The 120837-nt window shown below is 42.8% G+C and overlaps 9 protein-coding genes and 1 long non-coding RNA gene across 27 annotated transcripts; 6 read left to right on the forward strand and 4 right to left on the reverse strand.

The window, feature by feature from the left end:
- Positions 1 to 1123: 1123 nt before the first annotated feature.
- nkd2b (NKD inhibitor of WNT signaling pathway 2b) lies at positions 1124 to 23200 on the reverse strand. Of its 2 annotated transcripts, none has more exons than XM_035609992.2 (10): positions 22885 to 23200; positions 22752 to 22778; positions 22554 to 22645; positions 5790 to 5850; positions 5141 to 5268; positions 3634 to 3729; positions 3351 to 3492; positions 2823 to 2880; positions 2571 to 2695; positions 1124 to 2433 (listed from the first exon to the last, which is right to left on the reverse strand). In XM_035609992.2, the coding sequence occupies exons 1-10, from the start codon at positions 22907 to 22909 to the stop codon at positions 1817 to 1819; spliced, it is 1371 nt and encodes a 456-aa protein (XP_035465885.1). In that variant the 5' UTR covers positions 22910 to 23200; the 3' UTR covers positions 1124 to 1816. The 2 variants fall into 2 exon arrangements, with proteins under 2 accessions (XP_035465885.1, XP_035465802.1); XM_035609909.2 differs by having other exon boundaries at positions 2571 to 2698; positions 22885 to 23199.
- A 1434-nt stretch (positions 23201 to 24634) lies between these two features.
- Positions 24635 to 26938, forward strand: LOC118286363. 2 transcript variants are annotated; one of them, XR_004785385.2, is made up of 3 exons: positions 24635 to 25288; positions 26007 to 26223; positions 26586 to 26938. It is a non-coding gene; the product is annotated as an uncharacterized LOC118286363 (long non-coding RNA). The 2 variants fall into 2 exon arrangements; XR_004785377.2 differs by lacking the exon at positions 24635 to 25288 and having other exon boundaries at positions 25295 to 26223.
- A 240-nt stretch (positions 26939 to 27178) lies between these two features.
- trip13 (thyroid hormone receptor interactor 13) lies at positions 27179 to 32293 on the reverse strand. Of its 2 annotated transcripts, none has more exons than XM_035610119.2 (14): positions 32159 to 32293; positions 31788 to 31872; positions 30981 to 31140; positions 30722 to 30848; positions 30349 to 30404; positions 30165 to 30255; positions 29991 to 30063; positions 29842 to 29905; positions 29662 to 29748; positions 29358 to 29464; positions 29119 to 29272; positions 28454 to 28566; positions 28262 to 28331; positions 27179 to 28175 (listed from the first exon to the last, which is right to left on the reverse strand). In XM_035610119.2, exons 2-14 carry the CDS (start codon positions 31859 to 31861, stop codon positions 28080 to 28082), a joined length of 1272 nt encoding a protein of 423 aa, XP_035466012.1. In that variant the 5' UTR covers positions 31862 to 31872; positions 32159 to 32293; the 3' UTR covers positions 27179 to 28079. The 2 variants fall into 2 exon arrangements, with proteins under 2 accessions (XP_035466012.1, XP_035466094.1); XM_035610201.2 differs by lacking the exon at positions 32159 to 32293 and adding an exon at positions 32107 to 32125.
- brd9 (bromodomain containing 9) lies at positions 32253 to 38467 on the forward strand. Of its 7 annotated transcripts, none has more exons than XM_035609144.2 (18): positions 32253 to 32415; positions 32945 to 33165; positions 33244 to 33384; positions 33481 to 33610; positions 33697 to 33754; positions 34606 to 34750; positions 34869 to 34979; positions 35103 to 35111; positions 35209 to 35336; positions 35466 to 35598; positions 35760 to 35835; positions 35954 to 36049; positions 36149 to 36281; positions 36397 to 36508; positions 36649 to 36705; positions 36791 to 36896; positions 37746 to 37916; positions 38155 to 38467. In XM_035609144.2, exons 1-18 carry the CDS (start codon positions 32367 to 32369, stop codon positions 38253 to 38255), a joined length of 1977 nt encoding a protein of 658 aa, XP_035465037.1. In that variant the 5' UTR covers positions 32253 to 32366; the 3' UTR covers positions 38256 to 38467. The 7 variants fall into 7 exon arrangements, with proteins under 7 accessions (XP_035465037.1, XP_035465111.1, XP_035465176.1 ...); XM_035609218.2 differs by having other exon boundaries at positions 35212 to 35336; XM_035609283.2 differs by having other exon boundaries at positions 35106 to 35111.
- A 394-nt stretch (positions 38468 to 38861) lies between these two features.
- On the forward strand, positions 38862 to 43320 carry zdhhc11 (zinc finger DHHC-type containing 11). Its single transcript, XM_035610330.2, has 11 exons — positions 38862 to 39204; positions 39935 to 40153; positions 40655 to 40833; positions 40923 to 41024; positions 41118 to 41242; positions 41348 to 41503; positions 41603 to 41721; positions 41806 to 41855; positions 41942 to 42005; positions 42101 to 42179; positions 42562 to 43320. The coding sequence occupies exons 2-11, from the start codon at positions 39935 to 39937 to the stop codon at positions 42696 to 42698; spliced, it is 1230 nt and encodes a 409-aa protein (XP_035466223.2). The 5' UTR covers positions 38862 to 39204; the 3' UTR covers positions 42699 to 43320.
- Positions 43321 to 45867: 2547 nt separating this feature from the next.
- Positions 45868 to 58611, forward strand: LOC118286222 (tubulin polymerization-promoting protein). 3 transcript variants are annotated; one of them, XM_035610678.2, is made up of 5 exons: positions 45868 to 46103; positions 51320 to 51400; positions 52094 to 52429; positions 56190 to 56343; positions 56466 to 58611. In XM_035610678.2, the coding sequence occupies exons 2-5, from the start codon at positions 51387 to 51389 to the stop codon at positions 56658 to 56660; spliced, it is 699 nt and encodes a 232-aa protein (XP_035466571.1). In that variant the 5' UTR covers positions 45868 to 46103; positions 51320 to 51386; the 3' UTR covers positions 56661 to 58611. The 3 variants fall into 3 exon arrangements, with proteins under 3 accessions (XP_035466571.1, XP_035466503.1, XP_035466429.1); XM_035610610.2 differs by having other exon boundaries at positions 46005 to 46144; XM_035610536.2 differs by lacking the exon at positions 45868 to 46103 and adding an exon at positions 50565 to 50703.
- On the reverse strand, positions 58590 to 63515 carry cep72 (centrosomal protein 72). 3 transcript variants are annotated; one of them, XM_035609689.2, is made up of 14 exons: positions 63356 to 63515; positions 63032 to 63159; positions 62031 to 62223; positions 61837 to 61945; positions 61308 to 61459; positions 61160 to 61218; positions 61017 to 61059; positions 60687 to 60881; positions 60388 to 60569; positions 60157 to 60250; positions 59899 to 60077; positions 59675 to 59801; positions 59481 to 59591; positions 58590 to 59387 (listed from the first exon to the last, which is right to left on the reverse strand). In XM_035609689.2, exons 1-13 carry the CDS (start codon positions 63504 to 63506, stop codon positions 59512 to 59514), a joined length of 1692 nt encoding a protein of 563 aa, XP_035465582.1. In that variant the 5' UTR covers positions 63507 to 63515; the 3' UTR covers positions 58590 to 59387; positions 59481 to 59511. The 3 variants fall into 3 exon arrangements, with proteins under 3 accessions (XP_035465582.1, XP_035465497.1, XP_035465665.1); XM_035609604.2 differs by having other exon boundaries at positions 58590 to 59591; XM_035609772.2 differs by lacking the exon at positions 60687 to 60881 and having other exon boundaries at positions 58590 to 59591.
- A 417-nt stretch (positions 63516 to 63932) lies between these two features.
- Positions 63933 to 76455, forward strand: si:ch211-257p13.3 (kinesin-like protein KIFC3). 2 transcript variants are annotated; one of them, XM_047336709.1, is made up of 21 exons: positions 63933 to 64265; positions 65055 to 67808; positions 68014 to 68141; positions 68382 to 68478; positions 68612 to 68769; positions 68907 to 69156; positions 70932 to 71104; positions 71603 to 71668; positions 71889 to 72026; positions 72101 to 72298; positions 72430 to 72603; positions 73063 to 73210; positions 73309 to 73439; positions 73563 to 73674; positions 73757 to 73938; positions 74016 to 74120; positions 74192 to 74322; positions 74423 to 74543; positions 74633 to 74762; positions 74986 to 75215; positions 75329 to 76455. In XM_047336709.1, exons 3-21 carry the CDS (start codon positions 68037 to 68039, stop codon positions 75452 to 75454), a joined length of 2775 nt encoding a protein of 924 aa, XP_047192665.1. In that variant the 5' UTR covers positions 63933 to 64265; positions 65055 to 67808; positions 68014 to 68036; the 3' UTR covers positions 75455 to 76455. The 2 variants fall into 2 exon arrangements, with proteins under 2 accessions (XP_047192665.1, XP_035491397.2); XM_035635504.2 differs by having other exon boundaries at positions 65055 to 65354.
- A 410-nt stretch (positions 76456 to 76865) lies between these two features.
- Positions 76866 to 85978, reverse strand: ccdc12 (coiled-coil domain containing 12). Its single transcript, XM_035635622.2, has 9 exons — positions 85889 to 85978; positions 85101 to 85172; positions 83653 to 83895; positions 80807 to 80880; positions 78243 to 78322; positions 77983 to 78044; positions 77864 to 77898; positions 77668 to 77744; positions 76866 to 77210 (listed from the first exon to the last, which is right to left on the reverse strand). The coding sequence occupies exons 1-9, from the start codon at positions 85961 to 85963 to the stop codon at positions 77128 to 77130; spliced, it is 801 nt and encodes a 266-aa protein (XP_035491515.2). The 5' UTR covers positions 85964 to 85978; the 3' UTR covers positions 76866 to 77127.
- nbeal2 (neurobeachin-like 2) lies at positions 85140 to 116740 on the forward strand. Of its 4 annotated transcripts, none has more exons than XM_047336705.1 (55): positions 85140 to 85862; positions 92176 to 92264; positions 92478 to 92642; positions 93191 to 93272; positions 93589 to 93701; positions 93909 to 93991; positions 94636 to 94721; positions 94816 to 95119; positions 95276 to 95382; positions 95741 to 95815; positions 96695 to 96778; positions 97013 to 97111; positions 97248 to 97891; positions 97983 to 98115; positions 98469 to 98588; positions 98698 to 99028; positions 99229 to 99311; positions 99399 to 99491; positions 99689 to 99854; positions 100503 to 100636; positions 101395 to 101554; positions 101835 to 101937; positions 102147 to 102297; positions 102493 to 102648; positions 102796 to 102955; positions 103696 to 103784; positions 103910 to 104617; positions 104717 to 104898; positions 105079 to 105235; positions 106320 to 106463; positions 107456 to 107779; positions 108749 to 108898; positions 109009 to 109166; positions 109384 to 109508; positions 109614 to 109731; positions 109973 to 110130; positions 110238 to 110371; positions 110485 to 110592; positions 110681 to 110776; positions 110890 to 111014; positions 111163 to 111303; positions 111391 to 111521; positions 111618 to 111727; positions 111820 to 111937; positions 112053 to 112150; positions 112579 to 112692; positions 112806 to 112892; positions 113008 to 113117; positions 113549 to 113721; positions 114091 to 114185; positions 114289 to 114405; positions 114969 to 115130; positions 115225 to 115373; positions 115508 to 115643; positions 115872 to 116740. In XM_047336705.1, the coding sequence occupies exons 1-55, from the start codon at positions 85788 to 85790 to the stop codon at positions 115977 to 115979; spliced, it is 8421 nt and encodes a 2806-aa protein (XP_047192661.1). In that variant the 5' UTR covers positions 85140 to 85787; the 3' UTR covers positions 115980 to 116740. The 4 variants fall into 4 exon arrangements, with proteins under 4 accessions (XP_047192661.1, XP_047192660.1, XP_047192662.1 ...); XM_047336704.1 differs by having other exon boundaries at positions 85141 to 85862; positions 104714 to 104898; XM_035635138.2 differs by lacking the exon at positions 85140 to 85862 and adding an exon at positions 90490 to 90687 and having other exon boundaries at positions 104714 to 104898.
- The last annotated feature ends 4097 nt before the right edge of the window (positions 116741 to 120837 follow it).

A 120837-nucleotide genomic window follows, 5' to 3' on the forward strand; every position in this document is an offset into this window, starting at 1 on the left:
ATGCTTCTTACAAGGTCAAGAAAGGACTTTGACGCTACAAGGATGAAAAGCAGTTTAGGCCCCTTGGGGGGAAAAAATAATTAAAATATATATAAAATATATTTTTTTTTAAAGATATATATATATATGGACCATGAGGTGTCTTTCACCTGTTTGTATGCACCTTATGAACTCAAAAAGATTGGAGCTGTTGAATCTCACAGTCTCTCAATGGACTTTTTTGGGGGGGCATATACTGTACGTCCCACATATGTTCAGATATTGTTCCGTCTTATCTGAGCTCCATACATTCTACACTATATTAATCAAGTGTCTTCCAAAAGAACAATAGTAAGATATATATATATATATATATAAACCAGCTAGTCAGCGGCAGCAAAAGCACTGTTGCCATTCTGGTACCATAGACTGTAAAGCCCGTTGATAGCTATTTGTTGCCACCTGGTGGCTGACTAAGATTGATCAGTGTTCGATTTTCCCTGTCCTAGAGGAGTCCTGTGTCGAATCAACTAGATTTTAATCAAACTACCACTGACTCATAGACGCTGCCTGCACCAAAGTCATAACATACCATGTGGTGTTAGACCCGTTCCTTAGGCCTCCATCCACATGACACAGAACCACTGTAGAGAAAGTTATTAGTCTGCACTGTGAGACCCCTCAGGAACTCCAGCGGTCATGATATTAATGCTCACGTCAAGTCTTGCAGGTTTGTGTTACGATCTTTTACCGACTGTGCAGCTCACTCAGAAATGCAAACAGTGAGTGAAGCATTTCTGTTTTCAAAAAGAAGACTGTAATGTGAAATAGTCAACTTTGTGGCCACACAATCATACACCATCCTGTAAAATAACTGCATGTGGTTGTGTAATTACTTGTGGAGAGTTGCTGCTGTTCTCAAAAAAGTATAAAATGTAGCTGATAGTAAGAGTAAGAGCTTGAGAGTGTTAGTTTAAGTTATTGTCAAGAAATAAAATCAGACTGAGCGGTTGGTGTGCACGGTGGCTGCAGACAAACTCATCTAAGTGTGACATGAGCAGAAATAAACAGAAAACTGTAGCTGCAGTAATATAAATGAACTATATAACGTTTATTAAAATATATAAAAGACAAAATACATATATGCATAATATATCCATGATGAAATATGCATATACAGTATAATAATTATACAATAAAATGTGTTTACATATATAGATTTTTTTTATACATATAGCAAGATACTTTTGCATTAAAACTGGCAGTGGTGATTTTATACTCCCTCCCCAAACAGGAAATCCCTCAGTCCACATCAGGCCCCGCAGAGGAAGAAGCCTCTGTGAAACGCTTGAGAGCAGCAGCACCTTTACACCTGAGATCCATGATTTGGAAAGGTCTCACATAGGACAACACACCCACTCTGATATACAGTATAGCTTCCTGGGACTTCAACCAACAGCATCAAGAGGGAAAGGATGTTCTGTCAAAAAGTCCTTTGATCGGTTTCTTTCTGGTATTTGTGCCCTTTACTGGAACGGTCACAGCCGTCCCAGCAGAAAAACCAACAAAGACTTCAAAGCTGTGCCACACATATTTTGTCATTACACAATCACTTCTGAAAAACGTCCTTCCAGTCCTTTATGATCTGTCATCACGCTTACAGCATCCCTCAGTACATCTGACCTCAGGATATATCTGAATAGCTTGCAAGAGGAGAATAAAAAGATCCTGGACAGAGCGCGAGACTCTCCCGTGGGATGACGTTAAGTCCTTTAGACTGGTGTGGTTGGTTGTGGTTGGTCCTGTACAGTTTGAGTCACTGCACACTGAAGGGCGGTCATGTCTGGTGGTAATGGTGGTAGTGGTGGTGGTGGTGGTGTTCGTGGTGATGGTGGTGCTCATGACGTTGGACCATGGGAACCACAAACCCCGGGCTACCAGGAGGGCCAGACGCCTGCTCTCTCTCCAGGCTTGGGGGCACCGGAGGTTGCTGCTGAGGCTGGGACTGAGGGGACAGCTGGGCTTTGGTCGGGGACAGGGCCTCCCTGGTTTTGGCCCTCAGGCGCTTACTGTGACTGTATTGCAAAGGGTGCTGGTGGTGGCTGGAAGGTTGAGCTTGGTGCGGCAAGTGGTACACATCTTGGCCTCCGTGGCCTGCCGCGCTGCCACTGTGCAGCATAGTTTGCGGAGGGGGGTGGTAGCCGTGGCATTTAGTGGATTTGCCACCTCCGCTCCCCCCGTTATTCCCTCCGCTTCCCTTGTAGTTGCCCTTGGGCGACTTGAGGAACTGTGTCCCCTTGCTCCGAGACTCTGTGGGGTTGTAGCTATCGCTGATGACCTGTGAGCGACGCTGGTGAATAACTTGGGCTTCTGGTTCCTGGGAGCGGGAGCGGCTCTGGCTCTGGCTCTGGCTCTGGGAGCTCCGACCCTGAGGCTCCTGGGCAGGGGTGGTTCCTGAAGTGACAGTGAAGAGACAGCAGGTCAGTGATTTGTATGATCAAAATTTACAGAACTTAAAATGGCTGCTGCATTTCCCGTTTCAGCACGCCACTGCAATATAATAATGTAAAGCGTAAAGAAAAGACACTTACCTTCAAATCTGGAGGTGTAGTTCTCTATACCAGCCAGGTCCAGGTAGTGATTCCTCCTCTCTGTGTTCTCATCCACACAGTAATGCTGACCCTCAGTGGCCGGCGCCTCATTGCTCTGCCCTTTGCTGCTAAAAATGTGGCCAAACAAGAATTTCTGATAACCCTATCAACAGTATACACATTTGATCTGCAAGAACTGGTACAACACACAATGGCAAGCCTCTTAGCGAAGTATCCTTAGTGGGTACTGACCTGATGTATGAGGACAGCCGTTTGTCAGCTGAGCGCCCCTCGTCCTGGTGACAGCGATCTGAAGAGAGAGCACAGGACGACAATAAGTGTTCCGCAACATTCATTATTACAGACTGAAACAGCTATTTTTTTTTTAAATTGAATGCACCTGAACCATAATCCTTTGCTCCATTAGCTGTTTTGAATAATCAGGTTGGCTCTCACAGAAGTTGTCATCAGTCAGTAAGTATCTGGCAAGTCCAAAAGTATACATAGACCATAAACTAGGCACTGTGAACATCGGAACAAATTTAAATATCTGGCCACACCAGTTGATTGTTGAGTGCACTGCACAAACATCACAGCAGTGACGTCTTTCTTATCCATAATGCCACTAGTACAAACACATCTTACAGATTAACACTGACTAAACTGAACTGAGAGTTGCCTTTGAATCAAAACTATGCCCCGAGATCAACGGATCTGTAAGACATTCAGAGTCACCTCACCTCACATATTGGGATAATAAATAAATGTCTTCCCGTTTACCTGCCCCCGTTTCTCTTCTATGGCTCCTTGGCTCCGGAGTGACAGTCAGTTTGACGCGCAGAGTCTTGCTCTTGTTGTGGCAGGAGTGATTCACAGAGGCGTCCACCACATCATAGATGGTGTGCATCAGACTGGACATGTCCTGGAATGAAAGGAGTTGGACACAGTTGGCCTACATTTGACCTGTGACTTTTACAAGGCACAGGCTCTCAATGTTACTAAGCAGTACTTAGGAGCGCAGATAGAAATTGACAGAGAGTAAAGACAGCGAAAACATACACACCTCCTTTGTGACTTTACCGCTGTTGTCGAAGTCATAAAGGGTGAAGATCCATTCCTGACGGTTGTCGTCCTCCACAGACACATCACACTCCAAGTCCTGTGGATACAAACACGTGTACTGAAAATCTATAATATACAAAATCCATATCACTTCACACTTCAAAGACAGAACACTGAAGTATTTATAACAACAGGGGGCAGCAGAGTACATCCGATTCACTCATCTCAGCCTTTGTGTCGGTGTAATCCATTTACAGTTTTTAAGAGTTTTTCCTTTATCCTTCATGAGAAATTGCAATTAGCAAGAGGAATTCATGACACCGTCCAATCTGATCTGGGAACAGATCAAAACTTGAATGAGTTCTATCTGCTAACGTTAAAAACTCTCTCACAAGACAAAAATAAACCATCGCAGCAACTTAAGTCTGTCTGATGAAAGGAAGGGATCTTTTAAAGAATTTTAAAGTTTTGTATGAATGAGCTATATAGCAGAACAAGGTGCTGGCAAAATCTTTGTTTTCCAACATAAACAAATATTTTTTCATTAAGAATCCATTCAGCTGCTTTTACCTTTGTGTGGGGGGAGCAGAGAGAGAAGCGATGGAGCGGTGAGCCCTTCAACTATGACTTTGTATTTCTACCTTCTTCCAGGAAAAATGAGTGCAGCCACTCTCAGTTACAATTCTTTGGCAGTCACTTTGATTCAGACGTATCTAGTAACATGGCCATAATTGGCAAAATAAACATCTGGAATATAGGCCCTGCAGCAGGCACGGCGGAGGGCTGACACTGTGAAAGTCAGTGTATGTTTACATGGGAGGAGACCCCAGAGAGAGAAGCAGCCCTTCACAGTTCTATGATATCTCGCCGGCGCACATAACCAGCAGTGATCACTGAAGGGCAGATCTAAGCACTTCTTTAAAATACCCCAGTCTAAACATTACAATCTATTTATTCTGTTTATTGGTCCCTAAATTCAATCAGGATATGGTCGGGAGCAGTGTCAACATACAGACAGAGGTTCTGTGCTCATGGTGCGGGCACACAGCCGTGGCTCGGATAGAGGTTACCCACAATGCATTTATTTTCTAACCCATGTTTAAATAACTTTCAGTCACCAAAAGGCACAACAGTTTCAACACTCCCAGTTCTTAGCGCGTGATTGAGGAGAGACCTTTTTCTAACTTGAAAAATCCTGTCGTGAAGCAAACACTATAGCTCACAGTTGAAAGTATTGATCAGCAGCAAGGCTCGTATACTTTTCATCTTGTGAGGGCGAGGCTGTGTGATTGTGAGTGTGTGTGTGTGTGTGTGTGTGTGTGTGTGTGTGTGTGTGTGTGTTTGCGTGCGTGCGTGCGTGCGTTCGTCTGTCGTAGGCTACCTTCAGGGAAAAAATTGGCTAGTCCAATTGGAGACAAAAGCTGTGTCCCCGATTTGGGGAAATACATGATTTTTGGATCAGTGGTTAAAGGGTGAATAGTAGAATTGTGAACTCGGTCACTGCTTACATCCAGACTCATCCGTTTCTTCCCAGGGGCTTTGGTGGCATCTCTAAGTATCTCTCGCTCTCCGTCCTCTGCGTGCAGGTACTGCAGGTAGCTTTCACAGCCCTCGGCCTTCTCAGGAGGAAGAACCACTGTCAACACAAGATGAAACACGAACGTTAGGAACAGAAGGTAGTGTCTTCTCATCTAGAAATTATGCAACAGTTTGTGTGGTTCAGTAGCTACACTTCCACATAAAAAGCCCAAGGCTTCACAACAACAAAAACTTGACTTGGATTGAGGATTCCTTTGCTTATAAATGTCGTATCTTAACACGGCAGATCACTAATTCCATTGAAAACCTAAAACCCTTGAAACATAAAATATCTGCCACACACTTTCTGCACATTAAACATTAAATTAAGGACTATAACCCTGTGATAACATGACTTATGCACCGGTCTCTTTTTCTTCTCCTCTTGATATCATACAGATGTACAGTATATACGCCACCTTTCATGCTGTGTTATTTATGGACTCATTCTACTACTAATTTCTCATACATAGTCATCTGTCATACAACATTAGATCTCTTTCCTTCAGCATCAAAGATTCAAGGATTTTTTTCGCACAAAGCCTATCAATGAGTGAACCGACATCCTTCACCACCTACCCTCTAGGGGACAGTGTTGATCAGTGAAGTGTCCATCCTTCAGCTCACCATTTGGAAACGCCTGGGACAAGGAGAGACAAGGAAAGAGAGGGGGGTTCAAGAGATGTAAGTGAATCTACAGTTCAGACCACAGACACAGAGAAAACAAACAGTTCCAGCTAAAGTATTTCCTACTCAGATGAGAGGGAGAGGGCTAGAGGCTCCAGCGGAGCCAAACACTTTGAACATCTGCACGCTTATTGTGTTTCACTGTCTGGGACGCAGCGAGCGCAGCCACAGCCAAGCTTTCAAGATTCCTCCAAGCCCTTCAAATGGACCTCTCGCATCCATCAAAAAAACCCATAGTGCACTTCATCATCTGAGCTCTCTCTCTCTCTCTTAGCCAAGCTGTTTATTCTCATCCTGCCTGACATGGAACCCACTGAGAAGGGTTCGATGGGAGAAGTCCAGACATAGTTTAGGAAAAAAGTATTTTGTTGTATTTCTTGTTGAAAACTGGACTCCGAGTGGTTTATGTAAAACAAACTCAGCAACATGTGTGTATTTATTTTGAATGGAGAATAATTGCCAGATGGAAATTTCCATGCAGATAGGATGGTACTGATTATATACACAATTCCGATGCCATAAAACAAAAGTGGGGCAAAGGGGTGGAAGGGAAAAAGGCTTCACTGTCACGTGTGAATAATCAATATCCTGTATAAAACAGAACCACAGTGTATTCATAACCACCCCACACATGTGCTAATGCAGAGGCAATGGGGTCTCCATGCACCCGCACACACAAACAAACAAACAAACACACACACACACACACACACACACACGCACACACACGCACACACACACACACACACACACAGCCATGGCCATTCTTACAACTGGATTGTGGAAACAATGAAAATTAAGTGCAGCACAGGCCGTAAACCAGAAGTATTTAAACAACAAATGATTCATCTTGTTTACGTCATTCTCAGCCCTCTAAGCTGCTCCATACACTTTGAAATAAAATCTCAGCAGACTGAATCAAGGAGGCCCACTGAAACGAGACAAATAAAAAACAGATAGATGCTAGAAAACAAAAGAACTCCATGTACCCTCAACAGAGCCGAGGCTCAAGCCAGAGTCAGAACATCTGCATGCGTTTAGGTGAACGAGCCCCCCCCCCTCTTCCTTCCCCTTCCCCTCTTTCTCAGAGTAATGACAGCGCCAGGGCCTGTGGTTCTATTTAACAATCTCATACCCCGTGATTATTCCTCACTTCAGAGGATGATACCTCCAGCCTGTAATCTAGGCCTTGACCTTCATCGCTGAAGGGGGGAGCCAGTTGAGTCTCAGGGTCAAGGCTCGGACACCCCCTGCAAATTGGCCACCGGAGACATTGAGAGAACACAGCGAAAGAATGGGAGTCGAGCCTCGGGAGGAGGGGGGAAACAGAAGAGGGGCAGGAAGTGAGCGGGAGGAATAAAGAATAGAAGACACAGGCAGAGGAAAGAGAGCACAAAGGGGTAAAGGAGGGAAGGAAAGAAATGAGGAACAAAGAGGGAAGGAAGAAAATGCAGATAAGAGTAGAGGCAGAGGAGGATGCAGTTTGTTTGAAAGGAGATATGGCCTATCTATTGCTGACTCCAGTTCCTGGGCGAAGAGGGAGAGTTGGAGGTGGGTTTTCACAGGCTCCGGAAGGCTTCTGGGAGAGATGGAGACAACTGGTACCGCTCCCAACATTCTTAAATCACCAAATGAGTGTGGATGTATCCCTATACATCTATCTGTTGTGGTTTCTGCCGCCGAGCTGTTGTTTCCTCTGCGGAAGGATGCTTTTATCTCCCCTTCTCGGTACCGCAGTCCCTTAATGAAGGGCAGTATGTAAGGATGAGGGAGTTCACATAGACGCACTGTGACGCAGCTCAGAGGAACTTCAAAGGCAACCATTGATTCTTCTCATCCTCATTCCCATGAGTGTGCAGAGCAAGGTATAAGCACCTCTAAATGAGAGACGGGACTCGGCATTGACTATAATGAAATGAAGCAAATAAACCAACTGCCAAAAGAGAATCTCATCTCTAATTAAAATTCAAATGTCAGGAGACGTCTTGCTGACTGCACAAGGAGGGGACCAGGGCTTGTGTTGAACACATGGTCCCCCCCCCCCCACCTCTATTACATCCATTTGGGGGAGCTAATGAGAGAGCAACGCTGGGTCTGACCACAGTCTGCAGTTTAACGTCTAAACACATGGCATCTCCATCCCCATCGCCCACGGTGTCGGGCTCAAATCTGCCCACCACATGTGTAATTAACTGCGTTCTGGCATCTAGCGGCTCTCATTCTTTCGCTATCAGATCACAAGCTGCTCTGTAGGCTACACAAATGTGTTAGCACTTGAGAGCAAAGCGTTCCTTGTTTTCCACCAGTGCCGTACACCTGAAACCCATGGTATACACATTTACGCAGTGTGTGGTATTGGGTATGGGGAAGGCAGATGAAAAAAATTGCATGTGTGGGACCGACACTTCAACCAGAACGACAAGGAGACGATAAGGCGTTAGATCTCCGTTGTCTTAAAAAACAAAACACTGCATTGGAAATGGCACTGACAACGTTCCATGTAAACAAACTCTGTCTTCCAGACGTCTTGACATAAGAGACAGACAGCGACGGTGTGTGATGTTTGTTCCTGTTTAATGCAGCATTTCTGCCGAGCTTCCCTAAAGCCCCAGCCTCCTGCCAGACTTTTATGTGGGATAGGGTAACCAGGAGCTTTCATAGCTCCCTACCAGGTGACATCAGACATCCTCCAGGAGTCTCTCTCCCTGCCTGCTAACCACCCATCCTCCCACTGGAAAACACTGCACATCTTTGTTCTAACCCCCCCGGTTGTACAACCCCTAAATATGTAAGTATACACATTTCTCTTAGTCCATTCTTCAAATCATATGAATAACAGCTGATTTTTTACAAAACTGCATCTTCACTGGCCTCGGGGTATGAAAAATGGCAACTCGATCAGAAGTGAGGATCCGTATACGAGTGCAAATGTATGCTGTAAAAAAAGTACAAAAACGGGATACTGTCTGGAAGCTTCCCCATACAATTTGAAAGCTATGCGTTTTTTTCTTAAATACTTCCAATGGATCATTTCTATATAAAGCTGCAATTAGCCATCCATTTGTGACTTCTCTATTTTTTCTTCCCTCAAATATGAGGCATCTTTGCATTGTACTGTGCAGTTCCTTGTCCAAACCAGGCCAACAATCTCAGTTCGCCACGCAGTAATTGCCTTGGGAGACAAACGCTGCAGGGCAAGTGGTGGAAGTTCTACAGGATTTACAGTTTCTAGAAATACAAAGTCACCTGGAGTTGACACTTAGGGGGGCGCCACAGGAAAGCCTTGATGACCACCAACCAGCATTCCCACTCCCACAGGCCATTAATTTAGGATAATTGTGGGGAACCCTGATGAAAATGAGGATTTGCAAAGTATCACTATGAAGGAAAGGAACACGCGTTCATAAACAAACTGCATACTTTTCACCGCAGAATGAAACCGGAGAGGTAGTGGGGCCATTGAGAAATAAAAGCTCTCCATTCCAAAAGAAACCGACTTGGCCTTGACTCAAAACCAGATGTGAGCGGTCATACCGAGGAGAGGCCGAGTGAAAGAGAGGGAGGCCAGGGGTGGAGGGTGGGGGCTTGGGCTGGAAGTATGGGGAGCGAGAGAGAGAGAGGGCCTGTTGCACAACAGTCTTGCAAGACAATAAAAGAACAATATGGTGGTCTCCTGACGGCTGAACAAGACGCCCCCTCTTCTGTAGGTTTGTCAGACCTCAGCTTCGGTTCCAGGTCGGGTTAATTATGGTGCTCAGGGTTCAACACAGCACATTGGCCTCACCGAGCAGTGAGTAGCAATATTAAAACAAACAGTCCAGTTAGCCCGATTATTATAATTTTCTTTGTAATTACAGTATATTTTTACCTTTCAGTTTGTAGCCATCCAATGTTATCATGATTTTGGTTTGGAGCTTTTTCAACTCCAGCCTCAAAAATCACAACCTTGCCTTTTAAGTACTTGTCATTACAAGAAAGCTAACATTTGCCTTTGTCCACTAATTTGGGTATTTGATCCACGCATCAGTGTGCCAACAACATGGCTTTCTATGAATGGAAACGAGCTCAGAGCAGAATGCCATCCTGTTATCTTGAATGGCCCCATGTGGCCAAGATGGCCAAGATATGGCTCGTACAGGGTATTGACTCTATCTGAGGTCAAACAGGAGGCGAAACCTCTCCCCTTGGCAGGACATGAATCAGCGGGGCGAAGCCTCTTTGGTACCAGTGTAACAACAGCTGTGGGGAGAGATGAGCATGCTTGCCCGTCTATGTAAGAGCAGCATGTAAACCACTAAAAGTCAACCGCTCCCCTTCAATCAGGAAAGACTATCCTCTAAACTCTGCACGCCCCTCCAGTCCAAACCCCTCCTCAACATTTCACTGCTCTCTCGCTCTCTCTCACTTTGCTTATGACCTGCTGGATGGCATAAACACAGATTATCATCACTGGCTGACCACCCTGCATCTGTCACCGGTGCTGTAATCAGCTCGCCTTCATTAAAGCAAGCTTTGATAGGAGTCTGATGTAATGAGTGCCCCCCTCTCAGCTGACACACAGGCAGCTACTGTGGCGACTTGGAAACCATGCGCTTCATACCAGCGACTGGATTCACACTGGTGAATCTGGGTTACGCAAATGTACTAAATTATGGACGTATAGCAGATCATAACACAGTCAATGTATGTGATCGGTTACTGGAAAGAGAAAAAAACACAAAGTGGTTGTCATGGTTCACTATATCTAAAAAAAAAAGAACACAAAAAACTGAAGAAAGGTTTCAAATCTGATGCCACACACACTGTGACAGCTCCACAGAGAGCATGTTGCTTTAATTCAGAGGCAACCGGGCTTGGTGGTGTAATGCAATAGTCTCTCTGTGGACCTTTATAAGAATATGCTATGTTACATGGACTCAAAAGGGAAGTAAAATGGATTATTTTAACAGTCACAACTGACGGTGTCTGTTCATTTTATTTCGTTCAGGGGTTTTATACATGTCTCAAGTTTAAACTTGAGTCGTGTATTGGATTTAAAGCTGAAGTCCAGTGATGTTTTCAAACGGTGAAGTCTCCAGTAAGTCAAGTCTCACAGCCTTATGCTATACTTGGTAGGTAACCGTGTTGAACAAGGTCAAATAAACTCAAATCAGTTAGCCCATAAAGTAGTGAAAAAAACATGTCACAATTTCCCAGAAGAATTTTTTCTGTCCGATTTAAAGTCAAAAGTACAAAGAGTTTCAATCCACCGTTATATAAAACAAAAGGCAGCACATCTGAAGAAGTTGGGAAAAAAAGCAAATATTTGGTGAATTTGCTTGACTATAAATCATATTGATTTTCAAAATTGTTGCAGCTTAATTTGATTTCTTTTCACCACTCACTATACTGCAGCACCAGATGTACACGGACACAAGGCAGGAGGCATACGGAACGTATTTTGAGCACGCAGTCACACCCTGACAAACAACAAAGACGCGAGCGCACAAGACGACGGCATATCAAAGCCCGTGTGGGACAGGCGGTTGGACTCAAACAGGATGTTCCTCTGTTTCTGGCCTGCATGTGAAATTCTGTAAGCTCCCGCGCAGGCCCCTGGCTCTTAAGCCCGGCCAATGGGGAGCGCGTCCAGGCTGATAAAGCTGAGGGGATTTGTTCCACATTCCACAGGCCCTTTAAACAACACAGTGGATCTCAGACTGCCAGGTTGTGGGTGAGGTGGCGGCGAGTGTCCAGCTGAGCATCCCTGTGAAGCCCATCAGCTGCAGTAATCTCATGTGGTCTAGTATAAATCTAACCCCTCAAACTGGTCGCCTGTCTGTCACAGTCACCACTGCACCTTGTCCGGTCCTGTTTGGATGACAACTGTTTCGACACAGCCACTCTCGTCGGTAAGGGCGCTCTTTGTGTGTTGTACTTAGTGTCAGTTTCCAGCTGTCTGTCTATTAGTGCCATGTCAGTTATAATTGCCCTCACCTGCGAGATAACCACCGACACCACTGTTTTCACTGCCCGTTTTGTTAAGCTGCAAGGGATTTGAGTCACAGGTTTTGAAAACGCGGCCTGGCAGTTCATAGGGGCGCGGCCCTGTGGTTTGGAGCTACAGGCATTACAGTGCTCCTGTGGGTGACTGAGAAATGTAAACAAACCACGTTGGGTCGGGACAGCTGTACGCCAGTGTGGAAGAGCGGCAACGTTGCCCAAGCCTCACACGAGTGGTTCCCAACCCCGTCTTGTTGTCGGACGGACCCAAACAGCCTTGTTAGCTGAGCCCAAGTGCCACTTCAACGCGACTGTATCATGTTCATGTGAGTGGATTATCAAGAGTCAATGGTGCAATAATATTACCTATTAGCAACCTTTATTCATCTTCATTGGTCGCTTGCTAACTACTTTTCCCCTACTTTTCTTTTGCCACCCACTGATACAAGCTCATGTTTGTAGGTTGTTTTAGCATAAATTTGCTTCAAAAAAATCATAACCACACTAATTTGTAATCCTAATTTCCTTTTTACTTTCCTCCTTCACATGGATATATTCTTGAATCAAATATTTCTAGTTGTCACCATAGTTAGTTGTGTTTAACCCTCCCGCCTAAAGCAAGCACCCTGTGGTGTATAAGTGCCCGTCTCTGTCTCTCTCTAATCCACAATGACTTTCTGGCCGCTCACCTGAACCGGAGACACTCGCGCTGTTAAAAAGCTTGTGTGTCAGTGGACGAGCAGCTTGCTGGTTTCCTGAATGTTTCTTACAGCAGGATAAGAACAGGTTCAGGGTCAAAATCAGACCTCAACAGCGCAGCTCCACTAGTTACTGATCCCTTTGGGTAACTTGCACAGAGAAGTGCAGATACATATGACTGACCACGATAAGGGCAGCTTATGTAGCCGTGACAAATCAGCCAGTAATGTAGCGTGAACTCTGAACACATCCATCTGGGAGGCATATTGGGCAAACAGAGATGAACGGATGTTGTACTGTACCATTATTGCCTTCGGTCCTCAGGGGGAAATCAGGCTTACTGTTTAGAGACAGCCAAAATACAGAGTTCAGCACAGCAGGATGCAACAAATAACCAGGGTAGACAGGCGAGCACACAGGCAGAGCCTCTAATAACTCATCTGCTATAGGCTAACTATTCTCCCTGACACTTGCCAAACCTCAGGTCCTATTAGACACCACTTATTTGCACAATTGGTACTGTTCCTCTTTACAATGAAACATTTAAGGCTTGAGGGCATCTCGCCAAAATAGTTTGGGTAAAAGAACATGCCTTGGCTTTGCAAACTGCTGCAGTTTTCCCTTTGTTGTTGTGTAACTATCTCTGACTGTCCAGCGCTGCCGTCTCCTCCGTCTGGTAGGGATTGCCAGTCTCAAAGACCACGAGAATGCTTGGCACTGCAAGAACCAGCTTAATTCCAAGCTGTGAAGTTCCTCACAGGCCTGGAACTGGACAGGGGGTCATCCCAGGGTCAACACCAAGTGTTTTCCTGAGGATTCCTAAAAATACTCTCCTGCTGGGCACAGGAAGCAGTGGAGTCTCCGTGGTCTTCATACGATGAGAAGGAAGCCTGGATATGTAAAAATGGAGCATTGCCAAAGGGCCACTGGCTGTAACGCTTCGGCATTTGAGATGCAACTTCCCATGAAAGAGAGAACCAAGTTTAAAGCCGGAGATGAACAGATGAGGGCCAATTACTGATGCATCAAAATCAGGCAAAGCTAATTCATATTTCTGTTGAATTATTCTCAAAGAAAATTACTGATTGAAAAAATAGAAAAAAAGGATACGATGAATTACTTCTGAAGTTGTAGCTACAGGACAAGAATTTTAAAGCTGCATGACGCAAACCATGAATTCTTATTTTTATTTGTGACACATCACAGGAAGACACCAAGCAGAGGTATTGAGGCCGAAGTTGGTGAAACCGTAACATCCGCCCTTTTTTTCTCCTTTTGGACTGAGGCTGCCATGTGTGCACGTTAGTGACCTGACAGACAAGCTGTGTGTTTCTGAAGCACAGTTCCCCAGTGTGAAATTCTGGAACGTAATTCATCCATGGCACAAGCAGAGATCAAAAGGCTATGGTGCAGAGGGCAGCTCGGCTCAGCCCCACCTCCTCCTTCGGCTCCAGCTTTTTGTAGCAGCGTGCACAGAGAGCTGCTGCTTTCACGGCCGGAATTACGGCAAACGGGGGCTGTGGGGCCATGAAAGGGTCTCGCGCTCAAACATGAGCCGGGTTAGCTTAGCTTAGCTGCTTGTATATTCTTATCTAATCTCAGGTATAAGGCGACAAGCCCAATGGAGCCTCGCTCTCCATCACACATACACAAGTCTGGGGGCAGTCCACTTAAAGGCACTAAGTGTGACACTTAATGTTAGATAAAGGTTCTTGAGGGTGGGTCTATGCTTCAAAAAGCAGAGGGTGCTGATGTGCAATAACACTTTAAAAGCTATGAGATAACCGGCTGCTACCAGGATTGAGCGGTTCTCAAAGCTGAGCACATGGGTAGTGGGGGTAAAAGTTCAGATATTCTGATACACTGGCATTCTTGAGGTGATAGGATCAGTCAGCCCCTATCAACACAAAGACGTAGGTGCTGGTGATAGGTAAAGGCATCGCAGAGCATGGATATTGGAGAATTTTGCCGTGCTCATTTATTGGCGCCACCAACTTTCAAAAGCAGATTTTCTGTTTTAGTATTTTCTTCCTTTTTAACACAATTTGTTCAACTAAGCTGAGACTTCTTTTTTTTAAACTGTATGCTGCAAAAGTCACTCCACAGAGATGTCATGAAATGAAATCCTGATTAAGTGTGTTGTCCTTGTGAAGCGCCTCCTTTGAGCAGATGGTGTCTGTGAAAGGTTCTTGGTGGGGGGGGGGGGGGGGGGGGGGGGCAGGCGTCGCAGAGAGAAATACTGTTTATTTGAAATGAGTCTTTAGGTAAACATGTTATACGGCACACAGGGCCAGGTCAGCTTTTGAAGTGGATGGAATGGGTGGGGGGAAGAAAAGAAGGCTGCCTTCAGAGGAAATGAGAACAGAGGCCTCTTTCAGCACCGTTTCATCCTCTCCCTCCCTTTCTGTCACATATAGAAAGAGCACAAAAGGTGTCTGGGTATATAAACCAATGCACAATGTGGGAACTGCTGAGTTCCTATTTCATCGGAGCCCACGAGAAGAACCCGTCTGAAACCGTTTATTTCCTAAATCAAATTCCCCAGAAAAATTACCACCCACGACAAAAATAAACCACTTCCTTTTTAATGGAGACCCATTGAGGTTTTTGGATGACGGGAACAGGTTTGTGTAACAAAAGCCAGTTTGCAGCCATTCCCCGTTGGAGAGGAATGTGATGTGCAGGAGGAGGGCCGGGCCCGTGCTGTCTGCAGAGCCTGGATCCAGGCTTTGAAGCTGCTAGTCTGTTTCAACAGCTAACCACTTTCAGATGGGACTGTGGCGTTTTATGAGCTGAGTAATAGCGATACCGACACATGTGCAGGCTTGGGGTCCCAAAGAGGGGGAGGCCCAGCTCACAGCAGAGAGAAAGATGCCTAGTTCCTCAGGGGTCTGGGTTTTGGGTGTCTTTGATAAATCTTGTGCTTTGGCATTATGCATATGAAATTGGATGACAAGAAGATGGATATTGTGTAAAGATGGATCACGTAAGAGCACAGCTCTGCAATAAATTACGTATTTTTTTCAAGGTTAGCTTGAATATCAAATGAATTTAAGGTATCGACTCCTTTTCACGGCGCTTCACGTGCTATGGGAACGCCTGGTTTATGCTGTATGTTAAGAACAGTTTGCTTAGAGGCAGAGACTTTGCCTCAAACAGCACAGCATCACAACAATGTTTGACGCCAGCAGCTCTGGGTGCCCTCCACTTGTTTTTCTTTTTTCTTTTAGCATAATGGAAGCCAGGGTTTGCGGTGTGTGTGGAGTTCCACTCCCCAGCCTCAAACCTAACAGGGCGTCGGGTTCAGGAATGTAGAGCGGGGATGAGGTTTCGAAGCATTCGGGGGTGACTCCGAAGGCTTTTTATACACAGAAAGTGAATGGAAGTGGCCAAAGAGAGGAGCACATTGCATCACAATACGACAAGTGTTTATGACTCACTCAAAAACACAGCTGAATGATCCAGCTCAATTTTTCCATATATTTAAGTCTGGCATTGCCGTCCTGTCCTTATTTACTGTTCTGTCCTTATTCCAATTTTTCTCCCGCATACACTTAAAAGTAGGGGTATTCATGTCTAAGATTTATAGCTATAAAGGTATTGTGCTGCAAGCTACTTCAGTTTCCTCAGTGCCTGTATTGTGGAATATACAGGGTGTCAGCATCTGACCTTTGTGGAGGCAATCTCAAGTTTCCACTGGCTGAATTCATGGGATAACAAACTTATGTCCAAAAGAGGAATCCCCTGTCCTCTTTAGGCAAACAAACCTCAGTCTCCCTTTTCAAACTGCAAATATTTAAAGAAACAAAATATTGTACAAAAATAGATGTGCAATGTCTCGTCGGACAATGTTTGAATAATACTTGGACTCTAAAGCATCCTGTATCCTCCTCGGGGAGGACACTGGATGCTTTAGGAAGCCCTTGGATGCGCTACACTCACCTAATACTTAATTACATCAGTGTAATCAATTAACAATGGCTATAATGACAGTGTATAATAACACCACCAACAACCATAACTGAAAAAATATAATATTCCCATGGCTGCTCTAAGGCTTGCGAAATGAAGTCCACTTGGAAAAGAGCTAAAGCTTTCTAAGGGGAACAGGGGTTTATGTGGAAACATACCTTACACACTAAAATGTAATAACCTTTGAGTCTCCCGGTGTTTTACTTGGCTGGGAGAAGCACGAGATCAAACACAGACTTGGATCCAGCAGCCTTTGCCAAAAATGTCAGCGCTAAGCACTCGGCTCCAGCTTCAGGTATTTTCTTTCCCCTGGCAAGGAGCGAGAGAAAAAACCTAGTCCAGGGTTAACCCTCAACGGGGCTGCCCCCAACAGCCACCAGCACACCAATCATGCAGAGGAAGTGAGGTCTCCCCGCTGACATCGGTGACCACGCACGTCTAGGTCACGTAGTGTCGCTAAAAAACCTGGGATGGGCTACGTTCAGGGAGTTCGGATATTCACATGTGATTGCATTCCTGATGACTTGCGGCAAACCGGTCCCATAAAGCTACACGGGTGTCTCTGAAGCACGCAGACAGATATCTCATAAATATCATGAAAAGCAGTGACAAGAAGTGTGCGACTTCAAAGTGGCAATCACGGGGCTGAGATATCTCTGAAGGCGGCGGAGCGTCTGCACAAAGGAGCTCCACCAACGCAGGAAGTGGAGTGGCTGTCATTCGTCTTCTCCTTTGAACTGCGGGAGAAATCTAATTATTGTGTATGCCATCAAATGCAAAGTACAACCCACGGTATGGCATATATCTGCTGCTGTGGTGGGATAACAGTTGTCACAGTGTTGTCCCAATTCAACCAGAGAGCCTGTCGACATGCAATAGTTGTGTATATCTATTTCGATGCATGCTGCTTCATTGCATAGCTTCAGAAATTGTGCTGGTGTCAACTTTTTTTGTCAGACAATCTGGATCCATTGAAATGGAATGAGGCAGTTATGTTTTTTCATGCGGGGATACTGTCCGTCTAATTGTGTCGGCGTGATTCTCTTGTCTTTGGACGTCATCGGCTTAGCTGTTTCCCCTTGTTTCCCTATGTGCCGTACAGTTATGACTGTGGCATCAGTCTTCTCGTGTGACAATGAGTGTGCATTAATGTCTGTGGCGTTTCTCATTCATCCAGGTCATAGTTATGAGTTACAAGTCACAAGAGCTGCAGGACATTAGAACTGAGCCCCTGATTCAACGCCCTTTTGGATGAGTGTGTATTAATCTGATAACTACAACCACAAATTTGATTAGTAGAGGCACTACTGCAAAACATAAATCAAATTATTGGGGGACTTAAGGTTGCTGCGGCATTTATCTAATCTTGAGGACTTGGGCCTTGTGTAAAATTCACACAACTTGAAAAAAATAAATAAATTGGGGATTTAAAACGGGCCTATAGCTCATTTTGCCCAAGGTCGATGCAGCCCTTGATCCGTGCCAAAGGCTTGTGAATCACGGTGTGATGGCTCCCTTGATTCCTCCTGATGACCCTGCTCCCTTCACGAACACAGCAGACGGCTCCAAAGCACTTCAGACAGTATAAATATCCTCAGAAAAAAATAAACATTGAATCTTTCTAATGTCGTTCTCCATTAAGGCACGGGCCACACACCCGTTGCCTCTCACTCACTCATTCACTCACAAACAGAGAGGGAGACTCGGCCTCTCTGACTCACAAGCAGCGGCGTGCGTTGATACACACTCCGACGCTCCAACATGAAAGAATGGCTTAAACAAGCATCTCGCACTTTGTGACGTGTGCGGAAGCCAACCAGGTGATGATGTTTACACTGCTCTGGACAAATTGCGACCAACAGAGACACACAAAAAAAAAAGAGTCTAAAGACAATGGTGCGATTTGCAGGTTGAACGCTTGTTTATACAGAAGGAAAGGTGAGATCAACGGTCAACTCCTGGCCAAACAATGCAGTGGACAAGGCGGATGAGGCTCTCCATTACGCCCCTTCCCCCACTACCTTTAAAGCCCCTCAAATATCTCTCCCAAGAAAAAAACCACCCTTAAACCCACCACTCCTCCCCCCTTCCTACCCCTCTTTTCCTACACCCCGCCACCCTCTCTCGCCCCCTTCCCACCACAGCCCCTCTCCGTGCTCCAGGATTTTGCTGTACAAACCAGGAACAGATGTCTGCCGGGGCCGTGCTGAAAGACCCCGCTGTTCTGGATGCCAGCCACATGCTTTTCATTCAGAGATGAAGGCTCACAGCTCGCCTTCTTGTGAAGCCAATTTAAAAAAAAAAAAAAAAGAAGGGGTGGAAAAAAACAAACTCTCCAAATGCCTTCAAGTCCCCTCAAAAGTGAAGACATACAGTATACAGTATGAGCACACCTTTTTGTCTCCTCTCCACCATGTATCACTCCATGGTCGTCGTTGCATCAGGGACAGGCCTTTTTTTATTTATTTTTTTCATCCCTCGTGGTTGTAGGAGAGGCAGAAGTGAAAAGTCATGAGATGTTGTTGCCGAGAATATGTCTTGAAGAGCTCACAGACCTCGGGGTTTGCACAATTGCTTCCACTACACACGGCTCAAAACTAAAACAAAATGACCTCAGTTTTAAACTTGTGGCTGTGTACTGAAAAATAAAATGTCATTTCAGGCCACGGCCTTAAGATTACACAGATATCCCTGCCTCAGCTCCAAATCAAATACTGCCAATTCAAAATTAACACGTGACTTGAAGACATGCCCAAATGCCCAGCGGCGACATTGTCCAAGCAAAACATCCATTTTAAGCCGGATTGCCAAATGAGGACTTTTTTATATAAGGGGGAAACTCTTATTCACAAATTCCAAATGAATGTTAAAAAAAAAAAACGTTAACTTACAATTAGTTCAGTGAGCTGCTTGGGAACTCTGCTCTTAAACCTAATTTATTATTGCGGGGTGAGTGCTATGTAACTCTCCGTGAGTCAAAATAAATTTGTGTCCCGGGCTTTTGGCACGCTCACTCTCCACCGGCCAAGTCTGCGGGAAGTTTTGAGACAAAAGATGGTGTTGAAAGGCTGAATTAAGATGTCATTATTTGGGCATCCAAGCATGAGCGTTTGAAGCACCGTAGCCGCGTGCGCGCGAGGGTCTGGACCGCCGATGCGTTGACGTTTCCAGAGGTGAAACACAGTGAACCCTCACGGAGCTCTTCCACTAATGAACACCGGTTTGGATAAGTACAGGGTTTGGAGTTTTCTGCTTTTTCAATATTTCAATATCTAAAGCTCTTTTGCTTTTTTGGTGGGGGGGGGGGCTGTACCTTTGATCTCACCTTTAATATTTCTACATTGCACCAGGTGCTTCGGCAGCTACGACTTGTCTTGAACACCTGTAAAAGAAGTGTCAAAACCTTGGCCAGGATGAGAAAAATTGATTCCCCTGAAGTCACGCTCTCTTTGTCCACTCACAACACTCTTTAAGGAGGCTGCACGGTGACAAATTGAGGGCACCCTGCCAGCTTCTATCTTGGATCACGGTTTGCAGCAATATCAATATCCTGCAGAAAAGCATTCACAATTTGTTGGATAGAAACAGCTATTGAAGTAGAATGATGTTGGGCACGGGCTCTTTCGGCACTTGTTTGTTGTTTTCTCGGTAGCACTCCGTCCCTCAGCCCATCCCCCAGGAAAAAGGGGCAGGGGGATAGAGGGGCGAGGGTTCGGAGGCTCCACTGATATCAGAGCCCTTTTATAACTCACAGCTCTGTGCTTTGAAGTCGCAGCCAGACAGCTCAGGAATCCTACTCCCCCATTTGACAATGAGGAGGGGGATGGTCAGGGCGAAACAGTGTGTTTGGCCAATCTCCTCCAATATGAAATGATAAAGTCATTTTAGCTGTCCCCGCGGCCAAGTGCTGAAACTACTGTCTGGTGAGAGCCACGTGCTGAAATGCTCAGGAGGAGAAAATGTTGCTGACATTGATAAAAAAAAACGTCAAATCCCTTCGATAAAATGATATCTCAACTTGTATTTTCTGTTTGACTTGGACTTGTTTAATCATGGTCCGAACCCCAGACATCTAAGAACGGATTATCCAGTAATTATATCTGGAAGAGTGACAACGTAATCCAATCCTAGCGCAGAATTAATTAACTGTACGTGGGATCAAACGGGAAAATTGTATCACTGGTTTACAGCTGAGATGAATTCTATCTGTGCTCAGAGTCTGTCTGTTAGATGGGAAACTGAATGGCATGAAAAACCTCCCCCGGAGACGTCATGTTTCCTTATATATCATTCATATTAATGTAGGTACAGGCTCATTTCAAACAGTATGAATAGAACTGTCACTGTATAAGAGCAGGCAGTCACATCCCGAGTTTGCAGTATAATAGTGAGCATTTATGCACCATATCGTCACAGCATCAATGTCGTACATACTGAGGTTTGTGGAATTTCATACTTTGCATCAGGGCAACAACTGAACTATATTTTCATTATCAATTCATCTCCAAATCCAATCAGATTTTCAGTTTTCTGTCACACAAAACAAAGAAAAGTCCAAAGTGTCCGTCCTACAATAGCATGAATGATTTGGTAAGAAAAAGAGTAAATGAAAATGCACACTGCACTGTTTCTCCTGTAACTATTAACCATAAAGACTGATATATGCAATAACACATGTGAAGGGATTTTGTTCTTTCCACCTCCTGCTCAACCAATCCCGAGCCACTTTCGAATAAAGCTGGAACATTGAAGAGCTGCATTAGTTAGAGGCTGATATAATCAGCCTCTAATGATACAACATAAATCAGGAGCATGACTTTGATGGTGGTGAGGGCGGGACCCACCTACTAACAAGTGCCAAGATCATGCCTTTTGGTGGTTTCCCTTCAGGGGAGTGTGAACTCAGACGAGTTAACTTTTCTCTCAAGTCTTAATTTGCCACGAGTGGGCGGTTCATAGTCCCTGATATGATCCATAACTCTTCCCCTATTGCAACCACCCACCTCACCGATTGTCGGTGTTCCTCTGCGGTGGACCTCCTCGCGCGTTTTTTCTGTCTGGGAGCTCGGGCTCTCTCGTAGGCTACCCCTTCAAAAAACGACACGCTAATCGAAGTGATGTAATGTTATGCCACAGAGGGCTGCCCACTGGGAGCCGCACTAGAATGGGAGGCATTGAGGAGAAAGACACAGCCCTGAGTCATGATGGCAGCGGCCACAAGAGCAAACTTTATATCCCGCAGTCTGAGAAAAACGACTACCTTTCCATCCACCGTGTGTGTTAGTGTGTGTGTGTGTGCACATGTCTGTCTGTGTGTGTGTGTGTGTGTGTGTGTGTGTGTGTGTGTGTGTTGCTTGGCCAAGCCACTTCACACACGGGGCTCATTGCTGTCATAACCCATCCAGTGATGCTGGCAGGGGAATAACCGCTGCAGTGTTGTGCCGGAGCCAGACATGACAGAAAGAACAACAGGCTATAAGTTTACAGAGACATCAGCGTGTCTTCAGACAAGCTCTGGAATAAAAGTTTGCTTCCTCCTTAAGTCAAGAAGCTCTCAGCTCGTGTTTCAGGGGAAAAAAGAAGAAGGGGGGAATGGTAACAACTTCAGCCAGACAACTTTAAAGTGCTTGACAGATCCCATCCCATCAGCAAGTAAACACACACACACACACACACACACACACACACACAGATACACACAGATGCATGCACACACACATGCACACACACACACACACGCACACACACTTTTTACACATCAGTTGTGTCTGGGCAAAACAGGATTTAAAAAAAACAACAATTTAATCAAGTAAATTAGATTTTCATTCAATTCCATGTTTTCTCTGTGGTCAGTCATCAACACCACAACGTCTTAAATATCAGTATAGGGACCTTTTCATTTAATGTATCCTTAAAGCAAGGGAACATCACAAGCACCTTTTTCCTTCTGATTTATTTCTAATAAATATGAAGTAATAATCATTTTAAAAGTCAGTCTGGTACCTGCATGTTCTTCAGCTTGTGCTCCGTGGCGCTGTACCTCTCGCACTCCTCCATCCCTCTCCGGAGGAAGGCGTTCACAACAAAACTGTCTCCTGAGATATGAAGAGAAAACACATGGATCAGCAGGTGTCAATCTCAACCTATTAGTTAAAAAAAATATATACATATAATCCTCTGTCATCAATGATCCATCCTCACCTTCAGGGTTTTCTCTGCGCTTACACGCTTCAGATCCAATCACCAGAAACAGACATGCAAAACAGACAAGGGTTATTCTTGTAAGATTATAGCCTGTAATAGTAATATTTCTCCCTTATTATCAGTCTCTTACCGTGTTTTGACTGAAGTTTGCCCATTTTCCCCCCCAGGTCTCTCGTCCCCGGATCAATAAGGGTACTCCGAAATCCGACGCGGGTGAACGGATCACTGACTCGACATGGTCACATTGTGTTTGTTTGGCACGAAAAAAACTCCAACTTCATCCAAAGGCGGGTCATTAAGTCGCCTCTCCATTGGAGCATCGGTTGTGTCTGAGCAGTAAAAACCGAGGTGAGTGTGTGACCCGGTCAGTGGGAGACACCGACGCGCCGAGTGTGTCTGTGCCTCCACACCTCACTTCAGTGCAAGTGAACACTGACGCGCTCCGCGCGGCACACAGCGAGGAGCGCGCGTCCAGACGCGCAGAACGCACACAGGGCACTTCCGGTGCAAGTTTTTCTAAATAAAAATAAAACGCCAAATTTGTGAAAGTCAGGCTACCGGTTTATGAATTTTTGAAAAAAACTAGTCGAAATGTGGGGAGAGTTCTGTCCTGCACGTCTCCTGATACTTAGTTGTTTTGTTCAGGTTTAGTATCTCTATTTTTGTATTTAGATCAAAACCCTTCATTATTCTTATGAAATATTGTTTTTCCTTCAATCTATTAATTGATTACTCCCTGGACCTTTTAAGAATGTAAAACATGACATATGCGTATTACAATTTGTCATAAACAAAGTGATGACTTATTCCGTTTCAGAGCGAAAAACAGCTTAACACAATTCATTTGTGGTCCATAATAAGATCATTATTTGCACCTTTTTTTTTATACATCACTATGCAACGTAATAGGATCACAGTTGAGATTGAAAATAATTCAGTGAGCTCTTGCCCTTTTCACCTCTTATGTTTGTTGTCCTTGATTTGAAAAGTGCCGAATTCAACTGTACAAAATAGTAATAAATATTATTTTGTATAATAATTATTGAAAAAAGCATATTTGATCTGCAATTAATTTGTGTTGGCCAATCGTTATTTATTTTAGTCCTTCTTTGGGTAGTCGTTATTTTAAGCAAATCTCTGAGTAGAATATTTTAATAGATATTTGTTTTGTTTTTAGGTGTCTGTACACCGGATGTTTTATTATTTTTTATCTTTTCCAAAGGTTCTACTATTTTGAAAAGCTCATTCATGTGTTTTCCGGCGCTGAACACTTTCTTGGCAGCTCGCGTGCAGTACGACGTAAAACCGCGACCTCTGTCGGTGACATTTTCAACTTCTTTTATTTTTTTTAAAGCAAGATTTACATTTGCAACGAAGACGCGTTCATTAATTCATTAATCATGTTGGTTAATTGCAGGTACATTAATATCGCAGGTTTCTCTCATTCAAACTAGTCCAAACACCAAACGGTTAAAGTTCATTAATAAAGTTATCAGATCAGACAAACAGTTAATTAAGTCTATACCTCCACTAAGGTCTGGTCTATCTATCTATCTATCTATCTATCTATTGATAACTTATCTATCAATCTATCTGAATAAGCAGCACAATCGCTGCTGGACTGCTTTGGTTTGTTAAAGTGACTTTTCTTTTGTGCAGGTTTGAACACACAAGGTGCAACTATAATGCCAACACTACTGTGTGACTGACTGTATCTTACACAGTAATTGTTTCCATTATGTTTCTGGTATGCAGCATTCATAACAGATGCTAAATATAAACCATTTGTTTATAAAAGACAACTGAGAAGAGCCTGCTGCACTGGAAGCCACCAGCGATCACAAGCTCTTCAGCAGTTTTTATAGTTTGTTTCACTTGGCAGGGTGTAAGAACAGGACCTGGCCACTGCAGGAAACGGGCCAAGAGTCGTGAATATTCATGTACTTATGCAAGCTTCACTAGCTTAGCATGAAAGTATGGGTGTGATGTTAGACTTTTGTAAATAATGCCACTCCTTCAGACTGCATTCAAAAAACTGGAACAGATGTCACTTTGATCTTTGCATGTTATCGAGGCATAAACTGTTATTATACGCCCGGTGCCAATCGCTCGCTCACTCGGCCATTGCTCCAAAGTGCTGCTGTCATGTAAGAATTTACGGCCCATCTTTATTCTTTATTACCTAAACAGTGGAGCACTGCCCGGAAAAACGAGAGAAATATATTCTCTGTGCTTCTGGAAGAACATCTTATTTTCTTTGAGAGCGGAAGGCCCACTGTATCCCAGTGTCCCAGTTTCACCACCGCACACCTTGATGGATGTGGAGTGCAGGTACATAGCTCTTCCTGTCAATGCGTCTGCCGTTTGACTCCACACAGACACACAGTCTCAGATCACGGCTTATGGCTGACAGCATCAGATGACATCTGCATTGCTCGCCGATGACAGCCTCTCTTTGATCCCTCTCACCGTGCCTAATTAATACAATTTCTTCATGTAAGGCTGGCACTGAGGCGTCTGGCTCTTCACAAAAGGTAGAGCACCATCTCTCCCCCTCTCATCCATTCTTTGCCTCTCATTCAAACATCCCTCTTCAATGGATGACAAACATGTGGGAACGCGGAAAACGTCTGAACTCGAGCAGAGGCAACTTTTCATGCAGTTTTTTGACAGGATAGTTTAGACTGGGAACTGAGAGTTGTCTTTAAAGGGCGACGTGAACTTGGATAGAAGTCCTGGTTTATCATCAAAGGCCGTCACGCAGATGAACAATTGGAAAAGCCCTGACAGCTCAACTTTAATGTCTTCAATATTCAATATTTTGCACAGAGCATGGGGATCAATACACTGGCAAAAATGCAGTATGTTTCTAATACTGGTGTCACTGCAGTAACACAAATAATGTAAATAATATTCTTTAAAATTCAAGTTTAACCTTTATACTCAGATAAATGAGTGATAGTTTCCATGGTTTTGTGTGCAGCTCTGTTAAGTTTCCCTCTCAAAGTACCTGTAAGTGTGTGTAAATGAATCCCCTCCCTGTGTGAATCACCGTTGGCACATGCAGTCATATTCCATCGCTCTCAGCCATGTACCTGAACAACAGTTGAGAGGATAAACATCAGGCTTTTGTTTTGTTTGGAGTTTTCAGACATTATTTCAAACAGCTTGAAACCATGATAAAAAAAACAACCTTGTAACAATAAGGCTTTTGACTTTTCTCCCTTCGCCTTCTTGATTGCCTTTTAACAGCTGCCTGGTTTTGGAGCAACTACAGTCGGAAGAAAAGAAGAAAAAAAAAAAAGGCCTCCAGAAAGAGCAATTATGGTTTTATTTACAATGCCCCGTTCCTACAACTTTCCGTTTCTCCATCTGTCTTTTTTTCTCTCTGCACTTTGTGATCATCGATCAGATTAGAGGAGAGCTTGCCCGCGTGATTCATCTCGCAAAAAACCTTCATTGACTAAAGGTAATTGTGGGCACCAGACAATAAGGCGTAAAAGATACTTTGACGTTAGTAATTCACAAACATAACAATTACGTTTCCCCAATCCAGCGAGGGTTTTATGTGCAAGGGGATATCCATTCTGGGGTTAAACCCAGTACTTCAGAAAAGCCGATAGTATAAAGACAGTATAAATCTTTTGTTTGATCTGAATTATAGCGCATCGCTAGTAAAATCATATCATCAAAATGTCACGCGAAATGTGCTCAATAAAAACACACCCCAGATGTAATTTTAAAAGGTGACAAGAGATATGATCAGGCAGGTATAAAAGTGTGAGAACAGAGATGAACTCAAGTTTTTTTTTGCTTTCCTTTCACATGCAGGAACAGCCTGCAGAATCCACCTTTGAAGTGGTGAGAGTGAAAAAGCTGTTGCCCAACAACAAACAAAGGGCACATTGTCTGAACCCGGCAGCTGACATGCAAAGCAGTGGAGCATTCACAGAATGCAAAACATGCTCACGCGAACAATGGAGCCACTGATCTGCTCATGTAAACTGTGCATACGACGGATACATTTCAGTACTGAATCATCTCGCAACTATTTTGTCTGCAGGTCAAATTGGTGACAAAAAATGCCCAAACACATGCTGCGGACATTTTAAGCATGTATTCATTTCAATACCAGGTTGGGACCTATCTCATAATGGAACAATAAAGAGTTTACTGGAAATATATATTTTTTATTTGTGGAGGTTTTTGGTTTTTTATGCAATCTGGTTTTATTTCTGTGAGCATTTGCATGTATCGTATTGTGATTATCACACGTCTCATAAAATACACTATATATATGATTTTTTTCCATGTGTAAAACTGTACGACAGCATCTGTGCACCACCCAGTGGCGGCCCAAAGGCCTTGTTAAAATGTCCAAAATGCAGGTGCTTCAAACGCGGCATTTCCACAACACACACAGGTATAAACAATATTGTTTATTATAAAGTTATGTACAAAATAAACTGATAATAAGCACATGGATCTGGAGTTTTAAAGAGGGTTTGATGTTAGCATAAATATAGAAATGACAATGAAATATGAACATTTTATTTGAACTGATGGACTAAAAGAAATGGCCCTTTAAAAAACAACAACACATGAACAGCTTACAAAAGAAAGAAGAAAAAAAAACGGTTAAGGAAAAAGACAATATTTGACATATGATGGCGTCCTGCACGGACATCAGCTTAGTCTATGGACACATGATGATATCTCTGCGAGCTTGTCAGACAGATATAAGCAGTGCCAAATGGGGCGAGCTAACAAAGAAACAAAACAAATCCACAAAATAGCACTCAATGGAAATTTCTGATGTTTTACCGTCCACTGAGGCCTCAGACCCATCATTGCACTGCCGTTCATTTCTGTCTGACGCGCAGCCATTTTAGTGAGGACACCGAGACTGAGCTAATGTCTGTTCACCAACGTCACTGAGAAATTAACTTATACTGTTACTGTTCAGGTTAAAGCTGTGTCACATAAAAACATCAAACACTTTGAAAATATGAAAAGAGTAAACAATTAACAGCACGTTGAAAATTCAAGCATTGGGTACTCCAAGTTAAACCACACTGCCTTTACCGAAGCTGACGTGGTTTCACGTCACTCTGCTAAGGTAGTAGCACCAACAAAATTACCTGAATAAAGACTTTAATGTTATAGATAACAATTTTACCTGCCAGTATATTTTAACTTAGTCCTGCCACGTGCAACATGAACAGATTAAGCTTCATAAAATGATATAAGAACTGCAAATAAACAGGGCATGGGATGGAGAGCTCGTGAGCAATCATGTGTCAGCCTTTGGGCAGTGTAATAAATTCAGAAGCCGTTTACCAGATTATCCTTTTCCTCCCTCTGTTTATCCACCGCTTGGTCCATAGCCTCCAGAAACCTCTCAAGAGTCACTGTTGGTGACTGCAGGCAAATAAACTCCATTAAAAACACACTTCACTCTTCTTCTTTTTTAACTTACACTATGTAGAACAAAATTAAAGACTTACCCTCACAAACAGTGCATGGGCCAGAAATGGTAACTTCCTGAGTGCTCTTCCACTCAAACCTTTGCTTTTTCTGGAAATGAAAAGGAAACAACAAAACAATAGCCACTGGCTGTTTCACTTCTCATAGACACTTGATGTAATGAGCACAGCAGAGATTTGGGTGGTGATGTATTTAGTTAGGCTGCTACTCACAGAGCGATGTTCCTCAGGTTGAGACTGTGCTCCGACACTTCGCTCTTAGCGAACCCCATCGTCTCCAGCTCAAACATGGTGAACAGCTGCTGCCGGGGATAGATGATCTGGCACTGCACAGAATCACAGCATTGCTTGGGACGTGTGTGTGTGTGTGTGTGTGTGTGTGTGTGTGTGCGTGTGTGTGTACGATGATAATACTTGTTTTAAGGCATTTTTCTATTTGATGTCTTCTGAATCTGTGTCACTGCGTTATCTTGTTTTTCCACTCTGGAAAGCTGAATCCTCCCGTCTTCCCAACAAATTTACCCTCACCTGCATATATATATATATATGTATATACAGTATTTTTTTATATTAAAAAAAGTTTTAATATGCTTTAGGTCATATCAATCATTGCTGAGGGAACACCACTTCCTTGTTTCACTAAACTCACTGTCAGATGGGTTTTCTTTGTGGTCCAACATATTGTTCTGTTTTCTGAAATATTTTTTGAATCATTGTTGTGATTTATATTTTGCTATAGATACTGATGCACAATTATCGACCGTATTTCTATAAAATGTATTATTACACCCACGGGTTTTGGAAAGTTTTTTCCCAACGGTTGAAAATGGGAGGACATCACTTGTTGGGAAGATAAATGTGTTTTGCATTATGGTCACCTTCATCAGCTCCTCGAGGCAGGAGAGGTAGATGTTGTAGATGCCCTTCTCCGATGGGGGTCCGATGTACTGCTTGATGTCAGCTCTGTCCACAAACGCCAAGTCAATCTTTTCAGTAACATTGGAGGTCGTCAAAATCACTACGTTGGAATGTCTGAAATATGAGCCCAAAGGTTAACACAAAATAAACAATAAAAAAAGAAAGAGATCTGAATGTTATACATGCTTTGTTTTCTGACCGTTTGATCTGGTCCAACTGAGTGAGAACAGAGTTGACCACTCGAATGGCGTCAGAAGGCTCCGTTCCCGCCTGGGAGGCGTTCCTAGACGCTGTCAGACTCTCCACCTATTCATAATCAAAATAGGTTCACAGGAGAAAAGGCATCAGTCACGGCAAACACCCCTGGACAAGAAATGACCAACATAGGACAAATTAACAATATTCTATTCCAGCCAATATGGAAGCAAATCAATAGACATGCAATCAATACATTAATATCTGAGGCTCAGGTTGGACCAGTTCAAGGTTGATTTTTTTTTTACCTCATCAATCAGAACAAACACAAGAGCATCTTTGTCATCAATTAGTTGCTGGATCTTTTGAAACATCTTGGTGACCAGCTTGCCACTCTGCAACAAAGACAAGTGATTAGCGACCAACATATCATAGAGAATATTCTCTAATCAAGCAATTTAACCATTAAAAAAGGAGTCCAGGTGTACCTCTGAGAACCACTTTGAGAACAAGCTGTGACTGTTGATCTCAACAAATTGGCCATAAGAATACCTGCAGGGGAGAGGAGGGTATGGTGAAATGAAAGCGGGTGTATTAACGGCTGAAGTGGTTTCACTTAACACGACGATAACCGTACCGACTTGACAGTCTGATTGACAGCTTCTGGGCAAGAGCTTTGCACAGTGATGTTTTCCCTGTGCCCGGGGGTCCTGAGTGTCACCAAACACAAAGGGATGAATCAGTTATTCTACATGACTCATAACTCGGACACAATCTCAATCAGTAAAAATCACCTTGGAAAATGATTTACCATGAAGCAGCACAACGCGGTTCCATGAAATCAGGGTGCTATCAACATTTTTGTCCGAGAAGTAAATTGTTGTTGTGACATAATCCAGGAGCTGAAAGAAATTTGATGCCAAAGTGTACGTATGAATATATGTCATGAAAGTAACATAATTATTCACTCTTTCACCTCCATATGTTGTTTTTACCTGGGTTTTGACTCCACTTTCATATACCAAGCTCTCCCAAATCCCATGGAATTCAGCTGTTACAACACAGATATCATTTTAGGGAAATATTCAGATATGAGTGTTTACCAGCTGTTATTGTGCAAACTAGAATAGTTAGAGAATATAAGACTGGTTTATCATTATCATTGCAACTTTGCCTTTACAACAATGCACTTTAATTTTATTTCACCCTTTCGAGTTCATATTCTTAATATAGTTATAGTATATAGTTTTACCACATGCAGAAGCAGTGCATTCAGCCTTATTTGAGTAAAAATATGTCTGTAAAGCAAGGTTTTTTCTCAACATGCTGTTCTATCTAAGCACACTCCTCCACTATGTTCAAGGTTACCTGCTGGCAGGAGCCAGTGATTTGCTGCTGAAAGCTCCTCGTCCTCTTCTAGACTGAGCGTGCTGGGTCCATCCTCATTCAAAGTGAAGATGTGAACAGAGACAGAGCAGCTTTTCAAATCAAGGGGCTGAGTGGGGGAAATGGAGATCATAGAAAAATAATAATAAATATAATATAAGTACAAAGCATTATTATTTTTCTATGAAAAAGTGATAAATGTTTTTTTTAAATAGGCAAAGGATAAATGAAAATAACAGACCTGTGTTACCATGTCCTCTAAATCACTTATAGACACAGACTCCACATGTTTCCTGAGAAAGTCTTCGTCAAACTCCGTCCATCTGTAGTTTCCATAAATCATGCTGTGGCGATTCAGCAGAGCCAGAACATGCGTCCTCACCTCAGACAGTTTAGCTGTGCTGTAAAATGAACAAACACAGAAACATACAACACACAAGAAAGAAAGTATGGCTGCAATGTGTAATTCCCATATTTGGAATCATGTTTGCTCACTGGTAAGGATGTTAAGGGATTTGCTCAGGCCTTTTTCACAATCTAACAGCTGTGAAAGTTGAGGGAGGATGTCACAGACACACGAGAGGTGGTTTGACGTCAATAAATTCATAAATGAGAGAGCTATTGAAAAAGAAAACCTTGAAATGTGCATATTAAAGCAAAATGCTCACTAAATGTCTGTCATTCTGTATAATGGCAGTGGTTTGACATCCCTATGTCTAAAACTGAAAAAAGTTATTGTCAAATATGAAAATAACCCCGGTGAACATTCTACAACAATTGTAATTTGTTAACTTGGTCTTCAATGAATCGTAGTCTACCTTCCCTGCTAATTTCTGACCTATATTCTCTGATCGATCAAACAGTTAGTAAAAGAAAATAACAATATTGCTAATGTAATAATTGTCCATTGCAGTATTACGGTTGTCCTGACGACTTGCCCGACTCTTCTCAGTGAATCACTTGACACAGAACAACTCATGACGGAGTCGTCGTCAGAGCAGATGCTGTACTTCAGTGTTGAACATGTGGGACGTGGAGACAAACCCACCTGTGAGATTTAACATGCACCTCCACGTTGATGTTTTGTTTCTGGTTCTCCACCTCCATCCTCTCACCCTCCATTCCTGCAAAAACTGTGGACACGACATGCAACGGTTCGTTTACCAACAGCAGCACTTTAGCACCTGTTCAGTCGTCAGCGTTTTTTAACTCAACGAAAAACATTCGCTGAACGAAGTCGCCCTTTTAAAAAAAAATGTGGTTAGCTGAGGAAGTTGGCGATGTTGTAGCTAGCTAACTTAGCCGGCTAACGTTAACACCCCGTCTAAACTATTTTTGTATATGAATTTGAAACTACACATGAAAACCTTAACGTCGTCCAGCTGATTAGTTATTCTTTAGCAGAGTTGTGGTACTCACGACGCTGTCAGAGAGAACCGACGACGGTGGGTTGAATTCACCGCGCTGATTCGTCACACCGGAAGCACATCGTTTTGTTTGGAGCGATCACTTCCGCCTGCCGCTAGCGCTCTCGCTGCTAATGTTTGTTTCAGCCAGGGCGACGCTAGCAACCGAGTGTCAGCATCATCGCGATACACAACCAGACTGCGGGAAATAACACGGAGACATGGGGAAGAAACACAAGAAACACAAGCCGGAGTGGAGAACAGTAGACGGTACCTGAATGCACCTTTTTACTATTTACTATTCGCTCTTTAACGCACCACTTTTGTTCCAGCTAGCTTTATGTTAGCTACCTTCACCTAGCCTGTCGATGTGATGGCAAGATCCAGAGTTCTGTTGTTTGTTATTTATTTAAAATATACAATACAGTTTTTTGTTTGCTCTTTAGATGTGTAGCCAGCCTATAGAAGACTAGTAGATAGTTAAGTAATGTAGTATTATTAAAGTTACATCAGATAATATATATATATCAGTCAAGCACAAACAGCAAATTTGGGATGACTCTCAACCAAACAACACAGTGGAACACAACCCAGTCCCACAACATGAAGCAGAAGATTTTCTACAAACTGAGAAGCTTCAGCAATAACTGTATCATTTTTATCATACACGACTTATGTGGGTGTCTTAAAAATGTCAACTTCATCCCTCATGCTCACCAACCCCTCCACCTCTTTTCACCAATACACCATGATTGCCATCTCAAGCATTCACTGTCATCTTGTCTGTTTTTAATGGCAGACTACGAGGACAAGGCTCTTGAGAAGCCCCTGAAGCTTGTGCTCAAAGTTGGAGGAAGTGAGGTGACGGAGCTCTCCGGCTCAGGGCATGACTCCAGCTACTACGATGACAGGTCAGACCATGAGCGAGAACGCCACAAAGAGAAGAAGAAGAAGAAAAAGAAGAAATCTGAGAAGGATAAAGACAAGTATGGGGACGATGACGAGCGACGGCGGCGAAAGGTTAGTCGACAGAAGCACCACCTCATGAATTACACATACATTATAGCACCATGTTATAAATGACCATTCATGACACAGGAGGAAAAGAGGAAGAAGAGGGAGCGAGAGCAAAATGAATCCGAGGCAGCAGCTGCTGCGTCTGCTGTGTCTGCCAGTGCCGGTGCCGGTGTACCTGTTGAACCTTTCACGTTGTCTAAAAGTCTAACTATCGGCTTAGAGGTGAGTGAACTCAATTTTGAGACTTAAAATATGACAATTAAATTTTTTTTATGATGACTTAGACAAGCCACTCACCACGTATATGTTTCTCATCAGCCTGAAGAGAAGAAGAAAAAGAAAGAGAGGTATGAGATAGAGTCTGAAGTGGATGAGTTCCACCCTAGTATGAAGGTGGACATGGATCCGCAAGGAGACAGACCAATCAGAGCATGCAGGACACAACAAGGTGAGAACGCCTGTCTACTGGTATAACATCAGATTTCTGTGGTATGCAAACATTACATTTCATCTATTTATGCTTGTCCACCACAGAGAATGAGTCTACGCCTCGTCAACAATTGTTGGAGCACTTCTTACGTCAGCTGCAGAGGTGAGGAACACTTAATTCACTCATAATTATGCAATCACTTGTAATGTTGGCAATTATAATGCCATGGTGCTACTCCTGAAGTGTTGTAATTACTTAAGATTCATAAAGAGGCACAATAATACGTTCCAAACACAAGTCTGGGGGAAAAAAACATTCTATAGATGACATGAGGGGGATCTGAGGGGATTACAACCCACAAATCAAGTTGATATGCTGACACTAGTCCAAGAGGATGAATCCTAATGGCTTTGGAGAAAGCCTTTTCCTCTAAATCTAATACTATCAGGGACATGTTTACAAGAAATATAATGGATTTATGTGCAAATTGCCATGAAATATACTAGGTACAATCATGCTGCACAGAAGATAAAAAAACCTTTCCACACTGTCTGAGCATTGTCTTTTGCACCACTCTCCCCCTGGTTCATTTGGTTTGATTAAAATGAGATTAGCTAAGCACTTACATTGTGCTAAGGGGACAAACCCCTCTGATTTTCATAATATTCAACAGCAAATTTGCATTTGTCCATAGACTTTGAGTCTATTGTCTGTTTGAGCAGGCCTGACATAATGTGAGCTTTTGTTTTTCACAATTTTTTTGAAGTGTGGAGGATGAGTCCTGCTGTGGCTGGACAATGCTGATGTATTCATCATAGAATTGCAAAAGAGTGAAATGTGAATTAGGATATTATGATTTGTTGTAGTTCACCAAATCTTAGCACGAGCAAGATCTAGGTATATTGATCCTGTTGACCTGACAGATAATGAACACTTCCCCGTTAAAGGACGAGTCTAAACTACTTTAAAGATGGTTCCGTACTTGATAACAGCGATGGTTGATGTTGTTGCAGGAAAGACCCCCATGGATTCTTCTCATTTCCAGTAACCGACGCAATTGCTCCTGGCTACTCAATGATAATCAAACATCCGATGGACTTCAGCACCATGAAAGACAAGATCGGAGACAATGAGTACAACACAGTGACAGAGTTCAAGGTGATTCTTTTTTTTATCATGATATCTGATTATTAAATTTATTTTGAGTGCATTGTCAAGTTGAAGATAGCAGTGTATGTTTTCCCTCATACTGGTCTGCAAACCTTTTGGCCTTCAGGCGGACTTTAAACTGATGTGTGACAATGCAATGGTGTACAACCGACCAGAGACTGTCTACTACAAGGCTGCCAAGAAACTGCTCCATACTGGATTCAAGATGATGAGCAAGGTAATGAGATTTAAATGGATACACAAATAATACATGTAATATGATGGTCCTCATTTTCCCTTTACAACTTCCCACTGTCCCCTACGTCCCATTTCCTTTCTCCTCTATACATTTCCCGTCCAGCAGATTAAGGTAAGAGTTGCTCCTCTGTTTCTTCTGCTGTGTACAGGAGCGGCTTTTGGCTCTGAAACGCAGCATGTCTTTCATGCAAGAGATGGATTTCACCCAGCAGGCAGCCATTTTGGGAGATGAAGACCTCGCAGCTGATGTAACCCCTCCAGAGATTATCCCCATCCCGGTGGAATCGGCGAAGAAGTCCAAGAAGCAACCAGTCAAAGACATGAAAGAAGTCATCAGGTATTCCTCATTTTTAACACCTCAATTAAGTGTGATTCTAATTTTTTTTTGTACCCAGCACCCAATACTTTGTAATATAGCCTTTGTCAATATAACGATCTGGTACCATTTTTGCTTCTGTTATCTCAGTTACCTGTATGAACCAGAGGGAAATGCTTGCAGCCTGACTGACAGCACTGCAGAAGAGCACGTCCTGGCCCTGGTGGAACACTCTGCCGATGAAGCCAGAGATCGCATCAACCGATACATGCCAAACTCCAAGGTTTTCCACCTAACTTATCGTGTATACATTTTAATTCATACGTAATATTTGTACCAGATATAGGTGCATTTTTTTAGTTGAAGTAAAGCTTTCCACACTTAACTTAAGCAAGGTGTGTGTGTGATATGTACTGACATATTTTCTCTCGTCTGTTTTTCCAGATGGGTCACTTGCGTAAAGAATCAGATGGCTCTCTTCTATATACTGTTGTAAATCAGCTTGATCCTGATGCTGAAGGTTTGCTGTCATTTCCCTTCCTTTTAAACACCTTTCAAAGTTCAATGTTCTCTCAAGATCTTTAGTATAATATGTAATATTTCTGTATGAAGCATTTTTCATATTCATCTTTTTGCAGAAGAGGAGACCCATAAAGTGGACCTGAGTTCTCTGTCAAATAAACTCCTGCCTGGATTAACAACCTTGGGTTTCAAAGACGACAGGAGACACAAAGGTATATCTTGGTGTACTTTTGTTAATCAAATTTTTTATTTTCCACTTGAACTGTCCCAGTTAAAAAAAATTGATGTTGCTATGTTGTTGCTCTGTGTAGTGACTTTCCTGAGCAGTGCCTACAACACCCAGAGCCTTCAGAAGAACTCTGTGTTTCCAGACTTGCTGCCTGATGAGGTGGACATGCTCTATTCAGCTTATGGAGACGACACAGGGGTACAATGTGCTTTGAGGTAGGGGATTTTTATTTTTTTAGGTAAGACTTAGAGTTTACATTTCTTTGGTGATAAATTTATCTTGAATTTCAACTTGCCATTTTTAAACATTTTTTTTCATCACTCTCTTAAGTATACAGGAGTTTGTCAAAGGCTGTGGAAGTGTCACCAAGCATTGGGTCGATGGTCTTTTGGATAAGATGACCGCAGACGATCACTCCAAAGCGGTCAATCAGATCCGACAGGTATAAATGATTTGTACCGGATTAATTTTCACAGATTATCTGAATCTGATTTATCTTTCACCACTATGATTGCATTGACACGTTTTGCTTCTGTGACATAAGGGCTGATATGTTTAAACGGTACTTATGTTATGTTTCAGAAAAGAAACATGATGCTGAAACCTGATGAAACCAAGTCCAACATTTGTGATATACAGGTATGCTGTAGCCTATAAAAGATAATACTGCATTTAAGTAGTTTTTTAAAAATAATGTGCTTGACTCGCACTGTGTTTCCGTCAGATGGCAGATGGCACTGGCCTGGGGGAGAGCGGCTCAGTCCTGGACTTCATGGCAATGAAGAGCTATCCTGATATGTCTCTGGATATTTCCATGCTTAACTCATTGGGTAATTTTCCTCTGTCGACACTCCAGCCAATGATCCACTCATAACGTGATTGTTCTAGTAATGGAATAATGCTAATAGTTGCAGCCTTAGAGCTCTTAAGTGGGATTTTCCTGGGAAATTATCTTTGTAATGCTAATGCTACTATCCTTAAGCTCTTATAAACTGCTCAAAACACAATAGTATTCACAGTTATCTGTCATGTGGCTGTTAGTGGCTGTGGCAAATCTTAAGCCCCTTTCATACAAAAAAACTAAAAACCTCATATCCAGTAGTACATGCTGAACATGTTTTATGCGCTGTGATGTCTTTCACTGTAATGGTGTCACCTGCCCACCACTGTGCTAGTAAACCAGAAACGCCACGGCTCATTTTTACACAGTCTATGAGCTGTAAACAGCATGACCATGCCAACGATGTTAGCCAAAGAGCATGCCGCACTCTGTGCTCTGGGCTGTAAGAGTGAGCTCAGCCCTTAAGTTAGTTTTAAAAACACACATTTACTGACCAGCACATCTCACTCAGAGGCGTAGACAAACTAGTTTGGCCTCATCTTTGCACAGTGGGAGGAAATGAGGAAGATCTTTATTTGCAGTTTATGGGCCAAACAGAAACGCAAAGCCATTTACTGTCAATGCGAGAGAAGTAATTTGCCTTTTTAATGATTACCTGCATTTTTAAAAAAAACACATTCAAATTTTGATATAAAGAAAAGTATATATAAACTTTTATGCCATTAGAGTTTTTAGTGTACTAATGTCCCTTTGCTGGGTACATGCATGTCAGAAGCCTGTAGATCTTCATTGAATATATTTTTCCACAGTGATCTTAGCCTCCCTCTGTCTTTATCAGGTAAACAAGTGAAAAAAGAGCCAGGGAACGAGGACAGCCAGCAGCAGTTTGATGAGGCAGACAAACTCCTGCAGGAGTTCCAGGATGCTCAGGCTGACAGAGTCGGCTCCAGACCCTCGTCCAACCTGTCCTCCCTCTCTAATGCCTCTGAGAGGGACCAGCACCACCTAGGTAGACTCCAAATGATGTGCTCAGAAAGGAGCACAGTTATTATTTGGTGTTACAGTTTGTTTTAATAAACTTCATATTATTGTAAATTCAAATGCCATGATAATATCTTGCTGGGCTCCTTGATTAATGTCAGCGAAATGTTACACCTCCACTCTCTTTTGCAACATTTTCATTGCCTTCCACGCAACAGCATCGCCGGTGCAACAACATAAGAGTCAATGTTTTCTTTTATCCACAGGGAGCCCCTCACACCTGGGTGTCGGGGACCAGTCGGAAATGGTTCACGATCCCTACGAGTTCCTGCAATCTCCAGAGCCCGAGAGCTCTGCCAACAGCTGACCGCACACACACTGCCATTTTCTTATCCTGGTGCTAACGACACTCGGTGCTCTGTTGGACTGTTTAAACACCGTGGAGACAGGCGGCGGGAGCAACTCATCTGTTTTATAGACTGAATATGATTGTACAGGCTGTTTGTAGTGTAAATGTATGGTGGGTTTTTTTGCATGAGTGCAACATCTGAAAAATAAACGATTGCACCTGTATTTAAACATTTGTGTGGTTCACTTAGTTGTTCTTGGACTCTACTATTTGGTGTTTTTGCGGTGAAAGGATGTTGTACGATCGTCCAGCTGCACTGGAGACGCACCGCTGTGTCCTGAGATTTCTGACTGTTGAAGGATGTCACCGTGTGAAGACACAATGGAGAAGTGAAATCAAAGCTGTACCCTTTCGACTGAATGATGCACTCAGTGTAACATGACGCCAGACGCTTGAAGATCAGGGGTTAATCATATAAAAGAGTAGCTTTTGAAAGCAGAAGTGTGATCAGTGCTTATCTGAGCTTGCACTTCCCGCTTGCGCTCACGTGAACAAAGCATTGATCAGTGTTTCTTTCATGCTCCAGTGCCCAAAAGTGCGAAGAAGAGGAGTTGAATACTCACTTGCTCAGTCAGGTCGTGAGGGGCCGTGCATCTCGAGCGGAGCGGTAGTACGCATGCGCAGCGGGACGGTTTCCATAGCGCCGCCGCGACCTGCTGAGTGAGTTGCTTCTTCCAACGTCTCCGTCGGCGAAACAAATCCGAGGACGCTCAGTGATTTTATCCATCTTTTCGGCTGTTTTTATTTGTTTGAAACTCCTTGTGCTGCCGTGTGGTGTCTGTCGATCATGTAGGCTTTGACCTGTTGAAGCACCTGCCAGAGTCGCAAACTAACCGTGGGAATATCAACCTCCGTTTTTAATCCAACAGGAGCGTTAAAAAAAAAGGAATTCATTTCACTGGAAAAGGTAAGTGATTCCTCTTGCATTGTGAAACATTCAAACCGGTCAGCTTTATTGTTGACATGCTTTACATTGTGTATCGTGAGCCGCAGGCTGCATAGTGGAGTGAACACAATTCACGGTGAGAAAACCTTCAATTTAACATAAAACGTTCGCAAGTAGCTTCAGATGACACAGACGACCAAACCGTCAGTCAGAGAGGTCTATTCCCCTTTTTAGTTGGAGTGCATTCATAATGCCATATGTAGTGATGAGCAAAAAATCATTCATATTTTCTTTAAACTGCAACAAAAAAAAAAAAGCCCCACAGTTGATACATTACTGGAATAATCTAAATTTAGAACTGGGTTTTAGTACAGCTCAAGTATTGAGTAAGGCATAAGGTCCTGAAGCAAAACATGTGATTACAAGGCCCTTTTTACAAAGACAGGGCTGTTGCACTTTGTGTTACTATTTTTTCTTTCTTTTTTTTTCTTCTTTTTTTTTTTTACCGTGGATCAGCTGTTTTCTGTCAGCTTTTTCTGTCGACCATTTATGTTTGTGATATTTCTTACACCCTATACCAGTGAAGGTTGACTAAGAATGTAGAATTAGATGCCCATGTTAGGTACATTAGAAGGTGAACAGTCACTATCATGGCTCATTTTCCTAACTCATTGCCCCTGCAAATATGGCCACACGCTCTACCTGTAGCGTAATGTGTGGACTGTTTATTGTCGTCTTTGCACCTGTCTAGATGAACTGCTTCAGTGAAAGGTGGAGACGCACATCTCCCATGCGGGGCAGCAGCAGAAATGACCTGGTCCCCCCCAAACCTCCCAGGAAGAACGGGTGGTCGTGGCCCCCTCAGGCCTTCCAAGTGTTCGGCTGGTTGGTGTACGGCTACTTCGCCATCGTCGACTTTGGCATCTACATCCCACTTCTGCCTCTGCCGTGGAACCACGTCCTCTATTCTGTATCCTTAAACACACAGCTGAAACCTTGTTGTCGTCGTGGCTGACGGTTGAGTGTGCAGCAGTGGGTCTTTGAGAACAGAATATGGAGCAGACATTAGCCTCTGCCCAGTTTTCTTTGGGCTGCTGCTCGTAAGACAAGGGATGTTGTTGTGTGGGCTGTCTGTATGGGCTCCAGTCACACCCGACATGAAACTGTCTCTGTTTCTGTGCTCTCTATTAAGCTCAAAAGACAGAGTCACTGGTGCTTTTGTCACATGGTGAATGCTGCATGATGTCAACACACAGGTTGTTTTTTTTTTACCAAAGCTTCACTCAGCCATTAAAACAGTTGATTTCTTCAGGCCAGACTCTATTGCTCACACAGAAGATCCACTTGTGGGCAACCGTTTGCCATTTCTTGTTCAACTACACTTACTATTATACACTTTATAGCACATTGATCACACATTGCAGTATTTATTCTACTATCAGTGCTATTTTCCTTGACTCAAGTCCTACAGCTGACCAGCATAGCATTTGTTGTGCACATCTTCGCCCATGTTGCTGCTGTTACTATAGACCCAGCAGATGCCAGTGTCAGGGCCAAGCAGAGCTACTCCAGTCCAATGAAATTTTTTGATCGGACAAAGCAACCGCATGTCATCCAGGACCTGCACTGTTACCTATGTGATGTCAATGTGTATGTATTCAATGTTTAATGTGATTTAACTAACTGAAAAAAAAGAAGTTTTAATGGTGTAAATCTTCATCAATCTCCATGTACTGTAGTGGCCCCAAAGTGAAACACTGTGGTGTTTGCAACAAATGTGTGGAAGGCTTTGATCACCATTGCAAATGGCTGAACACCTGTGTGGGTGGAAGAAACTACTGGTAAGAAGACGCATCTGACTGTACGTTTTATGAAAGGTGGCCTTCTACTGTTTATACATTAACATCAGGTTGTTGTTTGTGTGCGGCCTTCAGGTGCTTCTTTGTAGCACTGTCCTCTGCGACAATGGGCATGTTCTTGCTCGTCGTTGTCATCTTGTTCATCTTTATTCAGCATTACCTGGACCCAGCCAGTCTACGAACCGCTCCGCAGTTCAGAGGTGAGTCACCACCATCTTGAACTTTATTGAAGGCGTAGAATCGGGTGTGTTAATATTATTTGGTTATATGCCTCATTAAAATGATGTCCATATGCGTTTCTATAGGCATGCTGGGGAATGGGACCTGGCTGGCGTTCATACCATTAGCACCCATAAAGACAAGCTCAGCTGGTCTCCTCATATTGGCCTTCATAACAGCCATGCTGAGCATTGTCTGCCTGCTGCTGTTCTGTCATCTGCTGGGTTTTCACTTTTACCTATGTGAGTCACAGTCTTCAAAAACAGACGTTTGATAGGTCTCTTTCTCTGCATTCGTTAGTTCTCATAATTATCCTGTTTCTCCTCATGTTGTCTACACAGTTTATAAAGGTATAAGCACATATGATTATGTTAAGATGCAGCGCCAAAAAGAAGCTAGAAGCCGAGACGCTGAAGCAGATGAACCCAATGATGCAAAAGCCCACAACAAGGCCCCACAGGTGAGACCTGACATTTCCCTTTCACTGTCAATCAATTCATCATTTCTGTAAAAACATTAAATCTTTTTTTTCCATCTTTTACAGAACCCAAAACACTCAATTGACTGTGAGCCGGCATTATCACAGAGTTCAAGGTAAAATGAATTCCTTCCTTATGCAACTATTGTCAAAGCTAATTTTGTGGAGAGGGATGATCAAGGTCACTGTGTTTTTTCTGCAGTACCTGCAAATTTGACGATAAAGGCGCACTCAGCGACCAAATCTCAAGGTCCATATGCACAGAGGTAAGCATGTCCGCGTACAGAACATTACCTCTGAGTGGTTTTACGTGCACTAAATGAGTGATATTTCATTGAAATGTTTTTTTCTTTTGGTCTAGCTGGAAAACTTCAGGAAATCAGCAAAAAGGGAGAATAGCTTTCATTATGGTACAGGAAATCCCACAGAGAACACAGCAAGTAGGTATTTGATTGCACTCATCTATATCTCCCTCCTATCTTTGTGTCCATCTTAGTTACAAAGATAGAGGAGCAGAAGTATCAATGCCCCGTATAAACAAATTCTATTTCCCTACAACCTAGGGAATCAGTAACTTTAATTAACAGCTTATCAATGTCAACAATAATGTGTCTCAGAGTGTTTGTAATGGGAATGTTGGATGGTATTACAGTGCACAGGGGTTTCTCTATTTTATCTGTGAAAGTATGCACTCAAAGCTCTTCCATACAGATGAGCGGCCGTTTTGAGGGAAGCTTATTAATATAATTTGCAAAAGAAAATGACCTTTGTAAGTAGTTTGTAAGTAATACTATGTCTCTTTCTCCCTCCTGTGTATGAAAGAAGAAACGAATGACGGTAAAAGCCGGAAGCCTAATGCTGATGAAGAGGCTCAGAGCCCCAGTGTGACGTCTGTGGACAGTGGTCCGGTGCTGCAGGATCCTCTGGGCAGCTCAGTCATGACTCCAGACGATACGTAGAACTATCTGCATCGGGATTTGCTACATTTCAGGAATCATTTATGAAGAAACTATGCATTGTGAAACTGGACCACAGGACCATGGACCAATTGTTAACATGGACCGAGGACATCTTGGGCGTCACACTACAGTTTGACACATGTTAATTTATAACTTAAGACTTTTATTCTAGTATACCTTTTTTTAATGCAGTCTGAACAACTGTGGACCCTATTGTATTTTGCTGTTTTTTATCTACACTTTTTTTTACAACAACTGGTTTATTTAAAGCTTTCACCACAGAGAGCCAAAGTCCAGCTGAACACACAGTCCCTCTCAACTAGCCCGAGTCAGATAGACACAGTCTTTGTATTTTGGCATCTTCCTGAAAAGCTGAAACACCATACTGGAGTCTACTGGTCATATTCTCAGCCAGATGGGTAACAAGTAGTGTACAACTTGTCATTTGATCTGAAGACCAAGGAGAGACACTCATATGGCAAAATACACTGTCTAACTCAAATGTAGTGAAACTGATAATAGCTTGAGGGAAGCAAATCAGCTCATGCTGTATTATTTAAGTGTTGATGTCACAAAGCCATCAGTGTTCCGTGTACATTTGGTAGTAAAAAATATAAATGCACCATATTCTCTCTGTTTTTTTTCCTTGACCACACAGTGACACTATAGAAAGTCCAATCATATCCAGCTTGATTGGAGAAGAATGGCTAATCTTGCAAGTCTAATCCATCATGTTGCTATTATAGCTGGCGACGCAGCGCTGGGTAGTGGACTGATAACTGATGGCCTAGGAAAAAGTACTGAGCTGTTACTGAAACTGCTATTTCAATAATAAGGCAATATACATATGTGTCTTTATTTTTATATTATGCAACGTTTCAATTTAAACTCTTCGTTGACACTTTTTTTTTTTGATTATTAGTTTAAAGTACAAAGTTTCTTTATTTTGTCTCCCAAGGGAGACATTTGTCTTGGTTATGGAAATCTCTGCATCAATAACACTACGACATACAACATACCACATACAACAAAGGCATCCAGTCAACAAACCATATAAAAAAGACGGTAAAAGTACAAAAGTACAAAAGTACCCTAAACATTTGGGCTACTCAGAAATGAGTTGTGCAAATTGCCATCCATGTGCTTGTGCAAAAGAGCTATCCCAACAACATTCGTTCTGTTCTACCTAACATACCTTACAAACACTCATTCATACTTACATAATCATCCATGCATCCAGTCCATTATATATACATTAATTTATCCATTTCCCACTTCCAATGCATTCAATCCTAAATAAATATACATTCATTGCTCCATTTCTACACATACATATATTCAACCTTAAAAGAACATTACTTCCTACCTCATATGTAAATACTCCATTTATCCATTTAGCCCTAACCATGCATTCAATCCTAAATAAATATAAATTCGTTGCTCCATTTATACCCATACATTCAGCCATGTGAATACATTACTTCTTACATTCAATCATGATCACCGTTTTTCATTGATGAGCTTGATTGAGAGAGGGATGAATGAATGTTTATACCTGTTGTGTTTGCACAGAGAAACCCTGTACCTCCTGCCTGAATTCAACAATATATATTCAGAATACAACAGATGGGAGCTGTCAGATGGAATAGTCTCAGCCTGACCTATTGTTGCCTTATCAAAGAGCTCCTGCGGGTTGAGAGGTGCTGGTGTTCCTATAATTTTGCCTGCTGTCTTAACTAGGTTAAAGATCTGGGTTTTAGATTTGACTGTTAGGTTCCCAAACCAGCTGGTAATGCCATACCGAAGAATAGACTCAATTATTGCCCTATAGAAGATTAGCATGATATTTTTACTGACCCCAAACACTCTAAGTCTGCGCAAGAAGTGGAGGCGCTGATGAGTTCTGGCACAGACATTTGCCATGTGTGCGCCAGCTCAGGTCACTATCTATGTAAACTCCTAGATATTTAAAGGAGGTCAGACTCTATTAAATTGTTTTAACCTTTGGCCCTGTAAGATCCCAGCCTCTCTGGAGAAGCTCTCTCAGTCAATAATCCTAGAAACGCCAATGTGTCATTAGGAACATTCACATTCCATAACTCAAAAATACATTTCCATATTAATCTTATTGTGGACTTTGACATACCGATTGTGGCAGTCATTTGAAGTGGTGTCATATATTTCCACCACTAGAGGGCTGTAGACACAGGTTGATTGATATACAAACTCTAAAAAAATTGTAAAAGACATTTTTTTCACATCAGATATTTTCAACTTGGTTATAGGTGTTATTAATCACAATGACAATGGCTCAATTTTATTCCCTGTTGTGGATTCAGTAGTAAAGTAAGCCCTGAACCTGATCTGAAATATATGCAGCCCTCATCATGAAACTGAGGCTCATAATCTTACACACAATATATTTATTTATTTCATTTTATCTAATAAAAGTGCTTTGGTTGACAGTGCGTGTGTGGGTTGCTCTTAACCACACGGTGGCGCAGTTGAAGCAGCACGAGCAAGAATATTATGTCATCAAGTGTTTACACCAGGCTGCTCTTCACCGTGAGAGGCATGCATCATGTTTTAACCACTGTCCTCTGTCTTTGAATTGTACATTCAAGAGTTTCCTGTTACTTTGATCATCTGAACCATGGGCAAGGGCCACGGGGTTACAGAATGTCCATCCACATCCAGCCATTATCATCATCACATCTACTGGTTGTGTAACACACTAGTGTACTGGACATCAGAGGAGTCCAGAGGGCAGACTTGTGTAGATGGTATACATCTTTTTGGACAGGATCTCTTTTTGTATTATTATGATTATTATGATTATTATTATTATTATTAACAAATACAGACTTTCTCATGATAATATAAAGTCAGTGCTCTCTGTCTGCACAGTTCAACTCACCAGCAAACTAGAGAGGATCAGGGTGAATTCAGATTTCAAATATTTAAAAAAAAATGTTTTGGATTGTGTGTGAAAATTGTCCTCTCTCATGCACATGGACTCGGTTGATTATTGACGAGGCTGTGCAGGACTGATCCTGCGGAATCAAACCCACCACGTCCTTCCACCCACATCCCCCTCCATCCCCCTCACAAGGTGCTCCGAGCTCGGACCGCTCGTTGTTTACCAGCCCCCTCCCACCCCCGCGGAGCAGCGCTCCACCATCACAGCCTCCGACGACGACGACGACGAGGCGAGAAGAAAAACACCTCGCCGCGCAGCGGCGGCAGCCAATCAGCGGGCTGGTTTCTCTTCAGCATCTCGCGGAGACCGAGCCATCGGGCAGACTCGAGTCCGGGCGCCTCGGAGGAAGGACGCTCCAAACGCGGCGCGACGCGCAGTTATGCTTTTGTGAAAATTAACACGGAGGCGGAGGATTTCGTCACCAGGTGATTACATCTTCAACTTGGCATCATTCATTTATTAGCAGGTATTTTTTTTTTTGTTGGTCTCGTGGTATATCTCCATGTTTTCACATGATGCTTGCATACCTGGATCCACCAATTCAACTGGTTCCCAGGTGACGCGTCTTGTCTCTGCATGCTCCATCAGTATTGATTTGGCAACACAAGCGGCCTTTTGCGGTTTTGAAGACATGTGGCTGCACGCTTTTGCCAATAGAAAAGTGATAGTCAAATCGAAAGGGCTTTGGCCGTAATGCCATGATCTGCATTCGGTGCTGACAGCAACAGACGGATCACGTGGGAACTCTGTGTGAATCTGGCATTCGCAAGTTTATGTAACGTTTCGCGTAAAAGAAAAAAGAAAGAAAGAAAAGCAAAGCACGCTCCGACTTGGGTTGAACCAGCAGCTGCTGCAGCTGTGGCCCCTGACTCGAGCAGTTTGTCTTCCACATGAGGGATCTCCAAGAAGAACCATTACTGGTCAGGAGGACTGGTCCACAATGCGTTTGGCCCGTCGCTGCAGCCTCTGTGCCAGTTTCTGTGGCTCACGTGAGGTACTTACATAATAATGCAAGAACAAAAAAAACAAACAAACAAACCGTGTCCTCTTTTATTAGTTTGTAGATGCTCAAGTCGGTTTGACACCTGACAGACTATTCGGCCATGTTCAAGGCCCCAGAATGTTCTGTTTCTGCAAAGAAATATAAATGAGTATGGTTTTAATTTCAAAGTGTGAATGGGTTAATGGCAAATTAATACCGCAAGGAATTGTATTGGTCAGCACCAGCGGTAATGGTAATCGATGCATTATGATGTTAAAACGTGCTAATAGAGGACAGAACACCTCCACCATAAGGGAGGTTGCGTGTTTACTTTTGTCCAGTGAGGCTCTGTAGCCATGTTCTCCACAGGCTGTAGGTTGAATTACATACGCATGAGAAGAAGACGCACCAGTCACCCAGTTTGTCCCAGATGTCCACTGTTCCAGGTTTCCTCGCACTGCGTCCAAGAGCCTTTGGGTTCTTTTCACCAACAATTAACCACAGAGTGTAAATTATCCCATTTTGTTTCCGATGACTTAAATTCAGGTGAGGTTGACAAAAAATAAAGAAGGATTGCTCTCTGGCAAAGCCCCAACCAAAAGCAGAGGCAGAGTTATTTTGTCATGTTGACCTCGACATTATGGGGAACAGGCTGCAGGCTGTGTCTCGCTGTGTGTAGTATATTGTTCTGAGGGGGACATTGGCTTTCATTTGCAGGACATTACACAACTTTAAAATGACCTGCCTTAATTAATTTAGAGAGACATTATGCAACACAGTCTGAGTTCTAACCGTCGTTAAACGGGCTCCACTCAGAGCTAATTTGCTGCTGGCCCGACACTCCTGCTGTATCCGGCATCACGTCTTCCTCTCAAATGCGGGGTTGCATAAGGACTCAAAGGCTTTCTTTACGCCGCCTTATACCTCTATTTGGCTCTCGGCTGCTGCCAACAATAACTGCTGTTGCTTGTTTCAAACATCTTGTTTTTCTTCGGCACAATGCTTGCCAAGATCTTTGACTCACGGAGCAGTCAAGGGGTGCAGGGAGGCGAGGGCTGACAGAGCCGGCAAGCTGGTGACCTCAGACCCGGGCTGCAGCACACTGATGTCATGCTCGCGCTCCGTGTGTCTTTGGGGAGAGAGTTTTAGGGCGGAGGACGCTCAGGACTGTGGCCGAACTCGGAAAGAGTTTGTATGTAATGGTGGCAGGTGGTCCTAAACCACCACAAACCTATGAAGAAGAGCAGGATCCGTTGGGATTGACGTAAACTAAGCAACATTCCACGTGGTAGTATTTATAGTTTAATGCGACGATGACACTGGGTTTGGGCTCCACGAAAATTACTTGTTTATAGCGTCAACTTACTGTTGGCCGTTTTCATGGGATTTATTTATTCCACCAAAAATAATAATCATTTTGTGTACCGTCGCCCATATCCTTAAAAGATGGCGCTTGTTGGTTAACACTGTTAAAATCCTCCGCCTCCGTGTTAATTTGTACACGTGGTGTGGCAGTAAACTGCCAGACATGTTGGACTATATTAAATGTGGATCAGTCTCGAGCAGACTGAGGTGGGTCACTGCGGCGATGGTGTTCTCTGTTTTACGTTTATGATTGACTGACTTGGTCACAAAGAGCAGCTGCCTGGAAAGGATCCTGAAAACAGATGGGCCCTCTGCAAGCCCACTCACCGTGATGGCATGATGGAGGAGTAGGCCACCGATGAACTCGCTCTCTCTCATTACATCACAAACATTGTCATCATTTTGTGAGTTGAACCCCATCTGCCGAAACAACAGTTAGAACACATTTTGGTGTTTTTTTTTTGGCGTTTGAGCATGCATGTTGTCTACCGGCTGATCTCGCTCCCTTGATAATAAAAAGAACGTTCCAGTCATGGCGGCGTATTGTTGCTATGAATAGATGCAGTTAAAAATGGGTCAATTTATAGTTGAAGCACTCATCTGTGCAGTGTATTGCCAGAAGGCGAGTGTATGTAAGCATGCTGTCATCCAGCCACAGATTTGTCTCTGGAGATCTGCCCTTAACCAAATGGCGTCTTCTGTGAATGTGGCAAAGTGGGGCAGAGAAAAAGGAACGGGGAGGAACTGTTCTAATATGATAGTTGTATTTGTCTAATTCTCGTTAAAACTTAAGCACGCAAAGCTTTTTATTACACAGAATTCCCTTCTCATAATGTTTCAGCCACCATTTCAGTATCTGCACTGGGGCATATTAATACTGTACAGAATGTTATTCTCTCCACACTGTCTTTACGTCTATAGAATAGACAGTATCTATGAAATACAAAAGATATAAGCCTCCAGGCTTTATTGCATTTTAATCCTCTGTGATTTTTTTCATGTATGTACTGACAGCGGTGTTAGATGTATTCTTAATGATCAAATAAATTCAGTCAGTCTATAATAATAAAAAAAGTGTCAAAGCACTACATTTCCTTTCTTCTCACTTAGTGTACTACTTCAGGCCACAGAACTCAGCACAGTGTTAATGGCTGCTCTTATTTATTGAACATGATGTGTTTGAGGAGGCTTGTTGTTACTAAGGGACTTAGACACTTGAAGCTACTGACTATAAATTGGAGGGGGAGAATGAAAAGATTCTTTTGTCTCACGTAGATCTCGCTGCTGTCTTTGATGCACAAAGGAAAACACACAGCGGATTGTCACTCTACTAAAAAGGTGCAGATGTACCCACTTCAAATAATGTCAATAACCATGGAACATAAGCTACTTTGAAAAACCTAATTAATAGAAAAAAAATTAAGGCATATGACCTTAAGAGTGATGTGATTAAAATATTTTACAAATAACACACTGGTTGCAAATTTAAAAAAAAAAATAGGATGAATACTGGCAACTTGACTTTAATCTACAAAATCACAGATACAATTAGTTTTGGTTAATCGTTATTTGATTTGACTAAAATCATTTCGATTAAATTACTTCATGTATTAACCTAACATTGTATGAATATGAATTGAGAATCTGAATTTAAAATAGTTTTCTTTTGAATATGTTATAGCTCACATTGCTAGTTATTGGCTAATTTTCACTTTAATGAAATTATGGACTAGATAAAACTATTTATAAAAGTTAACAAGGGAAAATAAAACTAATATAAACGGAACACTGATGTACACACAATCATTGGTAAAAGACAAAGATATTAATGTCAATCTTGAGACTTGAAGAATCAACACAGTATAATTCAACTGCAAAATGTGATTAACTGGTAAATCAACTTGTTTGATCCCTATCCTCCTTTGTTTGTAAGTATAATACTGTCACGGGTGTTCGGTTGCTGGATGGATTTAAATTTCCCATCAAGATTGAAACCCATTAACACAAATAATCAATCATAAAAACTAATAATACATTCCAGCTGCAGCAACCTCAGTTACTCCATCGTGTTTTTCTTGGCCCGAGTCCTCGATGACATATGACCACAGAAACTCCTGCCATCAATAGTGGCTCTCTGCGATGTCACCATGCGTCTGTGTGTGAAGACATGGGCACAGGCCCTGACAGAGAGGCCACCAGCATTTGACAATGGGCTCCCAGTGTCCGTCCCTCTGAATGCCATTATTCATACACATTAATAACCTCCTTCTTTTTTCCCCACTAAGAATTGACATGTCTGATTATAATGGCTTTATGCAGTGACAATCTTGGAGCTTTTGTACCATCGACATTTAAGTGTCGACTGTACTTGGCAAGGTCACGTTTGTGTTTGTTAGTCACAGGGTCGTGGAAACAAAACCCTTCACTTTACATGGTTATATTGTGTGTGTGTGTGTGTGTGGGGGGGGGGGGGGGGGGGGGGGGGCGTCAGTGAAAGAACTTTATTGGTGACTTGAGGCACTCGCTTGAAACTTGGAGCAGACGGTATAGTCCACCAGACCTTTCGGGTCTGCATCTTGTTTGTAACGACTGGCAAATAGTTTTAGAGACTTTGTTGCGCTGCCATGGCAACACGCGTCCTTTAATGATGCTGTGATGACTATGGGAACAGCTGAGAGGTGAGCAGAGAACCATCACTTGCTACAAATAGAGTGCAGGGTTAAATTATCTCAGTAGAAATACCAGGAGGGCTGTTCTTGCTGGTTATTACTGTAATTTGATTTTCCTGTTTCATCCTAAATGGATATGGACTAAAGTGAGATATGGTTCAAGTGTCAGGGTGGATTGAGAAGCTGCCATCCTGTTGCTCTGTTTCGTAGACACGCGATCATCTGGATGATGATGTGTCTAGAGAGGAATCCCTGTACTCTAGTGTGAATGAAATCATCCAAAACTGAGAGAGGGTAGTGAAGTTGTTGCACGGCGCCAAAAGAAGATGTCACAACAAACAGTAACTAATATACAGAAGCTATCTGGAAGTAATTTGATGACTGAGAGGATCTTTGAGTCAAGGTTATTATTCATGCTGAGGTTTTTTCTGAAATGAGTCTTTGTCTGTCATACTGGATTTGACATTATAACTCTAATCATTTTGTTTATATTGATTAAAAAATAAAGGACCAGTGGAATATTGTATTTTTTGTTGTGATGCTGTGCTTTTATCGGGCGTCTTGTACTCACGTGCACTGACACATCCTCTCACATTACTCACCTGCGTTCTCATCTTTTCCACAGCACAAAGAGAAATCAAAGGTCGGCTAATCCAAGCACTGCACAGGGGGAACGGAATTCCTGCACGAGCATGGCAGACCAGAAGTAAGTTTTACTAAGTAATCTGCAGCATAATAGAGCTTTCACCTCACATTTTGCACGTTGGTACAAACGCCCATCTGCTGTCTTGGTTCTTGATTTGTGAGCCTTTGAATTCCACAAAGGACTATTTATATTCTTCACCTCTGTGCCAGAATACATGAGACATCTGCCCATTCAGAGGCAGTGTGAGCACAGAAACACACCTCGGAGGGTGTCTAATCTTCACTGTAACATAGAAGTGCCTTACAAAAAGGGACAACCAGAGGCAAGCTCTGTCTTGACCTTAAGGCATGATTGATTGTTTACTTTCTGCTCTCATGCAGAAGGCATGCAGAACAGGGCAAGATCAGATATATTTCTGGCGAAAAACCCTCTGATCCCTACTTGGGGTCCAGACTGTGATGAAATGTCTTTCTCTGTTGATTAGGATCAATCCCATCAGCCCTTCCTGTTCATTTTCATAGGAATTATTTCATGTTGCTACTTGATATACAGCCATGAACCATATTATGCCCCAGTGACTGCTCTTCTCAATTCACTCGTGTTGCTTTACAGACCTCTTTCATTGTGATTATTCTGATATATGGTTTGAAGGAGTAGCTTCAGTGCACGTGTGACATTTTCCGTTATGTAACCTGAGGTCTTACATCGAATGAATGGTCAGATGATGTTGTAATTCCCCCCCCCCTCTCTCAGAGACAACATAGATGACTTTAAAGTCCAGACAGCCAAGCATCCCAACATCAGCTCGGCCCCTTTACGGCAGCACAATGAACAGTCGAAAGACCGGGCATCCAAAAGGCTTTCAACTGAGTCTAATGGGACCAGTGAAGGGGGCGCGGGTTCGTCCACGCCAGTGGAGGTGACCGCTTTGGAAGAGTCATTTCGGCGCTTCGCCATCCATGGCGACACCCGCGCTACAGGAAAAGACATGCACGGCAAGAACTGGTCCAAACTCTGCAAGGACTGTGGCGTGATTGACGGGAAGAACATCACCCTCACTGACGTGGACATTGTCTTCAGCAAAGTCAAGTAAGAAAGGTTTATCCAAAGACTAAATATTGTGAAATCACATTCACATTTTCGTGGATTTAATCTGCCAACATTTGACATCTTAGAACTGGCATGCCACTACATGACTGTGCTCATTTATCACATAGTTTTTTCTGTGGCAGAGATGACTATAGGTTTAGTCACCCGGATTGGCATGCCCACTAATGTGGAGCACTGTGGTAGAAAATAATCGGAGATGGTGACTGGCTCAGGACTGCACTGTAGGCATCAATGACTAAAGAATAGTCAATATAGAAAACCACCATAATATTAGAAAAACATTAAAGCCACATTTTTTTGCGATATATAAAATACAATATTTTCTTTTAAGTAAGCTTGTGCGAAACGTTCCGTCAGAAATAAACAGCAGCCAGACCAGGGGCCAGGGTGGCTCAACTTGTATTTCCTCTGGCCACATTGAATTATCCTCTACCGCTCGATTTGAGTAGAATCTAATAATAAACTGTGACGTCAATGTAAATTTACCAAAGGAGAAAAGTTTTTCATCTGTACAGCTGTGCTTATGTTTACCAAGTGTGTCTGCAAACCATTTTGTGCTGATAACACATTGACAGGTGAGCGTAGATATTTTCCACACCACATTAAATATTAGTTTTGCCAACACATAGTCAAGTTCACAGTTGTTCCCTAAATGCCACGGAGTAAAGAAGGTTGAAGAAAAGTCTTTTACAATGTGGGTTTGTTGGTTAATTATATTAGAGATTATACGTGTTTTTTTCTATCCTGGTTGACTGATGTGAATTAATTATTCTACTAGACAACCCCAGAATAGAAGAAAGCGTTTGGCTGGAAGCCACTCGTCATCACATATTCCTACAGGCGAGGACAGGTTGCTTGGGAATCTCACACTGATTTAGTGGATTTTCCATCTTCTGCTGGTGTGTAACCAAAGTTCAATCTCAGTCATTTTGTGTACACACTTATATACAAGGGATTCCAAAATGGTTTTTGGTGTTATTTTTCTTGTTGAACTGTATGTGCCTGTCCCGTGTTTAGGTTTAAAATATTTCAAAAAACTGTGAGTCATTTAAAATGCATGTCTTCAAAACTGACACATGCAGTGTAAACTAAAATAGCTAAATGTTTAAATTTCTGATTTCTTTGGACACGAGCAAAGAAGATCAATTTCCCTAAATTAAAAAAAACAGACTTACAGGAGAATCTATAAACATGCAGTGGCTGGATTCAAACATTATAATATGTAGTCCATGGCATTTCTTAACCCCATCCTTCCACATATAGAGTTGCTTGTGACTCATGAAAAGCAGTCCCAATAATGCACATTCACAACACCATGCTCAAAAATAAGTAGAATTTGGCTGCAGGATATGACAATGAAGAATGTCAATATGCAAACTACAGCATAAAATGAGCTACAGTGGTTGTTCTTACATGATTGACATTATTTTTTTTGTGGACTTTCGCTGCTGAAAGATAATAAGCAACTTGGCCCAGGAAGTGGCCACAGAGGTCTTACAGGTTCTCTAGGATTTATGAATAAACAGTCCGTGAATATTTCAACCATCACTTCTTACAGTTAAACAGTAAATGTTCTCACATTGGTGAAGCCAAAGAAATGTCCTTGCTTATTCAACTCCTCCCCACATTAACATGTTGTTGGCATGGCAATGGGTGTTTGTTTACTGCTCTGAATATTTTTCTTGGCAAGACTAGAGAAGGAACTTTAAGTTGACTGCAGGATTTAAGCTTGTTTACATTTTTTTACATATTTAGAAATGTACAAACAATATAATGTAATCACGTTGGACATTTAGGTAAAAAAGTGTATGTTCCCATCGTCTCACACACACACACACACACACACACACACACACACACACACACACACACACACACACACACACACACACACACACACACACACACACACACACACACACACACACACACACACACACACACACACACACACACACACAGCTCTTTGCATGTATCTATAATATGATAGCCTCATGCAACTCTGTAGTGTGTTGAGCACGATAGTACAGTGAAATCTGAACGAGAGCGTGTGGTGTGTGTTCACTTCAGAGGAAGCCAGGGGATAAAATGCAGTTGAAAATGGGGGAGGGGCTCATTTTTATGTAGTTTCTGACTCCAGGCATGACTGAGTCAGGGAGGGCTGCCATGTCAGAGATACAGATCTCCACTTTCCTCTTAATCAGCCTCAAAGCACTTTGCTTGCACACGAGAGAAAAAAATAAGAAAAAGAGAAAAAAATTAGACATCTTGATGAGCCCTGGCTAATCCCAGCGTGCCTGGATTGACCCTCATTTATTGTGAGTACGGAGGTCTGCTGCACCACAGTGAGTCTCCGCTGTGATGTCTGCCCGCTCGGAGCCAAAGCACCACAGCATAAACAATGGCTGGAGTGGAAATCTGGTATGGACTAATTACCTACTAGGGTGGTTCTTATGGTGGCTTCATTTTCTAGACTTTGGCTGTATTTCCTCATCACTGAACATTGTTGTGGGATTGTGTGCAGGAGCATTTTGCATGAACCAGATTCAGGCAGCTGCTGTGTCAGATCCATATGGATCATTCACTGCAGAAGGTTGAACTGTGTACATAAACAGTGGCTCAGCAGAATCCCAAACTATAATAAAGTTGCTCTTGCCCGCTCAAACTTTGTCCTCTTTAACCTTATCACAGCCGCCTCCGATTTGCTGCTTCCACAGTTGAACTATTTGTATACTTTGGATAATTTAATAGCTCAGTGGAGAGATCTGCAGAGGACAGAGTTATCTTCTTCGGACAGAAGCAGCAGCTGGAAGTCCAGTTTCCCCTCTGACAATAGACAGCGTGGAACAGGGGCAGAGGAGTGGTGCTCTCAAATGTTCAGCCGTGATGGATTGCCCAAACACAAGCGTTCACTGGATGAGACAAATTAATAATAAACCCCAAACATCCCTGTTTATTGTAGCTTGTTGCTATGACAACATGTTGCCCAGGGAGACTGGTTGGATTTACAGGCTGTTGTTTAGGTGATTTATCACCACGGCAATGGCTGTTTATGTTTGTGTTACTATGCACTTTTAACATGGAAGTGAATCGGGCAAATGGCCAGTTAAAGTAGAGCACTCTCAGAAGGAGAATGATTGATGATTATGATCTGTGGCATGGTATTGGTTAGTGGTTACAACAATCCCGAGCTTATAAATGAAAATGCAATGCTCCACAACACCTTCCAGGCACTTGGTTGCATTCAGCAGGTCTGAATGTCCTCATTAGACAGCTTGAATGAGAAATGCCAGGGCTCTGGGCCCGGAGTAATGCAGCTGAATGCAATATGATAAATAATACGAATAGACATTCTCATATACTGCCTACAGCTGTGTGTGTGTGTGTGTGTCTGCGGAGTTGCTCAGACAACAGTCGAGTACTGAGAAACACTGGGAGACGAGATCCAAACAGTAAAATTTTTCTCAATGTTTATCTCTGCAGGACACCATCTCTATGCTGTCTTACATCTGCCACGATGAAGTGATCACACATGGGCGCGTAGACACGACTGTCTGCTCTCGTTTTAGGCTTCTAAACTGCACTGACACGATGTAGAAAAGACCTGCTGATAAAGCAAACCTAAATACCACATTTTTGCCCAGGGAGGCTCAATTGAGCTCTACGTACGTCTTTTATGGTTTCACGTGTTGCATGCCTTTATCCCATACCTAAGCTCCTTTTTCCACCTACATTTCAGGAAGAAATCCTGTCGCACCATTATATTTGACGAGTTCAAAGTTGCACTCGGAGAACTGGCCAGGAAGAAATACAAAGAGAAGACAGGAGAGGAGGCTGAAGCGGAGGTGTTCAAGCTGATCGAAGGGAAGGCGCCCGTCATCGCAGGAGTCACGGTAAGACTCAAAATGGGAATAATACCGATGTCATAACAAATCCCAAATCATGTCCACTTTTCTTTTCTTAAAAACCAGCAATCACACTATAAACTTCAATGTCTGTGCACACTTTCTCACAGAGAGCCGTGGCCTCGCCGACAGTGAGCCGCCTCACGGACCCAACCAAGTTTACAGGGTCACATAAGGAGCGTTTTGACGACAGCGGCCGCGGGAAGGGTAAGGCGGGGCGAGTGGACGTAGTCGACACTTCCGGATACGTCTCGGGATACAAACATCGAGGCTCGTATGAAAAGAAAATCAATAAACCAACCTAGGCCAAACCCATGTGAGGGCAAAGATGAGGAAATAAACATTTGATCAACTACTAGCATAATTTTCTATATTGAAAGAAAAAAAAAATGAGTACACAAAGAAAGCACAAAAGAAACTTATTTCATCTATTTTCCAACCCATTTACTTTGTGTGTGTGTATGTGTGTGTGTGAAAGAGAGAGATGTTTTTTTTTTAGTTCCTCTCTTTGTCAAGTGTGAGAACTGGAAAATTGTTTACATCTATTTTTACGAAGTTGTCACCAGCTGGTACATTCCTGTCTGATTGCAAGTTACTGCCAGACATTGCAGAGAGAAACCGCTGTTCTATGAATATTGAAGCTTTGTTGTCATGATAGGGAATATTATATTTATTGAGCACAAAGAACAACAACATGCCAAGAAAAACAAGAGTGGTGCAACGATTAATTAACAATATAGCACTTTTTTATTGGAACATTTTATAATCCCATATTTAGCTGAAGAAATGCAGTTTCAATAATTGGCACACATTTTTGACATAGATATTATTAATTTTTCTTCCTTTCTTTCAAAACTTCAATTGTTAAATCCCTCATTGTGTTACTCATTTGTCTGCCTTCCCCACTTGTCAGCCGTTGTTAAGTCTTAATAAAATCTACTGTTCTTTTTTTTCTCTCAAAGGCTCACATTGTCATTTGTATAATTTGCCTTTAGCTCAGACCAAGAGACATTCAGTATATGAAGAGCTTTGTCAACTAGTTCAATTTTGTTGTAAACATACAGTTAAGTGAGCTGAACTTTTTCTGACCTCTGCCATATCCGCTTTGCTTCTGTAAATATGACAAAAGCACAAAATGAGGGCATCCTCTTAACATTTCAAACAAAATTTAATTCTGTTTTGTATGACACCGTCTTTATTCAGAGTTAATTCTACCTTCACACACACAAACCATTTTGCTAACGTGCATTTCGAATATTAAATAGGTAAATTCGGCTGAAGGGAGCTCTGACCACGGTAGATGAGCTTGGTTGTACAAGATTGTATTTTCACTTATATTGTTACTCCCTTAATTAGATTTCTATACAGTAGTTTTAATATATTTGTGGTTAGATTGTGTATATATATTCTAAAACCTTTGTAGCCACATGGTTGAATTTATGACACTGGCTTCATATGTTTTTCCCCTGTATTGCTGTACTTTGTGCATGTTATGTATATTGCATTTCATTCAGAAGCATATAGAGTTTGTCATATCTAATATTAACTGCTGTGGAGACAGACTACTGGACAGACTTAATTATTTTCTTGCCCAAAAAAATATATTAAGTGATGAAATTGTGGGATCATGATAAAATCTTGTGTTGCTTGAAATCAATATGTATCAACTTGTACATGTACAAAGTCAACTACACTCTAATGCTATTACATTTTTCAAATGGTAAAGATTTGAAATACCTACAGTATAATGTTTGGTGCAGTCATCCAAGGTACAGTTTCAACTAAAAGCTAAAGGGTGGTTTTTAATGTTGTATCCTGACATACTATAAATTAAACAAACAAGTAATATACTTTTATAGAATAATATTTTTCCAGCACAGTGACGGTGTTTTTGCCGCACTCTGTCACACACTTCCTGAAGCCTCAGCCAATGAAGAATCAGGCATCAAGTCGAAAACTAGCAGCTATCAGTGTGTTAGTTTTTGTCTGTTGCAGCAGCTTAAATATTATCTGTTTTCTGTGCTTAATGCCAAATACTGTGCATCTTTTTAATGTGGAGGAACGATACTGTCTTATTTTTATTTAATTTCTTTAAATAACTGTTAATGTACTGTTGTGCCCTGGTGCATGCAGAGTGCTTTTGTTCTTGTTCTTTAGACCTCTTAATGTGTGTTCATGATTTGTAGTGCTTTATTGAAAATAAAAAAAACACCCAAGAACCTCTTATGAGCAGGTTATGAGGTGCCAGTCAAAATATTATGTTTTTTTATTGTTATCGTTTTTTCAGGAAGCTCCTGACCAGTGAGCAGGTACAATTCACATAAAAATAAAACCTACATTCAACTGCGTTTATGTAGAATCACACACATTCTAATCTGATTTCCAGGTCTTGCATTAGCGTCTGTGAGAGAAAAGTGCATATGTGCGTTGCTCCCCAGCCCAAAGGCAGAGGTATAAATAAAGTGTGCTGCACTGAGTGCAGCTGGAATCTAGATGCATTCATTCCACTGCAACATACAAAGCAGATAGAAACACAACTGACCTAAAAACACATTACTAATAATACAAATAATACTAAAAAATAAAAATAAAACATGTAAAAACAGCCAAGAGAAACAATCTTGCTACTGATCCAGGAAAACCATCACGGCCTTCTCACAAACATTTTTTTCCCCTTAAAATCATTTGTCAAAATAACGGCCCTGTCATACTCTTATACACAACCTGGCCTGAATGAATTGCCTTTCCCCATTATTGTTTACATCAGTCTATACCGGCTTTTCTGAAATAATAACACTTATCAAATGGTCTAGGAACTTAAAACACACAAAAAATGTATGTACACTGCAGGGATTATAAATAGAGTACAAATTCATTTAGAAATTGTTTTTTAGCTGCTGGGCCTCATGAAATGACTGCGATGCTAATATAACCCCTGATAGTCTTGATTAGATATTTTCATACCGGTGTACATCCACCTATCCAAATGCTTTAGCTCAGCTTGCAAACACTCACTGGTCGCCACCAGGGACCTGCGGTACATATACAGACACATCCAAATCACATAAACACAGCGGCACCGATTTACACATGAGTGCCAACGTTCAGATGGGGCTTCTCCTCACCTGGCTTTCTTGCAGCATATTTGACGATTGACTAGACTTTCTTCGCCTCATGCACTTTCTCCCTCAGCCCCTCGATCTCTCTCCTCAGCTCCTCCACTTCTGTCTGAGCCTCTAAGGATGTGCAAGTATGAGTTCAGTAGTATGAAAACAGCAACATGTTTCTTATGCATCTCCCACTGGTTTTTAACACCCACCTTTAATCTGAGTGATCGGTGAACTTTTCATCATAGACTTGAGATACTGTCGTTCTAACTTGATGAGCTGCTTCTGTAGAGCGACATTTTCCTCCAAGACAATCCTCACCTGCTGGTTTAGTTTGCCCTACAATTAAGTAAAGACAATAAAGAATGTGTGCTTATCAAAACTATTAAGGTCTCCTGAAGCTCAATGTTTGTTTTCTATTGCTGAATCCACTCACAACCGCACTGCGAGCTTCCTCCAGCTGAGCAGAGAGGTGACGGACTTCAGTTGTGTGCTCTTCCTCTCTTGTGGCCGCTTGAAAACTCTGTGCGTCGGCCTCCCGCCTCAAGGTCCTGACCTCAGCCTCCCGGCTGGAAATATCATTTTCCATCATCGAGAGGATCTGGACTGCCTGAGCTAGAGCCAAAAAAAGAAATTATGAGACGACATTCATTATCTCGGGAAGCGGATGCCACACTCCCCAAACCAAACTCACGCAGGAAGTTGTTGTTATGATGCAGTGATCTCTCTCCTTTCCAGTGTTTGTCCACAAGATTGAGAAGCAGCTCCAGGGGTTTCCTGTAACTACCCTGAGAGGCAAATTCAGAGATACTGTAAGTTGATATCAGAAGAGAAACAACTTCAAATATGACTTGTACTAGAAAGGAGCAGGAACAATCCATGTCTCGGTCAGCAAATTAGTGAGAAGACTGATTTAATTTCCAACCTTTTTTTTCTTTTCTGCTTGTTGCAGAAGGCTGGAGCCCCCTTCTGTCTTGTTGAAGCTGGAGTAGGTTAGTCTTGGAGGATGTAAGATGGGGTTAGAAGGGTCAGAGATATTCAAACCAGGACGATGTGGACTGGGAGGCCGGATGTTGATAAAGGACGAAGAATGACGCTGACTTTGATCTGGAAAAATATTGACATCATCATTCATCAACACACCAAGAACTTAAATGTGGTATTTGTGGATGTGTATAACTTATAACAAAGGATCTTGTTGAGTTAAGAGATTCTGCTCTGTACCAGGGTTGGGGGTGAAATGTCCCTTGGCCGCATGTCTGGTTTGTTTGGGGAAATCGTTTTGTTTTCCAGGCACGGGTCTGTGTTTCTCTACATACGGGCCGAAGGACACCTTTGGTCTTTCAGTCACTTTCGATGAGGGAGAACTCTTTTTATGAGATGGACCTTTCATGTGTGGTACTTTGCACTCGGTTTTATCTGGTAAATTACAAATAACACAATAAAACTGAGATATTAATGATTGCTGTATTAGTGATTGGAAATAAAGAAGGTTTCTGTCTCCACCAAGTGGTGGTTTTACAAACTGTAAACAGCTGAAGAGTGAGAACTTACCATATCTTGTGGAAGGATACCTGAGGATGGATTTAGCAGTTTCCTTAAAAACAAAAACAAAAACAAACAAGTAAATACAGTTTATGTGAAAATGTAAATGTATTACTGGTGATACTGTTTCACCTACAGCAAAAGGAAGTCACCTTTTTTGGAGTTGAACTCCTCTGTCCAATATAATCGTTTGATTCTTCCTCTCTGGATTCTGAGACAGAAGAAGTTTGAAAAACAAAACATGAAAACAACTGATTTGGTATTGAGTTTAAATTTAGCTGCTGGATTTTGGCAACTAACCTTCTGCCTCCTTGTTAACAGAGTCGGAGATGGTTTCACTCTGGCCTCCATGATTCATCACCTCAAAGTTCAACACAATATCATCGATGTCGGTCGGGAGAGAGAACCTCTTGGTTAAGCGGTCAACTAAAGCCAGTCTCTGATCGCTGCCTCTGGGAATCACAAGCAAGAACCATCAAAGTTAAAGAAGTTTTAACATTTAAAGCCTCTAAATTGCTCCCTGCAACTTTCATTCATCAAAATTAAATATCAAGATCACTCTCTTACTTCCCTAATTCTGGCTACAAGAGTAGACTTGAGTGATGGGCATTTATAAGATTATGTATATTGTGGTGGCAAAATAATAATAAAAATAATAATATTAAATTTAATTTTCATTGCTAAAAGCAATCTCAAATACAAGTGGTTGTCTTATTTCAAAACATTTGAATGTTTCTTTGTCCCTCTCCATCTATTTCAGTACATGGTCCATGTATTCAGGCCTCTAACTGACGCCTGTATCAAGTTAAGCATTTAATGTTCAGCCTACCTTTCCTCTTCATCCGGATTGAGACAGGAGCTTTTTGGGTGAGGTAGAAGGTCGAATGAGACCTGCATTACGGCAGCTTTGCGCTCAATGTCTCTGACTGAACAGCTATCTGGACAGCAATGGAGGACACTTATAAAAAAAAGCTTGCTTGAGAAGAAGAAGAGCACAATCTGGGTGAAATGGACACATCTTACCGAGCCTGCGCAGGTTGGGCATGTCATGCAGAAGATGACAGCGGTAGTTTGGGTAGCTTTTGGTCAGAGGGTTGAGTCGGAGGTCCAGCTCTCTCAACGCAGTCAACTCATACAGCACATTCACCTCGTCCATGGACGGTATGCAGTTATAGTACAGGATCAGCCTCTCCAGCCTTTTCAACTGTTGCACTCCCTGGAAAGAAACCAGCAAAGTTTGAGCAGAAGTTAGACAAAACATTTCCATCAAATTAATTACTAACACTGTCACTGATCTTTGGGTGAAATGCTTGTTGAGTTTAGTGTGTGAGGAAGGGAAGGGGCTAGGTGAGGGGTCATATTACATTCCTATCCATTGAATGTTTCCTTCAAAGTGGCACCACGGTGTCATGAACTGGAGTGGTTGGAGTTGGAGCAGGAATATTTTAATTTTCAAACAAGAGAACAATACGACAACTTCTCAAACCCCAAAGACCCTTCGGCTGGTCTGTCATGTTGCCACAAACATCTTATTTCTTTATCTTTTATTTAAGTTCATTTACAATATTTCATTGTGTAACATCATATAACTTCAATGAAAAGCTGATACAGAATATATAATCAGGCAGCGTGTAAAGAGGCAGTGTGTACAGATTTAGAGCTGCAACAGTTAATCGATTACTAAATTAATCGCCAGCTATTTTGATAATCGATTAATCGGTTTGGGTAGTTAAGTAGTCACAAATCTTTGATTTCAGCTTCTTAAATGTGAATATTTTCTGGTTTCTTTAATGCTCTGTGATAATAAACTAAATATATTTGGTGTGTGGAAAAAAACAAAACATCATCTTTGGATTTGGGAAACACGATCAACATTTTTCACAATTTTATGACATTTTATGGACCAAACAACTAATCGATTAATCAAGAAAATAATCAACATGAATCGATTATGAAAACAATCGTTAGTTGCAATCCTATACGGGTATAAAAGGGGGGACATCGTATCTGGGTTTTAAACCTGCCTCGACAGAGACGAGCGCGTTGCAGGAGAGGTCCAGAGACTTCAGACGGACGAAGTTGTTCAGTGAGTTTCCCAGGTGTCCGATCTTCTGCTCGTTCGTCCCCGGGAGGCTCAGTGAGCGGACATCACCTGTGAACCACGTGTAAACATGACGTATTAATACGACCGGTGCACCAGCTCCAACTTACTGCTACGTTAGCTGTCGGTTAGCTAACAAACTACGAGTGTTCCAACATGACAAAAGCTAAAGCGGAACGGCTTCACTTCTAACGTTCTCCATTATTTATTCACGCGTGACGTTTACATAACGAGGACCTAATGTTACCGAGACAGCGATGTTTCAACTGTAACCTGTCCCGTATCCACTGCTCCGTTATCGTCGTCGAACTCTCCGCCGCCATACTTTTCGAACTTTGGCTGCTTTCAGGTACTGTCGGAAAAAAAACATTACATTCTCTTAGCCGAGGCGAGTACATCACTGCCCCCTGCTGTTTTAAAAATGTCAAGCCAAATACATATTGCTCAAAATTCTGACTTTATTCACAGAATTCTGACTTAAAAATCAGAATTCTGACTGAGTTTAGAATAGGAATTGTTAGAATAAAGTCAGAATTCTGAGATTATAGTCAGAACTAAAGAAAAAATAGTTTGTAAATATAAGAGAAAGATAGAAATGAAGAAAACAGAAAAGAAGAAATAACTACTACTACTGCTACTGCTACTGCTGCCACTACTACTACTAATACTACTACTAATAATAATAGTAATAATTAAATTATTAATAATAATTTAATATACTTTTTGATTTCTAGTGACTAAGTTAAACGCAATACGTGTTTACGTGTCAGATTTTACGAGAACGTTTGAACGCATCTCTTGGAGCATGCGCAGTGTTCAAATCCGCGCTGTCACGTGTCAAAACAAACCTGCCCAAAGTTTTGCTGGTCTGTGCTGCGGGTCCAACTCCCCATTGACCCTCATCAACCACCGCCCGGGCTTCAGGTGCACGGTGCAGGTGTGCTGGTTCACTTCGGACACGTTCTGTAGAAGCTAACCGACGTTCCCCCTGTTGCCGTTAGCAACGGAAGAGTTGCTAATATCGCGGATGTTTACAGAAGTGACACAGATCGGGATCACGACCAATGGCGTCCTGTGTGGTGACATCCTGTCTAACATCATGCTCCAACATCATTCTGTCTGCCGCTGCTCTGCACTCCTCTTACAAACTCTTTAAGGTACGTTACGTTCCGTGTAGCAGTGTTGTAAAATTCACCAAGTTATACTTCCGAGGAGTGGAGCTACTACTAGTTATTTGCTCGTATATTGTTCTGATGAACTGTTAACTGACATTCGAATCATTGTTCAAGCGCAACATGCTGTTTTTTCGTATCATAAATTCTAGTATATCATTAGTGAATATTTTGCGTTTTTGGTTGACATCTGACATTTTTTCATAGACTATATGATTATTGGTAAATAGAGAAATAATCAATGAATCATATCTGAAAATAAGTACAGCCCAACCTATTTCAACATTGGTGTGTAAAAAAGATTCCGATACAGATATAGTGAATCATTTCCCAAATGTCATTCTCAAACCTTTATGACAAACATGTTATTGAGACTTGATGTTTTACAGTTTAACCATAAGCTTAGTTATAAATAACTATAAATAAAAGAAAACAGAAATGCGACCAAATATATGGAACTTTTTCTAAATGGTTTATTCTGTGAAATAACAGTGTAACATTGGCATCTATCGGCAAACACAAACACTGGCACTGATAATGTCTTTGAAAGGCACATATCGTCTGATATAGGTCGGCTCTAATGATAAGTTAGTTGCGGCCCTAGTGACTTTGATGTCCCTCATCTGCCTTCCCAGGTCTGATAAAAATCCTTCATTGGAAACACACACATGCATCTAACAGGCTGACATCTGTGGAAATTTGGAGTGGCTAAATCCATAAATCCAGACAGGTATTGCACGTCTCACTCTGTAATTTTCCCCTGTGTCTCTGCAGGACCACAGAGCTCCCTCAGTCGGCTTTTTCCTGCTCGGACTCTCCGCGGCAGTTTGCGTCTTGCATCCCTCCGGCTCGCTCCTAACTGAGCTCCAGAGAGAAGCGGAGTGGGCCGGCCAGCTTTTGGCTCCGGCGCTGGTCTCCTTTGACTTCCTGTGGCTCAGTCATGACAGCAACACCGCACACATTCTACTGTGTGGCTCCTGCCTGCTGCTGGGACTGTGTGACTGGCTCTCGGCAGACGCTCTCACGGTGATGACTCGCTGCCTGGGCCTGTCCTCCTTGTCCTGCTGCCTCATGGTGTGTCTTTTTGCTGGTAATGCTTTAGGGGCCCTGGGTGGTGTGGCCCTCAGCCTTCCTTTGCTTGTGGCTCCACAAGTTGGAACAAACACTTTAGCTCCGCTTGTGTCTCCCGCAGCATCTGAGGGACTGACGAAGTGGCTTTTGAAAGGGGCCTTGTCAATAGGCTGTTGGGCCTCAACGAAGGCCCTCGCCAACTTTCTGTTGGACGTGACCGACCATTACAACATTAGCATTTAGTAAAGCAGTAGAGCTATCTGGTCTAATATGAGCATTTTAGGACATTTGTGAGCAAGATTTAATTTGTATTTATTTAATTTTTATTTTGTAGGTTTTAAACTAGATTCTCGGTTAATCAATTTGTCTGGTCAGAAAATAAAATATGAGCAACTTTGATAGAGGATTAACAAAGCAAGGAACAAAAATGTTCATTTGCTGATCAGAGTGTTTGCTGCATTTGTCTCTGTCACATCACTTGAAATATCGATGGCCTTTTAAAACATCATTTGGATAAAATAAATAATTTGAAGATGTTACCTTGGGCCCTGGTAAATTTTAATTACTATATTATTTAAAAGTAATCATTGGTGGCAGGATTAAAAATATCAAATAATTATACATACTGTATGAATGTTAAAGGACTAAATTAGTCAATTTATATAGGGCTGCGATACTGAATATAGAAAAATGAAGATCACAATTATCAGAATATCAGGGTCTTTTATAGATGTATGTCATGATATGTGCCTTAAAGTGGGAAATCAACTCAAATAGTCCGCCTGGTAATTTACAGCTTACTTGAATATACTGTAGCTGCCACAACAAGACCTTGGCAGAATTTTGTATGAAGTTATTCTACATAAAGCCACAGCATTAGAAACACACTCATTTGCATGAGAGTGCGTGACCACAATTTACAACCGACAGTCCGCCGTGGCGTTGTGTAGCCTTTTTAGGCAAACAGTAAGTGCCTGGGTGACATTTATAATGTCATCTAATGTGACTTGTGTGAATTTCCCCTGTGATCATTTTCAGTCTACGTGTTGCAGGCTATACTTACTCTCAGGCTACTGGCATCCTGCACATATCCCTCTGCGAACAGTTTTAGTGTTTCCAAAAAACATCCAGCTGCCACAGAGCCTGGATCCTCTTTGTCTTGCAGCCTCAGCGGTTAAAATACCTGCAGTGGCCGAAGCTCTTGGCTCTGCTCTTACCTCATTGTGCCCATTTGATTCTCATTCGTGCAATTTTTGTTTATTAGTCCTTCCTTGGTTTTTAGCGTCTGTAACATTGTCTGAAATGACCTCATCTGTTAAACTCACCACTACTTAAATGATGTCTGTATAATGTAGTTTGACCACACGCAACCTGCAAGGTATCGATATTCTTCACAGAGTTTTGCAGTGGACACTGCAGATTCTCCCTCAGGATTTCCGGAGTTGTGAGCGGCTGCCTCAGCAGTTTTACTGCATTACATGTGCAAGCGTCTGTAGCTCTGTGTCTGTCTGTGGGACATTGCCTTTATCAAACCTCAAGGCACAGGTCACTTGTGATATATTCAACGTAATTGATCATTTTTTTGCCAATATACATATGGTAAAAATGCCTGTGCTGTCCTGTTGTTGTAAGGATTTATCATTCAGTTCATGTCAAATTTTTTTTTTTGGAAGTGTTTAAAAACAATTCATTTATTGTTGTATCGAATTTATTAAATTAAAATGTTAATTCTAGTCACTGTGTGACTTTACATTGCATTTTTCTTAGCTCGTGCTCAGCCATCCCAACTATTGTGCCATTTGCAGTCCTTCATGGTCATCCAACATCTCATCAATATTTCTGAAGTACATTATCTTACCCAGATGAGATCCAAGAACCTGGCAAATTTAATCTATCTCTGACTCAGGATGAATGTGAGCGTGAATGGTTGTTTGTCTCCATGTATTGGCCCATGTGATGGACTAGCGACTTGCCCATGGATGTACCCTGCTTCTCGCCCAATGTCAGCTGGGATTGGCTCCGGCCCCCTTCAACCCTCAAAGGGTAGGCAGTATGGAGAATGGATGGATGTCTCGGGCTGCTGGTATCACCATCAACCCCCACAGCTCAATCAGTCACCATACCAAACACTGCATTTTAATACGCTCCATACCATTATCTTTCACCCCACCACTGCAGCAGAACAGGAAACTGCAGTGAGCATGGTCGCTGCAGATGCAGCCTGTGGACGAAGCAAAGTGGAGAGGAGGAGTAGGAGAAGGAGGAGAAAGGGGAGGGGAGAGGATAGTTGAGAGGGAGCCACACAGGAGCTGCACACGGCACTGGGATGCTGTTGCAGCTCTGAGAACAACGGCTGCATGGGAAGATTTGTCATGACAACACGGATGTACGAAAGGGGAATACAGACGATGGAAATGTCAAATTGTGATGACCTAAGAGGAGAAGATATGTGATACGGTAAAGAAAACATTGCATGATAGGCTGGAATGATGGTTAAGGGGTTCAAAAAAATGGACTCTGATATGTAGAGACCAGTTTTACCACAATGCATCATTTGATTATCTTTGCGATATGAATGTTTCTAATGTAATATCAGGATATTTTTTCTGTTTTTCTTTCTCTGCTGCATGACAGACTTGAATGTGAATATTGTCATTTACAGGGACTCTCTTGGATGGCGTGGAGATGTACGCCTTCTACTCCCTTTTAGTCTACATCTTCTACACTGTCTTTAAGAAGGAGGAGGAAGAGGAGGAAGCCTCGGAGGGGGCATGCGGAGCTTCCTCAGACGTATGTCTAGCCTCATCATGTCTTGCCTCATGGGGGTCCTCTGTCAGGAAACCATTTTTTTTTTTGAAGGAACATGCATGAGTTACCTACTTTGATAGTATAAAAAGAAAGCTTATAGGCTCCCTCACAAAGGTTGTCCACATTGGAAGCATCATTGCTTGTAATTATGTGCATTTTTTAAGCATTCACTGTGTAAATATTATGTGCAAGTCTGACCCTCATATATGATGATGCACCCAGGAGCCAGGACCTGTTTCCATGGGAACAGGGAGCAGGAGGAGAGATGGCCACACCCCCAAAATGGGGAAAAAAGCTGGTGCTCGCCTTAGTGAATCAAGTGAGTGCGAACTATTTAAAGGACAACAAATAGGCCGCTGTATGATATAGGATGTGGATAGTTTCTACTGGTTGATCAATCATTACATGCACGCCCTTAATCGTAATTGTTTATGTGGTTTGCTGTCATTCAGGCAGTAGCAGCGACAGTGATGAAATATCCCAGAGTGATGAAGATGAAGAAGATGGCCCTGACCTCCCAGCCTGCACTCCTCTGGCTGCCTTTTTGTCCTTCAAACAGGAGGCTGAGAAGAGAAGGACATCACAGGTTCAACTAGAAACAACAGCAAAGGTAACTGTGGCATCGCGCTGACTGAGCTGCTCACCTGACGCAGGAACAAAAACCCACAGATCCTCAGATAAGAGCTTCTGTTGTGTCATTAAACGTTGTGTGTGCGTGCGTGCGTGCGTGTTGTCTGCACTGACCAGTTGGCAGAGTCTCCCCTGGTGGCAGTGATGTCCCACTTGCTGAGTTTTCTGGAGCAGTACTCCCACTTCCAGCAGCTGCAGCAGCAGGTCGACCAGTACCGGGTTCAGCTGAAGAGACACCGCGTCCAGCACCGCCGGCAGATGAAGGCCCTGCGAGCCTCCTATCGCCAGCGCCTCAGGGACAAGAGCAGCATCATCAGCAGCCTGGAGGAGGCCGTCAGCCAGCAGAGCCCTAGCCCACTGAACGAGGGTGAGGAAGGGGGAGGAGGAGGTGGAGGAGAGAGGGAAGAAGGGACGGGGGAGGGTGAAATTAAGGTGATAGGGGGAGAGGTAATACGGCTGTTTTAATAACAGAGAAGATTGATTGCTTTAGAAAGGGAAGTGGAAAAAGGCAAGGGTACATTAATGAAATGAGACATTGGATGAGATCATGTGATGGATGCATGTATTATGAGGACGCTGAATATACTGTATATCTGTATAGGTGAAAACAATCTGTACTTTAATATGTATTTCACTTCAGTGTCCTATTAAGTGGTTTTTCCAATATTGCTGTCGCAAGATTAGATGTGTAGATACACTGTTCACCTTTTTAATAGAGGGACACAGTCATCGGCAGAGGAGCAGACTGATTAGATCTGTGTGGATGTTGGATCAAGTCAAGTTGGCATTAGTGGCGTCACAGAGTCCAGGCCAACAGCTGTACAGCTGCAACTGACCTCCGAGCACTCAACATTGGTGTCTGCTGTATCTCAGACTTGACCAGTTGGTTGTTTATCAGAGCTCAAGGGAAAACCTGCCAACTCCACCCGGCTCTGCATCTGTTCAGCATGTTAACAAATGCACGACTCCATAAAGTTGCAGACAGATCAGATTCCTGTCCTCCGGCTGATTCAGCCTCAGAAAAATATGCCGGTATATATGATAACCAGACCGGGTCATACACACATCTCTGCGTGTGGGTGTGTGTAAGTGGAGGACTTCGTACACACTGACTCTCATTGGTTACAGGACAAACATAAACGCCTATGTGACACATGAGTGCGAGGCACTTGGACAGTGACTCTGTGGCTCCACGTTGTGAATAAAACATGGCTGTGAGTGCTGTTATATTCCTTGCAAATGCACTTACAAGGCCTGGCACATGCTCGGTGCCACGTGCTCTCGTGTTGGACCCAAAATAGCCCGGGTCCATGTCCCAGTGTAACAAGGCTGCTGGTTTTGTTTGTTTACTGTAATGCAACGTGCAGGTTCTAAGTGGAGGAGTGTTGACTGTGCATTATTTCCATCACTTGTACCATTTGGCTGTTTCAAAAAAAATCTACAATCAAGGAATTTGATCTTTTAGAATGAAGGGATTTTTCTCCATTCACAAAATAATCTTTGATAAAGCTCTCTCAGTGCCTCTGCAGATTGTAACAGCTCCTTTAACATTTCTTGCACCACGGATGCACAGCTGTAGCCTCTCCTCCATGTTGTGTATTTCTTTTCTTCCATGCATCACCAGCCCTCTCTGCACCATTGTGACAAAGCAAACCTGACATGCCGTGTTATTAAAATTATCATAAAGATGTGCTATGAAAAATAAAGGTGACAGATCCTGATAAATCATTGAAGGGGAGGAAAGTGATTAAAAGTGCTGCTTGGGCGTGCTGCTAAGGTACCTGTGGAACAACAGAGGAGGTTCAGCACGCATTTATAAACGTGAATCTTGGGTCTGCAGTTGGGGCAGGCTGCTCGTGAGAGCAATGCAGGTTTGTAAAGTTGCCCAAGAGACTTGAGAGAGGAAACATTCCAAAACAATAATGTTAACTTAACTGCAATGCACAGTGACTAGATGGTGTGTGTGTGTGTGTAAGTGCGTACTTAATGTTCATTAATATTACACAGTAGGATAGATATGAATAGGATAGATATGAATATAGGTCCAAAGCTGACAGTATTGTTTATTTAGCTGTTACTGATGCAGCCAGTGTTTAGTCTGGTGATGAAGATGCTGATGATTCTGTGTCTTCTGTCCTCCAGGTGAGTCCAGCAGTGATGCGGGGACACAAGCTGGAGTTCACCGGCTGGTGGAGTCTCTGTACGGGCTGCAGGGTGAGAGGAGTAAGCTGCGAGGAGAACTCCGCCTGCTGCACTCGCAGCTGGAGCAGAAGGAACAAGACCGGCACTCTCGAATACAGGCCTTTCAACTGCAGGTTTGTTTAATCCCAAACAGTCAATCCATTTTTGAAAAATACGCCATGTGAAATCTGGTAATGATTGAATTATCTATTACAAAACTTCCATAGGTTGATAAGACTCATAACTGTGAATGAATGTTATTATTCTTTATTAATGTCCATCAGCATTGGGGAATAGGGAAGGTGTCATCATTTCCATCCTATGGACAAAACAACTATGGTACATGCATTTGTTCATAAATGTATCATGCCTTTCAAATCCTGTGCTACTGTGCATATACAGTATGTGAATGTTGTAAATTATTTATGTGACTGTCAGTTCTTTTAGTCACGTCTCTCTTGCAAAAGAGACAATATATCTCAAAAGACTTCCTAGTTACATTAGAAAAAAAAGCTGAATTATATAACTTCACATGTTGCTACAAATAATGTCATGAAATGGGGAGTCCAACCTGCCAGTATTCTCAAATAAGATCAGTTTCAGGAAACTTTATTTCTGTATTTCTCACACAGATTGATGAGCTCAAGAGTTGCATAGAGGAGCGTGAGGAGGAGCTGTCAAGACTGAGAACAGCCACCGTGAGTGCCCTGAGCTACTGAGTCATTTCCCACGTCATCAGCTAAGCTCCCACAGTGTATCACCACTCCTCCCACTGAATTCAAAATAGTGTTGTAAAAATGCCAAACAAGGCTCAGCAAAATTAGAAATCATCTGAAACGAGATATATATATATATATATATATATATATATATGTGTGAGGGATTATTGAAATTCAACCTTCTGTAATGTTTCCTCAGGGGGCCACAGACTCAGAGAAGCGAGTTCTGTGTCTGTCAGCGGAGAACGAGACTCTGAAACAAAGCCTGAGCGTCACACAGGGCCTCCTGCAGCAGCTGTCGGCCATCCCCTCCCAGTCCAGCACCATGCTCATCAAGGTGCGACGAGAGGGCAGTTGGTAACTGCAAAACGCAAATACTTGTAGCTGACTTTTTGGTTTATTCTGTGCTAGGAGAATGAAAACCTCCGCAGCAGAGTGCAGCAGCTGGAGATGTCCCTGCAGCAGCGTGCCGAGCAGCTGTCACACCTGGAGCGACAGAGCGAACAGAGCGAGTGGAGGAGAGGAGAGGAGCTGAGGAAACGAGAGGACAGACTGAGGGAGCTGCAGCTGGAGCTGGACCGAGAGAGGGGCAAGGAGCCGGTGGTGAAGGTAATATGATTAAATAAAAAGTGGCATTTGTTATATGTGAATGAGATATTTTTTAAGTGGAAACATCAATAAGAAAGAAGGTTTTTACTGTTTATGACCCAAATCAAATGTTGTTGTTTTTTCACTCCCAGTATGTCACTCAGAGAGTGGAGGTAGAATCGCCTGGCAAACTGAAGCAGCTGACTAAAGTCAGGCAGCGGAATGAGCTGCTGTCCGAAAAGCTGTCCAGTCAGAATGAGCGATGCAAACAGCTGGAGGAACAAATAAGGAAGTCTGATGAACACAGCTGTAATCTGCAGCACAAGGTAACAAACACACATAATTCACAGTCAACTAGTTTGCTGTGAATTCTTATCTGTCATGTCAAATACACAGTAGCACTTAGGCGGATAAAACTGACTTAAAGATGCTGTTTAAAACAATTTTTACTTGGGTTTGATATATGAGCACCCGTTTTTTAACCACAGGCAGCAGCAAGATGGACATGAATCTCAAGGTGAACCATCATCTGGACTTTTGACAACAATGCTCCGTAATAATGATAAATATCCATCAGTGTACAAATTATTACTGTTGGCCGTCGTCCACTAAGAGCCAGGAAAAAATGAAATGGTGTTTGAAAAATGAAAGAGACAGAAAGAGGAAGTTTCCACTGCACTGCTGTAAATTCAGAACCTGGGTCAATTTCATTGACAGATGAAGCAGCACAGATTGGAGCCATCGCGCTGACAGATTGACAAAGTGTTGCGCTGCACCTTTTACAGATCGCAGCGTATGAGCGAGAAATCAGCAAACTGAGAGAGGAACTGCTGAAAGAGATTGGCCACTTGGAGGAGAGGAAGGAGGAAGCCGTGAAGGCTGCTGCCAACTGCTCGGCAGAACACTTTCAGAACCTGCAGGATCAATTCTTCGGTGAGTAACACTTGATGAAATCCCAGGGGAAAGAGATCTCTATGTCTTTTAAGACATAATTTGACGAAACACACTTTTTACATTTTTTTTTTTTTCAGGCTTGCAGAAGCGTCTGACAGCACTTCCACCGACTTTACGCTCCATGAAGACGGATTACACGAGTCTGAGGAGCCAAGTCCGTAACTTCTCAGAGTTTTACGCAGCAGCTATAAATGATGCAAAAAAACAGGTATGTGCATTGACACTATGAAACGCCTACATATAGACAACAGATTCCGCTGTTCGACAGCTGTATTTCAGTGAATCAGACCAGCCCAATGACAGATTTTTGGCTGTTTTACTTCCCTGGCAGATTTCAGCAGCTATTCACGAGATGTCCGAAGCCAACCAAGATCTTCTGGAGAAATATAGGAAAGAAGTAGCTCTGCGCAGGAAGTACCACGAGCAGCTGGTGGAGCTTAAAGGTTCGCGGAGAGAAAGCAATACAAGGTCTCTGCAGGAAAACATAAAACATATACATCATTAACTGGGCCCCTTGGTTTTTAGGCAACATCCGCGTGCTGTGCCGCGTGAAGCCTGTGCTGAAGGAGGACCAGCATGAGGAGGGCCAGTCTGTGGTGGTGACAACAGACCCCCACAATGAGTCCTCCCTCACAGTGCTGAACAAAGGGAAGGGTCGCATCGTTGAACTGGACAAGGTCTTCCACCCTCAGGCCACACAGGAAGAGGTAGTGAAAATGAATGAATGACTACAAAGGTAACATAACCACGAGAAGAACTCTAACCCTTTATTTACTTCCACCAGGTCTTTCAGGAGATTGAACCTCTCGTGACGTCCTGCATCGATGGCTACCACGTCTGCATATTTGCATATGGGCAGACCGGCTCTGGAAAGACCTACACCATGGAGGTACACTCGCTACTCAATGGCAGTGCTGTGTACAATGGAGGTTAGAAGCTAAGTAACATTTAAATTTTCAGGGCAGTGTGGAGAACCCAGGCATTAACCAGCGAGCCCTGAAACATCTCTTCAGCGAGATCGAGGAGAGGAAAGACATGTGGTCTTACAACGTCACCGTCAGTTCTGTGGAGATCTACAACGAGGTGCTAAGGTGAGCAAAAACTTTGTATGGGCTTCTCAGCCTGAACTATTATTTAGAGGTAAAAGACAGGGGATATTTCATTGTCTGTGTGTTACATTGTGTTTCTCAGAGACCTGCTGAGTAAGGACGGAGAGAAACTGGACATAAAGATCAACCCTGACGGAACGGGACAGCTGCATGTGCCGGGTCTCAGGGTCGTCGAAGTTAAGAGCTTTCAGCACATTAAGAAGGTGACGGATGTTTGTGCTGATGTGATTCAATGACTTGCTATTTAGAACTCATTATAACACTGATGCTGAATATGCCCCTGTTCAACCAGATTTTGGCCACAGCCCGGAGGAACAGGATCACCTTTGGCACTCAGATGAACCAGCACAGCTCACGCTCCCATGCCCTCCTCTGTATCACGGTTCAGGGCACTGACCTCGCCACAGGCTCCAAAACCACGGGTCAGTCACAAATGCATCGTCTGCTCCTACACGTTTCCAAATGTGTGATGGAGGTTTCTAATGTAAACTGGAATCATTCCTCATCGAATTACTGTTTTATTAAAGTTGTTGGTGGTGGAGGTGTTTTTGATGAGGCTGAATCGAGAGGGATGGGTTAAAAGAGAAAAGCAGTAACTGTCCCTTTGTTTCATCTGTAACTCTGAATTTACTCTTCTTTACTCAGGCAAGTTGAACCTGGTGGACCTGGCTGGCTCGGAGAGGGTTTGGAAGTCTGGTGCAGAGGGAGAGAGGCTGAAGGAGGCCCAGAATATCAACCGCTCTCTGCTGGCACTGGGGGATGTAATTCAGGCACTGAGGGCTCGGCAGACTCACATCCCTTTCAGGAACTCCCGCCTTACGTACTTATTACAAGACTCTCTGGGTAAAGGCAGCAAGACCGCCATGGTGGTGCAGGTAAGATCACGTCTACGAATTTCTGGATTTTCAGTGTTAGAAGTTGGACATATTTGCAGTACATTACATTTTACATTTATTGTAAGAGTTTTGTTTTGACTTTTTCGCCAAAGGTGTCTGCTCTGGAGAGTAATGTGGGAGAGACACTGTGCTCACTGAAGTTCGCCCAGCGGGTGTGCAAAGTGGAACTGGGCCCTGCAGCCAGGAAAATTGAGTCCGGCAGCGGGCACTGCGACTGACGGTCTACAATCACCTGGGAGCCATGAGTCAATCGGATTATCACCCATATCAACAGATGAATCCTAAAGCTACAACAAGATCAACAGCAACGCTGCTCAAGGGCTAAACCTTGTGGGAGGTCTGTGTGCCACTGAAATGCCAACCTGTAATTGAGGTCAGGTCCTCTCAGCCATCGTCTGCTCCTGACGCGTGATAACCCTTTATCGTTAGATAATCTGCATGCAGTGCCAAAGCGACCTCCAACGCCGCCAGTGTAAGACATGATGCTTCCTTGAACTACAGTATCTCAGTTTCTTTGTATTTAATACCAAAATCCAGGAAATAACATATCCATAACGATCATCAGTGTTAAGAGCAGCATCATGAACAAACAGGTTAGGTTTAGTAAGCTCCCAGCGCCCCAACGTCAACACTTTCATTTTTTGCAGTATTTACCATCCTGCTATATATAACTGTAGTTTGTGAGCATCATCTCCAACATTTGTATATTTTTGCAGGATGTAGTGTGTAGGAGAATGTTTTGTGGCAAACGTGCAGACTATTTATCATGTCAGTGACACTTAAATCACATATTTATATTGTTTTTGTGAACTTCAGAGAAGCAGTGATTGAATTCTTTGTTTCTCTTTATAGCCTTGATAATTTGCCTTTTGAAAAAAAGAGGGAAGCCATTGAAGGAAGCAGGTAGCCTAAGAGTGGTAGTATTATGAACTGTGCAATATCCTCTTCACGTAGGAGACAGTTTGGGCCTATGTGGACAGAAGATGCACTTTATTGTGAAAGGTTCAGACCAGGTATATTAAGGTGCTTACAGTAGATCTCTCTAGTGAATGTCATACCAGAAGAAAAGCGTATTATCCGTTTATCATTGTTCCTCTATCACCCGTTGGATCAAAACTTGATTCAAGTGTAGCAAGACATTAATGTTGCTGTAACTACCATAGAGGTCACGTCATGACGATTAGAGAGTACAATTTCTGAATAAACACAACGTATTTAACAAGTGTCTTTTCTTTTATTTGGACGCTGTGACAAAAGTTATGCCTCATAACTGCGACGGTCCTTGTACAAAGTCAGAAGAGGATATTTGTTGCCATTTATTCTTCTTGCTCTCATACATTTTGTTGTGCGACATGCTGTGACAACATTGTCTGCTATTTGTTATAGTGTGGTAACCATCCCATCTCTGGGTGTATCAGGTCATTTAACTAATCCAATTTATTTATTTATTTTGATGCATTTTTTGTTGCTGTATTGTGGTGCAAACAGGCATTCCCATCTAAGCTGGTTATTTTATCAGTGTAACAAAATGTCATTTATATATAAAATTACAGATAGGACTTGATCCATATTGCCCACCTCTACTTTCAAATAAAGAGAAAAGACACAGAAATAACAATCAGGCACTTGAAAAATTCACATTATTTTACTTAATATAAAAATAATTGGTGAGTACATTAACAATGAACCTCAATTGACCACATATACAGAATGTGCTACTACATATCTTATGTAATAACGCAATAATGAGGACCTGATGGGAAAACTCAACTGCCTACAGCCATGAAAGCCGACATCTCTCCAAGCACAACATTGATGTGATGGTGCAGGCCATAACTGTGGTGATCCACTCATTCGCCATAGTCTTCTTTTTGACTATTACATCTTGGATTCAGTCTGAGTCTCCCTCTTCCCCTCCTACTGCTGCTCCCACCACTCCGGCCAACTCGTCCTCACTGCCTCGCAGACGATCCCCTGGACAAACACACAAAAGCAATCAGATTAATTAATGCACCGCATCTTTCAAGCATGACTTGATGAGATGCACCATTGACACTTAGGTGTCATTCCCGGCGCCAAAATAATAGAACCCCACAATTTTTTTTTTAAATTTTGGTATTGTGCTTCTTCAATGCTTAATATATATACATGACGGCAATGAGTCAATGTCACACACAGGGAAACCCTCAGACTACATTTAAACCTGTTTTGTGATCTCCTGAAAGCTCGAGCCCTATTTTTGGAATGTGGATCATACATCAGTGGAGGAATCACACTGTTGATGTCACCAAACAGCTGTAAGCCTCTGGGGAGTCTGGAAGCCACAAAGCGATTAGCCTACTAATTTTCACCAAGCCCAGACATGGCCTCTGCGGTGTCAAGGCAAATTCGGCGATTAAAAACGGAGAAGAGAAAAAGAAGAAATACTAACGGATGAGCTCAGCGATGGCTCTCTGTGTTCTTCTCTCCAACTTCTCCAGTTTCTTGGCCACGTCTCGCTTCAAATCCCTGAATTCAGAATCACAATGAAGAGACAATGTCACCAACTATAACAAGATTATTCTTTGATTTTACCAAAAATGTGATGCACTTTACCCGTTGGACAATGATTTTCATAAAAGTCTCACCAGTCTGGTTTTCTCGGGGCGAGGTTGGCCAAATCCTAAAAAAAGGAAACAACTGAATACAACCGGCCTGATGCAACAACAAATTGAAAATCACAGTTACTCTGAAAGATTTTACTCACCACTTCTTCAATTATGGGTTCTGGATTCGCTGCCTCTAACTGGTCTTTAACTTTATCCTCCACTGCAAACAAGGAGAGGTTGTCGTCAGCAATAAATCATGTATTTTGTGAGCAGTACTCAAGGGTGCTGTCCAGGAGCTGACCATGTGCCCTGACCCTCCTGGAGGCCATGTAAATAAGGTTTTGATATTAACAACACTACATGGCACTCCTGAGTTAATGTTTTTTTCAAAGCTTGTTTGTGAGTGAAAAGTTCCCACCTGATGCTGGTTTGGCTTTGGGCACCTGCCGCTCCTTCAGCTCTTCGTCCTCTGGAGTGTAATTCCTCAGCTTCAGCTCTCTGAGGACAGAAAAATACAATAAAAGGGTGAGTCTACTTTCTGTGGCATGAGCGGTAAATAACACAATCAGTAGCTCTCTCATTCCAGGAGATGGCAGTGTAGACAAACATATTCTCCCAGAGATTAAGGAGCATAAAAGAGCATCTGAAATCCCTGCACAGCTGCACATCTAATGTCTGGACAAGGTCGGGTATAATGTCCCTCTTTATTCCCGTGAACACGTCTGATTAACATGTTCCACCTGCTCCTGGGCACAGACTCAAGGGGAGCGGCCAGCAGCTGAGGAATGCTTCTCCTTGAGGTTGAATTACGCAAATCTCTCATCGCGTCTCTACCCGCGGAGATTCTTGGCACGATCAACTGAGAGGTAGAGGTAAACTATTGTCTGACAGAACATCAACTAAGGGAGTTATCAGCTGTTCTGTGCTTAACATGGATTTGCGATGAAGCTTGAGAGGTTACACCCTTAATACATTCATTACCCTGTTGCTGCCAACGGACAGACCAAAGCCTTGTATGGGTATGGGTAGGAATGCTAGTCATGTTCTGCCTGTGGCCTGACTGAGGTCCACGCATAGTTCACCCATCTCCCTCTCCGCCTCCTCAATGTCCCAATGCTGTTTCTTTGATTAAACTAATGTAGTAAAAAGAGTTTAATTACATAAATTAAGAGTCAAATTTGAATTAAAAGATTTGAAGGATTTGACCAACTGATGACTCACTGTGCTTCATCCCCTTCTGTCGCTCTCCTCTTCTTCTCATCCGTCTACCTTCTATAGACAGGGATAGAAATTCCCTTTCTGAAATACTTGTGAGTGTTTTTCCTCCAGGAAGTATAGATGTGTTAAGTAAAATCCTCGGCTTCATTGTGCAGTATACCAACTAGTGGATATTTTAGTGCTAGGCTGATGCCAGGAATCACCTAAATCAACTGGTTTCATCATCTGAGAGCCGTGCATTTAGTGTCAATCTTGCCATTGATTATCATTTGCAGAAAATTGTTGAGAGAATTGCTTGAGAAAAGAGCTGATAAAGAACGTGGACAAACGCGCGGCGGAGAGCAAGTTGTGGTGCAACCTCCTTGACGAGGTGGTAATTTGATTTCAATATTTCTAAGGAAAAATTGAGGGGTACATCATGTGAGAAACCAGGAACATCCACAGCAATTGGATACAGCAACAAATGGGTGTTTTGTTTTTCTTCAGATCACTAACCTCATTGTGTGGAAGTCAACAACATCATTAGGAATCATCCTCCGGGGACCGTTATTATCCAAACTGAATTTTACACTGTTCTGTTTAATGAATGTCAAAACATTCTGTTATAAACTACGGTATAGATGTGCAGATAATGAATGACGTCGCCATCTTAATAGCTGACTCCAGGACAAAAACTGTCTCCAAACCTTTGGAGTGTGTGTCAAGCACGTTGTGGCATCAAAGAGAGCTAGTGATACATTCAGAGCACTGACCTAAGTGTTTAGAGGGAACTGTGACTGCAGAGGTGCAGCAGTGTGTTCAAATGTTTACGTGAATATCAGGCTACCTACCCTAAACTCCAGCCTTTTCATTTACACGTGAGCCAATGAAACTTTTCGCACCAACATGTAACATTTCTGTGGCTTTGAAGTTTCTCTTGTTTTATTTTCTACTTCCAAAAATGTGAAATACTTTCCCATTAATCTATATAAAAACAAACAGAAGCATACCTTACACAATGTGACGGGAAAAGCTGCATGATGCAGTCGGTACATTTTGTGGAATGAGTATAACACAGTGTAAAACCCTTCTGCACAAGATCGCTATATTCTGACATCTTAAACTTGATGATTTGAATGGGAAGAACTTAAATAACACACATGCTGACTGTTTTGTTCTGAGCCTTGGTTTGGGAATTTGATCTCCCATGAAATTTTAATACTAATCCCAAGATACATTACACTCTGCAACAGTTGTCTTTCTTGACTTGGCAAAGCACAGATAAAAAACATTCAGTAATGATATTTTCTGTCTTCACAGATAAATGTCTAAATTCGGCTTTTGAACTATGCAGCCATTTTCATTCTCATGAGAGAGATCTGTCCTGTTGAACTGGAGGAAACACAGCGGCACTCCGTCGGTGCTGTCAGTGTCATTAAATATAAACAATGGAAACAAGGTCCTGTAGGACAGGAAAGATGGCTGCTCTTCCTGCCGACTAATACACGACGTTGCGCGAGCTGCAGGATATTTGAGCAGCTAATAGCACACGGTAGTGATGCGGCCCAGTGTAAACACGGACGATAGTTTTCAGATAAAGAGCAGATAATGTTCTGATGATGAACTTTCACATCAGTTTTTACTTCTGTGCGTGCAGGTTAAAAAAATCGTCAGCTAAAGGGACAAGAAACATTGTGAAATGTCTGAAAGAGTTGTCACGTGCTCTTAATTAAAAAAATAAAAAATATTAGAATAATAAAAGCACGAGTGGTGTGATGAACCAACCTGTGTTTCTCCTCCGTGGTCTCCTCCAATGAAGGTCTCTTCTCCTCCGGCTCCCCATCTTCCTGCTCTCGGCCCTGTTAGAAGATCATCACACAATCATTAAAATAACTGTAATTATATTCTCAATTATTAAACAGCATAATTTAGACAATTAACTGTTTGCATCTGGCACAAATTATCTCATACTGTATTCTGCCACACAGGATTACTTGTGTTAAATAATAAAGAATTAGAAATTGAAACAACAACTTGTGGCTATGTTTGTTGAATTGTTTGTATTGTTCTTATTAGAGAGTTTACACACTAACTTGATTCAAGTGTAGCAAGACATTAATGTTGCTGTAACTACCATAGAGGTCATGTCATGATGATTGGAGAGTACATTTTCTGAATAAACACGATGTATTAAACACGTTTCTTAACTTTTATGGACGAAAAAAGTTGTGCCTCATAACTGATGTTCCTTATTCAAAGTCAGAAGAGGATATTGGTTCCCATTAACTCCTCTTGTTGAGCGACATTAAGTGTGGTGGTTTGACAAAAGACCTGGGAGATGACTCCAAAAACATGTTGGATATAATGTTTACAATAACAATATATTTTTGTTATGAAGTGAAGGTACAGTATGCATGAGGCCATTTTAGAATTGACACACTCAAGATCCAGTGGGCTATAATTTGCATGGGAAAACAAAACCACGTTTTTTGAATTCGGCCATCATTTGAGAGTGAAATACTACATTAACATTTTGTGCTTGATTATATCTGACAACGTTTTATTAAAGATTAATTATACAACATACTGTGGCCTTCACCACACTATGCACATGTAAACAACAGAGAAAACAAATTATGAAATTGGCTTCCAGAAAGTCAGAAAAATGAAGCATTGACCTCAAGTGAAAAGCTGCAACAAAGGATATCGGACCCCTCCCATCTTACACTTTCCTGAAGAGGCTTCCTCTCCACCTGCTAGAACAATTCTGGAAACTGACTCATTCTTGAAGGGCAGTACAAAAGAAAAAAAAAACGCCAGGCAGGAATGCCAACAGTCATTTATCAAAACACCTTGTATGCTTCTGTTCTGCTTAGTGAAACATTCTCCAACTGTCAAGAGAGCAGCTTGTACATTGAACAGGCCTTCCTGTTGCATGAGGAATTCATATTCAGTACTGAATAAAAACAGAGTAACTATATGTTGATTAAATGAGTTACTTAGACAGCAGCAGCCACGACGAGTAGCCAATGGAACTCTGGTGCAAGTACATGCTCTCAGAATGTTCGGGACACGAACCAGGGTGTGTGTTGATATAAAAATCTGATAATGTAAAATTACTGTGTGCAAAAGTAGCTCAGCATACAATGTCCTCTTGATAATAACTGATAAGATTAAACTCTCAAACACTCAGAACTCTCCTACTTTAACTGTCCAGTGTGTGGTGGTAGCCACAGAGACGTGCTTTGTTTTGTTACTATTTTATACTGTCTTTAACTTTCTTTTCTTTTTTCCCCCCAATAGTTATTTGTCAGGTCATTAATCTCCAAACAACTTCATTCACATCTTATTTTTCTGTAAAAGTTCATCTTGCTCCCTGTCTTCTGAATAACATTTCTCCACCTTCCACCCCAATCAGTGTTTTCACTGACATGTCTCACGGTCCAGTTTACAACTGTGTGGCAAAGGAGGATCTTGCGCTCTTTCACAGTTGGTTGCTGAGAAACTAAAAAATATCATAAAACAATGCAAATTGGTGCAATCAAAAATGTTGAACACGTTCACTGCATAGCCCAAATTCAAAGACTGCTGGTGTCAAATGTATCAACCATTTCCATGACTATATCAAAGTTGAAGAGCTTCACCGAGTGACTAATATACATTTATCTCGGGGGTGTGTTGTTGCTGTTTATGTTTTCATCTACAGAAATTTTGCGACTGGATGAGAAGTTTGCAAACATCACACTGCAGATAAACTTACACAGCCCTGTTTAGCGGAATATATAGCAAATTAAATGTTATAATCTCATGAAATTACCCGATAACCTCAGACTTTCTCATATTATTTTCCCATCCAAAAGAAAAACCATCTATTGGAGCCATGATTTTTCCGATAACTTCAAGACAAGGTTGGAAACTGTTGTGTCAATAAACATTGAATTCACATTTGATTGAAGTCAAATGATCCATGGCCCAGTGAGGGTCAGAGCCCTCCTGCATCCTGCACCTCTGATAGTCAGCCTGAGGTCTGTTCTTTTTAACACAAGGTGACACAACCACAGCTCCAGTTCTGTGGAGGGACGAGCTGTCCGACTCGGATCTGTCTGATCTGGGGAACGCGCCAGCAGAGGAGGCGAAGATGCTCGTCGTCACCCAGTTTTTCGACAGTTAAACTGAGGCTGCAAACACAGTGAAACCCGGAACAAAAGGACACGGAACGGAAACGGACAGTTACACACGAATCGTGATGTATAATTCGTAACTGCGACATTGACTCTGGAACACGACTTGCTGTTAAACTGCCTCGTTACTGTCTCAGAGAGAGAAACCCACAGGTTAGCTTGCCCATTAGCCCCACAGCCAAAGCTGGGGGGGGGGGGGGGGGGGGGGCTACAAATACAAAAGGCACTTTACAGACAAAAATACTGAATTGAACTAGTTATGAATCAGACATCTACTCTCGGCACATCACACAACACATCCACGAACGGGGGCTTAGTTCGCCTCGCTACGTGAACGCGTCGTCGTTAGCTTCCAAGCTACATCGGCTAACGTTGCTGACGGACACGCGCGTTTTCCACACGCGCGTGCTGCGCGTCTCTCTCGCTCCGCGTCGCCACGACGTAACTTACATGGATCTGTTTGCTTCGCAGTGCTTTGAGTCTCTCCTTCCTCTTCAGGGCCTGCTCCTGGAGCGAGCCGACGTTTCGCTCCATGTTTATCTTCCACACGCCGCTCGATTCGCTCTGACATCCACTAACGGTCCCGACTGAACATCTATCTGTCGAGCGTCGAGCACATCGATTGCAGGGGCCTGTTGCCTGTTGCCTGTTGCCTGTTGCCTGCTCATGTGACGTTGTTGTTATGTTGTGTTTCTTCAAAGAAGAAAATAAGTAAGTAAATAAATAGAAACATATCATATCTCTATGAAGGTTGATGAGATTTTCTACATTTTCAAATCAGATTAATTTACGTTGGGGCCCACGCTGGATGTATTGGCACATGAAGTATTGTTTCAAATGATCTAACTTTCGGTGGGTAGCAATATGTTTTTGCAAAGCCTGTTCAAACCTACTGATAAACTATTAAAGAGTCTATGCTACAAAGTAAATACAGGTCAGATATTGGGCAGACTGGCACACTGTCCTGCCTGTTGATGGCCGCACACTGTCACGTCCTGGTAAGGAATGTAGGCCATCGCCATGGTAATAATACAGCTGCCTCAAGCTTTGCTGTGTCCATCCTCCTAATGACCAGCTTTTGTGTTTGTGTGACAACACAAACATGGGGGGTTAAAGATGCGAGAAAGATTAAAGATCATGACACGGAAAGCACAACACAAATAAATAAATTACCCATTTCAGTACATGCAAACTAACTCCTGTCAGCCTACTTTAACAGATAGGAACAGGTCATTCTGTGAAGAGACTATCTGTTGTAGTGCATTTCATTTTACTAAATGACACCATACCTGATATGTGGGATGCAAAAACGTGGTAGAAATATAATAAACTAATAGAATATGTTTCATTAGAAACAGATAATATCATCCAATAGAATACAGCATCAATAACTGCGCTCTTGCACTAGAGTCCTTTTGCAAGAAGTTTCTGTTGTTTTTGAAAGAGAATGTGACTTGTTTTGTTGTGAGACAAGAATGTGGCTTACAGTACGCAGAGTGAGACCAGACCCCATGCAGGACCATGTAACATCCCGAATGTTATGTCACAATAAGACAATATCATTAAGAGGAATATAATAAAACAATTAGCAATCATTATTTGCCCACTGTTCGAGTCTGAAGTTCAGATGTGTGTGTGCCTTCGTGTTATCAGTGCTGAATGTTGCTTGCTCTGCAGAGTGGCAGCTTTATTATCCTCAGTCTGCAGACATTGCACAAAACAAGCTTTGGCAAAATACAGACACAATAAGTGATGATTTGCACATAGGTTATTACCTCCTTTGCCCCACATGCGGATTTTCACTTGTCCTCTTTTAATGGACTGACTTTGCTGAATGTGATTGTATCTTTGTGAGTGTAGGAGGGGACCTGTAGCTGCAGCTGTGTGTCGGTGTGTACCTTTAAGAATATCAGCCCACACCTGTGAGCAGGATCTACAGCCAACTCTCCACCGAGCACCGTGCCTCTAGACTTGAACAACAGAGTCACACATCAGTTGGAGATCATTTGCTCCCTGCTCACCATCATCACCATCATCATCATCATCATCACCATCACATATATCACACAGGACCGCGCACATCTCCCGCCTGAGCGCCTTTTGGGCAGCGCGCTCGTGTTCGTTCTTGCGCGCTCGGCATCTGTCGCCCCCGTGGGAACTCGCTCCAATAGGAATCAACATACAGCAGCGAGCTCTCGCTAAATGCGGACATGGGTGTTTCTCCAGACGCGCATTTCCACGCATTCTGGTTCCTGGTTTCACAATGTCGACACTGATCGCGCCGTGGTGACACACACACACACGCACACGCACGCACACACACACGCGCGCACACACACCCTTCACGTTTTGTTGTTTCACGCCACTCTGAGAACTTTGCGCGTCGAGACAGGGGGCACTTCTTCTTCTCCCCTTTTTTTTTCCTCCTGTGGATTACTGTGGCCGGGTTTTGTTTTTCTTCGGGGCCGGAATGGTTCGCAGGAGCGCGCCGCGTCCTCCCGCCTGCAGGAAACAACTTCAAACAGCCCCGGCCATGCTCCACACTTTGATCTTTTGAAAGGGAAGGAAAGGAAGGGGGCCAGGTAATGAGCCACCGCGAGGGCGCCGGGATGGCATCGAACGAGCGGCTGCACGAGCTGTGGACGTCGTACTACACGAAGGTGAGTGCCGAGTGGTGCGGACAGACCTGCCGGTGGCACCTGTTGTTACTGCAGCAGCAGCGCTCCTGTCCGAAGTTTAACACAGGACCCGATGGACTCATGATCACAAAGAGAGAGAGTGTGTGTGTGTGTGTGAGAGATCGTTTGTTGTGAACGGTTATATATCATTTTGTTGCCCGTTTACGCACAGCAGCTGTTTGTTTACCTCCTGGTGGCGGCTGCCCAGCGCGCACCACCGGAGAAGAAGATCGTGTCACATCGTCGTATGCCATCGAGCCATTTAACCGGTAGAAAGAACTAAAGTGTCAAAGGTTGATCTGAATCGGACGGACCTGAATCCGATTAACCCTCTAAATGAAGCGGTGGTCGACCGTGTACCTGCGAAGCAGGTGGGAGTTACTCAGTCTTACTTCCTCTTCCTGTTCTTCTCCCCGTCTCTCTCCCTTGGTTGAACTCTGGCACGTTTTGTGCAACATTTAATGGGATTTTATATGTCGAGGAGCCACAATGAGCTCTTGTTTTTCTTTTTGCTCCGAGCTGGACATTTACTCTGTGGCTCACAGATTACATATGAAAAAACAATACATGCATTTCTCTCTGGTGAGAAAACCCAACCTGTGTGTGTGTGTGTGTGTGTGTGTTTGTGTTTGTGTGTGTGTGTGTGTGTGTTTGTGTGTGTGTGTGTGTGTGTTTGCTTTGGTCTCAAACATTTCCCCCTGTGGTTATAACTGCTGCTCTCATTCCTCTGGTTGCTCATAGGAGTGCAATTTCTTGTTATAAGGATGAAACACATTCACACGTGGAGGGTGTTTTGCACATGCTTTTTATGCCATGCTCTCCCCTTGAAGGAGAGAGAGAGAGAGAGAGAGAGAGAGAGAAAGAGAGAGATGTGGCCATGAATAGATGAAGTATTACTATTTAATGTGTTGCGCAATCTGCTTCCATGCCCGAGGACGGACAAACATGGAGAGACGTTCCAAGTTTGCATGTCCATGTATGTATGTTGACCGCGGGGCACGAAGACTCCTCTCCTCCGCTCCTCCCATCATCCCAGCGGATCCTAAAGGGCTGCTGCCTTGACAAGGGGTTAAGTCGAGTCATATATCGCATTGAATTTCATTTAAAATTTAGTAATATGCTTTCATCCCAAAACTGAGAAAAAACAACCAGAGGCTTTAAAAAAAACAGGGGGGGGGCAACAGAGATCAGGGCTGGACTAATAAATGCAGTAGTGACAAATGAGAAGTGTATAGCCACATTAACTGTCTAACAAGTGGTCACTGCGGTGACTTTGGGCAGATCCCAGAGGAAGTGTGTTTCTAATCCAGCCCGTTACTTCTCCTCTGGGCTGCGGCAAGAAAAGAAAAAACCCAATACAAGTTGGAGGTGCTAACACAGATAGCTCCCTGCTAGAGTCATTGCGGTGTGTGTGTGTGTGTGTGTGTGTGTGTGTGTGTGTGCCCTGAATCTGACTTGACAGCTGTCTAGCATCTCTTGAGCGCGAGGCCACTTCCTTATTGATCTGCCTCTTGGCTCACTGTTAAGTCTCTGCAGATTCCATCAAGACCAAAAGAACAAAGTATAAAACAGTCCCTCTCCCTCTCTGTCTTTTGTTTAGACACTTCTCACCGGAGAACGACGACACATGGATTTCTGGGGCTTTCTCTGTAGTCGTTTTTGCATGTGTGCAAATGATCTGCCCTTGCTGCCCGTGCAGCAGTGTAGAGGAAGAAGGGTGGCAGAGGAAAGTGCTTTAACTGAGCTCAGTTCTAGACGTCACCACGGTCTGTGACGCAACAGGCTCCAGAAAGGCAGCAGAACCACTTCAGAGAACAATCACCTGCCTCTTCTGGAGACGTCAGGGTGCCACTGTGGTTTATTTGTTGTCTGCCTGTTAGTCAAGTTTGCACAGACACCCTTCCTTATTTTATTGTCTTCAAACTGGACACATCCCATCTTCACCTCACAGGTGAATGTTTTCTCATTAGTCACACACCAAGGAGGCTTTTGCAAATTATTTCAATTGGAAGGGGCTATGGCCTCAACGTCTTGTTGAGTCACATCGAACACACCCAGGCGGCTGTTTCACACCCTCTCACACATCTGAAATCAAATCTAAAAATATTTTAGTCTTGTAGGTCTCTGTTGACGATTGATGTTTTCTTATATCAACTTGATACTCAGTTATATATTCGATAATGGGAGTTCACAGTTTATGATGGCGCTGTAACAGGCAAGGGATGCCATCGTTTTTTGAGAACATACATCGTTCTGTATTTCTAATAAGAAAGCAAAGCATGCTCAGGCTTGTTGGTTATAAAGGAACTCCGCTTCCTCTGATTGTGCAAGAAATCACACACCCCTTGCGAGACAAACTGACGTATCTATCTTGACATGAAGCAGGCCCGTAGTGCAAATATCCACATGAACATGCAGGCAGTTATAGAAAAAAATTAATCTGAGGGTTGATAATTTGCTGTATTGACAATGTTTATTCATTAATGCTTCTTGGTTATTGCTGGTTTGAAATGTGTTCGGATCAAGCTAAGAGGCTCATACACATGCCTGTATCTTTCATCTGCTGGAGATAAAACCAGCTTTACTGGAAGTATTTCAGGGCTCCACATCTCATATCTGAGAAGGTTTTGCAGACCAAAATAAAATGTTCATGCCTGACAGGCTTGGACATACACAGAAGAGTCTGATCCAATCACTGAGAGAGCGTAACTCATCAGATCGTGTCTTGTTTCTGGACCTGATTCCTCTTTCCAGTTTGAGGGATACAGATAATGGTTATTTTCTTCACCGATTACTTTGAGGATTTCTTTCGGTGTGTGTTGCCAAGTGACGACTGTTTCAAGACACAGACTACAGTAAAACTGTAGTAAAATTTCAGAAGTTTCATATAATGTAACCCTTTATGGAAGTGAATATAATACTGGGTGGAATTAAAGAACAAAGACACATTTTTTTCCCCTAGCTGCTAAAGCTCAGTGTGGATACAGTAGGATGTCGGCTGGCTGAGGAGGAGTCTCTGATCAGCTCGTGATTATTAGCTCGAGAGACTGTTGAATAGACTAATTAAAGCCTGTGGTGGTTGAGATGGAACACACCGACCCAATATACACAACCATGGGCGCAGCTGTGAAACCACCTCCTCTGCTTGCTGTGGACAGACATCAAGTCATATTTCCTCGTTTTCATCACCACGCTCTATTCATCCTCCTGTGCATTTGTCTCACTAACTGATGCACGTCAAATACACTGTCGTGATTCGACAATAACAAAAAAAACAACCGCCCCTGCAGCTCAGCGCGTACACTGTCTCATTATGAGCCCTGTCGATTGAATTCCCTGGTGCGCCTCGGTCTCCCCTGTTCACCAACAGAGTGGCCAGGCAGGAAAATCAAAGTGCTCTTTGCTTTCACTTGTGCGGGAGGCTGGAGCGAAGCAGAATGCCAAGCAGCGGAGAGCGACACAGCTGCTGGGCCATGTGCAGCGGGAGGAGGGATAAATGACACTGTTTATAGGGGCTGGTACCTCCACAGTTGGTTCGTGGCATCTGTTCTAATAGTGTCTCGAATATGACTGTTCTTCTGCGGGCGTACGCTAAATGAATTACTGAGCTCGCTGCTCTGTGCAATGTCGCGGAGAACCAGTTGATGGAACGTCAAGGAAAGGATGTGGATTTCATTCAGGCGGGGTTGATCAGTTGTCATTCTGGATGTGATTGATATTTTTTTTTAGGATTTGTCAATGGAGACATAAAGCAGTCTTCTACTTTGTGACTGTTCCAAGTTTACAATTGAACAATCCACTGGTTTTAACTCTCATTTGCAAACCAATCCATGAGCTCTTTTTCAGATTTTGCATAAAACTAGAAAACAAGTCGTACTTGCTACATATAGATGTAATCATGCTGTTTGAATTTGAAGTCTGTTGGCCTTAATTAACACTATTACATCGTGTCCTTGTCCCTTGTGAAATCCAGTTTGTAGGATAATAAATGATGACTTCTCCTATGCAAGGTGTGATCACAAAAAACATGGTCCATTAAGTGTCATCATAAAAAGGTTTGTTATAGTCAGTAATGTCAGGGAGGAGTTGTTCATTGAGCTTCTGTGTATTAGAAAACAAAACAAAGCAGAAGGAGTGTGTCCTTGCCGCTCCTACTCAAGTCTCAAATACCTGATTGTCCAGATGATGGAGGCACAAAACAATAGGCCATTCAGAGTTTCCTGTTTTCACAAGAGATTTGTTTTTGTATACAGCATGTGTGTGATTGATGTCATTTCATTTTTTTGTTGTTCTCAATAACTGACCAACGAGATTTGGTCTCAAGAGTTTGCGACGATGGGGTAAAAGTATATGATCTAAGCTTTTCTCCGTCAAGAAATCCTTGTTGCTCATATTTTGGCATTCACCGCTTCAATTCATCACATTTGTTTTGTGCTCCAACACAAGCTCATGAACTCTGTCCCTTAGTTTTATTTTTCATTGTTGTTTTTATTGAATCGCTGTCATATTTGCTCATAACCAGCATTAGAACCAAAAGAGGAAGGGGTCTGATGAGGAGGCGAGGAGTTGGAAGGAAACAAGCCTCGGTTAAAGTGACATGTCATTTCCTGGTTGCTCGCTTGACACTGGGAGACTTGAAGCGAGCGAGTCGTACGCTGGTGCTGGTTTTGGGAGCGATGTGCAGCTGCTGAGCTGCTGACCGTGGACCACTCCGAGGGCTCACGCGAGACTGGGTTCACGAGAACCTGGCATCTTGCTCAGCTGCGTACCATGAGAGATGGACTGGCTCGCAATCCAAAGCCAGTTGGTAATGTACATTTGAAATTAATGCAGCACCAGGAGAGCCATATAGTCACACAGTTAATGGCATTAGTTTTTCAATTTCAATTATATTTCATTCCATTCCATGTAGTAGAGAAAGTCTGACTTTAAATTGCTTATTAGAAATACTTAAGAGTATGTCTGATAATATGACACCATAGACACTAGGGCTGCAACTAACGTCGATTATTTTCATTATCGATTAATCTGTCGATTATTTTCTCGATTCATCGATAAGTTGTTTGGTCCATAAAATGTCATAAAGTGGTAAAATAGTTGATCGTGTTTCCCAAAACCTCAAGATGATGTTTTGTTTTGTCCACAAACCAAAGATATTTAGTTTTACTGTCATTAAGGAGCAAAGAAACCATAAAAACTACTTGAACCGATTAATCAGAATAGTTGGCGATTAATTTAGTAGTCGATTACTAATCGATTAACTGTTGCAGCTCTAATAGACACCCTACGTTGCCCATTTGTTGACCTATTTGCTTGTTGATATAGGGAATTATGAATGTTTTTTTACGGCATGTTATTTATGTACAATGACTCAGTCAGTCTGAGACGACTCATGTGTTCCCTCACACCTCCTGCTCTGGAGAAGCTGCTGTATCTACGATCAGCAACAGCGCTTACGTGCATGCTAATGAAAATGTTCAGGTTTTTTTTCCCCCTGTCACACGGTGCACCGGGGCACATTTCTAGACGTCCTGTGTTTTGTTATTTGATTTCGTAACAGACTGCGTCTGGATCATCAAGTTTCGAGTAATGATCCTGTAGAATTTTGCAATAGTCTTTATTTAAAAGTACAAAAATAATTCGGTGCAAAGCTGACCCTGTTTCTCTGGTGGTGAGCTGTGTGTCATCTGTGTAGTCTGATGGGAGATTGAGAGATAAGAGTGGCAAGTTGTGTTGCACAGCAGAGGCTGATTAAAGCCGCGATAATGACTGCTGTATATTAGACTCCTCACACTGTTGTAGGCCTCTTTAAATCACATTATCAGGGCGTGTTAATGCAGGGACGTCTTGTTTAATACAAAAACATGTTTGCAGCGAAGAGTTGCAAATTCATGCTTACTGCTCCATACCGAGTTTACAGTATGTTTGGAACGTATGACTGATATGAAGTTTAAAAAGAAAGCAATGTGATTTTGTGTCTTTCAACCTCCGTGTTTTGAAAAAGGAAAGAATTGGCTCATGTGTTCCTCTTTGAGGTACAACATCCTGTTACAAAAGCAGGTCATAAGATTTAGTCAGTGCCATCATGTTTTCAGTCACAGTTTGATGCTCAACACTTTTACATAGTAGAAAAGCAACTGGGCACGACCAAAGAGCTGTGATGTTTCATTGGAAATTCTTTAGTAACCGTGCACATTTTACACCCGCTGTGTTGTCAACCAGCACTGTATGCATACATGGAGGTGTGACGATGACTGTATCGCCTCACATGCTCTTTTTACCCCCTTTCCTGCAGAAAGACGTGGACTATCTGCAGCAGTGGCTGGAGGCTTTTGTGGCGTCTTTTGAGAGGCTCATCGATGTGCAGTCGTTGGAGCCTCGGAGGTGAGAAGTAACAGTTATTTATTGTACACAAACTACACATCAAAAAATTGTTTCCCCCAAAGCAGGATGACCGGTGACATTCCGTAGATATAGCATTTTCAGATGTTTATGTTATGTGTAAACGCAGCCCTCTGCCTGTTTGCTACTGCGTCCCCTCCCCTCCCCCTCTCTTCTTCACATCTCTTCTCACATCTCCCTCTCTAAATCTCCCAGGCTGGAGGAGTGCAGCTCTGAGGTGCCCTTGCTTCCCAGGGAGGTCCTGGTGTTCCTCAGCACCCAGCTGTGGCACGGTGCGCTGCACCTCTCCACAGCCTCGGAGCAAAGCGGCAGCATCCCGCACCCTCTGCTCCTCATCAAGTTCTTCATCATTATCTGCCGGTGAGGGGCCTGTGAACATGTAAACAGACATAGTGGAACTGCTGCCCTGACTTTCCTAATGGCCCTAATATTATGTGAACTCATGTTTGTTGTCGTCATGACGGCTATTTAGCGCCAAACAGCAATATTTCCAGTCACAAGCCACTTAAACTTTTGTGCGCTAGGTTTTTTAGTAGTGACTAAAAACTAGGCTGGATGATTTATTTTTTAAATGATTAAGAAATGTTCAATCAGATATTATTTTATGAGGAAATTAAAATGCACATTGACAATGCAAATGTCAATCCACACTACATTTGCAAAATAGCGACTTTAATCCTCAATCATCTCAAAGAAGGCGATGGAGATAGAGGGTAGGACAGAATTACAGATGTTTCACAGCTCTCAAAAATTGCAATGCAGATTGTGTAAAGCAGCTGCAGCTCAGTGTCAGGAAGTCGTCCCTTACATTCTGTAGATTCACTGTAATTGTCCTTTTTTTATCCAAGATGGCCAACTAGGGTAAACATCAGGCAGACTCAATTGCATGGATTTCTCTCTACTTCTAGGAATATGGAGAACATCGACCCAGAGAAGACCCCTGGTTTTGTTTTTGAAACTATCAGGCTTTTAAATTTCTGCTTGGACCAGGTAAGGAGCAACCTGAAGAGTATTTCAAACATTGTGCAGAGTTCAGAGATTAATGATGCGGCTTGACTAAACAGCATGTTCACTATATCATGCATGAAAATACTATCAAGTGCCGTTGTAGCCAGACTATGCAGAAATGTTATATACAGTTGAGAGGCCTTCACTCTTGACCCTGCTGATAGTATATGACATCCTCATGCAGAACTAACAGAACTAGTTCACACTGACAAGACAAGTATGTAGTAAAGTAAGGTAATAAAATGATGCTACAAACAGGTTACATTTCAATGTGTGTCCAAACATGTCTTCTGGACAGATAAAACATGGACAAGGGGAGCCGTCCTCTCTGCAGTTGGTTGTGCAGCATGGACTGGTGCTGTGTGAGAGCCTGTTTGACCCTTATCAGACGTGGAGGAGACGCCTAGCAGGGTGAGCATGTGTTACTTTTACCCTGGTGATCGCCTGAGTGAGTGTGTGGGAGGTGGAATTTAGTCACACAAAGGCCAAAGGATCTCGCCCAACCTTTTTTGTGATTTGTAAAACCTCATTTGTGCCAGCGGTATTAGTGGCAGTCGCACGCAGACTAGGCGTGAAGTGAGTAAAAAGTGCGGTGACTTGAGGCTTTGTGTGTTGCAGGGAGGAGGTGAGCTTGCCAGAGAGGAACAAGTATAAGTTCTCCCCGCTGGCCTTGCCAGAGGAGCTGCCTGCCTTCTTCCATGGTGAGATACTCCCTTTCGACTGCTCTGCCACTCTGATCTCTCGCATACCACAAGAATCATGCTGTTCCTTCTGCCCGAACACGGCTCATCTGTCGTATCTGACTTGGGAAAATGACACCCTTTGGTTTTTCTCAAATGTTTTTTTCTGAAACACACACTGTCAAAAACCTGTTTCTTATGATGAAAACTGATTCCACTCACTCAGTATGTTTGGGTTTGGTTGAAAACTTTCTTATTTATCGAGTGTCTAATTATCAGGTTTCAATCACCAGAGTCCAAACATGTCTAATTATCAGCGAGCCAAGTGGGAAAATCTCAGCCTGGGCAAGTTTCAGTAGGTCTAAACTGAAGGAGGATTATACCGGGATAGTATGTTTTAATTGGAAATGCTAAGAGCTAATTGTGTTAATACTTTGATAATTAGAAAGGCTTAAGCTTTTCTATGTGATGTAACCCTGGATGACGTCAGTGGCATTACAAGGGGATTTTGTTGAGCCATTGAACCAAATACTAACTGATAAATACTGATTTTGCTTTAATCTTTTGTTAATAATTTTCTGTACCCGTTGTATTAATGTTTTTGTGGTTAAATGGTAGCTGCCGTTGTGTAACCTTGCCTCTTGGCTTGACCACCATGTTCACAGAAAGTCTACAGGAAAGCGAGCAGATCCCAGAGATCCTCGCGCTCCGATTGGTTCATCTCCAGGGCGCTGTCATCAGCGGAGGAAAGGTGTGCTACCCTGTTTCTCCTCTTCACAAGTGATCACTCTGCAGCAAACACGACGAGTGATTACAGGGTAGTCACTTTGTCTATTGTTTTTCAGAAGAATGGCCTTCTCTCCATCACCCCTCACTCTGTTGAGGACCTGTTCTCTGTTCTGCGAGCGTGGTGCTGCCGGACCTCCTCTGAGGCCAAGGACACGGGGCTCCCGCGGCAGACCTTGCAGTGTCTGACGGCGATGATCCACCTGCTGCACTCCAGCAGTCCTGCGGAGCGTCAGGTGGAGATCAGGGCGATACTGGAGGGCTACTTCCAGCTCCTCAACTGGAACCGTCCGCTTAGCAACGAGCAGCAAGACAGGCAGAGCTGGGAAGACAGTCTGATCTCACTCCAGAGTCAAATGCTAAGTAAGACCATGTCCACTAGGTCTCGATTAGCAGAGTGAGCAAAAGCATTCCTTTAAAAAAGAAAATCTCTCTCAATCAGTGTGGAGGCAAAATAATCAATTCCCCCAGTGTCTGATAAATAAGATGAGTCAACCTCCTCCTTGTTGTCAATTTTAGCTGCTGTTCCTGAGATCCTGCAGTGCCCCGACAGACCTGTCCTGCAGGCTGTCTTCCTCAACAACAACTGCTTTGAACACATCCTCAGGCTAATACAGAACAGCAAGGTCAGACCCCTGACCCCTGTCCCTCTAAACATTCTTTGCTCCCTCAGCTCTTCATATCTGTCCTTCTGTCAATTGGTCCGTCTGTCAGTCTGTCACCTTTTCTATTTTATTGTTGTCATGCCTATTTGCCCCTGAATGTCACATCTGCTCTCTGGCTTCTTTCAACGTTTGGTCAGTGTGAATATATCCCATGAATTCCAACTTCCAGCTGAGGTTTTGCTCACATGCATGCTGCAGCTGTGGAGGGACCAGCATCAAACCTGTCTACATGACCGCTCACAGAGGACTTTTTGTCTAATTGTCTGTGTCTTTGTGTCGTATGTCTTGTTGTGGGTGCGTGTGTGTGTGTGTCCTGTAGCTCTTACAGAGCAACAGGCGTAGACCAGAGCGTGAGGTCACAACACAGTTACTCACAGAGGTCGAAGTGGACCAGGTACAGCCGTCCCCACCCACCCCCTTCCACTTAGTGTCGATATTGGTCTGTCGGCAGGAAACTCAGCCTCGTCTCCACGTCGTTAACTGCTACCGAACTGTTTAAACAGGAAGCTTTAGGCAGGAAGTCTGTCTCACTCATTTGTAAATAAAGCAGGTAGCCCCGGCTAAACGCGATAGTTGTTGCCCGGAGTTCCCTTTTTATCTGTTGTATCAGTCCATCTGGAATGCAGGTCCACTTACAGCCTATGTTGCATGTCACTTACTGTTACTTAAATGGGCAATCTGCCGTTAGCCTTGTGCACATTGGAAAGTTAAAATTAATCAATTAAAAAAAACAAACATATTGTCAGGATTAATCATTGCTTGTTTAGGAGTGTTTATTTATGTCACATTCCTAATTAGAGGCTGAATTCCCTGTTGACAACACTGGGCAGCCAGAGAATGATCTGGTTTTTTTATGGTGCATGAAATGGTGGTTGTTCAGCGCATGCCTCTTTTTTTTTCTTTTCCTCGAACTATGGCTGCTGTATCGTGTGGCTGGTGGTGCTTGTATGAAAAACCTGGATCGTGTCCTGATGTTTGATGTTGCCTACTTTCCACCAATAGTTAGGGATTGCTTCAATCTTTTTTTTTTGGTGGTTGGCTTTGGTTTTTTGCATGCTGGAACATTTCATTAATTAACAAAGAGCCGATTGTTTGGTGGCTGGTGCACCAGTTCACTTACTTTCATGCAGTTGACTCCATTAAGTGTGGTGTTGAAAATAAAGAAATGTCATGTACATCTAAATTGTTTATCTTTTGGGTCATGTGCAATTCAAATGTTTACCTTTTTTTGGGCATTCGCGGTCAATGATTTTACCTCCTAATCTCGATGCAGGTTTTGGAGAAAGGATCTGACAGTATTACAGTTCATGCTTTAGGAGTCCTCACTGCTTTAATGAGTAACTCACCCTCTGCAAAGGTAAGGCCCCTTCTGATCATCTATGATCATGCTCCTGTACACACATTATGAAGCATAATATTGTAGTGGAAAGGCGCCTTCAATGCCAGCAAAAATGAGTGCCTGATGAAGAAAGCTGTTTTCCGTTTGTTTGAGAATTCTCATTGTATTCCCTGCCAATGTCTGGAAGTGTGCCACTAGTCGTCCCCTGTGGAGCAGCTTTCTCCAGCCTATTTCTGTCTCCTTTCCCCTCAGGAGGTTTTCAAGGAGAGGATTGGTTACTCCCAACTGTTTGATGTGCTGAGGAGTCAAGGTCAACCCACAAAAAGGCTGCTGCAGGAGCTGATGAACATGGTGAAACACTCTTTTCCTGATTATCCCCACTGAGTGCAGTGATAGTAGAAGTCAATTTGCTCTTATTTATGACCCTGTTTCTTTTGAAACTGTTATCATGTCTTCTATATATATTTTTCATTCTCTTTGTCTCCAGGCAGTGGAGGGCGAGCATGCCCACGCTCATCACCTTGGCATTAGTAACGACCAACCCTTGCTGCTGCTCCTGCAGTGGTTGCCTGACCTGTCAGGCCAGAGGGAACTTCAACTGCTGGTGGCGCAGTGGCTGGCCACCGTGTGTCGCGGCTCCTTGTCCTGTCGCACCGTGGCTGTGGAGGCCGGCATGGTGGGGGCTCTGCTGCAGGTGCTCTCCCAGCCACAGAGTCTGGACAGGCAATGTGCAGACGCTCTCCTGGGTCTCCTGCAGCACTTGGGCTCCCTGTGTCTGAGACCAGAGGAGCTGAAGAGTCTGCTCAGACTGCTCAGGGTTGATCAGGAAAATGGTGCAGTAGCGGGCAGGATGCATCCCTATTGCAGCCGCGTCATCCGAGTGCTCTCGGCCATAGCAGCCAGGGAAGGCCAGGACAGTGCCCTGCAGTACTTTGATCTCACACCCCCCATGGCTGGTATTATGGTGCCCACAGTCCAACGCTGGCAAGGCAGCGGGTTTGCCTTTCACGCTTGGCTTTGCCTCAACATGGAGTTCCCCTCCTGTCACACGGAGTTCGCCAACAGCCGTAGACCTCGCGCCAACTCTCAGCATGATATGGGAAAAGGGCCCCGCAGGAAGCAGCTCTACAGGTAGATAAATACAGTGCAGATGATAATGTGCCTTGAACTGCGAGCATTGTACAAGTTTTGACTTGAAAAAAACTTTTTTCTCTCTCCAAAGTTTCTTCACAGCGAGTGGAACAGGGCTGGAGGCCTTCTTCACCATGGAGGGTGTGCTGGTTGTGGCCGTCTGCACTAAGAAAGACTACATGGCTGTCGCTCTGCCAGAGCACCCACTCACTGACTCACGCTGGGTGAGTGTGGAAACAAACTGAGTAGGACAGCAGGATTTTGGCCAACATTTGTCCCCATTTAGCTTGTCCCAAATAAAAATAGATTCAATCAAGGAGACAATCATACAGTACATTATTTTTCTAAACTGCATTGTCTAGGCCGGTAACCTTGAAGCATGGGCTTCCTGAAGAGACAAGTACTGTAGCTGGAGAGGTCTATCAGTATGGTTAAATTAAAGCTGTGAACTGTGGCTGTTTCCTCTGGTCTCTCAATGCAAAAATTGCCCTTTTGTCAGGATCAAACTTGAAACTCAACCTTATTGCAGCATTGACACACATTTGTGTGCCCTTTTTCGATGTCGTCCTCATCACAGCATTCAGTGGCTATAGTTCACATCCCAGGCCGTCGCCCATTTGGTCAGAACCTGGTGACCGTCTACATCGATGGAGAGCAACGTAAAACTGCTCAGCTTCGCTTTCCCTCTCTCAGTGAGGTAACTGACACTGGTGTCTAACATATTCTGACCATCAACATACGTTACCACTTCCTCTCTATCCGTCTAATTTCCTCTGTCTCTTCCCCACACGGATCTGACCCTGAAGCCTTTTACCTCCTGCTGCATCGGCTCTGCAGGCCACCGGACCACTACCACCACCACGTCCCCCAACCTGCCCACGACCTCATCCTCCACCCCCTCGCCTGAGTTTGCCTTCCCTGCCCATGCCCCCTCCCTTATCCGCTCCCAGTCATTCCCAGCCTCCATGGCAGGAGGCCACTGGGGTTCCGCAGGCGAGTCTCCTGTGCACACCATCCCAGCGGGACTGCAGGACACAGAGTGGGGAACACCCACATCTCTGGATGGCCTCCTTGGCACCGCCTTCATCTGCCACGAGGCTCTGCAGCACACCCAGACAAGAGCTCTGTATGCTGCAGGTATAGGTCACGCTCTGCTTAGAATGCAAATATTGATGTATGCATAATATACTCTACACGTTGAGCATTTCATTATTTAAGCTTCTAGGTAAATTCTACATTAAACCAAATGGACAGTAATCCAGGAGTAAAGAAAAATCACAGTGCTCAAATAAATTGCATATTTTATAACCTACATTGCTCTCTGCTCTCCGTCACAGGCCCAAACCACGTGTCCTTATTCAAAGCGGATGGAGAGTTGTCTGATCTCAACAGCAAGCTTCTGCTCTACTACACTCCAAAGGTATGAAACATGCACATTGTATTACAATGCTGTTACTGTGTAAATTATGAAAAATACCATGTTTACACCTGTGCATGTTTTCTTCAGGCATTTAAGAGCCAGATATGTCTGGACCTGTCTCCCAATCACCAATATGATGGCAGGCTGACGGGACACAGGGTGGTCAACTGGGACATCAAGGTTAGAAACTTTCATGATTAGGATTTAAGATGTGATGTATAATTCATACAGCTAAGGTAACAAAGAACTTGATTTAAATAATTTTTACTCCATTTCTGATCTAAGCAGAGCTTGATGTGGAAGTAAACAAAAACATTACATGAGTGATGATTACATGAGTGATCCCCCCCCCCCCCCCCCCCCCCCTCTCTCTGCAGGACGTTGTAAATGTGGTGGGAGGTTTAGGGGTTTTGTTGCCCCTGATCGAGCAGGTGTGCGAGGCCGAGCAGAGCAGTGGTCAGGAGACCTCGGACTTGCTCGGACCAGAACTCACCTCCCCCAGAGGCCCCGCTGCCCTGCTGCTGCCGCTGAACAAGTCTGCAGGTCAGTTTTTGTTTAGTTCAAATATTCACAGTGTTTGTCTTTTTCCTGCATTAAATGTTAGATGCAAATGACAATGTCTTGATTAAAAGGGTGGACTCACATAAACTACAGGGAAAGGGACATTATTTCTGGAAATACTAAATATGCTTTGAGCATGAAATTCTATTCATATACCCTTTGGCAGAAATCTTTCAACTGGTATCACAAAACCAAATAAAAAAAAACAACTATCTGTTTACTTAGATGTATGTAGGTCACAGAAACACTTTGATGATGATAAATGAACAAATGTGCAGCTAGGTGCATGATGCAAGGACAAACAGGAAATGCTACAAAGTCAGATGAGGCATGTTACGTAATATACATCAGATTAACGTTTTTTAAAGATTGTGCAATCATGGCAAATTCATAGTCAAAACACGCCTGAAGAATAGTAGTTCAGGAGCTCACAGAATCTTACTCTGCATCAAAAGAGGCATAAATAAAAGGAGTCAAACAGAAGCGAGACAAATACTCGAAGACACGGCGTATGAGTGATCCTGAGATATGATAATGTCAATATAGTGGTTTGTAATGCATACGTACAACTGCGGGTAGCACAGGAAATCTTCAAAGTTGTTTTGCACAATTTTTTTTGTTCTCTCTCAGAGGGCAGGCTGGAGAGAAACAGCATTGCAGCTTTCCTGCTGATGGTGAAAAACCTGATTCGTCATCACCCTGTAAATCAAGAGAGCCTGTTGCACTGCCACGGGCCGAGCATCATGGGAGCCATGCTCAGCAAAGTAAGTGCCTTGTATGCCAGTGTGCTGCAGCAAGTGGGCACTAATTGCGAGACACATCTGAAAGGGAATAGTTGACCTTTCCTATTGTATTGCTGCGGTGTAATTGCTGTGTAATGAATGGATATGGTGTTGGCGAAACAGCAGTGGTTCTTTCACAATGGCGGGGGGGGGGGGGTTGTTTTGTCAGATTGCGTGGTCTCTCTGAATGAGAACAAAGTATATCATCTACAAAATCTGTTGCTTGGAAATGTGTTGAAATCTAGGAAAAAACGGTTTTATTGGATCATGTGAATCTTTTAAAACCTCAAAGGTTGCACAGACATGCTTGTTGTATGATGGGAAATGTTGAAATATATGACGTTAAGGTGGAGCATCCTGTAAGTTGAACGGTGCCCGAATAGTCACATGGGGTTGCCAGGTGGAGGCAGAGACAGAAACCCACATACATGACAATAACTTGCAACTTACTGTTATTGAGTTTACTAATATCTAAAGGAAATAGTGTAGCTTCACGTTGTAGAAGCTGAAGTTTTTATTTAGTTCATTTGGTCAGTTTATCAGGTAAAATTGCAGCTGTACAAAACATAAATACTTAGGGTTAGGGTTAGTGCATATGATCTCAAGTGAGTGCAACAGTGCATTTGCCTCTAAGTGTTACTAAAAACAAAGGCTGCACCAACACTTGCACACAGATAAATCCAAATAGATGAACACACACTTAAACACAAACACACTCCTCTGTGTTCACTCCCCTGCAGGTTCCAGGCACTATGATGGACATGGACGTTTTAATGGCATGTCAGCTGCTGCTGGAGCAGGTTTTCAACGAGGGCAACAGTCCACTCCTACAGCAGCTCTACCAGCACCTGCTCTTTGATTTCCGCATCTGGACTAAAAGCCATTTCGCCGTGTGTCTGGGTAAGGCCCAAGCATGTCTGCCGAAGCCGTTTGTGGCCCTTTTTATACGTATATTCACGCCAAGATTGAAAAGAGTAAGAGGAGGCGAAAAGCAGAGATGGAATACATGAATGTTTCGAGTTCAAGCCATGGCAAGGAGTAAAAGTGAATATGTGTCTGCGCCACAGTGCCCAGTTTTGTCGAGTAATGCACTCCTTGTGGTACAATTGCGTATATTGGTCTGACATTTCTAAATGTCAACCAGAAGGCAGTTGACAAACGTATTCTTTTCTTTCCAAAGCACACGTGCAGTACCTGGCAACTGTGATAAATAAAGGCAAGCATCGCATGAAGAGGAAGTACGGGGTTCAGTACATTCTCGATACCATTCGGACGTTCTACAGGTGAACATCTCGCTTCCCATTTTTGGTTGTTTCAAATTAGGATGCAGTTGTCCTCCTGTTTATTTAGAGATTGAAACTGCAGTTAAGTTTTGTTTTTGTTTTTAAATCAAAGTTTAGGTATTCATAAGGGATTAAGGCTTGTTCTTGACTATTGTATACAGTGAGTCATAAGAGAATGATTTATTTCTTTACTGTATCTTTGATCACAGTGTGGAGAAGGATGGCAGCCCTCTGTCTGAAGAGAAGCAAACAATCCAGACCGCTCTGTTCGCGCTGCTGAAGGACTTTCTCAAGTCTCCGACACCAGAGGAGCTTCACAGTGTCCTCGCCTACATCCTGACTGTAGGAGAGGGGCAGCAGGTTGTACAAATATGTTTTATGTCTGTTTCTTTAGGTATTTGATTTTCGTTATAAGTTGACCTTTTTAACATATTTTTTTTTCCCCTTTTCCTTAAAATACTCTCCCTAAAACACATTTTTTGATACTTTAGCAGCCTCCTCCTCTTCCTTCACCTCATCCGCTCTGACCTCATGATTCACTCTCATCCCAATCAGGTGGTGAGGGCCTTGGATGTGCTCTATGAGCTTTTGAGGAGCAGCCCTCCTCGGGAGCAGGTGCAGGCCGTCCTGCTGGAGTGGGGTGTGGAGCAGCTGTACGGTTTGCTGCTCACACCGAGCTTCGGAGACGAGGCCCGAGAGAGGGTGTTCAGGGTGAGAAAAAACTCATTGGACCACTTCTTAAAATGCCTCAGCTTCTCCCTTGACAGCTACATGCCGGCCAACTCCAATGCAAACGTCCCTGTGATTTGTTGTCAAAACAAAAGAAAAAGTCTCACATTTTCCTCGCGATGTTTGCAGGTTTTGTACAAAATCCTCAAGAGCGAGCGAGTGTCTGAGCGAAACAAGCAGCGCATCAAGCTGAAGGATTTCGGCTACCTTGGCCTGGTTTGCTGCCTTGAAGAGATCCCTGTCACCATGATCACCATTCGCTGTCTTTACGAGCAGGTCCTTGCTACAGGTAATGATGAGATAGACTTTTTCCTTTGCTCTTTAAAAGTCCTGTATGAATGTTAAAGCACCTAAAAAAAGTATCTTTACAAATGAATAAGAAGCAATCGCATTTTAAATTAGAAATAAAACATCCAGAGTTTCGAATTACTATGTTTAAGCCTTTATGAGGGAAGTGAAAGTGGTTACATTAGGTCAAGGTCATAAGGCCAATAAATGTTATTCCTTTCGGGTTAGGGTTTAGTCATTTCCTAAAGTAAAATAAAGTTTTCAGGTCAGCTCAACAGGCAAAACGGTGAGATTTGTTTACAGTATACTGTATGATTTTTCCAATAATAAATAATTAATGAATTTATAATTACTCTGGTTTGAATGAAAATGGAACTGTTCTTTTGAGAAATTCCCATTGCATCTGCTCATAAACTCAAGATATCCAACTAAGCTTATTTAGAACAATCTTATACCAAAGTCCATTTTTAAGACATATTTCATAATGGCAAATAAAGTGTTACCTTGAATTCTGATTGGTGCGTATTGTGGAAGTGTCTGTTATCACGTTTCACACTGATGGGAAACAGTGGAAAAATCACAAGCACAGGAATTTAATTAAACTTAAACTTAATTTAACTTTGATACAAGTATTGTTTTAATAACAGAACATTATAAGTAGGTGTAAGGAAGATCCCATAATGTATAGCAGAAGGCTTTCATGCACTTTAAAATGAAATTAGATTTGCTGCTATCCCACAGACGCCAGCCCCAACTTCAGAGACCTCCTGGCTGTGGTCTGTCTGTCCCATCGAGCTGAGCTACCAGTGCGCCTGGACGTCTGTCGCAAGGTCAGTCTGCTCAAATGATTCATTGTCTGCGTAAACTGCCACAGGCAGTTTCAGCCTGAGCCTATTTATCATTTCAGTAATGAAAACATGCTCTCTCCCTCTGTTCCTGTCTGATATCACCCCAGCTCTTTCATCTGATCTACTCCAACGAGGATTATGTGAAGCAGCTCGCTAAGCAGCCCGGCTGGCAGGATGTTCTCACCAAACTCTACGTGAAAGAGTCCTACGCATCCCACACTGCGAGCATCGCAGAATCGAGCACAAATGGCTCCTTTGAACCAAATTATCGGCCGCAGCTGCAAAGGGCTCAGGCTCTGGTCATAGAGGACTCCCGCACTGACATGTTCCTGAGCTACCGCACTTCCCAGGACATGGAGGAGGAGGAAGATGAAGGAGGCCAGCGGGACACTTCTGAGGGGTTCTCTGATTTATCCCAGTCGCCTCAAAGTGGAGGCGGAGGCCCACTGAAAAACTTCACTGCCTCCCTCCACTTTAAGTCGTTTGATTCAGGGGACCAGGGCAGCCAATCATCCTCCATCTCCAATGCAGTTGATATCAGCTCGTCTTGCCCCAATGGAGAGGGTAGGGAGTACCAGCCCCTCTCTCCATTTGGTACATCACCATTAGATTTGGAGCTAGGAGGCATGGGAGAGACGGGCGCTCACACTCCTGCAGGTAGTCTGACAAACACACCATCGCCTCTTGAGCACTTCAAACCTTTTCCACCACTCCGACCCAGGAAGAGCTCCAGTCTGTCAAATGTGCTGGATGATACGAGCTATGGGACAGACCCTCCCACCGGAGACACAATCTCCAATACGTCCAACCCACAGGTATGGCTCCCTTTTTTTCACATCCCTGTTATGATGTGTGTATTGATTTAGTTATTTATTGTGCAAGTTTGCGACTTAGTTGTGTTTATATTACAGCAGACGCCTGAAGAGGAGCTGTGCAACATCCTCACCAACATCATCTTCTCCGTGCTGTGGAGCGGCAGCGGAGCAGAGGTGGCGGGGGACGTGGTGTGGCGCGAGAGAGGACAGGTGTTTTCTGTTCTCACCAAGCTGGGCTCATCCTGCCAACTGGTCCGCCCTCCTGATGATATCAAACGCAGGTTAGTGATGTCTTCTACAATCTCTCTCCCCCTCAGAGAACACAAACATCAGATCTGCATCTGCAGCCTGTGTCGCAATGGAAAAACTAACTGAACCACACCTTCAGCCGTGTCACCTCTTTTGTCTAAATATCCACAAATGTTACCACGTGATGTACTCAGAGTTTGTTTGTGATCCAGTTTGTTGGAGATGATGCTGGAGTCGTCACTGTCGGACCTGAGGGATGCCCAAGGAGTGTCTCTGCCTTTCTGTCCCAGTCTGGTTCGACTACTCAGGCTCCTGCAGGACTTCCTGTTTGCCGAGGGAACAGACAACCACTCGCTGTGGAGTGAAAAGGTATAATCACATGCTCCACCTGACCTGACACATACTGTTCATACACTGACGCATTATTTGTCTCCCTCTTGATAAAAAGGTTGGTTGACTGTAAAAACACCAGAGACAGTTATGGAAATAAGCGTGGGACTTCTTAGATGAACGTAATTTACCAAGCTGAAGCTCAAGTAATATAGGATGAGACTACTTTAAATCTTTTTGTTCCACTGTTTTCACTCTCTAAGAGTTAGATGACAAAATTGATACCACTAATGGACAGTTAGCTTAGCTTAGCATAAAGCTCCCAGCCAAGAAATAGTCTGGCACGTAAAACCCTGTAAAGCCACAACTGGTTGTCATTACAACTCGTCATTACAATTTTTATAGGGATTAGACTAATGGGATTGTTTTAGTGCTTTACGTTGGCTTTCTGTAATTGCACATCACCAGTGGAATTTTAACTACTGATGAATTTGAAATGCTTGGTCCTCTGCTCAAAAGTCCACTTGAGTTTTTCTTCAATCCAACCTTAATGCCAAAAATAAATGCAGCAGTGTTCTGCAGTGAATGAGCTGGTGGCACACGTTGTGAAGCGACAAGGGAAGAACAGTCGGGGCTGTTCTCTTCCAAAAAACTGTTTCATTTCACCATAGTATATTGTCTCTATTATGGATGTAATTATGTTAAACAGTTACACATAAACCTCTGAACATTTTTTTTTATGTTGGGCCTATGAAGTAGACATATTTAGAAAGACAACAATCTTCAGAGTCACATTACATAATTGGGATGTGGGGCTGTATTTCAATTAGAAATATTAACAATATCATACAGTTATTTTGATGTTGAAGGAGTCAGTGACTAGAAAGTAAATACACAACAGGAGCAGCTGGGTGTGTTTGAGGTCAGTTGCGATGTTGAACGTCCCACCCTTGAGTCAATGCAGGGTGGAGAGTAGAGTTCGGGTGGAGGTGGTGGCATCTGAAAGCAGCATAAGTTGTATTTAATGTACTGAATGGCTTTAGATTGTCATAGATGCTGCTGCAAGGTGTGGAAACAGGTCTTTTGTTGTGTCCTTGTTTTGACAGCCGTTGTTGTATTGCAGATATTTGAGGGGGTGGTGAACCTGCTGGACAGGTTGCAGGCCTGGCATAGCACCCCTGGCAGCCCAGGCAACACCGAACTGAAGGAAATGGCCCAAATTGGCCTGCGTATCATCACCGCATACATCCAGCAGCAGCACTCGCAGGTCAGTTGCACCCACAACTTGTCATGTCCAGTACACCCACAAAAAATGTTTAAAAAAAATTGGAGAAAAAAAAGGTTCTCACTGTACATGTCTTTCCAAACCCAAGACTGAACTCTGCAGAAAATAAATTTGAGAGGTCACAGACTTTATTCAACTTGATAAGTTCACTCAGATAAAGCCTTACCAAGAAATACCAAGCCTTGTACGCTTCGGGTTCTTTTTCAAAGACATTGCAGTCATTCCTCTGAGGGAGTGTACTGTATGAAAGGGCAGCTCCTCTCAGACTTATGGGTGCTGCTGCGGCTGCCGCTGCTGCAGGCTGCTGGTTGTGTTCATCTCCAAAGTGGTACAACTCTGCCTAAAGCCATTTGTTTTTTTCCAAATGCCAGGTCTGAAATAAATTAACTTAACTGGACCTTAACATCACAGCAGTGGGTCTTGGAAATAAAGCGAGCCTTGGGCCAATTTAGATGAGCGAATACAAACAGATTAAACATTTTAAGAAGTACTAACATAGCTGTATTAAGTCTAGTGGGGGAGAGTAACTAAGTTTATTAAAAGTACTGCACTTTCTGTACAGTTTGACGGTCTGTACTTTACTAAATACTACTACTACATGTCAGAATGACTCTCTCTAAAGTTAATTTACAGATCATACATGAAGCCAGTGAAAGTATGTAAAAACTTTAAATTATCTATTATCTATTAACAAAATATAATTTTAGAATAACTAATCAGTATTAACAATCTAATATTTTGATATATAGTAACTTTAGAGCCATAGGGTCCAAATATCAAAATAAGGAGTACTTGTACTCCTGATACTGTAAGTACATGATGTTGATCATACATTGGTACTTTTATTTAGTATAGGTGCCATTTTACACACAGAACGTTTCTTACACCGTTGCATGTATGAACGTTGTTCATCATACATTTATTAAACTTTCAGTTTAAAGCTAATACGTTATTTACCCACTGCCGCTCCTCAGGTGTGTGTGATGGCCTACGTGAAGCTCCACAGCCTCCTGCAGACTGTGCTGTGTCTGAGCTGGGAGGAGGTGTGCTTCCTCCTGGGGCAGCTGGGCGCCCCCCTGTGGCCAGGAGGAGTAACGGACGGCACCAACTGTGCAAATCCGGAGATTTTCTCCCAGCTTGTGCCCGTCGTACGAACTCTGCTCGATCAGCACGCCGACCCTATCACCCTCCAGAACCTGCTACCCAACCTGCCCATCACCAACGGCAGCCCCACCTTTGCCCAGGACCTTAAGGTTTACAGTCACACGCTGGAGTGGCAGGGGTTCTATCAGCACCAGGTCAGTGTGCGTCAGCTGACATTACGTAGATAAAATTTCATGTCATTTATCTTTAGTTTAGGGAGTCTAGGGCTGCTCCTTGTATGTTTTTGTTATGACTAAGTATAGGTATAATCAACCATCCATTTTCAGATACCGCTGGCGCTGGTCTTCTTAACTTTAGTGTACACTTGGGATTTTTGCAATCTGACTTCCCGGTCTGACCACTTAACTCCCAGTGGGTGGCTGAACAATCTAATGCAGAGTTAAAAATAAATAAATGCTATCACTAGTTTAAGAAGGAAGGAAAACAGCCAAAGATTTTCTTTTTTCTCTAGCTGACCTTCAGTGTATTTTAGCCAGAGGTCAGTTTATGCTCAAACTTGAAGCTGAGATATTTTATGAACTGATGCCAAACAGACACACTCACCACTGGCTGAGCGTAGATTTATCTTTTCTCTGTGTGACAGTGCATGTACATAAATCTGTTTTGTTTAGATTACTTTTGTAAACGGATCCTGCAATACGTTAAGCCACTATGGCATAACTTTGGCTGCCCTGGTGGTTTTTAACACTGGGACCAGGCTTATTTCTCACATGTATATGTATATACACATATATGTATGTATAAGTGTGTATGTGTTCGCAGTTTATGTTGTTTAGCCTATGTATTTGTTTTGAATATATGTGTGAAGGGTCGTTTATTTATTGTTGTGCAGCTTCATGCTTTTAAAGTACAATGTGAGATAGTAAGAGGAAACAAAACAAAACAAACCAGGCATCATTTGTGAAATATCGTCTGATACATAAAATAGATAAATATTTTCTTAAATGTTGGTCTGACAGTGTATTGTACAGTTTTTCTTAGTCACTTGTACTCAACATCAAGAACCACAATGGAGATTAGTCCCAGACTTGATTGTGCCATTAGTGATATTTTTATGTCTTTGTGTGACTGAGTGTTTTCTCTCGCTGATAATCTTGCTCTAGGTTCAACCCACCATGGAGCAGTATGAACTCGACACATTCGGGAGGAGCCATGATATCATGTCCAATTTCTGGAACTCCTGCTTCGATGACCTGATGAGCACGGCCATTACAACGGACAAAGACAGATCTGACAGCAAATCAAAGTTCCAGGTTATGAGACCTCTCAGGCTTCATGCTGAGATGAAGTTTTAACATTTTGGATTATCGATTTGACATTTCCCACTGTTTTCTTCTCAATATATATATAAATTTCTTTACAGGAAGTGATCATGGACCCCTACCTGAAACGAGTCCGGAGTGAGAACAACAGGTACCTCAGTTGGCAGAAGCAGAGCTCCAGCCAACAGGGGGCGGTGTTGCAGCACTGGAGAGCTCTCCGCAGGCTTTTGACCAGTGAGAGAGGAGCATGGGCCAACAGGTAGGATGACATCGGATTCTCAATCAGTGATTTAAAAAAACCTCTTTAGCCACGTTTCCACATGTAAATGAATTTAAGGGCAACCTGTACCATCAGTCTTCTGCTCAAAGTTGTACCAAAAACATACAATATAAATATTTGTCGTCGCCGTCCCTTTGCTGCTCTTTTCCTGTCCATGTGCTCAATTGTAATTTTCCCTTTGCCACATTTCTGACAGAGTTCAACCAGAGGTGAAATGGAAATTGTCCAATGCAGAGACCTATTCAAAGATGCGTCTCAAACTTATGCCCAACTACAACTATGATCCTCACATTGAAGCGAGTGCCCAGCGGGACAACATGGGTATGTCACAGAGGAAGAACGTATACATTTAGTTTTTCGCAATTTTTTTTGTAATTTAAGCAAAAATTGTGGTCTGAAGATGCATTGTGTATTTTGTTCTTTTAGGAGCTGATAGCCCACGTAGCACTGAACCTCTCCCATTGGCTGTTGCAAAGGAGGCAAAAGTGAGCGACATGGAGGATGATCAGTTAGGAGACGAGGACCTCGTCATTTTGGATGATAAGTGAGTCTCCAGTCTGTAGAACACGTCTGCCAGTTTCTGCTGCATGTCAAATTTTTCTATGAGCCATAAACACGAAGAAAAAAGCCACTTGACATCAAATACATACCAGTTTTGAAACCTAAATTTTTCTCCAAACAGGCATTAATATATTTGAAAAGTACTTGAATAAAATGTGAAAATCCTGATGTTCCCAAGTGCATCGCAGAAAATGTAAAGAGTTTACCATTACTTACGCTTTCAGGGTGGAGGGAGAGGATGAGAGCCAGAAAGAAAAACTGGTTCTGTCCGAAGACTGTGAGCTCATCACCATCGTGGCGGTCGTTCCGGGTCGTCTGGAGGTTACCACACACCATCTTTACTTCTACGATGGCAGCGGTGATAAAGAAGAGACAGAGGAGGGTGAGAAATGAAGAATTAAATTTGATCCCAAACATCACACCTTGCTTTATTTTTTTATCTATGTTCTTCTAAGGGCTTTATAAAATGTGTAATGTCTCCGCCTTCAGGAATTGGGTTTGATTTCAAGCGGCCTCTGTCTCAGCTCAGAGAAGTCCATCTGAGGCGCTACAACCTACGTCGGTCTGCACTGGAGCTGTTCTTCATAGATCAGGCTCACTACTTCATCAACTTCAAGAAGAAGGTGATGCTCAGTTCAAATTTAACTCCTTTAATTAGCATTAAATCATAAGTGGGCGGGGGGTTATTAATGTGGTGGTGTTGATTAATGAAAAAAAAAATTATTTTCCTTTTCAGGTACGAAACAAAGTATATTCCAGGATCCTGGGGCTTCGGCCTCCCAACCTGTTTTACTTTGGCTCCCGCTCGCCCCAAGAGCTCCTGAAGGCATCTGGCCTTACGCAGGTGTTTATTTAATACAATCCTCTCTATAAAAATGAGTTATAACTCTGCTAATTGTGTTTGACCAATCTGATGTTGATGTGTTGAACAGAAATGGGTTTGCAGAGAAATCTCAAACTTTGAGTATTTGATGCAACTGAACACCATCTCCGGTCGCACATACAATGACCTGTCGCAGTATCCTGTGGTAAATACATGCCATGTCTCCTGACTTTTATTCATGATCTGTTAATTGTAAAAGATGATGCACTGTGAGTGTGGGGAGGGTTCATGTTGAGGTTGTGTTTTGTCGTTTTTCAGTTCCCCTGGATCTTGTGTGACTACACCTCTCCTATTCTGGATCTGGAGGACCCGTCCGTTTTCAGAGACTTGTCTAAACCCATAGGTGTGGCCAACTCACGCCATGCACAGAATGTCAGAGAAAAGTAAGTGGTTATATAACACTGTGATTTCGTTTTTCTTGAATTAAAACAAATTTAATTTGCATGTGTCATTTCTGCAAAGTAGCAAACCTATACTGTTCACAATGTCAAGAATGTATAATTTTCTGCATTTTCCTACATAAATCACCAGGTATGAAAGCTTTGAGGACCCGACAGGCACCATTGATAAATTCCACTATGGTACACACTACTCAAATGCAGCAGGAGTCATGCACTACATGATCCGCATGGAGCCGTTCACCACCCTGCATATCCAGCTGCAGAGTGGCAGGTGGGAACGCAGACGAGATGCATGATAATGAATTGTATCTTACTGCTATTCTCTGGTCTCATGCTGGTTTTTCTTGTCGTTGTTTAGGTTTGACTGTGCAGACAGACAGTTTCACGCAGTGGCAGCTGCCTGGCAGGCTCGAATGGAGAGCCCGGCTGACGTCAAAGAGCTCATCCCGGAGTTCTTCTACTTCCCGGAATTTCTGCAGAACATGAACGGTAGGGAGCGCTGTGGACAAATTGGACTCTTTTAAAGCAAATAATCAGATTCTGACATGAAGAACCTGACGCATGGTTGCTTTATTCTTGCTGTAGGATTCGACCTGGGACAGTTGCAGATCTCTCAGGACCCAGTGGCGGATGTGCTGCTGCCTCGCTGGGCCACATCTAGAGAAGACTTCATCAAGAAACACAGGAAAGCCCTGGTGAGTCTCCACAAACAGCCACAGCCTCAAAACTCTCACGTGCTGCCAATCATATATATTAAGATGACAGCATCTTATATGTTTGACTCTAGGAATGTGAGCATGTTTCCAGTCACCTCCATGAGTGGATTGACTTGATCTTTGGTTACAAGCAAAGAGGAGAGGAGGCAGTGAATGCACTCAATGTCTTCTACTACTGCACCTATGAAGGTAAGGCGAGAGTGAATACATTTCCCTATTAGAGAAAAAGTTTTCTTCAGTCTTTTCTTCTTCTCCTTGTGTACCATAGAGACTCATTCTTCATCATTGTTTCGCCTTCCTACAGGTGCAGTCGATCTGGATGCAATTGCCAATGAGAACGAGCGTAAGGCCCTGGAAGGCATCATCAGCAACTTTGGACAAACACCCTGTCAACTCCTCAAGGTACCACTCCCACTCTGAAGCTGCTTTCAGATGTGCACTGAAGTCCCGACATTTTCCTGCACTTTTCTGGAGGGGCTATATGTGAGAACGCAAATGTCCACAAATGTAGAAAATTTCCACGTGAGCCCATGTGAGAATACATCAGGAAAATCTCCAGACAATTCAAAGTGGACTTGTTGATTGTAAACAAAAATGCTGCTTTCTGAAGCCAATTTATCATCACATCCTGCCTCCTGCGTGCTCTACGCAGCTGCCACGGAATGTTCTGGAAATGTTCCTGTTGGGTCGCACACATCTGACTCAGACAAACTCCTGCTGCCTTTGTCATATGTGAAATGCAAGAAGTGGTCATAACTGAAAACCGCTTAATTCAAGATTCCATGTTCAAGCAGCAGCAATTTTAATATCATGTTCCTGTCTTCACCCAGGAACCTCATCCGCGCCGTATATCAGCTGAGAACGCAACTAGGAGGCAGGCCCGCCTGGATACTTTGCCCCCAAATATCTTTGAGGAGCTGCAAAAACTCCGTCCATTTCTGGAGGTGGGGCCTCAACTCTATTTAAGCCCTGTATTGATCTCATTCTTCTTCTTCTTTTTAAAAAAAAAATCTCACATCGTGTTCTGTGTAAATTTGTGTACATGTGTGTGCCTCAGGTGGTGAGTGACAGCCTTCCTCTGGTCCAGGCAGTGGTACCAAAGAACCAGAATCGCTCCTTCATCATCCAGGGCTCAGACATCCTGGTGCGGACACTTTCACATGGGCCAAATTTGAATTCAAACACAGTCGTGACAGTGAGAAGACATTCAAATTTGAAATGTTTAATCATTTTCATACTACGTCATTATTTCTCTCTAGGTCACTGTGAGTTCAAATGGGTTGATAGGGACACACAGCTGGCTGCCCTATGACAAGAACATTGCCAACTACTTCACATTCACGAAGGACCCGACGATGAATAATCCCAAGTGAGTGTCCTCTGAGAGCATATTGTTCCTGAATTTCCTGAATTTGCTGTCATTCTCCTAGTATTTTTGCATGTTGCTCAGTACTTTTCAGAATATTTTCCTGATTTTTATTTCCGCCCATGAGTTAAAAAGCAACCTCCTAGATGGAATCATAGCATCTGTCGGACCATCCTTCTTTATCTGTGAAGCTTCAAAGCCTGTTTAATTTATTGAAATTTGCTTGAAAGGATCTGACTTTATACTGATCTCGACGTGGAACACGTAAACAGATAATAAAACAGGATAAGAATGAATGTCAACACTGGGGATTTGCTAAGGTTGTAATTTGCAGAAGTCCTGACAGTTTAATGTGCCGATTATAAATCTCCTCCACATTTACGCCACAGCTCTGTCTCACTCCTCCTCCTAACCCGCTTTGCTCTGTGGTGCAGAACGCAGCGTTTCCTGAGTGGACCCTTCTCTCCCGGCGTGGAGATCAGCGCTCAGGTGCTGGTGGTGTCCAACGACGGACGTCTGCTGTTCAGCGGAGGACACTGGGACTGCAGTCTCCGCGTCACCCAACTGGGCAAGGGCAAGCTTGTGGGCAGGATCTGCCGGCACATTGGTGAGCGCAAAGAATACACTACATAATCCTTTACTGTGTTCAAAGCCCCACATAACCTGGCGCCCCCATACTGTACCTGTTGGACCTTCTCCATCCCTACACCCTTCCCGAGCCCTACGCTCTTCCTTAGCTGCTCTTCTGTCTGTCGCCACATTTAAACTCAGCACTACGGCTGCCATAATGTTCTGCAGCATGACTCTGGAACCCTCTGCCACCTCACAACTGGATGCTATTGGATCGTTCAAATGACAAATCAAAACACTGTTTAGATTGTCTTATCGATCCCTCTCTAATGAGATTTTATTCTTACTCTACAAGCTTTGTTTAAACTTTGCCTAGTAATTTATATTTTGTGTGTCTTCTACCAAGATGTTGTCACTTGCTTGGCTCTGGATCTTTGTGGCATCTACCTCATCTCTGGTTCGAGAGACACATCCTGTATCGTGTGGCAGGTCCTGCAGCAGGTAAAAGTCTGCACAAATCCCTGACACGCACAGGCTTGTACACACGTGCATAATAATAAAGTTATGGCTTCACAAATGAGTTCTCCTTTTTTCTGTCCTTCAGGGTGGCTTCTCCAGCGGCCTGTCTCCTCGGCCGGTGCAGGTTCTCTGTGGACATGACCAGGAGGTCACCTGTGTGGCCATCAGCACTGAACTGGACATGGCTGTTTCAGGGTCAAAGGTCAGAGGTGTTACACTCAATAAACAGTTGCTGAATTTGTTTAATTTATATAATAATTTGACACTAAACGGATTAATCAGGAAATTGTTTAGTCTAGTGTTTTATTTACATTTCTGGCTTGGATACAACTTCATCTATCTGTTTTTGAAAAGGAATGAAAAATGCTGGTCAACCTAAAAAAAAACAATAGATGCTTGAAAATACTACTCGATGTTCTCTGTGCAAAACGAGATGTGGCTCATTAGAACTGAGAATGTAATCTGTACCAGCTACAGGAAACGACCTAAAACGCAAACTTTTATGGGTAGAAGGAGACAGATGTTGGCATCTTGTACCTGGAATGTGTAATTAACACAATAAACAAAGGCCAAACCACTGTTCTTCTGAGTCAGAGAAGATACAGAGAACATACAGTTTCTCATTCTTAGCTGTAGTTATAGGAGCTGTCAGTTTATTTATAAATGATTTTCGCCCACGTGGCTGTAAAAAATGAAGAAAAAGTAAAAATGTCCATATTGATTTGAATCAAAACTGACCCTCACTCTCTATTCACTGTGTGTCAGGACGGGACTGTAATCGTGCACACTGTCCGACGAGGCCAGTTCCTGCGAACGCTGCGACCTCCCGGTAGCAGCTGTGTACCTGCCCCGATCTCCAAGCTCCAGGTTGGCAGCGAAGGCCACATTGTGGTACAGACCTCGCTGGAGGAACGCGTTAACAGGAAGGTACATGCATATGCATACTGTACAAACACAGCTAAACCAAACCAAGTTTCTGAGCCTGCTTGTGCAAATATCTAAATTCAACATGTTTTTACAGGGCAAGTACTCCATTCATGTTTACTCTGTCAATGGCTGCCTGCTGTCATCCTTCTCCACGGAGGAGCAGGTGACTGCTCTTCACCTGGTGTTAGAGTACGTCATCCTAGGCACCATGCAGGGCAGCCTCCACATACGAGATTTATACAGGTAAAGAAACTGAGAACATGGTTTGACGATGGTGACAATTTGCAGCATATGTAAAAAAAAAAACTAAAAAAAAAAACCTAGAAGTTGTAGAATATTGTGTTGAAGTCAAACTCGAATGCTTCCTTGTTTGACAGTCTGGATGCTGCGGTGACACCCCTGGCTTTGAAGGTTCCTGTGAGGAGTGTGTCTGTGACAAAAGAGTGCAGCCACATCCTTGTGGGACTAGAGGACGGAAAGTTGATTGTGGTGGGGGCAGGGAAGCCAGAGGAGGTGAGAACCAGGACATGAAGTCATTGTGGCATGCAGGAGTGGGGTGGTGGTGCATGTTTGTGTGTGTGTGTGACGAGGGGAGGTAATCATATGCTAAGTGCGAGCTGACAACCAGGTTTTTCAGATGATAATTGGGCGTCTTTAGTGTAACATCTCTGTCTTAGCCCTGAAGTGAGGATTTACATGTTTCACCCCCCCCCCCCCCCCCCCCCCCCCCCCCCGTCTCAGGTTCCCTCAAGACAATTCTCCCGTCGCCTGTGGGGCTCCACTCGCCGCATCTCTCAGGTGTCGTCAGGTGAAACCGAGTACAATCCCACGGAGAATGCTGGGAACTGAGATGAGCAATGGTCAGAGGAACACTGAAGACTCTGGAGGTTGCAGATACTGGCACCGCCGAGATGCTCACCAGACTCAAAAAGGCCATTCTTTCTTTACAAGATGGGAAACTCTCCTCCTCAGCCACTGATGTCTCTGAGAGAGCAACTAAACACTGAGCACTTTTTTTGGATTCTTAAATGATTTGATATTTTCATTGCGTATTACATTTACAGTCGTGTACTGTTTTTAATCAGCATCATTCCAAAGAGTGGCCTTGTTTTATGGATGGCAACGAGCTTAATTGTGAACTATTGTCAGACTATTTACACTGAATTGTATTTCAAGGGAATGACTCACTCTGATGCGCATTCGGGCCTCGGACACAGAGAACAGTAATGCTGTGAACTCCCCAGGCTCCATGTTCCTTGGCTCATTTTCTGTCAGAGGCACAGCTGTGATCTCTGTGCTGTTGAATGTCTTTGGCAACGGCGCCTTCTTAAAAACTCCTCGAAACTTGAAAATCTACTGCAACCGAGATTTCCATATTTGCAATACCGGTGGATACCACGAGAGGGTTTGCTCTGCAGAGCAAGACACAGGGACAAGTGATCACTATAATGAACCTATGCTATGTTTTCATTTTTAGCTGTTGACGTCAAGATTTGCTGAGCCTTAAACCAGAAGTGCACCACAGTTACACAGTGTATAATTCTGCATTCCTTTGGCTCCAAGCGATGTACAACTGTTACAATTAAAGCAATAACTGCTTTAATGGTCAAGTATGTGAAATATAGTCTCCTTTTTTTGTCACGTATGTGGAGCCGGGATGCAATGATACTCTGGTGGGGACGGGTCTGTTGCCTCACACATGATAGAGTGAAGATCTTTACAAATTCGTCTGTAATGGTTTTGTTATTGTACTCATCACATGATTATATCCCTATTTGATCTGGAAAGTGCCTTTTTTTAGCTTGTGTCATGAGCTATGTATAAACACTGAACCCCCGCCATCTATTTCATACAGATGACGATATTTCAGATTAATCCAAGTCGATCTGATTGAAACACACTTCACTAATCTGCTATGACTCAGTTTCGGAGGAGATGTTGTTAATGAACTCGGTAAACTGCCGGCTGGACACATATACTTGACTGTGCTAGAAGTGCACTCTCTCTGAAGTGCTGAAAAAAGTCTGAAGACATGACGGCTGCGGAACACGTGAGCAGAGAGTCAGAGTGAGTGAGCTTCAGAGGAATTCACTTCCTGCCAGCTTCTTTTTAACTGTGGTTGGAACAGAGTAGTTGTTATGCAGTGTCATGACAGAAGTGAGACAAAGGAAACTATTTGGGAGAATACAATGCCCATAACATGGTACATACACATACAAATGACCTAGTCTTTGTAAATTATGCTCAGAATAACTGCAAATGAATGCGCGGAGAAAAGAAAACCTATATTTCTCAACTTATCAACATATCAAATTTCTTTAAAAACAACAGCAACAGTCTCTCCAAAATCACATTTTAACACGTTATACAAAAGAAAACACAAGAATCTGTCTTTGCATATACAGCTGTTCAATTTCATATTTGATATAATCCAGTTTGCTCTTGTGCATACTGATAATGTACATAACACTGCACTGTTTTGCTCTAAATGTTATGAATGTAATATTTCACTTAACTATGCAGTAACACTCAGATGTAATCATTTGAGGTTGGGATCTGGGTCTCTATAGTTTTTACAGTCACGTCTCTTATCAAAAAGTAAATTGAAATTCTGCTGTATATAATGTCTTTGATATCATTCGTTCTTCAAACGTGATCCCATAATTGTATTGATCATATAAAAAAGCCTGAAGAGGAGGCCAGCACTGCCTTGAATTTGATCCATTTCTCCTCCATTATTTAGAATTTCTATTGTTCTTGGAAGAAGTTGGGAATACACTTTTTAAAAATCAAGTAGCCTGTGTTCCTTCCTGTGTAACTTAATCATCACTTTGCTCTATGCTCTTCTTTTTAAATTGCCCTATTATGGCTAATAACTGTGACTGCACATTTATATTCAGGAATGCTCTTTTCGGTGAACCCCGCGGATCACAACCTGAAGGATGATCACCCATTACTGAAAAATGAGCTCTGATTCTTGTGTGTGAACCCACAGCAGGAAGGAAACTGATCCGCTGCCGCAACCAAGATCATCCAGCTCCTCTACTGTAATCCCAGCCTTACATGCGCCTGTGATGTTAACCCTATTAGAGTTGAAAAGGTCACAGTGAGCAATGGCACATTTACTTGAAGAGACTTTGATCTCCCGGTGGGCCGAACATCCTGTCAGCCTGCCCATAAACACCTCCAGGGTTACAATTCAGAGGGGTGGGGAGGGGTGAGGCGGGTGATAAAACCAACCTGTAGACCCCCAGTCAAATAGAAGCCACAGAATAGTGAATGAGGGAAGTGGAGTAGGAGGGTGAAGAGAGATGCAGTCACTCTGATGTGGTCCCACTGACAATGGTGGGAGGGGTTGACACCTCTCTCTTGGTTATTGGCAGGATCTCCCTCTGACCTCTCCAGACCCGAGGGCAGGCCGAGGGGATGGATATATCGTGAAACGCTGCAATTTTGGTGTTGTTCATTTTGTTCCTGCCAAGAACCGCAACAACCCTCAAACAGGCCTCGGTCAACCACCCTCAGCCCTCCCCTCCGCTCCCCCACTGCGACATCTCTCCTCGCCCTCTGGACGACAAGATCGTGTTTTTGTTTTTTCATAGCCGCCTTATCATCCCACCCGTGTATGACCACAGAGGAACTTGGCCCTCAGATTAGAAAAAGTCGGCCTGTACAGCGAGATGATGATGATAAAATGAAGAATAAAGAGGTGACGGGGGCTGATAAGATCTGATAAACGTGTTTATTTATTTGATGTTTGAATTTAATTGTCACTGTAAAAATATTACCATACCAAACAGTTTGGTCTATTCTGGAGTAATAAAATTATGTTTCTTGTAGTAAGTAGTAAAAAAAGCGCCATAGGCGATTATTACAAGCTGTTTCCTGTAAAAATGAATTGTCTTTAGGAATATTGTGTGTGTATCACAATAAAGCAGATTATTCACACAATAAAATAAGAAAAAAAATAACTACAAATCTTGAGCAAGTTCGTTTGCAAATTGCAAGTTGAAATAATTTTAGGACACTACAAAAAATCCAAACTTCTTGGTGGAATGGAGATTTTGCAGCACAATTACGCAAACATCAAATAGATGGTGAGAGAGATGTTTCGGGCAAAACCGCAGATGCCTAATTTGTCAACACAGGAAATAAAACCATAAAGAAAAGGATAAAAGTGTAAAATAGAAGCAGGGGATATTTGATAAAATTACAATATATTTATACTCAATGAATAAAAATAGATTACATTTAGACTACATTTATTTTATGTAGTAAAATAAAGTCGAGAATAGAGAGGAAAATTGCACATATAAAGTCATTGCCCAGATAAAGTAAATGATAAAATAAACTCCATAAAACTCAAACATAATCTATATCAAATTTAAAAACAAAAACAAATTCTTAGCACTAGATCTTACCGCACAGACATAATTCTTAACTGACCCGATAATTTACAACAATTCATGGTATTTGGGGTGTGGATGACACATATATTAAAATTAAGAAAGACTTTTGTTTCGGTGTATGACTGAGATATATACCTTGAAGTTTTACCAGAGCAGGAATATCTTCTCTGTCTCCTCTCGTCCCTCGGCAGGCTTTGAAGTGCAAGTAGTATTGTGTCTGAGAGATCTCTCCATTTGTTTTCCTCTGAAGTCTCCCAGCCCCCCTGCGATGCATTCACTAGAATTTACAAGGTGTGTAATTTACCCTGCGTTGGTTTTCTAATCTTTTGAATTGCTGAGATCAAACGTGCTTCTTCTTCTCCAGAGCGTCTTGTTTGGATCACATGCTTTCTTTTGTTTTCCGATAACAACTGATCACAGCTCTATGTATTAGGGTTGTAAAATGGTGTCAAGTCACAGACCTTCACTTGATAAGGTCTTATCTCACTATATGTATTTACAGTAAATGCCGTGGGAATATAAAGTAAAAACCACAGTAGTGTAGAAACTCTGCATTCAAAATAGAGTAAGTGCAAATGTATTGGCAGCCAATTATATGTAAGGTAACAACAGTAAATGCCAAATGTCAAATATTAAATAAACAGATAAGGCAAAGACGAAGGCCGATATAAGAAATAGAGAAACAAATAATCCTACAAAAAATGAATGAATAGATTCTATATATATATTGGATTATATCACTACTCAATGTTTCTTTAATGCTGTATTTTGCTGAGAGTATTCAGATCCTTGAATTAAAAAAACAACCCATCACCAGTGGAAGTCCATATCACATAAACATAAAGTTTAAATGAAGCACTAACTGCAGAAAAATGGCATTATTACATTAATATATATCATGACAGGGCAACTAGTTTCAAGAGCATATTTTAAGTTTTAATTTGTTGAGTGTTACCAGGATAGATGTGGTAATGAGATGGAAAAAGTGCAATATTTAGTATCAAATGGACACACTAACAGAAAAGTACAAGTTCCTCAAATGTGTACTGGAGTTGTTCTTGAGTGAATGTAGCCCAGTTGTGATGTGTTGTCAATGTCTCACTGTTCATATGATTGTCAATTACATCTTGATTTAATAAAACGTTCACACTCCAGGCCTCCATATGATTCTGCTCAATAACATTTTTATGTAAGCACTAAATTTAATTTTCCCTTCAACCTACCATGATGTCTGCGAGTTTTAATGAAACATATCAAATTCGTTTTCCAGATGACAGACACGAAGACGTGTCAATCAC

The sequence above is a fragment of the Scophthalmus maximus genome, chromosome 1, assembly GCF_022379125.1.
Source record: "Scophthalmus maximus strain ysfricsl-2021 chromosome 1, ASM2237912v1, whole genome shotgun sequence".
Taxonomy (NCBI): Eukaryota; Metazoa; Chordata; class Actinopteri; order Pleuronectiformes; family Scophthalmidae; genus Scophthalmus; species Scophthalmus maximus.

Excerpts from the sequence above, each read along its gene's own strand:
- nkd2b (XM_035609909.2), bottom strand. The coding sequence starts at position 22,909 with ATGGGCAAACTTCAGTCAAAACACG. Across the intron at positions 2,881-3,350 it reads TAGAAGAGAAACGGGGGCAG|ATCGCTGTCACCAGGACGAG; the intron begins GTAAACGGGAAG and ends CTCTCTCTTCAG. Across the intron at positions 2,699-2,822 it reads CGGCTGTCCTCATACATCAG|CAGCAAAGGGCAGAGCAATG; the intron begins GTCAGTACCCAC and ends CCACATTTTTAG.
- trip13 (XM_035610119.2), bottom strand. The coding sequence starts at position 31,861 with ATGGAGGGTGAGAGGATGGAGGTGGAGAACCAGAAACAAAACATCAAC. Across the intron at positions 29,273-29,357 it reads CAGTTGGACCAGATCAAACG|ACATTCCAACGTAGTGATTT; the intron begins GTCAGAAAACAA and ends CTCATATTTCAG. Across the intron at positions 28,567-29,118 it reads GCCTCGAGGAGCTGATGAAG|TGCCAGATCATCTATCCCCG; the intron begins GTGACCATAATG and ends GATTCTGTGCAG.
- brd9 (XM_035609074.2), top strand. The coding sequence starts at position 32,367 with ATGGGGAAGAAACACAAGAAACACAAGCCGGAGTGGAGAACAGTAGAC. Across the intron at positions 33,611-33,696 it reads AGCATGCAGGACACAACAAG|AGAATGAGTCTACGCCTCGT; the intron begins GTGAGAACGCCT and ends TGTCCACCACAG. Across the intron at positions 35,337-35,465 it reads GACATGAAAGAAGTCATCAG|TTACCTGTATGAACCAGAGG; the intron begins GTATTCCTCATT and ends CTGTTATCTCAG.
- zdhhc11 (XM_035610330.2), top strand. The coding sequence starts at position 39,935 with ATGAACTGCTTCAGTGAAAGGTGGAGACGCACATCTCCCATGCGGGGC. Across the intron at positions 41,243-41,347 it reads AACCGCTCCGCAGTTCAGAG|GCATGCTGGGGAATGGGACC; the intron begins GTGAGTCACCAC and ends GCGTTTCTATAG. Across the intron at positions 41,856-41,941 it reads GCATTATCACAGAGTTCAAG|TACCTGCAAATTTGACGATA; the intron begins GTAAAATGAATT and ends TTTTTTCTGCAG.
- LOC118286222 (XM_035610536.2), top strand. The coding sequence starts at position 50,681 with ATGACTATGGGAACAGCTGAGAG. Across the intron at positions 51,401-52,093 it reads ACGAGCATGGCAGACCAGAA|AGACAACATAGATGACTTTA; the intron begins GTAAGTTTTACT and ends CCCCTCTCTCAG. Across the intron at positions 56,344-56,465 it reads CCGTCATCGCAGGAGTCACG|AGAGCCGTGGCCTCGCCGAC; the intron begins GTAAGACTCAAA and ends ACTTTCTCACAG.
- cep72 (XM_035609689.2), bottom strand. The coding sequence starts at position 63,506 with ATGTACTCGCCTCGGCTAAGAGAATGTAATGTTTTTTTTCCGACAGTA. Across the intron at positions 63,160-63,355 it reads GTTGAAACATCGCTGTCTCG|GTGATGTCCGCTCACTGAGC; the intron begins GTAACATTAGGT and ends CGTGGTTCACAG. Across the intron at positions 62,224-63,031 it reads ACGCGCTCGTCTCTGTCGAG|GGAGTGCAACAGTTGAAAAG; the intron begins GCAGGTTTAAAA and ends GTTTCTTTCCAG.
- si:ch211-257p13.3 (XM_047336709.1), top strand. The coding sequence starts at position 68,037 with ATGTACGCCTTCTACTCCCTTTTAGTCTACATCTTCTACACTGTCTTT. Across the intron at positions 73,211-73,308 it reads CCTGCAGGATCAATTCTTCG|GCTTGCAGAAGCGTCTGACA; the intron begins GTGAGTAACACT and ends TTTTTTTTTCAG. Across the intron at positions 74,121-74,191 it reads GAAAGACCTACACCATGGAG|GGCAGTGTGGAGAACCCAGG; the intron begins GTACACTCGCTA and ends TTAAATTTTCAG.
- nbeal2 (XM_047336704.1), top strand. The coding sequence starts at position 85,788 with ATGAGCCACCGCGAGGGCGCCGGGATGGCATCGAACGAGCGGCTGCAC. Across the intron at positions 98,116-98,468 it reads CACTCACTGACTCACGCTGG|CATTCAGTGGCTATAGTTCA; the intron begins GTGAGTGTGGAA and ends TCCTCATCACAG. Across the intron at positions 111,304-111,390 it reads ATCCAGCTGCAGAGTGGCAG|GTTTGACTGTGCAGACAGAC; the intron begins GTGGGAACGCAG and ends GTCGTTGTTTAG.
- ccdc12 (XM_035635622.2), bottom strand. The coding sequence starts at position 85,963 with ATGAGTCCATCGGGTCCTGTGTTAAACTTCGGACAGGAGCGCTGCTGC. Across the intron at positions 85,173-85,888 it reads ACAACAGGTGCCACCGGCAG|TCTAGAGGCACGGTGCTCGG; the intron begins GTCTGTCCGCAC and ends CTGTTGTTCAAG. Across the intron at positions 78,323-80,806 it reads ACCACGGAGGAGAAACACAG|AGAGCTGAAGCTGAGGAATT; the intron begins GTTGGTTCATCA and ends TTCTGTCCTCAG.